Source organism: Pleurodeles waltl, chromosome 6, assembly GCF_031143425.1.
Source record: "Pleurodeles waltl isolate 20211129_DDA chromosome 6, aPleWal1.hap1.20221129, whole genome shotgun sequence".
Lineage (NCBI taxonomy): Eukaryota > Metazoa > Chordata > Amphibia > Caudata > Salamandridae > Pleurodeles > Pleurodeles waltl.
Window position 1 is genome coordinate 1,704,953,018 of NC_090445.1, and position 144,179 is coordinate 1,705,097,196.

The 144,179-nt window shown below is 48.8% G+C and overlaps 1 protein-coding gene across 1 annotated transcript; it reads right to left on the reverse strand.

Moving 5' to 3' along the window:
• Window positions 1-36,474: 36,474 nt before the first annotated feature.
• Window positions 36,475-86,951, reverse strand: SIT1 (signaling threshold regulating transmembrane adaptor 1). Its single transcript, XM_069241842.1, has 6 exons — window positions 86,702-86,951; window positions 83,158-83,274; window positions 82,729-82,765; window positions 77,580-77,635; window positions 74,130-74,197; window positions 36,475-41,104 (listed from the first exon to the last, which is right to left on the reverse strand). The coding sequence occupies exons 1-6, from the start codon at window positions 86,745-86,747 to the stop codon at window positions 40,850-40,852; spliced, it is 579 nt and encodes a 192-aa protein (XP_069097943.1). The 5' UTR covers window positions 86,748-86,951; the 3' UTR covers window positions 36,475-40,849.
• Window positions 86,952-144,179: the final 57,228 nt, after the last annotated feature.

Here is a 144,179-nt window from a genome sequence, read left to right on the forward strand (position 1 = left end):
GTGTGAGTGTGTGTATATGTATGTGTGAGTGTATGCGTGAATTCAAGTGTGTGTTTACTGTTGATTGCCTGCGTGTATGAATGTGTGTGAGTGTGTGTATGTATGGAAATCGGAATGTGTGTCTGCATGTATGTTTTGATGTGTGTGCGGATGTGTGCGTGAATGGATGAATGCATGTGTGTATGTCTGTGTGAATGAGTGTGTGTGTGTGTGAGTGTGAATGGGGGCGTGGATTTAGGGGAGGTGGGGGTGTTTGGAGAGGTATGGGGGGAGCTGTGGCCTCCTATCAGTGACAGGGAAAGAATTCCCTGTCACTGATAGGGCCGACCGCCATGATTTTAAAAACCATGGCGGTAGGCAGGGACATAATACCACCGGTGGAACAATGGCGGCCACCGGGCTGGGGATGGTTATCTCCAGCCCGGTGGCTGCTACCGCCATGGCGGTCGGAGTGGTACATTGTCATAATGTCATAATGTGGCAGTAAATACAGCCAGCATGTTGGCGGTACAACCGCCACATTAACGCCAACCGCCGGGGTCATAATGACCCCCTTTAGTTTTTTGACATTTCCACTTGTGTTTATTTTTCAATTGTTGTATCTGTATGTATCCATATTTATTATGATTTTTGTGGAAAAAAATTAAGTAAAAACCAGTATTTTTATACTTTATTTTAAGCAATAAATGTACACTCAGGCACAAACTCCTAACCGGTTTCAATCACGTGACTTCCCATAAATGATAAACAAATACACTGGTGTGAAAACGTGTACATTTGCAGCTGTTTAAGCCTCATTCAGAAACTTTGGCCCTCATTACGATCCGCGCTGGCGGTCAATAGATGACCGTCACCGCGACTAGCCTCCGCCGGCCGAATACTGTTTTCCCCGCTGGGGCGGCGGGTAGAAACAGTGTTTCCACCCACCGGCCCAGGGGGGAAAAGGGCCCTAACACTGACACCGGCTCCAAATGGAGCCGTTGCCAATGTTGGTGTGCGGCGGGTGCAGCAGCACCCGCCGCGCAGATACGCAATGGGGCAGTGCAGGGGCCCCCTGTCGGCGGCAGCCTGGCAGTGGAGGAGGACCGCTATAGGCAGCCCTCACTGTGTTCATAATATGGTGGTTCAGACCGCCGTGCCGGTCTTTGCCCCCGCCGCCGGCATGGCGGTCTGAACCACCGGGGTTCATAATGACCCCGTTTATCTCTCTTTTGAATCCCTCACCTGTCAATCCGCAGAGCTATTAGCCAGGCAGTCACGACTAACAGCATTTACAATCACTCAAAAACCAACCTAATTTTTATTATTATCAATACTTAAAAATAAATACACGCAGGAAAATAGATAGTTTTCTGCCTCTATTTATCTGTAAAAATCAGTAAAAACTGAAAACTGTGAGCCTTAGTTATCTGTAAAGACATAACCCTGGGGTATTTATGGCTAGACTACATAGGACGAAGTGCTCTTTATTCAGTTATTGGGCAAACACACCCCTGCTTCAAGGACCGATGCTCATTGGGAAGCCATGCCCTTCGGGATTTACCACTTCACATTACACTTTGTGAATTCTCCCCAGGAAACCTATGGTGCAAGTAGTGGTCAGTGGTAGAAGTCACGTATGTCTCTAATTTCCTGAGGATGCATCGCAGTGCAGACCCTTTTTCTAGAGTATTGTCCCTACATTTATACACACCCATCCCTCAAAGGCGGTCAGGTGCACATGGCCTCACTCCCGGTACTGCCTAACCTGTCTGTGTATGAGTGTGTTTATATATATATATTGATTTACTAAAAGACAGCACTAAGTACAGTTCATCTCAGCCTCAGGGTTCAAATAATTGGGATAAAAAGTACTCTATAGTCAGAAATAATAAAACTCATGCAATAGGGCAAGGTAATCCCGAGGTTGAACAATCCCCCACTGCAGACACTAGAGACCCTACACCAATTTCTACAGCCAGATCCTTCTAAGATGGAAACTAGCATCTGGCTTTCCCCCTGTGCCCGGAGTTCTGAAATATATATTGGGGGTGCTAATAAGGAGCGCAAGGCGATTGAGACTAACCTAGCCATAGATTTAGTAGACCTCAGCAAACTTGGATATCCACCACTATTTCAGACACCCGAACTGCTCACGTCATCCCCCGATCTAGACGGGGCAAGAAATATTTGGGGAAATACTGTAGTGGGAAATCCAAATACGGCTGGTATAGACACAACTGAAAAGGGTATAAAACTTCCCCACGATATTCCATTTGCAAGAGAGAACCCTGCGGTTGAAGCTCCCCAAGACATAATAGATGGCCTAGACACCATCCTTAGTTGGAATATTGCAGGGTTGGAGAATAAAATGAACAACCCTGAATGGGGCAAATTCATAGACAAACATAAAATATGCCTTTTTCAAGAAACATGGGCACTGGAGCCCAAATACAGAATTGGCTACAAAAGTTACTGGGTCCCAGCAACTAAGATGAATTCAGGGAGACCCTCAGGTGGGCTACTTATATGGCTCAGTTGTTCCTTCAAATGTCGGATTGAAACAATTGACTTGGGCTGCCCTGATTGAATGGGGTTATCAATACCATCCCTTAGCGAGAAACCACTCCTAATAATTAATATTTATAACAGGAGCCTGGGTAGTAAATATGAGTCCGACACATTGACTATTTTGGACAGCGTTCTTTCGTGTAAATCACCTTCCCACTTTATTCTTATTGCTGGAGATTTTTATGTCACTTTTGAACCCTACTCGCTGGCCCAGGAACTATATAAAGATGAAGACGCCTACTGGGGTATCCCTCAACTGGTATCTAGCAAAAGACCAAAAACAAATAGATTAACACATCAGGTTGTGGATATTACACTGGCACATGGCTTGCGGGCTTGCAATGGGCGTTCCCGCTCGGATCCCAATCTTCACCCTACATTCAGGCGCGGGACACAGAAGAGCCAGATAGATTATATTTTGCTTGATATCCGCCTGTGGGGCTATATGGTTGACATGAACATTGTAGAACATGAGGAAAGTGACCACGAACCTTTGATTTTATTTCTTAGGAACCTATTACCCCTACTTGAAGTCTCTTGTTCCAAGACCCATGAACAACTGCTTGTATTGTCCAACAATAGACGAAATGTTAGATGGGAATCCCTGAGCACCGACATAGCCACCTTGGCATTTGTGGTCAGGCAACTGGCTGATCATATGGATCGTATATCTCAGCCTTTAGAAGATAGTGGTGTGCTTATAGCAGCCCACACGCAATTTTTTAACTCTCTAAAAATTCTCTTCACCAAAGAGTCTGCAAAAGAAGTTTAAAAAAAGTGCAACGCAAGGTGGTTCAACGCCGCATGTAGGGAAGCACAACACAAACTCCTGAGAGCTTTAAGAGGAGGCCAATCAGACCATATAAGGGAAGCCAGGAAAGATTATAGACAGGAACAAAGTAGAGCCCGTAGGACATGGGATGAATCTAGATGGGTTTCCCTCCTGGAGTCTGCTAAAACAAACGACACCTCGAAATTTTGGAAAATAGTGGCTGATGCCAGCGAAGAACCTAATTGTTCGCCTGGTGCTTCAATACTCCCTGTAGAGTGGACAGATCACTTTTCCCGATTATATTCTGGGATTACTGGTGTTACTTCTAGGGAACTGACCTATACCATGACTACTGAGAGTCCCAAAATTGAATTTACCATGGCAGAAACCAAGGCCGCGATCGCGTCACTGAAATGGGGAAAGGCCCCCGGCCTTGATAAAATACCTGGCGATCTATATAAGACAAACCCAGATATATGGGCCCCATATCTGAACCTCATTTCTAATGCGGTAACTGCAGGAGCACCTGTCCCGAGCTCCTGGATGGGAGCAGAGATAGTTCCCATCTTTAAGAAAGGTAACCCCTATAACCCTGTTAACTACCGTCCAATCTCCTTACTTGACAACTTCAAAAACTTTTTGCCAAGCAAATTTTGTCTCGTTTAGAAGAATGGATTCTGGAAACTAATGCCATTTCTGATCTGCAAGCAGGGTTTAGGCCCGCAGTTAGTACCATAGATCAGGTGCTAAGATTTTTAACACTAAAATGGAAGACTGTAGAAATAGGCGGAGGTAACCTTTTCGAGGTTTTTATTGACCTTAGAGCCGCGTTTGATTTGGTCCCCAGAAATCAGCTATGGCTGACACTAGCTAATATGGGTGTCCCACATGGCCTCCTGAAACTCATTATCCGACTACACGAGAATACTTATGCTCAAATCAGGAGTGGCAAGAATGGTGACCTAACAGAAGCAGTGGCTATTGAGAGGGGAGTCAGACAGGGGTGTGTTTTGGCCCCCACCCTTTTTCTTCTATACATAAATAATTGTATTAAGTATTTAGCAAACTGCACTAATGATTCCCCAAAGCTGGCCGGGACCAAAGTACCATGCCTACTTTACACAGATGACACTATCCTTTTGTCTAAATCATCCATGGGAATTCAGAATCTGGTCATCCAGTTCGGTGTTTTTTGCAGAGATCACGGGTTAGACATAAATCTTAAGAAAACTAAACTCATGATATACAGTGCCCCGAATAAGAAGCTTAGAGCAAACATTAGGATGGATTCAATTCATTTGGAGAGGGTAATGGAATACGATTATTTGGGTATTAGACTATCTGATAAGGGCAGCTGGGATCCAGCTATAAGGAAAGGGGCACTAACAATTAGCCAAAGATGTGGAGTGATAGGACGTAAGGCTAGCACTGCAATAAGTCCCCCTCTGACCCTCATCTCTGAAATCTACAAAGCTCAAATTCGTGCCGCGGCCCTATATGGAGCGGAACTTTGGGGATTTCACAGACAATTGGACACTCTTCAAATTAAAGAAAATAATTTCCTTAGACACATATCCAGACTGGGGAAGGGCACGCCGATGCTCCCCCTAAGACTGGACCTGGGTCTAAATAGTATTAAGGACACAGCATACCTAAGACCACTTCTGTACTGGGTCAGATTATGGAAAACGGAGGAACTCGAACCCTTCAGATTAGCAGTTAAAGAACTTTTGCCACCTTGCTATGGATGGGAAAAAGTACGGTGGCTTAGGGAGATGAGGGTGGCTTGGGTTAAACGGAACTTAGCCCAGTATTGGGAGAATCCCGAGATGATCCCTGGTAATGCTAAACGCCTGATCAAAGACCGCTATTGGGAAAAGATCCATGAGGAATCTCTCGGCTCAATTGGGTTGGGTCGGTTGACAGCAGAGTTTCTGCTGGTTAAGCATGAACCTCTGCCTGAAAGCTTCCTGGGTCTCCCTATCCCAGCCCGTGCTCGTTCCTTATTACTTCAGTTCAGATACGGAACATTGGCAGTCAACAGCTTTACGGATTGCTGGTCGACCAATAGTTCTTTATCTGACAAATGCATAAATTGCCATCTATGCAAGGAAACGTCTGAGCATGTCCTATTCTTCTGTCCTCTGTACAAATGCCCTCGTGGGAAGTGGATTATCCCTCTGTGTAAAACACTGCCATCACAAAACCGAAACAGTGTATATAGAATATGCAAATATGACACTTCCATGCTGATAGTGAGCTCTATTTCCAAATATTTGGCAGCAGCATGGAAAATCCGCAGTAGGATTACTACAGATCTTAACCCATCGGTCGAAGAACGGTCTAGAAGTTAGCAAACTAGCACCCTGTTATATTAATCTGGGATTTTAAATAAAATGATTAGTATGACCTACCGACGATAAAAGACTGTAGCCCCGCGCATGATGGCTAGTGACTCATAGTTCCTCAGCATATATAATTTTATAAATCGCAAGTTGCAATTTATCTGATCAATTTATTTAATAGAACTGAGTAACTTATGGCATTATTTTCCACTGGTTGACCTCTAGCCTCTCCTAATAGGAGCTACTATATGTAGTTTTTATGCCTTATTTTATATATAAATCTGTTTTAGAATGATTTTCATGTTTTTAACAACTGGTTAGCATTATTTTAGCACTTAGCCTTTTGCACAGGGTAAGATCCAGAAATTATTTTGAGAGTCTTGTCTTAATTATTTATGAAACTTTTTATGTAATTTTGTGAATTTTTTCTTTCTGTACTAACTGCCAAATGTTTTTTCTACTAAGTGATGGTTTATGGCTTTTATCTTTTTGTATGTATGATCACTTTTAATTTTTCAAATGGTCCAAATTTGGACCGAATAAACTATTGATTGATTGATATATATATATATATATATATATATATATATATATATATATATATATATATATATATATATATATATATATATATATACATACATATTGTAGGAAGGTAGCCTCTTTCTATCCTTGTTACCCCCACATTTGGCCTGCTTGTGAGTATATGTCAGGGTGTTTTTACTGTCTCACTGGGATCCTGCTAGCCAGGACCCCCAGTGCTCATAGTTGTGGCCTGAATGTGTTCCCTGTGTGGTGCCAAACTGTGTCACTGAGGCTCTGCTAAGCAGAACCTCAGTGCTTATGCTCCCTCTGTCTTTACAATTGTCACTGCAGGCTAGTGACCATTTTTACCAATTCTGATTGGCACACTGGAGCACCCTTATAATTCCCTGGTATATGGTACCTAGGTACCCATGGTATTGGGGTTTCAGGAGATCCATATGGGCTGCAGCATTTCTTTTGCCACCCATAGGGAGCTCAGACAATTCTTACACAGGTCTGTCACTGCAGCCTGAGTGAAATAACATCCACGTTATTTCACAGCCATTTTACACTGCACTTAAGTAACTTATAAGTCACCTATATGTCTAACCTTCACTTAGTGAAGGTTAGGTGCAAAGTTACTAAGTGAGGGCACCCTGGCACTAGCCAAGGTGCCCCCACATAATTCAGGGCAATTTCCCCGGACTTTGTGAGTGCGGGGACAGGCGTGCACTACATATAGGTCAATACCTATATGTAGCTTCACAATGGTGACTCCGAATATGGCCATGTAACATGTCTAAGATCATGGAATTGTCCCCCCATGCCAAATCTGGTATTGGGGTGCCAAACCCATGCATCCCCGGGGCTCCAGCATGGACCCCGGTACTGACAAACTAGCTCTCTGGGGTTTTCACTGCAGCTACCGCTGCTTCCAACCCACAGACAGGATTCTGCCCTCCTTGGGTCTGGGCAGCCTAGTCCGAGGAAGGCAGAACAAAGGATTTCCTGTGAGATAGGGTGTTACACCCTCTCCCTTTGGAAATAGGTGTTAAGGCCCTGAGAGAAGTAGCCTCTCCTGGCCTCTGGGAATTCTTTGAAGGGCACAGATGGTGCCCTCCTTGCATAAACTAGTCTACACCAGTTCAGGGATCCCTCAGCCCCTGCTCTGGTGCGAAACTGGACAAAGGAAAGGGGAGTGACCACTCCCCTGTCCATCATCACCCCAGCTGTGGTGCCCAGAGCTCCTCCAGTGTGTCCCAGACCTCTTCCATCTTGAATGCAGAGGTGTGAGGGTACAATGGAGGACTCTGAGTGGCCAATGCCAGCAGGTGATGTCAGAGACCCCTCCTGATAGGTGCTTACCTGGCTAGGTGGCCAATCCTCCTCTGAGGGTCTCTCCTGTGGGTATCTCATCAGATAACTAATGCAAGAGCTCACCAGAGTTCCTTTGCACTTCTCTCTTCGACTTCTGCCAAGGATCGACCGCTGACTGCTCCAGGACGCCTGCAAAACTACAACAAAGTAGCAAGAAGACTACCAGCGACATTGTAGCGCCCAATCCTGCCGGCTTTCTCGACTGTTTCCTGGTGGTGCATGCTCTGGGGGCTGTCTGCCTTCACCCTGTACTGGAAGCCAAGAAGAAATCTCCTGTGGATCGACAGAATCTTCCCCCTGCTAACGCAGGCACCAAACTTCTGCTTCACCGGTCCTCAGGGTCCCCTCTCATTGTTACAAGCATGGTCCCTGGAACACAGGAGCTGGATGCAAGTGACCCCGACAGACCAGTTGTCCTTCCTGGGCCCGGGCAGCACCCATTTTCTTCAACCACAACTTTTGCAGCTAGCAAGACTTGTTTGCGGTCTTTCTGCGTGGAAACAACTCTGCATCCTCCAGCATGCCGTGGGCATCTTCTGTGCAAAGGAGAAGTTCCTGGCATCTTCCATTATTGCAGAATCTTCAGCTTCTTCCACCCGCAGGCAGCCATTTTGCACCTTCATCCAGGGTTTAGTGGGCACCTGCCCCCGGACACCTTCGTGACTCTTGGACTTGGTCCCCTTCCTTTCCAGGTCCTCAGATCCAGCAATCTATCTTCAGTGCTTTGCAGTCAGTTGTGGTCTTCGCAGAATCTCCTATCACAACTTTAATGTGTTTCTGGGGAAGTAGGTTAACTTTCCAGGGTCTTGAGGTGGGGTATCTTGGACACCCTTAGTGTTTTCTTACACTCCCAGCGACCCTCTACACACTACACTAGGCCTGGGGTCCCTAAGTGGTTCGCATTCCACTTTCTTAGTATATGGTTTGTGTTGCCCCTAGGCCTGTTGCATCTTATTGTATTCTACAGTGTTTGCACTATATTTCTAACTGTTTACTGACCTGATTTTGGTTTGTGTGTATATCTTGTGTATTTTACTTACCTCCTAACGGAGTATATCCTCTGAGATATTTTTGGCACATTGTCACTAAAGTACCTATATTTTTAGTAACTCTGAGTATTGCGATTCTTATGACAGTGCTATATGATATAAGTGGCATAGTAGGAGCTTTGCTTGTCTCCTAGTTCAGCCTGGGCTGCTCTGCTATAGCTACCTCTATTGGCCTAAGCTGCTAGGACACTACTAATCGACTAATAAGGGATAACTGCACCTGGCACAAGGTGTAAGTACCATCAGGTACCCACTGTAGGCCAGGCCATCCTCCTACACACACATATATATATATAATGTTACCTAGTGGCGGTCACCACTAGGTGGTTATAGATAGGACCATGTTTCCATAGAACAAGCGTTTTTTGACTTCCTTATATCTTTGGCACCATTTGACGAATCTTTGTGAAATTTTCAAAAAAGTGCCCAGTGATTCTTGTTGCACATGGAAAGTTTAGGGGGGCAGGAAAAGGAGGGGGTCAAAAAAGTTGTGTTTCCCATGTTAATTCCCACAGGACTTTTAGATATGACTACAGCTCGAATCGCTGGACGGAATTACACCAAATTGGGCAAAAAGCTAGCTTTCGGTACGCAGATTACGCTTTTGCTGATTTGGTGTAAATCTGTTGAGTAGTTTTGGAGGTAGTAAAGGGAAATTCCCATAATAACCTGTAGGCTTCCCTCTGCTTTGCTGGACTAGTGCCATCATTTATTGCGCTACCCAGAAAAGTACCACAATAGCGTCATAAATAATGACGCTAATGTGTGTCGTATAGTAAAAACAGCACTACCATGGTGACGTTGGGGGGGCGCAGGGTGATGCAAGAAAAGTGTGCATCAGAGCTGATGTGCCACTTTCTTGTAAATATGCCCATTAGTGTGTTGAAGTAGGCCGAGGCTGACTAGGTCGGTCATGTCCCGTTTGTTGTCGGTGATGATTCTAAGGGTTTTCGCTTGTGAGCAGGGTGTAGGAATGAGTGCAAGGTATATGGGACTCCCATGGTGAGGCATTCTTCCCGATGACTACCACTTTCGTCTTGTTCGATTTCAGTTTTAGGTAGTTTCATTTCATCCAGGTGGCCACTTCTATCATGCATGTGGGGAACTTGTTCCAGGTGTTGGGTGTTTTGTCCGAGAGGGACAGTATCAGTTCCATATCATCGGTGGAAGTGAGGATGTTTATGTGAGGATGTTTATGGTATGAGCTCGTATGATGTCGGCCACTGGGGTTATGTAGATGTTTAGGAGCATCGGGCTGAGCGACGAGTTCTGTGGGACTCCACAAATAAGATCTTGTGTTTCAGAGGTGTAGGGGGCATGTTGATGGTTTGGGTTCTTCCTTTGAGGACAAAGCAGATCCATTTAAGGGCTTGTCCCTGGATGCCTGCTTTATGGAGTCATCGGATTAGAATGGCGTGGGAGATGGTGTCCAAGGCTGCCAATAGGTCTAGAAGGATGAGGTCTGTGGTTCCCCCACCCTCTGGAGGATCATCCAGATGTCATCCTTTCTTGCTATAAGGGTGGTTTCCATGCTTTGGTTGAGTTTGAATCCTAATTGTGTGGTGTTCAGAAGATGGTGTTTTGTGAGGTGTTCAGAGAGGTGCCTTTTGATGGCATTTTCCAGGACTTTGGCTAGGTAGAGAAGAAACGAAATTGGTCTGTAACTGGCAAGTTTGTCGGATCAGCCTGGGGCTTCTTTACGAGGGTGTTGACAGCTGCATGTTTCCATGGTTCCAGGAAGGTGGCTGTACTGATAGAGATATTGAGGATAGGGATGAAAGCCTCAATGATAGGGTTTGCTCCTTTTCCAAAGGTGTGATGGGAACAGGATTCTGCCCCGGAGTGAATGATATTTGATTGTTGTGGTTTCCTCTGTGATTACTGTGTCCCATGTGGTGATAGTGTTGACTTCCTTCATCACTGAGAGACACCCTGGAGAGGCCCAGGGGTCCAGGTATGGGTGGAATTTGCTGCACATGGTTGTGATGTTGCTGCAGAAGTAGTTCAAGATGTTGTTTCACAGATCTTGTGATGGGTGCATCTTTCCGGTGACAAATGTGAGCGTGGTGAAGTATTTGATACTTGCAAAGATTTCTTTGCAGCTCTTGGAGCTAGCCTTTATTCGCTCAACTATGGCCTTCCTCTTGCTTTTCTCAGATGAGCTTGTGGCACCTCCTCTGGGTGGCTTTAAAGGCAAATATTTCCACTTCCCCTTTGCTGGTTCTCCATTTCTGTTCCAGTGTTGCTTGGTCATTTAGCTGTCTTCTGTGTACCTGTTGCTTTGTGTTCTATCTTTTTTTGTTTTGCTTCATTTCACGGGGGCCCGAATATCAGCGCAGCTGGTGAGCCACTTGCTGAAGTTCTCAATGTTGTATGCCAGGATGCCAGTGGGTTCTGGTTTGTTCTCCTGTAGGGCGGTTGTCCAGTCCGTCTCTGTTACATTGTTCCAGTGTTGTTCCAGTGTTGTCGGGCTAGGCCAGCTCTTCTAGGTTCATCAGTGTTGATTGTGAAGTTGACTATGGTGTGGTCTGACCAGGTGACGGGTCTTGGTGTGTTGAAAGATGTGAAGACAGGGTTTAGGATGTGTGGGTGGGTTCCGTGACATGTTGGTTTACTCCCAGGTTTCTGAGGTTGTCAAAAATGGTGGCAGAGTTGGGGGTCGGTCCAGTCTTCAAGATGAAAACTGAGATCTCTTAGGAGGATGAAAGTACTGGTGTTGAGGACTAGGATGGCGATGAAGTCTGTGATGATGTTTGCAAAGTTAACTGGTATGCCGGAGGACAGTATATAAGGCTGTAGAAGGCTGGCCTAGTTTGTAGTGGGTATCCTGGGTACTTACACTTTATACCAGGTCCAGTTATCCCTTATTAGTGAAATGTAGTAGTGTTCTAGCAGCTTAGGCTGATAGAGGTAGCTATAGCAAAGCAGCTTAGGCTGAACTAGGAGACATGCAAAGCTCAAGCAATACCACTTATAGTTACACATTACTTATACACAAGTAAAGACAATACTCAGTGTTACCAAACAATAAAGGTGGTTTATTTGGGTGACACAAAGCCAAAAATATCTTAGAGGCAATACTCCTTCTGTAGGTAAGTATTATACACAATATATACACTGTACACCAAAATAAGGTAGGTAATTAGTCATAGGATAGTGCAAACAATAGAAAAATGCTATAGAATGCAATAGGGGAAAATAGGTCTGGGGCAACACAAACCATATACTAAGAAAGTGGAATGCGAATCACGAATTCCCCCCTAGACAAGTGTAGTGTGTAGAGAATTGCTGGTAGAGTAAGAAAACCACAAAGGTGAGTAAAATACCCCACCCCAGAGCACAGGAAAGTAGGAGTAAAGTACTGTAAGTTTACTTAGGACACACTACAAGTCGTGATTAGAGTTATTGCAAGAACCAAGCAAGACTGCAAGCAACAATCGGTGGATTCCTGGACCTGAAGGCCTGCATAGGAAGGAGACCAAGTCCAGAAGTCGCTGAAGATTCCAGGAAGGACAGGAGCCCCTGCCAACCTAGAAGATGGTGCAAAAGAGGATTCTCCTGTTGGAAGAAGTCTGCAGCAGAGCACCAAAGAAGATGGCTGCGAGTCCTGCACTATGCAAGAGATGTCCCACGTCGTGAAGATGGATGCAAGCAGTTTGCGTCGCTGGAGTCGTCCAACAAGCCTTAGTTCCGGCAAGGTCGCGGTTTGCGTCAAAATGGTGCTGCCTGGACCCAGGAGGGACCTAAGGGCCTCAACTCAGACTGAGGACTCAAAGGGGGCGTTCTACACTGGGGAGAGCCCACAGATGACCAGGCAGCACCCACAGAAGTCCCAGGACGTGGGGACAAAAAAGGTGCAAATCGCGGTTGATGCAGCACAACAAAGGAAGGTCCCACGCCCCCGGAGAACAACTCAGCGAGTTGAGCGCTGCAGGATGGAGTGCTGGGGACCTGGGCCACAATATGCACGGATGATTCTTGCAAATAGTGCACAGAGGCCTCAAGAGAAAGAGATGATGCGGTGCACAGGGGTACTGTCGCAAACAGGGAAGGCAAGCTCTTACCTCTGCCAAATTTGGACAGCTGGACCTTAGGACAGTCTGTGTCAAAGGGGTCAACCGCCTGTGTTCCAAGGAGCACGCTCGTTGCCAGGAGAGGAGTCCAAGAGAACTGGTCGTCGCCTGAGAAGGTGCCTGCGGGTGCAGGGAAGTGACTCCGTCACTTCGTGGAAGATTTCTTCACTCCTTCTGGTGAAAGATGAAGACAAGGAGTCCCCAGAGCATGCTCACCGTGGAAACTGTTGCAGTTGCTGGCTGGAGCTGAAGTTGCAGAGGAAAAGTATCCCTTCTGGATACTTTGTTCCTGTTACAGCGGTTCCTGGAGCAGTGTGCGGTCGATCCGAAGTCAGAGGATGAAGCAGTGGTTGCAGAGGATTCCTGATGGAAACTTGCAAGCAGAATCTGAAGAGGAACCCACAGGAGAGACCCTAAATAGCCCTGGGAGGGGGATTGACTACCCAACCAGGAATGCATCTATCAGGAAGGGTCTCTGACGTCACCTGCTAGCACTGGCCACTCAGAGGCCTTCAGAGTGTCCCCACACCTTGGAAAACAAGATGGCTGAAGTCTGGGACACACTGGAGGAGCTCTGGGCACCACCCCTGTGGTGGTGATGGACAGGGGAGTGGTCCCTACCCTTTCCTTTGTCCAGTTTCGCGCCAGAGCAGGGACTGGGGGTCCCTGAACCAGTGTACACTGGCTTATGCAAGAAGGGCACCATCTGTGCCCTTCAAGGCATTTCCAGAGGCTCTGGGAGGCTACCCCTCCCAAGCCTGTAACACCTATTTCCAAAGGGAGATGGTGTAACACCATCCCTCCTGAAGAAAATGCTTTGTTCTGCCTTCTTGGGACTGAGCTGCTCAGCCCCCAGGAGGGCAGAACCCTGTCTGTGAGGTTGCAGCAGCTGTAGCTGTATTGCAGGCCTCAGAGAGCTGGTTTGGCAGTACTGGGGGTCCATGGCGGAGCCCCCAGGATGCATGGGATTGGCCTCCCAATACCATTTTTGGAATGAGCGGACAATTCCATGATCTTAGATACCTTACATGACCATATTCTGAGTTACAATTGTGAATTGAGGATTGTGTAGTGCACACGTGTAATGGCGTCCCCGCACTCAGAAAGTCTGGGGAATTGGCCCTGAACAACGTCGGGGCACCTTTGCTAGTGCAAGGGTGCCCTCACACTTAGTAACTTTGCACCTAGCCTTCAGTAAATGAAGGTTAGACATATAGGTGACGTATTAGTTACTTAAGTGCAGTGAAAATGAATGTGAAATAGTGTGTGCACTATTTCACGCAGGCTGCAGTGGCAGTCCTGTGAAAGGGTTTGTCTGAGCTCCTTAAGAAAGAAATGCTGCAGCCCATAAGGATCTCCTGGAACCCCAATGCCCTGGGTACTTAGGTACCATACGCTAGGACCTTATAAGGTGGGTCCAGTGTGCCAATTGGAATTGGTAAATAAAGTCACTAGCCTATAGTGATAAATTTGGAAGCAGAGAGAACATAAGCATTGAGGCTCTGGTTAGCAGAGCCTCAGTGACACAGTTAAGCACTACTGACAACACACACATTAGGCCACAAACTATGAGCAGTGGGGTCCTGATCATCAGGATCCCAGTGAGACAAGCAAATAAATACTAACATACAGGCAAAAATGGGGGTAACATGCCAAGAAAGATAGTACTTTCCTGCACAACTCCCCCCCCCCAAAACGAGGGACAATAAGGCTAACCTTGCCCAGATGAGTCTTCATTGCCTAAGTGGAAATATCTGGAGAGTCCATCTGCATTGGGGTGGGTACTCCCACGTCTATGTTCCACTGTAAAGTCCATCCCCTGTAGGGATATAGACCACCTCAACAATTTAGGGTTTTCACCTTTCATTTGTTTAAGACATAATAGAGGTCTGTGGTCTGTTTGAACAGTGAAGTGAGTCCCAAACAAGTAGGGTCTCAACTTCTTCAAGGCCCAGACCACAGCAAAGGCCTCCCTCTCTATGGCAGACCAACGCTTTTCTCTAGGGGTCAACTTCCTGCTGATAAAAGCAACAGGTTGATCCTGGCCCTCTGAGTTTAGTTGTGATAGTACAGACCCTACCCCTAATTCAGAAGCAGCTGTTTGAACAATTAATTGTTTGGAGTAGTTTGGGCTCTCCAAGACAGGTGCAGTGCACATGGCCTGCTTCAGCTCCTCCTAAGCTTTCTGACAGCTAGCTGTCCACAATACCTTCTTATGCATTTTCTTTGAAGTGAGGTCATTAAGAGGGGCACAATGGAGCCATAGTTCTTAATGAACCTCCTGTAGTACCCAGTGAGACCTAAGAAGGCTCTGACCTGGGTCAATGTAATAGGGGGAGCCCAATCCATAATGGTTTGGATCTTCCCCTGTTGTGGTTCAATCTGTTCTCCACCTGCCAGGTGGCCCATATAAACCACTTTTCCCTGCCCTATCTGGCACTTCGAAGCCTTGATAGTTAGGCCTGCCTTTTGCAGGGCCTCCAAAACTTTCCAGAGTTGGTCCAGGTGGTCATCCCAGGTGGAGCTAAATACAGCAATATCATCTAATTGTGCTGCCCTGAAAGCTTCCGAACCTTGGAGGACTGTATTCACCAACCTCTGCAAAGTGGCAGGTGCATTTTTCAAACCAAAGGGCATAATAGTGAATTGATAATGCCCTCCTATAGTAGAAAATGCAGTTTTTTTCTTTAGCATCCTCTGACAATTTGATCTGCCAATACCCTGCAGTCAAATAAAAGGTGCTTAGATACTTGGCAGATGCCAGTGTATCTATTAGCTCATCTGCCCTGGTGTAGGAGGCTGGACTGGCTTGTAGTGAGTACCAAGGGGTACTTACACCTTGCACCAGGCCCAGGTATCCCTTATTAGTGTATAGGGTGTCTAGCAGCTTAGGCTGATAGATAATGGTAGCTTAGCAGAGCAGCTTAGGCTGAACTAGGAGACGTGTGAAGCTACTACAGTACCACTAGTATCACTTGCACAATATCATAAGAAAACACAATACACAGTTATACTAAAAATAAAGGTACTTTATTTTTATGACAATATGCCAAAGTATCTTAGAGTGTACCCTCAGTGAGAGGATAGCAAATATACACAAGTTATATGTACACAGTACTAAAAATATGCAGTATAGTCTTAGAAAACAGTGCAAACAATGTATAGTTACAATAGGATGCAATGGAGACACATAGGGATAGGGGCAACACAAACCATATACTCCAAAAGTGGAATGCGAACCACGAATGGACCCCAAACCTATGTGACCTTGTAGAGGGTCGCTGGGACTATTAGAAAATAGTGAGAGTTAGAAAAATAGCCCTCCCCAAGACCCTGAAAAGTGAGTGCAAAGTGCACTAAAGTTCCCCAGAAGACAAAGAAGTTGTGATAGAGGAATAATGCAGGAAAGACACAAACCAACAATGCAACAACTGTGGATTTCCAATCTAGGGTACCTGTGGAACAAGGGGACCAAGTCCAAAAGTCACAAGCAAGTCGGAGATGGGCAGATGCCCAGGAAATGCCAGCTGCGGGTGTAAAGAAGCTTCTACTGGACAGAAGAAGCTGCGGTTTCTGCAGGAACGAAAAGGGCTAGAGACTTCCCCTTTGGTGGACGGATCCCTCTCGCCTTGGAGAGTCGTGCAGAAGTGTTTTCCCGCCGAAAGGACGCCAACAAGCCTTGCTAGCTGCAAATTGTGCGGTTAGCGTTTTTTGGACGCTGCTGAGGCCCAGGAGGGAACAGGAGGTCGCAAATTGAACTAGGAGAGAGAGGGGACTTCGAGCAAGACAAGGAGCCCTCTCTGAAGCAGGTAGCACCCAGAGAAGTGCCAGAAACAGGCACTACAAGGATGCGTGAAACAGTGCTCGCCGAAGTTGCACAAAGGGGTCCCACGTCGCCGGAGACCAACTTAGAAAGTCGTGCAATGCAGGTTAGAGTGCCGTGGACCCAGGCTTGGCTGTGCACAAAGAATTTCCGCCGGAAGTGCACAGGGGCCGGAGTAGCTGCAAAAGTCGTGGTTCCCAGCAATGCAGTCTAGCAAGGTGAGGCAAGGACTTACCTCCACCAAACTTGGACTGAAGAGTCACTGGACTGTGGGAGTCACTTGGACAGAGTTGCTGGATTCGAGGGACCTCGCTCGTCGTGCTGAGAGGAGACCCAAGGGACCGGTAATGCAGCTTTTTGGTGCCTGCGGTTGCAGGGGGAAGATTCCGTCGACCCACAGGAGATTTCTTCGGAGCTTCTGGTGCAGAGAGGAGGCAGACTACCCCCACAGCATGCACAAGCAGGAAAACAGTCCAGAAGGCGGCAGGATCAGCGTTACAGAGTTGCAGTAGTCGTCTTAGCTACTTTGTTGCAGGTTTGCAGGCTTCCAGCGCGGTCAGCAGTCGATTCCTTATCAGAAGGTGAAGAGAGAGATGCAGAGGAACTCGGATGAGCTCTTGCATTCGTTATCTAAAGTTTCCCCAGAGACAGAGACAGAGACCCTAAATAGCCAGAAAAGAGGGTTTGGCTACCTAGGAGAGAGGATAGGCTACTGACACCTGAAGGAGCCTATCACAATGAGTCTCTGACGTCACCTGGTGGCACTGGCCACTCAGAGCAGTCCAGTGTGCCAGCAGCACCTCTGTTTCCAAGATGGCAGAGGTCTGGAGCACACTGGAGGAGCTCTGGACACCTCCCAGGGGAGGTGCAGGTCAGGGGAATGGTCACTCCCCTTTCCTTTGTCCAGTTTCGCGCCAGAGCAGGGGCTAAGGGGTCCCTGAACCGGTGTAGACTGGGTTATGCAGAATTGGGCACATCTGTGCCCAAGAAAGCATTTCCAGAGGCTGGGGGAGGCTACTCCTCCCCTGCCTTCACACCATTTTCCAAAGGGAGAGGGTGTAACACCCTCTCTCAGAGGAAGTCCTTTGTTCTGCCATCCTGGGACAAGCCTGGCTTGACCCCAGGGGGCAGAAACCTGTCTGAGGGGTTGGCAGCAGCAACAGCTGCAGTGAAACCCCAGGAAAGGCAGTTTGGCAGTACCAGGGTCTGTGCTACAGACTACTGGGATCATGGAATTGTCCCAATAATGCCAGGATGGCATAGAGGGGGCAATTCCATGATCTTAGACATGTTACATGGCCATATTCGGAGTTACCATTGTGAAGCTACATATAGGTAGTGACCTATATGTAGTGCACGCGTGTAATGGTGTCCCCGCACTCACAAAGTTCAGGGAATTGGCCCTGAACAATGTGGGGTCACCTTGGCTAGTGCCAGGGTGCCCTTACACTAAGTAACTTTGCACCTAACCTTTACCAGGTAAAGGTTAGACATATAGGTGACTTATAAGTTACCTAAGTGCAGTGTAAAATGGCTGTGAAATAACGTGGACGTTATTTCACTCAGGCTGCAGTGGCAGGCCTGTGTAAGAATTGTCAGAGCTCCCTATGGGTGGCAAAAGAAATGCTGCAGCCCATAGGGATCTCCTGGAACCCCAATACCCTGGGTACCTCAGTACCATATACTAGGGAATTATAAGGGTGTTCCAGTAAGCCAATGTAAATTGGTAAAATTGGTCACTAGCCTGTTAGTAACAATTTGAAAGGAGTGAGAGAGCATAACCACTGAGGTTCTGGTTAGCAGAGCCTCAGTGAGACAGTTAGGCATCACACAGGGAACACATACATATAGGCCACAACCTTATGAGCACTGGGGTCCTGACTAGCAGGGTCCCAGTGACACATAACAAACATACTGAAAACATAGGGTTTTCACTATGAGCACTGGGCCCTGGCTAGCAGGATCCCAGTCAGACAGTAAAACACCCTGACATACACTCAAAAACAGGCCAAGAGTGGGGGTAACAAGGCTAGAAAGAGGTTACTTTCTCACACAACCCCCCCCCCCAAACGAAGGACAATAAGGCTAACCTTGGCCAGTTGAGACTTTATTGTCTAAGTGGTGATAAGTAGAGAGTAGCTCTGCAATAGACTGGTTACTCCCTTTATCATCCACTATATGGTTACCTCCCTGTGGGGATGTAAACCTCCCTGTTTGAAGTTTTTTAGCTAAGCAACAATGTGAAGATGTATTTTCAGAGTTTCTATCAGTAAGTTTTAGTTTAGAGCAGTGGGAATTGTCCACTGAACCTATTTGTAGTGATGGAAATGCCAGACAGGGATGCTGTCTCAGTAAAGCCACAGCTGGGCAAAAACCTTGTCCATATGGCTGGAAGAGAGAACAGGGATTCTGTTTCTCTTGAGTTGGAGCAGGGCAGGGATGCTGTCCTATGAGCTCCACACTAGGGCAGGGATGCTGTCCTAAGTGTTGTGAGGGAGTGCAGGGTTTCTGCACTAAAGTTTTTCTGGGAGGGTTGGAGGGATGCTCCATGTTCACTAAAATGGTGCTCTTTTTGTTACCAATGTTAGTTATCCCACAGAGAGGTACTTCTACCTCAGGGAGTCCAGTTTTGCCAACTGATGATTCCCTTGGAACAGGTGCCACCCCAGGAGAGGTTTCTCCTACCACAGGAATGGTATCCTGAATGGTAGGGTGGTTAGGGGATACTGTGATACCCTTTTTACCTGTTGATAGAGAGGGATCCTGAGTTTTCAGGCCTTCTTTCCTTTGCTTTTTCATTTCAGTAGAAATGAGAGGGAACAATTCCTCAGGGATGCCCAGCATGGCTGCATGGGCATAAAACTCTACATCAGCCCAACCTGAGGCCTCTAGGTCATTACCTAAGAGACAGTCTACAGGTAAGCTAGGTGATACCACCACCTGCTTAGGGCCAGTAACTCCACCCCAACTAAACTGAACTATAGCTAAGGGAAGAAACTTAGTGGAGTTATGGACATCAATAATCTTATACTGTTGTCCAATGATGTGTTGATCAGGGTGCACTAGGTTTTCAGTCACCAAAGTGATACTGGCACCTGTGTCCCTGTAGGCCAAGGCCTCAACACCATTTATTGAAACTGTCTGCCTGTACTTATCCATTGTAAGGGGACAAGCAGCCAGTGTGGCAAGGCCAATGCCACTAGGTGTGACAGAAACTGTCTTGGGAGTGACTACCCCAGTTTCTACTATGGACCCATAAGTGAACCCAACTACACCCTTAACTTGACTGTTGCCAGCAGTCCCACCACTAGTACCACTACTGCTAGGGGCACTAGAGCTTGATGTATTAGTGGTGGTAGGCTCAGGGGGTTTACCTGGACAGGACTTATCCCCTGGCCTATGGCCTCTATTTTTACACACAAAGCACCAAGGCTTTTTAAATTGTGTAGGTTGAGAAGAAGAGGAAGAATTTGTTTTATCTCCACCCCCTGAAGAGTGTTTAAGATTTGAAGTGGAATCTTTGGTTTTACCCTTATCCCCATGCTTATCTTGAGATTTTTCACCATCTTTCTTCTTAGTGTTCTCTTTGTCACCCCCTGTATGAACTGTTCTGTTCACCCTTGTTCTGACCCATTTGTCTGCCTTCTTTCCCAATTCTTGGGGAGAGGTCAGATCAGAGTCCACCAAGTACTGGTGCAACAAATCAGACACACAATTATTAAGAATATGCTCTCTCAGGATTAAGTTATACAGGCTGTCATAATCAGTAACTTTACTGCCATGTAACCACCCCTCCAAGGCCTTCACTGAATGGTCAATGAAATCAACCCAGTCTTGTGAAGACTCCTTTTTGGTCTCTCTGAACTTTATCCTGTATTGTTCAGTGGTTAAGCCATAACCATCCAGGAGTGCATTCTTAAGAACTGTAAAATTATTGGCATCACTTTCTTTCACAGTAAGGAGCCTATCCCTACCTTTTCCACTAAATGATAGCCATAGGATAGCAGCCCACTGCCTTTGAGGGACATCCTGTACAACACAGGCCCTCTCAAGTGCAGCAAACCACTTGTTAATGTCATCCCCCTCCTTATAAGGGGGAACTATCTTGTGCAGATTCCTGGAATCATGCTCTTTTACAGGATGACTATGGGGAATACTGCTGCTGCCACCATGGGTTTCAAAACCCAACTTCTGTCTTTCCTTCTCTAATTCAAAAGACTGTCTATCCAAATCCAGCTGTTGCTTTTTAAGCTTCAGTCTGGTTTGTTCCACCCTCAACTTATTGAGTTCCCTCTCTAACATTCTGTCATCAGGGTTGGTGGGAGGGACATTCCTAGATACAGAGGTATGATGGGAATGAACAGAAGGAGACCTGTCCCTTACAGAAGCCACCCTAACAGCTTGGCTGACAGTGTAATGTGAGAGCACATCATCTGGATGCTGTGACTCCACCTCAGAACCAACTATGCTAGACTGTCTAGTAATGGGCAGGCTGGGAAGTTTCTTCCTTGAATCTTTTCCTGGGAGAGTCCCTGGATCAGATTGGGAACCACTAGCTACCTTTTCAACAGATGTGGCACTTATTGCCTTATCTTGTTCTCTAAGCATGTTAACTAACAATTCCAAGGAAGGATTCTTCCCTACACTCAAACCTCTCTCTATGCAGAGACTCCTTGCTCCTTTCCAGCTAAGGTGATCATATGCAAGTTTGGACAGATCAGCATTTTGGCATGTGCCAGACATTTTTAGAGAGAGTTAAAGTGATAGAAAAAGAGAAAAAAGTTTTCAGAACTTTTTTGGAAAGACAGAAAAAAAAACTTTTTAACCTTTTAAGAACTTTTTGAAAGTTTAGAAGTACTTTTCAGCACTTTAGAAAAGAGTGAAAAGAGGGAATGCAAAACCTTTTAGCAATGTGTACACACACTGAACTTGTTTTGTATATTTTTCTCTTATGAAAAGTACAATGACAAGAGTGGTAAGTAGTCTCAAAGCACTTATCCCACCGCTGCACAACCAATGTAGGAGGCTGGACTGGCTTGTAGTGAGTACCAAGGGGTACTTACACCTTGCACCAGGCCCAGGTATCCCTTATTAGTGTATAGGGTGTCTAGCAGCTTAGGCTGATAGATAATGGTAGCTTAGCAGAGCAGCTTAGGCTGAACTAGGAGACGTGTGAAGCTACTACAGTACCACTAGTATCACTTGCACAATATCATAAGAAAACACAATACCCAGTTATATTAAAAATAAAGGTACTTTATTTTTATGACAATATGCCAAAGTATCTTAGAGTGTACCCTCAGTGAGAGGATAGCAAATATACAAAAGTTATATGTACACAGTACTAAAAATATGCAGTATAGTCTTAGAAAACAGTGCAAACAATGTATAGTTACAATAGGATGCAATGGAGACACATAGGGATAGGGGCAACACAAACCATATACTCCAAAAGTGGAATGCGAACCACGAATGGACCCCAAACCTATGTGACCTTGTAGAGGGTCGCTGGGACTATTAGAAAATAGTGAGAGTTAGAAAAATAGCCCTCCCCAAGACCCTGAAAAGTGAGTGCAAAGTGCACTAAAGTTCCCCAGAAGACAAAGAAGTCGTGATAGAGGAATAATGCAGGAAAGACACAAACCAACAATGCAACAACTGTGGATTTCCAATCTAGGGTACCTGTGGAACAAGGGGACCAAGTCCAAAAGTCACAAGCAAGTCGGAGATGGGCAGATGCCCAGGAAATGCCAGCTGCGGGTGCAAAGAAGCTTCTACTGGACAGAAGAAGCTGCAGTTTCTGCAGGAACGAAAAGGGCTAGAGACTTCCCCTTTGGTGGACGGATCCCTCTCGCCTTGGAGAGTCGTGCAGAAGTGTTTTCCCGCCGAAAGGACGCCAACAAGCCTTGCTAGCTGCAAATCGTGCGGTTAGCGTTTTTGGACGCTACTGAGGCCCAGGAGGGATCAGGAGGTCGCAAATTGGACCAGGAGAGAGAGGGGACGTCGAGCAAGACAAGGAGCCCTCTCTGAAGCAGGTAGCTCCCGGAGAAGTGCCAGAAACAGGCACTACAAGGATGAGTGAAACTGTGCTCGCCGAAGTTGCACAAAGGGGTCCCACGTCGCCGGAGACCAACTTAGAAAGTCGTGCAATGCAGGTTAGAGTGCCGTGGACCCAGGCTTGGCTGTGCACAAAGAATTTCCGCCGGAAGTGCACAGGGGCCGGAGTAGCTGCAAAAGTCGTGGTTCCCAGCAATGCAGTCTAGCGAGGTGAGGCAAGGACTTACCTCCACCAAACTTGGACTGAAGAGTCACTGGACTGTGGGAGTCACTTGGACAGAGTTGCTGGATTCGAGGGACCTCGCTCGTCGTGCTGAGAGGAGACCCAAGGGACCGGTAATGCAGCTTTTTGGTGCCTGCGGTTGCAGGGGGAAGATTCCGTCGACCCACGGGAGATTTCTTCGGAGCTTCTGGTGCAGAGAGGAGGCAGACTACCCCCACAGCATGCACAAGCAGGAAAACAGTTGAGAAGGCGGCAGGATCAGCGTTACAGAGTTGCAGTAGTCGTCTTAGCTACTTTGTTGCAGGTTTGCAGGCTTCCAGCGCGGTCAGCAGTCGATTCCTTATCAGAAGGTGAAGAGAGAGATGCAGAGGAACTCGGATGAGCTCTTGCATTCGTTATCTAAAGTTTCCCCAGAGACAGAGACCCTAAATAGCCAGAAAAGAGGGTTTGGCTACCTAGGAGAGAGGATAGGCTACTGACACCTGAAGGAGCCTATCAGAAGGAGTCTCTGACGTCACCTGGTGGCACTGGCCACTCAGAGCAGTCCAGTGTGCCAGCAGCACCTCTGTTTCCAAGATGGCAGAGGTCTGGAGCACACTGGAGGAGCTCTGGACACCTCCCAGGGGAGGTGCAGGTCATGGGAGTGGTCACTCCCCTTTCCTTTGTCCAGTTTCGCGCCAGAGCAGGGGCTAAGGGGTCCCTGAACCGGTGTAGACTGGGTTATGCAGAATTGGGCACATCTGTGCCCAAGAAAGCATTTCCAGAGGCTGGGGGAGGCTACTCCTCCCCTGCCTTCACACCATTTTCCAAAGGGAGAGGGTGTAACACCCTCTCTCAGAGGAAGTCCTTTGTTCTGCCATCCTGGGACAAACCTGGCTTGACCCCAGGGGGGCAGAAACCTGTCTGAGGGGTTGGCAGCAGCAGCAGCTGCAGTGAAACCCCAGGAAAGGCAGTTTGGCAGTACCAGGGTCTGTGCTACAGACTACTGGGATCATGGAATTGTCCCAATAATGCCAGGATGGCATAGAGGGGGCAATTCCATGATCTTTGACATGTTACATGGCCATATTCGGAGTTACCATTGTGAAGCTACATATAGGTAGTGACCTATATGTAGTGCACGCGTGTAATGGTGTCCCCGCACTCACAAAGTTCAGGGAATTGGCCCTGAACAATGTGGGGGCACCTTGGCTAGTGCCAGGGTGCCCTTACACTAAGTAACTTTGCACCTAACCTTTACCAGGTAAAGGTTAGACATATAGGTGACTTATAAGTTACCTAAGTGCAGTGTAAAATGGCTGTGAAATAACGTGGACGTTATTTCACTCAGGCTGCAGTGGCAGGCCTGTGTAAGAATTGTCAGAGCTCCCTATGGGTGGCAGCCCTCCCTCTGCTCAGAAGTGAGGCATTCTGCAAGAACCACTGCTTCCACTAAGCTATCAGCTTTAGTGTTGGAGAAGAGGTTAGGGAGAGGGTCACTCTCTTCCTCCTGCCCCTCATCTGTGGATATGAGCAGGGTTAAGTCAGCCCTGTCATAGTAAGGTTTTAGGCGATTGACATGAAACACCCTAAGGGGGCTTCTGGCAGTGCCCAGGTCCACCAGATAGGTGACCTCAGCTTTCTTTTCCACAATGAGATGGGGTCCACTCCATTTGTCCTGGAGTGCTCTTAGTGCCACAGGCTCCAATACCCACACCTTCTGTCCTGGGTGGTACTCTGTCAGGACAGCCTTCTGGTCATGCCATTGCTTTTAGAGCTCTTGCATGGCCTGAAGGTTTTTAGTGGCCTTTTTCATGTACTCAGCTATTCCAGATCTTAGGCCAAGTATATAGTTCACAATGTCTTTCTTTGGAGGTTTCAAAGGTTGTTCCCAACCCTCCTTAACAAGAGCAAGGGGACCCCTAACAGGCTGATCAAATAGGAGTTCAAAGAGGCTGTAGCCGACTCCTTTTTGGGGTACATCCCTGTAGACGAAAAGGAGGCATGGCAAGAGGACATCCCATATCCTCCTGAGTTTCTCAGAGAGTCCCATGATCATTCCTTTGAGAGTTTTATTAAACCTCTCAACCAATCCATTTGTTTGTGGATGATAAGGGGTGGTGAACTTGTAGGTAACACCACATTCTTTCCACATTGCTTTGAGGTATGCAGACATGAAGTCACTACCTCTGTCTGATACAACTTCCTTAGGGAAACCCACCCTGGAAAAGATTCCCATGAGGACTTTTGCCACCTCAGGTGCTGTAATGGTCCTTAAGGGGACAGCTTCTGGATACCTTGTGGCATGGTTCACTACCATAAGGATGACTCTATTGCCAGAAGCTGTTGGAGGGTCAAGTGGGCCAACAATGTCAGGGGTCAGTGGGCCTTGTGTGAGGGGCATGCGGGCCTGGTGCTGCGATTCTTTAGTCGCGCCATGGCAGAATTGCACCGAATGGCTCGTGTTGCCTGCATCTCAATCCCCCCCATTTGGGACTGCAGGGCCTACTGGCCGGCCCATCCAGTGCTGCGCACCCGTGACTGGCTCCCCCCACCCCTACAGAGTCTTTCCTACCTCGCGGAGGCAGCTTCTAGAACTACCATGGTGCCTGCTATCTGCCGCCCATAGTGTTTCTATCCCAGAGGAACGCCACTGCATGGACGCCAGGTGGTGACTGCAATGCTTCGTGGGGACCCCAAACAATGCAAATTGCCCTTTGAAAAACTGTGTGCCCCCCATAAACAGGTACCAACACCACTATGGGGGAGGGTGATGGGGGGCCAGGTTCCAGACCACCAGGCAGGCCTAAGGTACATATTGTCAGAACTACGCTCTGGTTTCTAGGGTGTTGATACACGGTTCGACTCTGTCGCGCACAACATGGGTGAATGTCTAGACTGTCAAGGCACTCTGCTCCAGGTGGCCGAGGAACGTATCTCATCACTGGCAGATTCCCATGCCCAATCAGATAAATGTCTGGACAGATTGTAGTCAAGGCTGTAAAACTGTAAACTTTGCACTTGTATAGCACACTACTCAGCTGTTAGGGTCTCAAGGCACTGTACTCATACCACTATGGAACCCCTCCTGGCTTTCCCTGTGAGGTGCCCACTCCTGGGCACCCCCAGGGTGAAGCCAGGCATCCAAGCACTGTTGGGGCTATTGTGGAGATTAAGCAAGCTATTGCCCAGAGTTGCAGGGTGGGACCCATTAATTAGATTAGGCACCGAGGTGAGAATTATCTGGTCCAAGGGAATTGAGCCCAAGACCTGCCGAAGCAGGACTTGAACCCTGGTCTTGAGGCAGATCTCTGCTTCAGGGTCTGCCGCTCTAACCATTGTGCCACACTTCACAACAGCACACCGTTGCTATTAAAAATGAGGACTTCGGGGCGCGAGGTCGCCAAAATAACATTAGGATTACTGGAATTGCAGAGACCACTGCTACTGGGCATCTGGATACCATTGTGGAGACATTACTGTGCGAATTGCTAGGCCTCCAAAACTTCACTGCTACATTTGTTGTGGAGCGAGCCCACCGCTCCCTTGGCCCTCGGCCTGTTTCCGGTGCGCAGCCGTGCCCCCATTATCACCAGGCTCTTGAACTTCAGGGACAGTGATACAATGCTGGGCTTGGTGAGAGAAAAGGGCCCATTGCAATATCAAGGGATGTCACTCTCAATCTTTCCGGATTTCACCATGGCGGTTCAGGAGGCCCGGCACAAATTTGCGGATGTCAAGGAGGCGCTTTGCAGGATGGGGCTGCACTATGGCATGCAATATCCTGTTAGGCTCAAGGTTGATGTTGATGGCAACCCCTGCCTTTTTGATACTCCAACTACGGTCTTAGAGTTCTGCAAAAAATATGGAAAAGATCATGCTTCATTAGCTCGACACTCTCCATTGGACACACATCTTACCAGTAGCTTGGATCTTTTTCCACCTGGCTGATGCCCTTCACTGCCACGGACTCTTGGCGGTGCGCACTCTGATGTAGTGCCTCAATGTCACTAACATTCTTTGGCACCATATTTCTACTCGCTCTTCCTCACCCACTTTACAGGACCCACTTTGTGCTTGGGGAGTTCCCTGCGGTGGTATTGCTCTTTCTCCATGGTTGACACAAAGTTTGAATTTGTATTTGACTATCTTCTCTTAAGGATTTCACCCAGCGCCTTATTGCTGAGTGTGGGCGGGTGTAGCGGTTCAGGACTCTGTTAATATGTTTCTTTTATGGTTTATTGTTTACTTTTTGACACATGTCGGCCGACCATGCTGCTCCCTATTTAATGGTCCACTGATGTCCCCAATAATGCACGCTACACGTGGGACTTCCACCACACAATCCACCACATTCATATCCTGGAATATCAGGGGCCTTAACAACCCCAGTAAGGACAAACAGGTATTGCACTATTTAAATAGGCAGTTCACAATTGTTCCTACAGGAGACCCACCTTGCCCCTCGGTCCACTTATACATTTGCCGCTCACTGGGGTCACCACCATTTTTTTCAAGCTCCTACTCCCACTGGGCCTGTATGCTGATACACAAAAGGGTCCCTTCCCACCTCATCTCTACCATTGCTGACAAAGATGGTAGATACATTTTTATGAAAGGTACATTAGCTGGCCACAAGATCCTGTTGGCCAACATCTATGCCCCAAATACAGATGACTTTGTTTCATTCGTTATAAACCCAGCTGGCCCGCGCAGAATCAGACTATATTATTGTAGTTGGGGACTTCAACATGATTTGTAACCACTATGCGACTCTACAGCTAAGACCCCGATGTTAAAACCCAAATCACTATGCATTCTGCGACATCTCTGCAACACCCACCAGCTGCCCGACCCCTGGCATCTACAACCATGGGATACAATAGCATATACCCACTACCCAGCACCACACGACATCTGGACACATATAGATTGTTGGCTGGTCTCTCCATCGGTGTCTACATGGCTGATTGCCATTATGCACCTGCCAAGCACATTATGGATCACTCTCCAGTGACCATGACCTGTTCCATCTCTCACCCAGGGATGCAGGTGCTGTAGGAAAGTAGCATCTTGCCTGGCATGTTACCCCCATTTTCACTGTCTGTATGTTTGTTTTTGCCCATGTGTCACTGGGACCCTGCTAGGCAGGACCCCAGTGTTCATAATGTATGCCCTGTATGTGTTCCTTTTGTGGTGCCTAACTGTATCACTGAGACTCTGCTAACCAGAATCTCAGTGTTTATGCTCTCTCTGCTTTCTAAAATTGGCACTGCAGGCTAGTGACTAATTTTAGCAATTCTCATTGGCACACTTGTACACCCATATAATTCCCTTGTATGTGGTACTTAGGTGCCCAGGGTATTGGGGTTCAAGGAGATCCCTATGGGCTGCAGCATTTCTTTTGCCACCCATAGGGAGCTCAGCCATTTCTTACGCAGGACTGCCACTGCAGCCTGAGTGAAATAATGACCACGTTATTTCACAGCCATTTTCACTGCACATAAGTAACTTATAAGTCACCTATATGTCTAACCCTCACTTGGTGAAGGTTAGGTGCCAAGTTACTTAGTGTGTGGGCACCCTGGCACTAGCCAAGGTACCCCCACATTGTTCAGGGCAAATCCCCCGAACGTTGTGAGGGCGTAGACACCATTACACGCGTGCACTGCACATAGGTCACTACCTATGTGTAGCGTCCCAATGGTAACTCCGAACATGGCCATGTAACATGTCTAAGATCATGGAATTGTCAAACCATTTGGTGTTGGAGGGACAATTCCATGACCCCCTGGGTCTCTAGCACAGAACCCGGGTACTGCCAAACTGCCTTTCTGGGGTTTCCACTGCAGCAGCTGCCAACCCCTCAGACAGGATTCTGCCCTCCTGGGGTCTGGGCAGCCCTTGCCCAGGAAGGCAGAACAAAGTATTTCCTCTGAGAGAGGGTGTTACACCCTCTCCCTTTGGAAATAGGTGTGAAGGGCTGGGGAGGAGTAGCCTCCCTCAGCCGCAGGAAATGCTTTGATGGGCACAGATGGTGCCCATCTCTGCATAAGCCAGTCTACACCGGTTCAGGGATCCCCCAGCCCTGCTCTGGCGCGAAACTGGACAAAGGAAAGGGGAGTGACCACTCCCCTGACCAGTACCTCCCAGGGGAGGTGCCCAGAGCTCCTCCAGTGTGTCCCAGACCCCTGCCATCTTGGAAACAGAGGTGTTGGGGGCACACTGGGCTGCTCTGAGGGGTCAGTGCCAGCAGGTGGCGTCAGAGGCTCCTTCTGATAGGCTCTTACCGCTCTTGGTAGCCAATCCTCCTAACCTGGTAGCCAAACCTCCTTTTCTGTCTATTTAGGGTCTCTGCTTTGGGGAATTCTTCAGATAACGAATGCAAGAGCTCACCAGAGTTCCTCTGCATCTCCCGCTTCACATTCTACCAAAGAATCGACCGCTAACTGCTCCAGGACGCCTGCAAAACCGCAACAAAGTAGCAAGACGACTACCAGCAACATTGTAGTGCCTAATCCTGCCGGCTTTCTCGACTGTTTCCAGGTGGTGCATGTCTGGGGGTAGCCTGCCTTCACCCTGCACCAGAAGCTCTGAAGAAATCTCCAGTGGGTTGACGGAATCTTCCCCCTGCTAACGCAGGCACCAAAAGACTGCAACACTGGTCCTCTGGGTCCCCTCTCATCCTGACGAGCGTGGTCCCTGGAACACAGCAACTCTGTCCAAGTGACTCCCACAGTCCAGTGACTCTTCAGTCGAAGTTTGGTGGAGGTAAATCCTTGCCTCCCCACGCTAGACTGCAAAGCTGTGTACTGCGTGATTTGCAGCTGCTCCGGCTTCTGTGCACTCTTCCAGGATTTTATTTTGTGCACAGCCAAGCCTGGGTCCCCAGCACTCCGTCCTGCAGTGCACAACGTTCTGTGTTGTCCTCCGGCATCGTGGGACTCCCTTTTGTGACTTTGTGTGGACTCCGGTTCACTTTTCTTCTAAGTTTCTGTTGGGGTACTTCTGCGGGTGCTGCCTTCTTCTGTGAGGGCTCTCTGAGTTGCTGAGTGCCCCCTCTGTCCCCTCCTCCAAGTGGCGACATCCTAATCCTTCCTGGTCCTCAGCAGCACCCAAAAACCTCTACCGCAACCCTTGCAGCTAGCAAGGCTTGTTTGCGGTCTTTCTGCAAGGGAACACCTCTGCAAGCTTCATTGCGACGTGGGACATCTGTCTTCCAAAGGAGAAGTTCCGAATCCTCTTCTTTCTTGCAGAACTCCAAGCTTCTTCCAACCGGTGGCAGCTTCCTTGCACCTTCAGCTGGCGTTCCCTGGGCTCCTGCCCCCCTTGGACACTGTCGCGCCTATTGGACTTGGTCCCCTTGTCTTACAGGTACTCAGGTCTGGAAATCCGTTGTCAGTGCACTGATGGTGTTTGTTCTTCTTGCAGAATCCCCCTATCACGACTTCTGTGCTGTCTGGGGGTAGTAGGTGCACTTTACTCCGTTTTTCAGGGTCTTGGGGTGGGGTAGTTTTCTAACCCTCACTGTTTTCTTACAGTCCCAGCGACCCTCTACAAGCTCACATAGGTTTGGGGTTCATTCGTGGTTCGCATTCCACTTTTGGAGTATATGGTTTGTGTTGCCCCTATCCCTATGTGCTCCTATTGCAATCTACTGTAATTCTACACTGTTTGTATTACTTTTCTTTCTATTACTTACCTAACTTTAGTTTGTGTACATATAACTTGTGTATAGTATTTACCTTCTTACTGAGGGTACTCACTGAGATACATTTGGCATATTGTCATAAAAATAAAGTACCTTTATTTTTAGTAACTCTGTGTATTGTGTTTTCTATGATATCGTGCATATGATATAAGTGGTATAGTAGGAGCTTTACATGTCTCCTAGTTCAGCATAAGCTGCTTTGCCATAGCTACCTTCTATCAGCCTAAGCTGCTAGAAACACCTCTTCTACACTAAAAAGGGATAACTGGACCTGGCACAAGGTGTAAGTACCTCTGGTACCCACTACAAGCCAGGCCAGTCTCCTACAGCTTCTGATTCAATGCTTTAATAACTTCAGCAGCCAATAGAAAGAAATTTCACAAAAAAACTACAAATCCCATGAACCCACCTAATATCAGAATGACCAGAGTCCAGCCTTATAAAACCTTCCTGACGCAAAGTCTCTTCATCGTTCTTTGCTGCTCCGCAGCCAGTTAAGTGTATTTGTTATTCCTCTGAGCGCTACTGTTTTGCTTTCATTGCTTATAAGTATTGTTGTTTTACATACCTGCAGTTCGCACGCTGTTCATATCGTTATTCTTCTGTGTTCTGGTGTTCCCTTGCATTTGGATCGGGCAGCTTGCCGCTCGTTTTTGTGGAGCGGGAGCCGTTTGTTGGGAGCCTGTACTATGCGGACTTTTATGTTTACAATGCGCCCAAGTGCGCGCGAGCCGGGAACACGTTTCCCTTTCATTAAGGGATTTCTCCGGCTTGCGTGTCCTGCATTTTTCCAGCGCATTGGTACCCACGTGTGTTTTTGGTTCCTTGAACACCGTGGGTCTTGTTTCATAACTGCAGGGCCTCCATTCCCTGTGCACCCCTGAACGCCCTTCTGTAATTACTCTCCAGGTTTGTAAAATTCAAACAAGGCCTTGCCTTGAGCTGTATAAGGGCTCCCTCAATGCACTAGTTCTGTTTTCTGCAGTTGGGGTCAGAAATTCTCAGCTCCCCTTTTAACCTCCCCCTTGGTCACAGTGGTGATCAGCATTATATATATATTTACTTATATATCTTTTCTGTTTACTCTGGTTTGCTCTCATCATTCTAACAAACCATGTATGAAGAATATCAAGAGGGTGATGAGAATTACTATTTTGAAGAAACTCACTCCTGGTCCTTTGAACAGGATCTTGTACAGGCTTTGAACGCAGACCTGCACCAAACCGTTAATGATGCTTTGGCTAAAGCTATTACCTCGTTAAAACATCACCTTTACGGTTTTGCTCAACAACAAGGCTGGCTTCCCCCCACCAGGGGTCTTGGTGAAGAGTCCACGACTTTACCATGTAAATAAATCCACTCTCAAGCCTTCGAGAAACTGGCGGCTTCCTTAGCTAATGAGCATCCCTACAGTATGCCTACTGAACCCGGCTCTGAAGAATTATCAGATGATTACGACGCTTCCTCTTCCCGAGGTACATCTAAAACTGATGCACGTCCACCACGCAAGCGTAAGGCAAAAACCCATCATACCTCCAACCCTAAGCAGGCAAAACTGTTAACTTTTGAACCGGGTGAGATTACACACCCCAGATCTATGGCTTGGATTCCCCCTCCTGAGGTCACTGACTATGTGGAAGTTCATATTAGGCAAGAGTTCGACAAGGAGGTTCGCGCACGTTTGCACTCTGAATGCCCCAGACCTGATCTTCCTGACAAGGTGGCAGAAACTCCCGAGATAGACCCATCCATGGTGACCTATCTTAAAAAATATACTAAGTACCCTAAGAAGGGTATTGATAGGGCTTGGAAAATCTGCCAGGACAAGCTCTTGGACTTGTCAGGTCCTCTGACTAAGATCCTGGAACTTGCTTTTCAGGCTAAAGAATCCAACACTCCTATAGATACGGATATGCTTATTGGAGGGTCTCAACGTGCAATATGTCTTTTGGGCAATACTAGCTGTGCCATTTCTAATGTACGCCATTGTTCTATCCTTATGAAGCTGGACCCTAAATTGGCTGACCTAGCTTCCTCTGAAGCGGGTCCAGCAGCTCAAGGCCTTTTATTTGGAGCCCCCTTTCTCAAGGAACTTTCTAAATTCGTTGCCACTTTTTCTAGTTTGGACAAGGCTCAAGGCTCCATAAAAATAGCACTGCAACCTCTTTTTTCCTGGACTGGACGCTTCAGGGGGTGACCATTCGGCTGCGGTTATCAGAATCCAACCGGAGACAGCTTCCAGGGGTACAGAGGCAGAGGTGGCTATCAAGACCAAGCCTCCTCCTTCTACCCTACCAGACGTTCCTTCAGAGGCCGTTTCAGTAGAGGAATGTTCAGGGGCACAGCCGCCTCCATCCAGGATTCCTCCTCTGCAGGTGAGAATTATTCCATGGGAAGAGGTTTCCTTAGGGGGTCGCACTGAATATTTCTATCACAATTGGCAAAAACTTTTAAACGACCCGTGGGTACTAGAATCCGTTCAGGGATTCAAGATAGAGTTCTTTCAATCTCCTCTTCAACTTCCTTTTCCCAGCACTCTATATTTTTCCCACTCTGATCAGAGTATCACTCAAAAAGAAATTCTGGCCCTTGTGTCCAAAGATGCGATAGAGGAGGCAGAGTTACATCCCGAATTTTTGTGAGCCCCATTTTTCTGGTAGACAAGAAGGGTGGCGGCTCAAGATTAGTCCTCAATCTAAAGGAATTCAACCAGTGGATCCTGTATCACCATTTCAAAATGAAAGGCATTCATTTATTACGGGACATCCTTCGGACTGGAGATTGGATGGTCCATCTGGATCTGAAAGATGCTTATCTATCCGTTCCCATCTTCCCTTCCCACAGACGTTTCCTCCAGTTTCGTTGGGAGAGAAAGGTATACGAATTCAAGGTTCTTCCCTTCGGCCTGTCATCAGCCCCTTGGTGTTTCACAAAGCTGATGAGGCCAGTGGTGATATTCCTGAGAACCAGGGGGCGTTCGCCTGGTCATTTATCTGGACGACATTATAATTATGTCCCAATCTCCCCAGACGGTTATGATCCACTTGGAATGGGTGATCGTTCTCCTTCAGGACTTGGGCTTTGTCATCAACGTTCAAAAATCCATTCTAACCCCTTCCCAATCTATAGAGTTCCTAGGTTTCCTGGTGGACTCTCCTTCTGCTCAGCTGATTCTTCCTCCAACAAGAGTGAGGAATATCAAGAGAGAACTGAGGCTAGCCTTGTCCAAGACGACTGTATCCTTGAGATCCCTGACTCGCCTGGTGGGACTGCTAGCCTCCTCTATTCAAGCGATCTTTCTGGGGCCCCTGCATTGCAGGTCCCTTCAACGCCTCAAGATCATGCACCTGAACAAGGGCTTGTCTTACTCCCAGGCAGTTCCCCTTTCGGAGGAGGCAAAGATGGAAATTTCTTGGTGGTTATCTCACATGGAAGCATGGAATGGGAGAGCCAGTTTTCCCGGCTCCCCGGACCTGATTATAGAAGCGGATGCCAGCCTGTGGGGTTGGGGGGCTTGTTGCAGCCATTTATCTACTGGAGGTCGCTGGTCCCAGCAGGAACTATCTCTGCATATCAATTGCCTGGAGCTCCTAGCGGGCTCCTTTGCAATTCGCAGCTTCGCCACGAGCAAAGCGAAATGTTGCATTCTGCTCAGGATTGACAATGTTTCAGTGGTTCGTTACGTGAACAAGCTGGGGGGGACCCATTCTCCTCTACTGACGGAGATTGCCAAAGATTTTTTGCATTATTGTCTTCTAAATCACATTTCGGTGACAGTGGAGTACCTTCCAGGTCAACGGAATGTGATCGCGCATTGGTACTCCCGTCATTTGATAGATTACAGCAATTGGAGGTTGCACCCACAAGTTTTCAGGTCTATCATGAGGATGTGGGGTCTGTGCACAATCAACCTTTTTGCTTCCCGTCTGTATTCTCAATTCCCGACGTACTTCAGTTGGCATTCGGATCTGGGAGTAAGGGCAACAGATGCTTTCCTCCAGGATTGGACCCCGTTCCTCTTTTATGGTTTCCCTCCATTTGTAATGATTCCCAGGGTCCTAGCTCAACCTCAGAAACAGGAAGTGGATATGGTTTTGATCTCCCCATTTTGGAGAGCCCAGCCTTGGTTCCCCATCATTATGGAACTAACCTGTGCTCCTCCCAGCCTCTTGCCCTGGCGTTGGAACCTCCTTCTGGATCCGATGGGTTCTCCTCACCCCTTGATCATGACAGGTCAACTGTCTCTTCTAGCTTGGCATCTTTCAGGCAGAACTGGAGTCTCCCAGGCCTTTTGAACGAAGCTCAGGAATTCATCAATCAATCCTGGGCCCCCAACACACATAAACGTTATGCCTCAGCTTGGAGACGCTGGTGTAGTTGGTGTTCTTCACGGGATTCAGATCCCTTTAAGGCGGATTGCACTATAATATTGAACTTTCTAGCATCTTTAGCCGCCTTTGGGATGGCTTATAATTCTATCAACAATTTTCGCTCCACCATTTCTGCCAGCCGTGTCTTTATTGATGGTAGACCTGTTGGTCAGTTACCTGTTGTTTGTAAGCTGATTCAGAGCATTAGATTGTTAAACCCCCCTCTACCCAAGTAGTCTGAGCTTTGGGATGTTAACATTGTTCTGAGGTTTTTAGATTCCTGGCCTTCCAATAAGTACCTCTCCAGGAAGCAACTTTCTGCCAAGCTTACCATCCTGCTATGTCTCATTTCTTGTAAACGTGTTTCTGACATCAAAGCTTTAAATTTGGCAGGGAGACGTTTCTCTCCTGAAGGTGTTTCATTTGTCATATCTAGAAGGACTAAGTGCAACACCAGGTTGATTTTCTATCCAGCATTTCCGGATAATAACAAACTTTGCATTGTTCAATGCCTAAAAGATTATGAGGTCTTCTGAATTTCGGTGTGATATGTTGGGCCAGCTGCTTATTTCGCTCCAAAAGCCATTTAAACCTGTTTCTTCGGCTACCCCTGCCCGATGGGTGAAATGGATTTTGTCTGAAGCAGGTATTGATACCTCCAAATTTAGAGCGCATTCCATGAGGGGTGCTACGGCATCAAAGTCTTTTACTCTTGGTTCTCGTTTAGAAGATATCTTGAACGCAGCAGATTAGTCCTCTGATTCCACGTTTAAAAGGTTTTTTTATAAACCTATTTTGGATGTGTCGTCAGTTGTTATGGCAAGACTTTAAACAGCATAATCTGAGCCTCCGGTCCTGACATAGAATGAAAAACTTTCTATCTATCGCATTTAGAATTTTCAATTCTACTAAGGACACGGAGGCGAGGATTATCCCACCCATGATTATTGTTTCAGCTTTCATGTTTTTTCTGATATATTATACTTTGTATTGCATAATGTTGATGTGATGTTAACAAATAATATTAATTCCCACCCTGATATTGTATTGTAAAAAAAAAAGTGTTGTTTTTTATCTACTTTATTATATATAAGAGACTGTTTATGGCTCGTTATTTCTCTGTCCTAGGTGAAGAGGATATATGATTCGGATTCCATCGCCTGGATTTCCTCTGGGGATTCTTTTCCTCCTTCCTCATTGTTGATGGGATGTTCGTCGTTCTGGTTCAGTTGTTCATCGTTTTTCTTTTCCCTGGACTTCAGGTTTATTTGTGACTCTTTGGCATTAGTGCAGTAACTATGTCTATGTGCAAAGAAAGAGGAAGAGACTTTGCGTCAGGAAGGTTTTATAGGGCTGGGCTCTATAGTCATTCTGATATTATGGTGGGTTCATGGGATTTGTAGTTTTTTTTGGGAAATGTCTTTCTATTGGCTGCTGAAGTTATTAAAGCATAGAAAAAGAAGCATAATCCTCGCCTCCGTATCCTTAATAGAATTGAAAATTCTAAACGTGATAGCTAGAACAATTTTCAGTCTATGGCAGCGCCTCCAGCACCTCAAAGGATGAAACTGAATAATTCCTTGAGTAACCTGTTAGCATTAACAGAGAAGAGTCACACACCTGTGTCCAAAGGTTTTTATTTTATTTCAGGACAAGTATTTACAGTCAGCCCACTACAGCAGACCCGTTCTCAACTCTCCAGCAAGGCTGTAGGGAAAAGGTTGTGAGCCCTGACAGTGTGACGTCACTGCAGCCTCCAGGTAGGATGATGGGGGACCTTACAGTGCAGCCCTGCCCCCCTGGACTTTATCTCAAGTCTCTCGTCAGCCTCCAGGTACGAGTGGGTGAGTCCTTATAATGAGATCCCAGCCCTGCTCTCAAGCCTGTTGTCAGTCTCCCGGTGAGGTATGGTGAGTGGGTGTGTTCTCAAGCCTAATGTCAGCCTACAGTGTGATCCCGGTGCCCCAGGCATTTTCTCAAGTCTTGTGTCAGCCTTCATGTCAGGGTGGGGCAGGTGTTCGCAAGTCCCCCATCAGCCTCAAGGTTAAGTCCTTGTAGTGATACTTCCAGTCCCCCCCAGGTAAGGGTACGTGAGGTCTGACTGTGACCCCGCTGCCCCTGACCTGCTCTCTCGTCTTGTGTCAGCCTTCTGGTAAGGGTACGTGAGGTCTGACTGTGACCCCGCTGCCCCTGACCTAATCTCAAGTCTTGTGTCAGCCTTAAGGTAGGGGTATGTGAGGTCTGACAGTGTGACCCCGCTGCCCCTGACCTGCTCTCAAGTCTTGTGTCAGCCTTCAGGTAAGGGTATGTGAGGTCTGACTGTGACCCCGCTGCCCCTGACCTAATCTCAAGTCTTGTGTCAGCCTTCAGGTAAGGGTACGTGAGGTCTGACAGTGTGATCCCGCTGCCCCTGACCTGCTCTCTCGTCTTGTGTCAGCCTTCAGGTAAGGGTATGTGAGGTCTGTCAGTGTGATCCCACTGCCCCTGACCTGCTCTCAAGTCTTGTGTCAGCCTTCAGGTAAGGGTATGTGAGGTCTGACAGTGTGACCCCGCTCTCCCTGACCTGCTCTCTCGTCTTGTGTCAGCCTTCAGGTAAGGGCATGTGAGGTCTGTCAGTGTGATCCCACTGCCCCTGACCTGCTCTCAAGTCTAGTGTCAGCCTTCAGGTAAGGGTATGTGAGGTCTGACAGTGTGACCCCACTGCCCCTGGCCTGTTTTCAAGTCTTGTGTCAGCCTTTAGGTAAGGGTATGTAAGGTCGGACTTTTCTCAAGCCTTGGGCCTGTACTCTTTCATAGGGTCTTAGACTGATTTCATGACATGTCTCACATTTTAGATTTCTATAACCAAAATAGTCTGCAACATTATCTTCTGTCTCATTGCTGCAGATGCAAGGCACAGCTCACTCCCCCACCCATCAGCTGCGGGATGTGCTTCCACAGACCATCCCTAGATGTGCTTACTGCAGTGGGGTTGTACCCACAGGTACATAGCACTATCTTCACTCCTTAGTACCTCCTCTCCTGTAGGAATGTCCCTTAACTCCACTCCTGGTCCTCCAGCCCCTCTGTTCTTTCCACCTGCAGATGGTACTGGAGGAGGAATGATGGGAAAGTACTGTCTGGCCTCATGTGCTGGTTGATTCTCTGACCTGCTGTATAAAGGCCACGCTTTCTAGCTTTCTATCACTGCAGTGTGTTGTGTTGAATGCTGAGTATCCTCTCTAACGCTCTCTCCTGGGTCAGCCTCTAGTGTTTGCAGTTGTCATAACCTCAACTCTTGGCTCCTGAAGCCCATCTTACTCGGAATGGGGAGGTCGTGGGACTGGTTCAGGAACTGTGGATTGATGATTGTACACTTTCTCATGAGAGAGGAAGGGGACACCATTTTCTTCAGGGAGGACTTGGTAAAACAATCCATCTTGAAGAGTTAGACGCATTGTTATTAAACTCATGCTTTATTAGTAACCTCCAGTAGGATCACACCCAAGATAGCTGAGTGGATCTGGTGCCCCGAGTGGATCTAGTGCACCCCTGCTTTTGTGGACAATACGTGGCAGTCCTGTTGGCTGTTTTTGTCAGAAGTACCTTGCCAATGAGGTGAGGAAGGAAGGCTCTCAGCGCTTGGTAAACAGCTAGCAACTTCATCTGATTGATATGGAGATATCTCTGGTTGGTCGCCCAGCACTACTGGACTGTGAGATCTGTGGAAGTGGTTCTAGAAATGACTGTCATTTGAGGAGATTGTTGGTGCTCCCCCATTACAGACAGACGCAAGCTTGACGGCCGACCCACACTACATTCTCCAATTGACCCTCCGCTTGAGGCCGTTGGTGCACTCAGCACTCCTGCAACGGACACATATTGAGTCGGCAGGAGTTACTATGGCTATGCATGAAGCCATCATCCCTTGGGAGTTGGGGCTGCCGGGAGTAAAGGCTGTCAGTGCCCGGGCTCACAGCGATAAGGCCACAATACTTTCCCAGCGTTCTGATAGGACCAGTCGTCGAGCCCCTCCTCAGCCTCTAAGTAAGGGTGGGCGAGTCCTTATAATGCAGCCCATTGACCTGAGCCTGTTCCCAACCTCCCATCAGCCTCTGTGTAAGGGTCGGTGAGTTCTGCAAGCTCAACGCATGGAAAGAGCAAATTTGTGGATCCCTCCCAAAGATGCCTTTGGGACCTGTGCTTAATCTACATATGGTTTGCATCCCAGAATGCATCTCTGCGGGACACTCATCCATATTTGCTGTCTTGTTTATGCTGAAGCTGAGAAATAAGTATTTAAAGTACGGTGCTGCTCACAAGAAGATTTACCCACTAAATCTGTTAAATCTAATGTAATGTCCCACATGGGCTCCTACTTTCATATGTTTGGAAAATGTAAATGTGTCTCCATTTTGTTTTTACCGGTACCTCATTACAGAGCTGATTTTCATCCCTTTAACTGTGTGTGATGCTATGTATTCTCTATTTACTGGCTATTACATCACAACATGCCCTTGAATGTTGGTGATGCCCTACATTGGTCATTCCCTGTGTCCTCCCACATTTACCTCAGCGCTTCTCATACAAAGCAGTAGTGATCACCTGTGTGTTTGACGTAACCTGTGATGCATACATTGATTATTCAGCATCTATCACACCTCATTGAGTTACTGTGATGTCATATATTCCCTTTTCCCTTGTCTATGACATCACACCATCCATCTGACCGTGATGTCCTACATTGATTATTCCTATCTATATCACAGCTTCTCATTGATTTACTGTGATGTCCTACATTGACTATTCCCTGTCGATGACATCACACCACCCCATTGATTAATCCTTGTCAATGACATCACACCACCTCACTGAGTGACTGTGACGTCATTTTTTTTTTTTGCAGTTTCATATAGCAAACTTGACCCAAAGGTATTGGAGTGATTTACATTAGCAGAAGTTACCTTCCACAAGGACATATTCATTTTTGTAGACAGAGGGAGTTTAAGTGATTTGACCAGAATCACAGGATGTTAAGCCGAGGCCGGGATTAGAACCTGGTTCCCCAGTTCCAAAGGCGGCAGCTCTGGCCATGATGCCACATCTTCTCCAATATATCTGTTGTATACTGACTATCCCCTATATAACACCTCGCCTTCTCAATGACTCACAGTGATGTCATACATCGACTATTCCCTGTCTATGACAGGACGCCATCTCAATGATTAATGCCCTTGACTGGCTGTGATGTCATACATCGACTATTCCCTGTCTATGACAGGACGCCATCTCAATGATTAATGCCCTTGACTGGCTGTGATGTCATACATCGATTGATCTCTGTGTATGACAACACGTCAACCATTGAGTGACTGTGATGTCATACACTGATTAATTCCTCTCTGTGACATCACAAATGACTGTGATGTCATAGGAAATTAATATTCAACACTACAAATGGTATGTAAATAACGTTATCAAACAATTTAGTAGCACCTGCTGGACAAGTCTTTTCCTATTAGATATTTTGTTATATGATTTTTTTAAGAAGAAGCGATTGATCTTAAGACTGACCTAAAAAGGAATAAAGTGTGGAGGAAAAAGCAGGCTGCCAGTCATGGACCACTCCTATTTACTTCAACGCAGTTGGGACTCAGTGCCTGGATCTGTGACATAACTGGTCAACAGAAGACAATCTGCAAGGTGAAGGCTCCAGAGCACTGTTTCAGGAAAGAATTAAAAACCTGGCTTTTTGACCAAATCCAGAGTTAATTGGCCGGCTTTACTCTCATCGCTTTGGTTTAAGCTCTGGGACGCTTCTCCTGAAGCAACCGTCTGCTGTATAAATGCTGTTGATTGATTGACCCATGCTGGTGTACGCCTCCTCCCACACCATCTGCAAGCCTGTGCCAAAGTATGCTAGAGTTGATCACCCTAAACTGAGATGCTGAAGCACCATGACTCATTCTAAGCCCTAACACTCAGTGGCACCCCCTGTTGGTCGTTCCAAGACCCATCAGTTGTTATTGGCATAGTCCAGGTCCTCGAACTGTGTTTTGTACCGGCCTGTTTGCACCGAGGCATAGAGGGGGTCTTCAGCCTCTAGGGCCCGCGGGGCTGGTCTCTTCTGCTTCCCAGGGTCCTTCCCGGGGGTGGCAGGCTGCGACGCCCCGTTCAGAAGAGTCACCACGTCTGCGTACTGGATGCCGGAGTCAGTTGTCTCCTGGACGGCTGCTGGCTTCATCGCCTTCAGATTGGCGTAGCACATCTTCTGCAATGGGAGAGAAGAGAGGTCCTTAGACTCTTTGGAGGTTTTGAGAGTGATACAGGCTCCTCAATTCTACAGAGCAGAGAAACAGCCAAGTTAAATCAGGACAAATTTACTACATGGTAAATCCATATCTACATCTGGATGAGTGAGAACCAGCTGTGCCTGGAACCAGAGAGCGATGCTCCTCTTAGGAGAGCACATTACACGCCATTTCCTCTCCTACCATCACCTTCCTGTTCTCTCATCACCTGCCATCTGCTCATCAAGATGTGGGTTGCATTGTTTCATCAATTACCTTGGCACAATGTCCTCTATTTACTAGTCACATATGTCTTCCTTTTTAAGAAGATTACTTTTTTCAAATATTGAAATATTGCTGATTTATCCTAATCCTTATTGCTAAATGTAATTAACACTGACCTTTGTTTAATGTTATTACCTTTTTTATTCACTTAAATGCTTCTACATTTTATTTTAGTTCCTGAATCTAATGCTAGCACTATGTTTTATACCTAAGAATCTCTTCCTCAAAACCATTTGCCCCCCCCTTGATTTAAGGTTACTGAATTCATGTAAAAAGAATTGATTTTAAAAGTTTAATTTAATTTAATTTATTTAGGGGAGCCATATTTTGACCCAGATGCTAATTATGTTGCTAACCGATGTTTAATGACTTAGGGCCAGATGTGCGAAGCGCTAGCATTTCTTAATGGGCTGAATCGCTATTTTGGTCCGTTAAGAAATGCTAAATGACCTTTTGGCATGTACAAAGGCCGCTTGGGAATCGCAAAATGTGAGTTCTACCTAGTAGAAATCGCATTTTGCGGCACCCAAATAGAAAAACATAAATTGTGATTTCCTATTTGTGATTTCCAATGCACATGTACCAAGCGTTTTCTAAATGCAAATTGGGCATTTTGGAAATGCTATTACCAGCGACTCAAAGTCGATGGTAAATCATCTGCAGTTTAAAAAAACAAACCAAAATGCTTTTTTTTTAAAGCGCCATAAAGTGCACACATGCCCCTAGGGCATCTGTGTGCTTTACATGCGCACCACTTTTTTCGGGGAGGAGCTAGGAGGGGCCTTGGGCCGAACATCTTACTTGCTTTAGCATTTCCTAATTTGTGATTTCCTATTAGGAAATTGCAAATTAGGAAATGCTAAACCATCCGTAACGATCGGCCTTTAGGCCTTTAGGGCCATAGGGACGAATAGTTTGGTATTACCTGAATGGCGACTTCCTAATAGCGTAGGAATCGCAATAAGGGAATCTCTATTTTTGCACATACCGTTTTGCATTTCCTGAATAGCAATTTCTAAGTAGTCGCTATTTAGGAAATGCAAAAAAAAGTATTTCGTACATCTGGCCCTAAGGGCCTTATTTAGATGTTGGCGGACCGGTTACTCCATCACAAATGTGGTGGATTTCTTGTCTGCTGTATTGCAAGTGTCTTTACACCTGTGGGCATTGTAATTCAATGGACAGATATCAGCCACATTTGTGACAAAGTAGTCTATCCGCCAGAGTCTAAATCAGGCCATTAGAGTGTCACTGGTTCAAGGACCAGCGCCCATCGAGTCAGCGGATGCTCTGGCCTCCCCCTCCCTGGCGAACATCCTCCCTCCTTAGTTTGATATTCCCACCTGCCTGGAGAGGATGTCACTTGCAGTAGAACGAACACCTGTAATGTGGTTTGCTCTCAGGGCAGGGCAATTTGTGAGGGAGCCCCATGATGCTTTGGTCCCACTCTGCAAAGATATCTTTTTTTTTTTTAAACAAAATTCCAAAGTAGAAGTTTCTTTTTGAAAAACAAAAAAAGGCCCTAATGTCATAGTCATTGTTTGATTTACCTGCCCATGAGCGTGGTGCCTTGCATGGGGTGGCTGCTCATGTACCATTCACCCCATACAAAAGAGGCTGCCAGGTCAAATGTTTCAACTGGTGGAGCCAACTAGGCTTTCCTGGTGGAAGCCCTGTGGTTCCACCATATCTATGTGGGATGGGAGACCCATGAATGTGGCCAGGTGGGTCAACTTATGGCCATTTATCTGCTGTGTCTTTTGGCTAGGTTTTCTCTACACACACAACATATATATATATATATATATATATATATATATATATATATATATATACTCATGCATTAATAAAGCAATGTCTCTTTGCTTATGTAGAACCCTGTATTCTAACAGAAAGATAACAAAAGTAAAATGTGCTAATGGTGTTTGCAGGACACATTTTTCTCTTGTCAAAGAGATATTCCCTACAATCCACTTCCCAACAACTAAGGTTTTTAGCTCTGGTTTACGGATAGCTTCAGCTGCCTGTTGTTAAAGACCTACTGTCTTTTTTTCTATTATTTTGCTTTCCACAGATGGCCGCGTGCTCGTTGGCCACCTGTGAAAAATAAAAACAAAAAAACAACATTGGCAAGGCCAATAGGTCAATGCCTAGTAACTAAAGTGACCTGTATTGGCTTTGACAATGTATAACTGTTACAATTTCACACACATTTCCCCTAAAAAATACAGGGCCTGGTTTAGAATTCGGCAGACGGGTTCCTCAGTCACCACTTTGGCGGAGTAACTCTTCCGCTAAATTCTAAATCAGGCCCTCAGTTAAAAGAGATGTTATTGTTGTAGTACAACACACACATACGCACACACACACACATACATGTCAAAAGTCCTTTCATAACTATGAAGTGGTGGTATGTTCACAGTGGAAACTCTAGAAAACGCGGGAATCACCACGCTTTAGCTCAGCAGTCCTGACATGCTGTGCTCATTGCGTCACGTAGGTGACATCAGCGATGAGATCTCGAATGACATCATTGGTGACACTGATAAGAAGAGAGTATGCACACAGATACTGTGTGACGCAGAATGCAGAGCGAGAGAAGAGAGCAAAAGAAACGTTTGAAGGTCACATGCGAGCTTCGTCCGTACTTCACACCGCCATGAGCTAGCCTTGACCTTCCCCTGCGCGGCACTGATCCTGGGTGGAAGCAGCGAAACCACAGATATCACTCCCCAAAAACCAGGAGTCCAAAAAGCGCACTGTGTGCGAGCGAGGACAAGACACAAAGGGCATGATTTAGATCTCGACAGATGCGTTACTCCGTCACAACAGTGACGGCTATCCCGCCCTCTGAAATATAAATTCTATTATTTCCTATGGGATCTATATTTCGAAGGACGGGGTATCCGTCACCATTGTGGCAGAGTAACCACTCTCCCGGAATCTAAATCAGGCCCAAAAGTTGGACACACCCTAAACCCATACATCGCACAGAATCTGCATAGATTGTGTACAGCTTCTCGTGATAGGAAAGAGAACCATAAAGGCTGAAGACTAAACTCTGCATAACTGCAAGGAACCGGAGACGAATGTAGGAAGCTGGCTCTGTATGTACTTTATCAAAGTGAGAGACAGTGTGCACAGAGTCTAGGGTTCCCCATTGGCTTGGCAGAGACAATAATAGATAATAATAATGATGCTCTATTTGTGGTAGTGTGGTCGAGCAGTTCAGCTTATCAGAGGGTAGTGTTAAGCATCTGTTGTACACACAAGCAATAGAAGAAACACACACTCAGGCCCTCATTCGGACCTTGGCGGGCGGCGGATGCCGCCCGCCAAAGTCCCGCCGTCAAAATACCGTACCGCGGTCGCAAGACTGCGGTGGGTATTTTGACTTTTTCCCTGGGCTGGCGGGCGGCCGCCGAAAGGCCGCCCGCCAGCCCAGGGGAAAACGACCTTCCCACCATGAAGCCGGCTCGTAATCGAGCCGGCGGAGTGGGAAGGTGCGACGGGTGCTACTGCACCCGTCGCGTATTTCACTGTCTGCTATGCAGACAGTGAAATACTAGCGGGGCCCTCTTACGGGGGCCCCTGCAGTGCCCATGCCATTGGCATGGGCACTGCAGGGGCCCCCAGGGGCCCCGCGACACCCCCTACCGCCATCCCGTTCCTGGCGGGCGAACCGCCAGGAACAGGATGGCGGTAGGGGGTGTCAGAATCCCCCATGGCGGCGCAGCGAGCTGCGCCGCCAAGGGGGATTCAAATGGGCAACGGAAAACCGGCGGGAGACCGCCGGTTTTCCATTTCTGACCGCGGCCAAAGCGCCGCGGTCAGAATGCCCAAGGGAGCACCGCCGGCCTGTCGGCGGTGCTCCCGCCCCCGTTGGCCCTGGCGGTGCAACACCGCCAGGGTCATAATGAGGGCCTCAATGTCTTAACTCCACACCAATAGGATTTTATATAGAAAATAGTTTTGTTAATATATTTCTAGAACCACAAGATTCAATTTACAGGTTAGTACATAAAATGAACGGTACTTTGCATATATATGATCAGGACTTTGAATAGAATCAACAATGTACACACTTTTGCTTAAAATGGCAAAAAGCTATTTTAAAAGTGGACACTGCAATTGTCAACAGATCCTGGGGGAACAAGAGATAGCACAGTTTTGCAGGTAAGTATACAACGTACAGTTCTTATCTCTGGGTTTTAGGTAGTCTGTCTTTGGGGGTTCTAGTTAACCCCAAACACCCAGCACCAGCAACACGGGGCCGGTCGGTGCAGAGATCAAAGGGAAACCAAATTAACGTGGGCTCCTATGGAGACGGGGTACTCGGAATCCAGTCAGTCAGCAGGTAAGTACCCGCGACTCAGGGGGCAGAACAGGGGGGTTTAGAAGAGCACTGGAGGGACCACAAGTAGGCACCAAACACACACCCTCAGCGGCACAGGGGCAGCCGGGTGCAGGGTGCAAACAGGACTTTGGGTTTCCAATGCAGGTCTATTGGGAGACCCCGGGGGTCACTCAGAGGCTGCAGGCGAGGTCCGAGGGCGGGGTGTCTCGGGCAAACCACTGGTCAGACAGGGAGGAGAGCCGCCTGCTGGTTGATGCTGCGCCGGGGGTCTGGTTCTCCAAGGCCTGGGGGCTGTGGGTGCAGTGGTTCTTCAGGCATCAGTTTTCTTTGTCCAGAGCTCTTGGTCAGGGGGGTCCTCGGGATTCCCTCTGCAGGCGTTTTCGGGGAGGTTTGGAGGGGTCAACCCAGGGTGGGCTCTGGCTCCCAATCACCTGGAAACCCTTCCTTACTGGGTGGGCCACCTGAACGCAGGCCGTGGGTGTCAGGTGCACAGGGGTCAGGACTCACGTATCTGAAGTGAGGTGGGAGTCCTTAGTTGTAGGTTTCTTCAGACAGAGCCACTGTCCTCTTGGGTTCTTGGTCCTTTTGGGTGCAGGGCAGTCCTCTGGAGTCTGCAGAGGTCACTGGTCCCACTGGATGCGTCGCTGGTCGTTTTGCCAGTTCTTTGAAGCAGGAGCCAGGCCGGTAGAGCTGGGGCCAAAGCAGTTGTCGTCTTCCTTTTTCTCTGCTGGGGGTTTCACCATAGCAGTCCTTCTTCTTCTTGTAGGTCGCCAGGAATCTGGTGAGCTGGGTTCAGGGAGGCCCTTAAATCCTAGATTTTGGGGCATGTTAGGGGTCAGAGGGCAGTAGCCAATAGCTACTGTCCCTGAGGGTGGCTACACCCTCCTTGTGTCCACTCCCTTTGGGGAGGAGGGCACATTCCTATCCCTATTGGTCCCTGTCCTTTTAACCAAGTTGGAGGATTCTGCAGGGAGGGGGTCACTTCAGCTCTGGACACCTTAGGGGTGGTCCCAGCTGAAATGGTCACTCCTTGTTTTTCTTAAGTTTCTCACCGAACTGGCCACCAAAAGTGGGGGCTTTGTCCGGGGGGTGGGCATCTCCACTAGCTGGAGTGCCCTGGGGCATGTAACTCAAGGCCTGAGGCTTTGAAGCTCACTGTCAGGTCTTACACTTCCTGCACGGGGAGGTGTGAAGCACCTCCACCCAGGACAGGCTTTGTTTCTGGCCTCAGAGAGCACAAAGGCCCTCGCCCCATGGGGTCAGAAACTTGTCTGCTAGTGGCAGGCTGGCACAGACCAGTCAGTCCTACACTAAAGGATTGGGTGAAATACAGGGGCCATCTCTAAGATGCCCTCTGTGTGCATTTTTTTAATAAGTCCCACACTGGCATCAGTGGGGGTTTATTGTGCTGAGAAGTTTGATACCAAACTTCTCATTATTCAGTGAAGCTGTTATGAAACTGTGGAGTTTGTTTTGACAGACTCCCAGACCATATACTTAATATGGCCAAACTGCTCTTACAATGACTAAGAATGGACTTAGACACCGTAGGGGCATATTGCTCATGCAGCTATGCCCCCACATGTGGTATAGTGCACCCTACCTTAGGGCTGTAAGGCCTGTTAGAGGGGTAACTTACCAATGCCACAGGCAGTGTTTTGTGGGCATGGCACCCTAAGGGCGATGCCATGTCGACTTTGCCTTTTTCTCCCCACCAACACACACAATCTGCAATGGCAGTGTGTATTTGTCAGGTGAGGGGTCCCTTAGGGTGACATAACACATGATACAGCCCTTAGGGACCCTTCTGGTCACAGGGCCCGTGGTACCACTGGTACATTTTACAAGGGACTTATCTGTGTGCCAGGGGTGTGCCAATTGTGGAAACAACGTTACATTTTTAGTGAAAGAACGCTGATGCTGGGGCCTGGTCACCACGGTCCCATCACACTCTGTCAAGTCAGCATCAATATCAGGCAAAAAGTGTGTGTTGGGGGGGGGGGTAACTGCAACAAGTGCCAGTTTCCTACAATGACCAACACAGAGAGCAGTTGATTCTAAGGAGAAAGGGTGAAAACAGACATACGACCCCAACAGAACCGTCCACCGAGCCAGGGCCAGCTTTAGCACTGGTGGCATCCTGTGCAACAGTTTTGTTTGGCACCCCTCACCCCATGACCACACCTCGAATTTACTCACTACCACCGGCAACTGTGCTCCACATCTCTCCATAGCCTCCCTTTCACATACATTCATGTGTTTTAAAGCGCTTGTAAAGGCTGGCTTCATATCTCTCTCCCTAGCAGGAACATTAATCACCAGATGTATCTTAACATTTGAATTGTTTCCTGAAGGCTGTTCGCACGAGGAACTTTTCAGCAGGTGCTTTTAAATTGCAAGTTTCATAAGTAATTGCTAAACACAGCGCCCCCCTGAGGTCAGCGTCCCCCAATCCAGGTCAGCACCCGGTGCAGCTGCACCGCTCACACTTCCCTAAAGCCAGCCCTGCGCCGGTCCCTCTCTGCACAGGTGTTGTCAGGGAGTAGTGGGGTATGACTGTTTGGTTTGGCCTTTACCCACACCTTGCACTCTTCCCCTTATTCCTCTCAAATGGGAAGTGCCCCTGCCTTCAGTCGTGCATAGCTGGCTATGATGTCACATTTTGGGACAGACGCAAATCAGTTCCTTTTTTCCATTACCTCCTAAATTGCATGTGCTATGAAGTCACTACACAGGTTCTTCGGCCTCGAGCAGTGAGGACAATGTGCAGGGCATAGAATTCAACCAAACCATGACCTGTTGATGTCATCAGTGATGTCATTTGTGATGTCACCAATGATACCATATGAGGCCATGAGCCGCACATATCAGGGCTGAAAGATATGGTTTTGGCAGCTTACAATTCTCTATGAATATCAGTGTTTTTAGCTTTTGCCCTTTAACCATGACATCACGAACTGTAGATTTTTAAGGGAATTTCCAAAGTTTTTTTTTTTTTTTTAATTGTTATGAGCAAAGATAACTACAAATTGTTTTCAATTACCATGGTACTGTTCAGATATTCCAGGGTGCTTCCCAAATATATCAGGGTGTTCCCCATTTATGCCATTGTGTTGTCAAGATATGCCAGGCTGTTCCAACATATGCCAAGGAGCTGTTGAGATATGCTAGGGTCTTTCCATACCTGCCAGGGTGTTTCCCCCAAATACCAGGGGGGTTACGCACATAATCCATAGAGTTGTCAGAAATGCAGGGTGTTGTTCACATATCAACAGCACAAAATAAAATGATGGACGGAGTGTTGAAACTTTCCAAACTCTCACCCGTCACAGATCTGGGTTTAATCCATCAGTGTTTTGCCCGACACGTCACCCCAGTTTGGACCCAGCCATACGCAAATCAGTCTAGACCCTGCTCCCCATGGGAACAGTCGAACCCGCCCTCCAAGCCAGGTGCTCCCTGGACTGGAAACAAGAATCCTGAAACCGGTTTTGAGGTATCACCCCTCATCAGCCAGGTTAGCTAGAATCTGGTGGCATAGCAAGCACGGGACCCACATCTGGGCATACCCTTCCCACTTAGAGTGACAAATGCAAAAACAACAGAAGATGGAAGGAATGTGGAACAAATCCAACATTCACCCCCAGTTCTGGGTTTAATCTATCTGTTTTTTTTGTTGCTCACCACGCCTTTCCAGTTTGGACCCAGCCGTACTCCAATCAGTGTTGGCCGTGCTCCCCATGGGAACAGTCCACCCCGTACTGCCAAGCCAGGTCCTCCCTCGACCAGAAACAAGCATCCTGGAGCTGGTTTCAGGGTATCACCCCTCATCAGCCAGGCTAGCTTGAATCCAATGTTGCAGCGATCATGTTGTTCATACATGCCAGGGTGCTTCCCACATATGCCAGGGTGTACCCCCTTATTCCAAGGTGCTGTTCAGATATACCAGGGTGCTTCCCACGTATGCCAGGGTGTTACTCAAATTTGCCAGGGCGTTACAACATATACCAGGGTGTTCCCCACTTATGTCAGGTGTTCCCACAAGTATCGGGGTGTTCCCCATGTATACCATTGTGCTGTTCAGATATGCCAGGGTGCTGCTCAGGTATGCCAGGGTGCTTCCCACATATGCCAGAATGTTTCCCACATATGCCAGTGTGTTCCAAATTTATGCCAAGGTGCTTCCCACATCTGCCAGTGTGTTCCCACATATACCAGAGTGGTCCCCAATTATGCCGTAGTGTTGGTTAGATATGCAGAGGGTGTTCATACATACCAAGGTGCTACCAGAGAGGCACTCTCTTTTTCTGTGCTTAGATGCCCATGGACTACAGCGGCTGGTGCCCTCATTGCTGCTTGAGAGGAAGCACAGAAAGAGAGTGAACAATCCCTGAACTGAACCACCAAGGCTGCCAAGCTTGAGAGAGAGTGCCAAACTGGTGCAGTGCTTGGAGAAGACTGAGATCCCGCCACCAGCTCTCTCTCTGCAGGAGTCTCTCCAATGCCAAGTTCTGTGCCTATGTAGCTCCCAGAGGTGGCCTTAGGGCACACCTCCTTGGGTGGACAGTAGACCAGGAAATAAAAAGCTTGGTATCACTGCTCACCATCCAGCGACTGCAGGCCCAGCACCCTCTAATCACTTCCCTCCCCTGGCAAATGTCAATTGAAGTGAAAAGTAATTGTCTCTTCATGTATTTCTTTTAAGATTGAGACAGTGAATTAATGTGCACGTTTGCCTTGATGCTCACAGGTATTCTATGGAAATGCTAATGCTCACGCGTGCCTTAACATGTGCACATGCTATTAATCAATTGCTATATCATTTCTGCACCTATCTAAAGACCACTAAAGCTTTAATATCACTGCACACCTACAGACATTTTAGGTGAGTCTCCGTTGTGTTATCTCATTGTGCACTGCATATGTCTGCTGAACCTTTCTAGTAAAGTGTAGCCTCTTTCTGAAGTTGATACTTTGAAGCAAGGATTTTAGAACGTTTTAGAGTCTGCTTTTGCTGGATGTGTTTGTATCAATTTCGCCCAGGTCTTCTGTCATTCTCCCATGAGGAGATCCTGGCACCCCCTTCATTGCTGCCTATCTGTAGGTTTCATTTTATCACGTGTTCAAGCCTCCATTTACTTGCATTTTAAAAAGTGTATAAAATGTGGCAATTACCTGGCTTATTTGAATGCTTGGCAATTTTGCATTAAGTGCATGTTAGACTTCTATGCGCTATCCCAAGTGTTTGTGTCCTCTTTTATAAGGTTCTGTTCAGACTAGTGCTCCTGTTGCAGTGCAGTCTCATAAGGAACCTCCCAGTGCACTGGTAGGCTAGGTGTAGGTGAGTCCATAGAGGGAGGCCCTGCGGCACCAGACCTCTTCTCAAGTCTCATGCCTGTACTCATTTGTAGGGTCTTAGATTGATCTGCTACCCAGCACGAGAAAAGCGCTGTGATTGGTCTGAGCGGGCTGCAAAGCCGCTCATTTTGGGACTAGAAGCCTGAGTTTGTTTTCCACCTGGCTGTGCAACACAGCTTGGGTTGAGAGTTCTAAGTGCGCATGTTGTTTGATCAGCCTAAGACAGCTGGCCAAACTGACATGCGCACTAGTTCACCTACCACTCCTTCTCTCTGCTGCTGATGCAGAGGAAGGCCCCACCCTGCCCTACACTGAGCAGACTGGATGAAGAAGTGTAAAAATAAAATGATAATAAAATAGTTTTATTTTTATTTTATTTTTCTGCTTTCTCGTGTGTTTCAGCAGTGGGGCAATGCTCCTCCTCCATAGAGAAGGGGCCGCCCCTGGTGTCATGTGTCTCAAAGTCAGTTGCCTAGGTTTGACTACTGAACTTTTTTAGACCGAAATTTCCCTGTTTGTTTGTCGACCTAATGTGTTTTTTTGTGATTTAAGGAGAACTCTTGAAATCAATGTCAATTTGTGAGACCTTTACAGGTATTTCCTCCCTTTAGGCAACCACTCTCCGAACTGGTGCAGCAGACAAATGTTTAGCAATTTTGAAAGTGATTTGAGGTATAAAGTCTTATACACGCCATTTCTTAAATTTAAAAACCTACTTTATTCAACATGAAGTCCCTGAGTCAAATTAGTTTCCGTTCTCAAAGTTACTTGCAATATTCACCATTTCGTATGTTCGGTTGCTACCGGGAACACGTGTTTCGTGGACGGGACGCTTCCTCAAGGCTAGATCATCGCACCTCAGTGCATGAGCTCCCCAGTTTGTATTAACGTCACACTCTTTCACCGGACACTTCACCTTCTTCTAAAGGCACTCGTTTCGTACTGTCCTCGACACAGACCGCTGTGTGCAAATCGGATAGAACGAAGTAGAAGGATTTGATTTCTCGATCTCAAGCGATTAAGAATATTCCCTGGGTTAGGATGTTAGATAGAGGCCCTGGTTTAGATCTTGGTGATGGAATACGCCGTCACTAATCTGACGGATATCCCCTACCGCTGTATTACAATCCCATTGTAACCAATGGAGATCGTACTACGGCGGACGGGATATACGTTGCGTTTGTGACGGAGTATTCCATTCGCCAAGATCTAAATCTGTCCCATAGGGGCTGATTCTGACCCTGGCGGTCCTTGACCGCCAGGGCCGGGGTCGGCGGGAGCACCGCCAACAGGCTGGCGGTGCTCCTAAGGGCATTCTGACCGCGGCGGTTTGGCCGCGGTCAGACACGGAAAACTGGCGGTCTCCCGCCGGTTTTCCGCTGCCCTGAGGAATCCCCCATTGCGGCGCAGCTTGCTGCGCCGCCATGGGGGATTCCGACCCCCTCACCGCCATCCTGTTCCTGGCGGTTTTGACCGCCAGGAACAGGATGGCAGTGAGGGGGTCATGGGGCCCCTGGGGGCCCCACTTAGAATTTCAGTGTCTGCTTAGCAGACACTGAAATACGCGACGGGTGCTACTGCACCCGTCGCACCCCTTCCACTCCATTCGGAGCCGGCATCCTCATGGAAGGGTGTTTCCCGCTGGGCTGGCGGGCGGCCTTTTGGCGGTCGCCCGCCAGCCCAGCGGGAAACCCAGAATACCCGCGGCGGTCTTGTGACCCCGGAGCGGTATTCTGGCGGCCCCAGCCAGGCCGGCGGATACCGCCGCCGGCTGGGGTCAGAATGACCCCCATAGTCTTCAGGCGGAACAGTGACGCGCATGATGAACTGGACTCGAATAATTAGCCAGATTGACGAGCCCTTCACCCCCAGACTCCTTCCAGGTTTCCATCACTCCTGCCTGCAGAGTCAGTCACTGCGACCCAGGTATATCGAGTTTAATTTACGCAGGAGCCAACTCTTATTTCCATCTAAACGGGGTCATGTACTATCTTCAGCAAAACTCAGGGGCACTGCAACTAGGGGTGCAGGGGGGGCTGCAGCACCCCAGAAAACTTTTGGCAATCTCAGCTCGAGGGGGCCCTCGCAGTGTATTTCTTGTAACACTTTGTTTTTCAACGACAGAGGGTCGGAAGTCAGCCAAGTTGCTATGATAAAGTGCTTTGATACGGATATGTGCGTTCTGCTTTCAGTTCTCTTTCTTGGAAAGCTCGTGCATGGCACATAACAGTGTGAACGTGAATCTTACAGTAAGGAGAAGTTTTCACAGACTTGCAAAGAAAAACAGTTGCTTAATTTGCCTACTTCAGATTATATCAGTGACTCTGGGAAAACTGCATCACAGCAAAAGAAAATTGCCACCAGCAAAATGCAGAAGCTGAATGCACAGCTATATGTGTGCAGAGCCCTCCGTAAATGTGTCACCACGCCTCAAGCCGCATTCTTTTCACACGAGTGCTAAACCGGAAGCTTGATGTGCGTGTTTTAACTTCCTATTTAGCAAAGGGTACATTTTGGAGTTCATATTTTTTCATATTTTCCCTATACTTTACCACAGCCAGGATGAAGATATCTGCATGTTAAAATATAACAGAAAATGAAAAAGTTTATTTAACTCAAAAATAAATGTAACAACTATACAAATATTTTTATATTAAATATCAATGCAAAATCTTTTTATATATTTATTTGAAATGTAGTACGAAATAAAGATATAGCAATAGTATGTTAATTTTGAAATAAATCCTTAATTTTATAAATGAAATAAAAAATATTTTTTAAGCTTACATTTATAAAAGTAATATTCGTTATTATGCATTAATAATAATTAAAAATGATGTATTATTACAATGAATTTAGTAATTTTGTACTCAAATTATTTTAGCTATTTAATTCAAAATAAAGTAATAAAATATTTTAGAATTAAATAAAAAATATGTCCTGTGGTCATACATATTTTTAACATTACATTGTATTTATATGTTTAACTATTTAAAAGGATGATGGTTATATTTGTCGTACTTTAATGTTTCACAGCAAAGCAATTTGTAAAACTTGCATAAACTGGACACGTAATACTTCTTTTGGAGTTGTGCCTCGGCAACAGAGGGAAGAATGTCTGAAAAGCCCTGCAGGTTCATTGAGATCAGTATTCTGTCTTGTGTCAAGTCTTGGGCCATTCTGTGTGCGACATGAGAGGGGCCGCTGGCAATGGTGGGAGCGGTTCCCCACCATGGACGTCAGTTCACTAAAATGTCAGGGGCAGCGGAAGTGACATCACGCGCATTTCATCTTCACTTTCACTCACACATGCTTATATAAACACATATTCACTCATGCACACACTACGTAAGCGCCCTCTTACCCGCAAGCACGCACACAACATACACCTGGGAGTGAGTTTACTTCTCACAGCCACCAAGGCGGGTCCAGCTAACTGAACTCCATTTCATATTACACTAGTAGTGAATGCGTCCATTTTCTTACGATACTGGCATTACTCCTAGTCCTACTCCCTCGCCTTCCTTTAAACCAATGAGGCTTCCTGCCTCCCACTAGACCCTCCCTTTCCCTTTTAAACCCCCACCCCCACCCCCTAACCCCTCCTGTACAAAAACCAAGCCCAAGTAGCAACTCAGACAGTCCCTACCGGGAGGGCGGGAGGGAACGGAAAGGAAGGCGAGGGAGTAGGACTAAGAGTAATGCCATTATCGTAAGAAAATGGACGCATTACCTCCCGTCCCTCCCTCGCCTTCCTTTAAACCAATGAGACATAGCAAGAAACACACAGGAGACGGACACTGAGTTTCAAGAAGTTTATTATCATGCACAAAGGCCACCAAAACCCCACTTCTATTACCTCATAGAGGATAAGACTCAGTGACCTAATACCGACTCCAAACCACCCAAGTCCGACAGCCTATAATGCCGAACAAACGTCGAAGGAGAGGCCCAAGTGGCGGCCCTGCAAATTTCCACCACTGAAGTCCCCTGAAGCTCCGCCACCGTAGCTGCCATACCTCTGGTAGAACGACCCTGAATCCCCTAAGGAGGAACCACCCCTTTCAAGGAATAAGCCAACAGAATCAATGATCTCACCCACCGACTCAAGGAAGCCGTGGAAGGCTTCTCCCCTTTACGGGCCGGACCGAAATTCACAAAAAGCTAATCACCCTTACGGAAAGGAGCCACCACACGCAGGTACTCCAACAAAGCCCTGCGGACATCCAACGAATGCAAACGAACCTCCTCCACCGAGGAGGGATTCGGACAAAAGGAAGGAAGGATGACCTCTTGGCGAGCATGAAAAGAAGAATTGACTTTCGGGATAAAAGAAGGAAGATCCTGAAAAACCTTACAAAAAGGAAAAGAACAGGCCAAGGCCCCCAATTCCCCTAAACGGCGAGCCGAAGTAATAGCCACCAAAAAGAATGTCTTCAAGGAAAGATGACGTAAATCACAGTCCCCCAGAGGTTCAAAAGGGGCATCCGTTAAAACATCCAAAACCAAAGAAAGATCCCATGAAGGAAAAGAACGTACAGGGCGAGGAAACAAATTATGAAGCCCCTGAAAAAATCTAGGCATCAAACGACCCTCATCCGGAAGATTCCGCCACGGATCTCTAAATGCCTGAATAGCCACCCACTGTACCCGCAGAGACGCCACTGACAACCCCAATTGTGCACCTTCCTGCAAGAACTGCATCACATCAAAGATAGACGCGCAGGTAGGATCCAATTCATGCCTTAAGCACCAAGAAGAAAACACCTTCCACTGCCTACCATATGAAAGCAAAGTGGAACGCCGCCTGGAAGCCAGTAAAGTAGCACTCAAAGCCACTGGTACCCCCAGACCCGTCAAACCCCGGCGTTCAACTTCCAGGCCGTCAAGTGTAACCTCCTCAATGACCCCATCGAGAGGCAGGTAAACTCCAGGGTCGACGGGCAAAGAGGAAGAGGCCACATCCGACCGGATGCCATCATCTGCAGTAATGGGAACCAATTTGCCCTCGGCCAATGGGGTGCAATCAGGATAACCCTGGCCCCCAGAAGCCGCACCCTCAACAGAAAAGACCTGATTAGCTGAAACGGCGGGAACGCATACAAAAGGCTCCTCGGCCAAGGACACGACATCCCGTCCAACTCCCAAGCTCGAGGACACCGAAACCGGGAGCAGAAGCGACGAGCTTCGCGTTTTCCTCGGACGCAAACACATCCAGCACTGGAAGACCCCAGAGACGAACCAGATGAAGAAACAGTGACTTCCGGAGGGAGAAAAGTTGAGAGGAAGGAATCACCCTGCTCAGCAGATCCGCCCGAACATTGACCACCCCCGAATGTACGTAGCCCTGAGAGAAGGAACCCACTCCTGAGCCCACACAAAAATCCTCCTGGCCAGACTGAACAAAGCCCTTGACCTGGTCCCCCCCTGTCGGTTGACATAAGCCTTGGCCACTAAGTTGTCCGTCCGAACAAGAACCTCAGCTCCCTTCAGGGACACCTGGAAATGGATCAGAGCCAACAATACAGCCCTCAACTCGCGCCAATTCGACGACCGATTGGCCTCCAGCGGGGACCAGAACCCCTGAATCTGTGCCGACCTCATCCAATCACCCCATCCGGAGAGGCTAGCATCCGTAGTCACCACCACCGGGCTCAGAGGAGACAAAGACACCCCTACCCGAAGATGATCGGCATCCAACCACCATCTCAACTCCCTGCGAATCAATCCTGACCCCGGAATCCTGGTCATCAGAGAACCGGACCCTGGCGTCCACCTTCTCAGGAACCATGTCATTAAGCACAGCAGATGGAAACGCGCCCAAGGGACCAGAAATATCACAGACGCCAAATGACCTTGCAGACGCAACCACAGAAGAGCACGGGGGCAGTCCGTAACACAACCTCCCTCGCCATGGACTGGAGCACACCTAACCTCTTTTCTGACAATGTCACCAAGCCTAGAAGAGTCCGAAACCAAGCCCCTAGAAAAACCAGATCCTGGGACGGGACCAAATCTGACTTTCCCCAGTTGATCAAAAACCCGTGGTTTTGCAGGACCACCAAAACTTGGGCCACCTGCCTCTGCAACAGGGCCCGCGAGGGTGCATGGATCAAGATGTCGTCCAGGTATGGATGAATAAGCACCCCTTCTGAATGCAGCAAAGCCAACAGGGGGGCCAGCACCTTTGTAAAAATCAGAGGAGAAGATTTGAGGCCGAAAGACAGTACACAAAACTGATAGTGCTCCTGATCCACGACAAACCTCAGGAACCTCGGCGAAGTCCTTGCCACAGGCACATGCAGGTAAGCATCCTGCAGATCCAGCGACACTAGAAAGTCCCCTTGACTGACCAATGGAAAGATAGTCTGAATAGACAGCATGCGGAAATGCACTGTCCTGATCCAAGTATTCACCTCCTTCAGATTGAGCACAGGCCGAAACCCCCTGATACTTTCTGAACCAGAAATAAGACCGAATAAGTGCCCCGACCCCTTTCTTCCAGCGGAATGCGGGAAATGGCCCTTTTGACCAGCAAGTCCCGGACTCCGTCCAACAATGCCTTCCTCCGCGGCCCTCCTGTAGGCAGAGGAGTGGGACGTACCCCCGAATCTGGAGGCACCACAACAAAATCGATGACATAACCATTGGCCACAATGTCCAGCACCCAATGATCGCTGACACTCCCCTTCCAAGTTGAAAGAAAGTGTCTCAGCCTTCCCCCAACCGGCCCTATGCCAGGCCCACAGTGATTGTCAGGACCCCTTCTTGAACCCACCCCGGTTCGAAGGAGCAGACTTCTTAGGGGAAAAACACAGCTGAAAACGACGTTTCCTAAAAGAAAAAGACTTAACATCCATCTTGGGAGAAGAACGGGAATGTTTCTTCCACCCTTTTCCTGAAGCAGATCCCCCTTTATAAGGCAAGGCATGCTTCCTTTCCTTAAACGCTTTGGAAAGCATGGAAGGCAATTGATCCCCAAACAAGCTACGAACCTCAAAAGGCAGTCGCAGCAAGGCAGACTTCTCCCCCGGGTCGGCCTTCCAGGATCGCAACCAGAGGGACCTACGGGCACCAATCAAAGCACCAGACGCCAGAGCCGAAGTACGGACCACGTCTGAAGACACATCTGCCAACAACCTGGCCTGCTGCTCCATACCAGCCAGGAGCTCTGAACACTCCACCCCTTGCTGAACAGCCACCGCCAGCTTATCAAAGTCCTGCACCAACGACTGGGCCGCATAAGCAGAATATATACCTGCCCTTAGTGCCAGATTCTTAGCCGCAAAAGCCCTCTTAAGCCCTGAATCCACCTTACGGTCCGTGGCATCAGTAGGCACACAGTCCTTCCGGATTGACTGCTGTTTTGCCGATCAGGGTAGCCAAAATTGAATCCAGGCGGACCGAGGGAGGTAACACCTCCTCACCCTCAAGTAAATAAAGTTTCTGAGGGAATCGTGGGACCTGAGCCTTATCCACATCCTTCCATTCTCGAAACACCATATCCTTCACAGGTCCCTGAAAAGGCATGGCAAATTTAGAAGGCGTCTGATATTGCGGAAATAAGTGAGAGTCCGAGTTTGTAGGTTGAAACACTGGAAACCCCAAATTGTCCCGTACATGTGCCATCACATCCAACATCTCCTCCCTGGAGACATATTTACCCCCAGAGGACGTAGATGGAGCATCCCCTTCCTCACTCTCTGAGGAGGGCCTCCCTGCAGATGCAGGTGTATGGGTAGCCCTAGACCGACTAGGCCTGGCCATCCCCGCTTGAAGAGCTCTGGAAACAGCCACTTCGATCATCTCTTGCACCTCCTCCCTGGACATGAGGGGCGCAGCACCACCACCCGGAATCTGGGGGCCCCCAGGGTTTGAAATGCCAGCAGCACCTTCCTCCTCCGAGGAGGAAGAAGAAACAATCCTCAGTCTCTTAGCCGGAGCTTTAGGCGTGATAGCATCAAAAAACACACTGCCACCAACTCTAAAACACCCCCCAATATACAGGGCCCCGGACCTCCCACAATACCACCATCAACCAATCCACATAAAGGTCAAAATCAAGAATTGTATTCAAAATACGGGCAGAACGCCCGTCCTACCCGCATAGGAAACCAAAAAACGCTCCTCGGCATCTCTACGCGGCTCCGTGGCGTAGAAAATCGGAACTTGACGCCCCAGCCACAAAGAGCCGGCTCACCCCGTCAGCCGCCTCCCAGGACGCGTCTTACGAGCAGCCCCGCCTGCTCCAAACAGACGCGCCCGGCCGAAGCACACCTCGCGGAGCTCCGCGTCCCGAGGAATGCACACACCGATGTCCCCCCAGGCACTGCCATGGAGGTAAGAGAAAAGTAAAGTCTAGCATGGTCTAGACAAAAAGAACAGGAGGGGGTAGGGGTGAAGGGGGGTTTTAAAAGGGAAAGGGAGGGTCTAGTGGGAGGCAGGAAGCCTCATTGGTTTAAAGGAAGGCGAGGGAGGGACGGGAGGTAATGATATATTACTCACTGCTGGTGTAATGAACAAAACTTACTGAAAACAAGGAAGTGGAGCCCCAAGAACTTCTACAGGGACGAGCTGCCCCTCGTGTTCCCGGCACTGATTTTGCGACCTCTGAGGCAGGGGTCGCAGAGGCAGTGCCGGGGGTCGCAGGGGGAATGGTGGGGCTCGCAGCTGCCCCCCTAAATGACGTCCATGTTCCCCACCAGCCAATAGAATCCTGTCATTTATGTTTCCATCCCCAGTGACATTAGAAGAAAGAGAGTGAAGTGTGGGGGGGGCAGGTAGAGAGAGGGAGGGGGAGGTAGAAGAGAGAGAGGGAGAGGGGGATAGAAGAGAGAGACAGAGAAAGACAGAAGAGAAAGAGGGGGGAGAGGGAAGGAACAGAGACCAGGTAAACAGAAAGAGAGAGAGTGCGACAAGGGCAGAGGCGGTCCTCTAAGAGACAATCAAATAGCGCTAGGATTGTTCACGGGCCTCACTGAGTGCACGTCGTTGTGTGATGTCATGTACGGGGAAGTCTATATCTGTACCCCCTGACGCTAACGTCACCACTGCAGAGGCAGACCCCCCCCCCCCCGGAGAAAAGCCATACATCATGCATCCTACAGATGTGGCTCTCTAGGCGCTACCTCTGGAGGTCCCACAGACCCGCCCACCCGGGGCCTGCTTGTAACCTGTCCACAGGTGAGGGATGGAGGTGACGCCTGTTACCATGGTAACCGCGCTGTGCCCCACAGATGTCCTCCTCCGTCTCAGCGCTGTCACGTGCTCCTCACACGTGTAATGATGGAGGCAGTGACCCTGGGGTGGGCCTCTAGGCGCTGCTGAAGCAGTGAGGAGCTATACATGGGCTGCAGGTTGCATTCCTTAGGAGGCCTCTGGTCAGCGACAGGCAGTCTGTGTGGCCCGGAAGAGGAGCTGGAAGACGTCAGGGAGCCTGTGTAATACAAGTGAGCACACACAGGGGGCGCTGTGCAGGCCTCCGGGGGAGGGACTGTGCAGCAGTGTCCGGATAGCCCGGTACTCAGCTTGGGTTAGGTCAGGGGCACCCTCCTAACAATGTACTTCCTGATAAATAGGTGGGTACTCTTTCAGTCGGGTAGGATGAGGCGTCGGTCATGGACGTCAATTCACCAAAATGCCAGGGGTAGGGGAAGTGACATCACACGCTATTTTAACTTTGCTTTCACTCACACACACACTGAAACACATGCATTCATTCATACACACGCTTTCTTTTACATAAGAACACGCACACCCGCAAGCATGCCCTCAACATACATCTAAAAATATATATATTTATATATATTTTTGGTCTAGCCAAGAACATGTGTTATGTTCCAAAGAGGTTACATCTTTGTATGGAAAAACTGAGAATGTTTATGCTAATTGTAGTTGATTGCCAAAAGTATGAAACAATTGTTTGAACTTGTTCATAGAAAAAGTTTTTAAAAAATGTTTTTGTTTTACTTATCTCAGCTACCAAGGAGGGTCATAGTCCAGCTAACTGTACTCCATTTTTTTATTACATAATAGTTAATAATAATAATAATAATATAATATTGTTCACTAATAGTGTAATAAAAAAAGGGACTGAAAACAAGGAAGTGGAGCCCCAGCTGACGTCCTTAAGGACAGCTGCCCCTGTGTCTCTGCCACTGATTTTGACACCTCTGATGCCAAGGGTCGCAGAGGCAGTCCCAGGGTTCACAGGGGGCAAGCTAGAGTTTGCAGCTGCGACCCCTAAATCTAAATGACGTCCATGGTGTCGTAGGTTTCCATCATGATTTATAATACACACACAGAAACACACACTCTCTCTGTCTGTTTTGAAAGTCCTCAAAATATTGGTAATTTAACAGAATATTGTGTTTTCAGTCTCAATATTCCTACCAAACTACCATCCCTTTCCACTGCCCTTAGTGGCGGATATACCACCAGCCGCATTACGAGTCCATTATATCCTATGGAACTCGTAATATGGCTGGTGGTATATCCGTCACTTTACCGTCACTTTTGGGACGGATTAACACCTCCTCCAAAGTTGTCATAACCCCCTTGCTCCAGGCCAATAGGTTTTTATATTGAAAAATATATTTTCTTAGTTTATTTTAAGAACTACAGGTTCAAGATTTACAAGTAATACTTCAAATGAAAGGTATTTCACTCAGGTATTCTAGGGACTTTGAATAATCACAGTAACATGTACAGTTTTGGCAAAAATGGCAATAAGATATTTTAAAAGTGGACACTGCAAAAATCAACAGTTCCTGGGGGAGGTAAGTAATTGTTAAGTTCACAGGTAAGTAAAACACTTACAGGGTTCAAAGTTGAGTCCAAGGTAGCCCACCGTTGGGGGTTCAGAGCAACCCCAAAGTTACCACACCAGCAGCTCAGGGCCGGTCAGGTGCAGAGGTCAAAGTGGTGCCCAAAACACATAGGCTTCAATGGAAAGAGGGGTGCCCTGGTTCCAGTCTGCCAGCAGGTAAGTACCCGCGTCCTCGGAGGGCAAACCAGGGGGGTATTGTAGGGCACCAGGGGGGACACTGGACAGGCACAGAAAGTACACCCTCAACGGCACAGGGGCGGCCAGGTGCAGAGTGTAAACAGGCGTTGGGTTTAGTATAGAAAGCAATGGGGAGACCCGGGGGTCTCTTCAACGATGCAGGTTGGCACCGGGGGGGCTCCTGGGGGTAGCCACCACCTGGGCTAGGCAGAGGGTCCCCTGGGGGTCGCTCCTGCACTGGAGTTCGGTTCCTTCAGGTCCTGGGGGCTGCGGGTGCAGTGTTGGTTCCAGGCATCGGGTCCCTTGTTACAGGCAATCGCGGTCAGGGGGAGCCTCTGGATTTCCTCTGCAGGCATCGGTGTGGGGGCTCAGGGGGTCGTCTCTGGTTACTCATTGGCTCGCAGTCGCCAGGGAGTCCTCCTGAGGTGTTGGTTTTCCGCAGGTCGAGCCGGGGGCGTCGGGTGCAGAGTGGAAAGTCTCATGCTTCCGGCGGGAAACGTGAAGTCTTTAAAGTTGCTTCTTTATTGCAGAAAGTTGCAGTTTGTTGAACAGGGCCGCTGTTCCCGGGAGCTTCTTGGTCCTTTAGATGCAGGGCAGTCCTCTGAGGCTTCAGAGGTCACTGGTCCCTGTTGGATGCGTCGCTGTTGCAGATTTCGTCAAAATAGGGAGACAGGCCTGTGGGGTGGGGCCAAATCAGTTGTTGTCTCCATCTTCACTGCAGGGCTTCAGGTCAGCAGTCCTTCTTCTTCTTTAGGTTGCAGGAATCTAGTTTCCTAGGTTCTGGGGTGCCCTTAAATACTACATTTAAGGGTGTGTTTAGGTCTGGGAGGGCAGTAGCCAATGGCTACTGTCCTGGAGGGTGGCTACACCCTCTTTGTACCTCCTCCCTGAGATGGAGGATTTCTAAATGTAAGGGTCACCTCAGCTCAGGACACCTTAGGGGCTGTCCTGAAAGGTGGGTGACTCCTCCTTGTTTTCCTAATTATCTCCTTCAGCCTTGCCGCCAAAAGTGAGGGAAGTGGCCGGAGGGGTGGGCATCTCCACTAGCTGGGATGCCCTGGGGCACTGTAACAAAAGGGGGTGAGCCTTTGAGGCTCACCGCCAGGTGTTACAGTTCCTGCAGGGAGAGGTGAGAAGCACCTCCACAAGTACAGGCTTTGTTCCTGGCCACAGAGTGACAATGGCACTCTCCCCATGTAGCCAGCAACATGTCTGGTGTGTGGCAGGCTGGCAAAAACTAGTCAGCCCACACTGGAAGTCGGGTATGTTTTCAGGGGGCATCTCTAAGATGCCCTCTGGGTGTATTTTACAATAAAGTGCACACTGGCATCAGTGTGCATTTATTGTGCTGAGACGTTTGATACCAAACTTCCCAGTTTTCAGTGTAGCCAGTATGGTGCTGTGGAGTTCGTTTTTGACAGACTCCCAGACCATCTACTCTTATGGCTACCCTGCACTTACAATGTCTAAGGTTTTGCTTAGACACTGTAGGGGCATAGTGCTCATGCCCCTATGCCCTCACCTTTGGTGTAGTGCACCCTGCCTTAGGGCTGTAAGGCCTGCTAGAGGGGTGACTTACCTATGCCACAGGCAGTGTGAGGTTGGCATGGCACCCTGAGGGGAGTGGCATGTCGACTTAGTCATTTTCTCCCCACCAGCACACACAAGCTGGCAAGCAGTGTGTCAGTGCTGAGTGAGGGGTCCCTAGGGTGGCATAAGACATGCTGCAGCCCTTAGAGACCTTCCCTGGCATCAGGGCCCTTGAGACCAGGGGTACCAGTTACAAGGGACTTACCTGGGTGCCAGGGTTGTGCCAATTGTGGATACAATGGTACATTTTAGGTGAAGGAACACTGGTGCTGGGGCCTGGTTAGCAGGGTCCCAGCACACTTCTCAGTCAAGTCAGCATCAGTATCAGGCAAACAGTGGGGGGTAACTGCAACAGGGAGCCATTTCCTTACAGGGTTCATTTGGTTAGAACTACATTCATAATAGTAAAGTCACATACCCCTGTGGTATGTTTTAAATCTGTACGTTATGAGTTAGTGCATCTCCAGACCAAATATGCTGCCTAGCAGTGTGGATGCCATGTGAATCCTACACCTTCTAACCCTCATGTCTTATGTAATATTTCCTGTAGACCAGTGCTTAATTTGTGCCGGTGCTTTCCGGTGCTTAGCACCAGCACTTATTTAACAGGGCCGGGGCTATTGGATTTTTCTCCCCTGTGCGATGGGCCCGGTACTTATTAAAAACTAATGTACCTACCTGTCCGCCTCCTTCGAGTCATATACCTGTCCTGTCCGCCTCCTTCGGGTCATATACCTGTCCCGTCCTCCTCCTTCAGGTGATATACCTGTCCTGTCCGCCTCCTTCGAGTCATATACCTGTCCTGTCCGCCTCCTTCGAGTCATATACCTGTCCTGTCCTCCTCCTTCGAGTCATATACCTGTCCTGTCCTCCTCCTTCGGGTGATATACCTGTCCTGTCCGCTTCCTTCGAGTCATTTACCTGTCCTGTCTGCCTCCTTCGAGTCATATACCTGTCCTGTCCTCCTTCAGGTCATATACCTGTCCTGTCCTCCTCCTTCGGTCATATACCAGTCCTGTCCTCCTCCTTCGGGTGATATACCTGTCCTGTCCTCCTCCTTCTGGTCATATACCTGTCCTGTCCTCCTCCTTCGGGTGACATACCTGTCCTGTCCTCCTCCTTCGGGTGATATAGCTGATCTGCAAACCCACAGGCATTGCCTGCATTTTACGGTGCGGTCAGAACATACTCACTTTGCTGTGTCCCCCCTTGTCTGGCGGTGGATCAAAGCAGCCTGAGGTGGATTTAAAAACACACAGCGTGGTACTCGGCGCGCCGGTGCTGCCGGTTTCTGAACAGCGCTTTGAGCACCGGCACTTATTATTCTACAAATTAAGCACTGCTATAGACTGATTTACACATGGATGATTCATTGTTGCTGTATAATGTGTGTGTGATGTAAAGTGCCCTGACACCCTACAGATTTATGAGTAGCGCTATAAAACAAATGAAGTACATGTTAGAGAGGAGCTTTGGAGAGATGAGAGGCAATATTGGAGGGTGGCACTTCAGGAAAAGTGGTACTTGAGGGAATCCAAGAAGAAGGAGGTTATTGTGGGCGAAGGGGGCGCCAAAACAGATTCTTGCGAAGCAGGCCCTGTGTATAGTTTGCATGCAGGACTCTCCCTGTGTCACTATTTCTTTTCTGTACACCACATGTGGTGCAGGCGGTGTGCAGACAGGCTCCTGGCTACACTATGCACCACCAACTAGTACACATATTTCACATGAAGGTGTGTGAGGGTAAGTGGGCAATCGCGGGAGAGCGAACCTCGGAGGGCTGGGGGAGTGGCAGAACAACACAGAGGGTCTGGGTAGGGACGTTAGTTCCCCAAAATGCCAGAGGAAGCGGAAGTGACATCACACACCCTTCGACCTTCACTTTCACATGCACACACATTCACACATGAACACTCTCACATAAACACACTCTTGCCTGCAAACACGCACACAGCGTGCATTTAAAAGCACCTTTTAATGCCAGGGAAAGCCCTACTCCAGCTAATTGTACTCGTTTCTATTACAATAATAATGAAAAATTACATTTTCTTTACTTTTAGCGTAATAAAATCTTGATAGAAAACAAGGAGAATGGCGTCCAAGGGACATCATACGGTCGAGCTGCTGCTCTATTCCAGGCACTGATCCAGGGGTCGCAAAGGAAGTGGCAGGAGTCACAAGGGAAGTGCCAGGGGTCGCAAGCAAAGTTCCAGGGGTCCCAAGGAAAGTGACAGGGGTCGCAAGCGAAATGCAAGGGGTCGCAAGTGAAAAGCCAAGGGTCGCAAAGGAAGTGCCAGGGGTCCCAAGGAAAGTGCCGGGGGTCCCAAGGAAAGTGCCGGGGTCGCAAAGGAAGTGCCAGGAGCCACAAAGGAAGTGCCAGAGGTCACAAGGGAAGTGCCAGGGGTCCCAAGGAAAGTGCCAGGGGTCGTAAGCGAAGTGAAGGAGTCGCAATTGAAATGCCAAGGGTCGCAAAGGAAGTGCCAGGGGTCCCAAGGAAAGTTCCAGGGGTCGTAAAGGAAGTGCCAGTAGTCACAAGGGAAGTGCCAGGGGTCCCAAGGAAACTGCCAGGATTCGCAAGCAAAGTGCACGGGGTCGCACAGGAAGTGCCAGGAGTCAGAAGGGAGGTGCCGGAGGTCACAAGGGAAGTGCCAGGGGTCCCAAGGAAAGTGCCAGGGGTCGCAAGCGAAGTACATGGGGTCACAAGTGAAATGCCAAGGGTCGCAAAGAAAGTGCCAGGGGTCCCAAGGAAAGTGCCAGGGGTCACAAAGGAAGTGCCAGGAGCCACAAGGTAAGTGCCGGGGGTCACAAGGGAAGTGCCAGGAGTCCCAAGAAAAGTGCCAGGATTCGCAAGCGAAGTGCAAGGGGTCGCAAGGAAAATGGCAGGGGTCGCAAGTGAAGTGGAAGGGGGGTCACAAGTGAAATGCCAAGGGTCACAAAGGAAGTGCCAGTGGTTGCAAGCGAAGTGCAAGGGGTCCAAAGGAAAATGCCAGGGGTCGCATCGGCAAGGCAGGGGTCACAGTTGCGATCTCTACATGACGTTCATGGTAGGGAAACAAATAGGGGGTGGGGGCAAATGGACGTGAAAGTACAGCATGGAGCCTTGGGGAGAACACAAAGGTGAACAAGCAATGGGGATGCAAGAAGCACACGAGGGGGACTGCATCACGGACTAGGGTGGGAGAGAACCACATGTGGAAACGAAGACCTTCAGGAGCACGGTGGACAAGAGGCACTACACATCGGAGACAGACGGAAAACATGGACTCTCGTAAATTGCTACAACAAAAAGAAAAGAGGAGCAGTGGAATGTGTCCATGCTCCGGGGGAGGGACAAAGGCAAGAGGAAGGACACCCACACACACCAATGAATAAGAACAAGCAAAGGGTTGTGTTATATATCTGCATGCAATAACAGAAAGCTCAAGGAGGAACCAAAATACCGGTGGGGAGGCACACTATGGGAATCACAGGAACTTAGGGCCACATTTACAATGTTTTGATGCAGGGCAGAACTGCAAGCCTTCTCGCTGCTCTGCCCTGCATCAAAACAAAAGGGCAGGCATGTGCCACATCTACTAGATACGGTGCATTCCTCTCCTTTTCCCCTGCGCTGGCCCACAAATGGCTGCCAACGCAGGCACCCTTGCACCACAGTGCAAGTGTGCCTTCATTGGGGGGAAGATTGTTTTTGTGCAGGAACGGACACCTTCCTGCACAAAAACAATCATGAGAGGAGTTTTTCTCTTTAGGTGAGTGCTGCAGAATGTAGTACTTTAAAGAGAAAAGAAACACAGAGTAATAAAGATATTTCTCCCTGTTGTGTCACTCTTACGCCACCCATGGGGAGGCGTAAGATTTTGACGCATTCCCAGGTTTACAAAATCTTGTAAATCTGGGAATGCGTCGAAGCCCATGGATGTTGTATGGGAACACCCACGCAACACCCATGGCAATGATTCCCTGATGCAAAGTAAGGCAAGGCAGCGATGTGCACTGGGTGCCCTTACTCCATATCTATGGGGCCATGAAAAGCTGCGCAAAGTGGCTTTTTCTTGGCCTTGTAGATATGGGTCAGCAGCCTGTGCCGCTGTTGCATCGCAAAAAGTGACGCGCATGCGGCACAGGCAGCATGTGAATAAGTGACGGGCTTGTAAAGGTTTAGGGCAGCCCCCTGGTAAGGGGTTTAGGACGAGTAGCTCGTGAGCCGCTGGTAGCTCTCCAGGCACCTGTGTGCGGCCCGCCTACTAAATTAGAAGCCTTTGCTTGGTTGAATTAATATTTGTATACCAAAATTGAGAGTGCATATTCAAGAGATAAATGTGTTTATTTTCAGAACTCATAAGCTGATATTTGGAGAAACAGGGCAAAAAATCCAAGATATTATTAAAAGCTGATATTCGAGTGATAAATCATGTGTCGTTGGGGAACGTTCTACAAATATCATTGCCTTGGTGCAAGAGGCACTGCAACTATGGTTGTTATGTATTACTCATGTAGAGGCATTCTAGATTAATAACAAAGCCTATTTTTTACATTACTCCAGGCAACCCTGCCTGATGCACTGAGGTGATGGCTGGTAGTTATTTTGCACATGGTGGTACTAATGTAATATTGTGTGATGGGGTCACAATTACACCACTAATAACATTAGTAGGTCTCGATAAGGTTCATTGAACATAAGTTGCTCTTATTACTGAAAAGGTTGGAGATTCCTGTGCTAGACACATGCTGTCTGTCCTGGTCATAGTCTTGCAAGAAGCGCTTGACCGAGGCTGGCTGCCCAGGGGTTATCTCACCTGACTTCAAAGCCATCTGGCACTTCACTCTTGCTACTGGTGCCAGATCTGGTGCCACTGGGCACAAGTTCTCATCCCAAATCCCGTGCATCACTGCTCTCTCATCGTGGCTCCTGTTCACTTGTCTCTTGACTGACTCTCCTGTGTCAGCAGCACAAATATTTATGACGTACCATGTAGCCATCAATTGTAGATTTGCTCAGCTGACCGACAAACAAAGTGCTGTTATTCACTTCATTTAGAATCAAGCATTGGAAAAGCCAATAAGTCTCACCTATGCAAGAGCTACTGGCTTTGCTAATGTGTTTTAGCCACTTTGTACAACAGCGTGGCTAAAAGTTAGTGGCATAGAGGAGAGTGGTGTGGAGTGTCAGAGTGTAGTGGCAAGAGTGGAGTGGAGTGGTGTGTTAGAGTAGTGTAGAGTGTCATGAAGTAGTGTAGAATGTTGTGGAGTGGTGAGTGTTGTGCAGTGGTGTAGAGAGTTGTAGAGTGGTATAGAGTGTCATAAAGTGGAGGGAGTAGAGTGTAGTTGAGAAGAGTGGAGTGGAATAGAGTGGAAGGGCGTGGAGTAGAGTGGCGTAGTGAGGAGTAGAGTTCAGGAGCGTCTCGCGGGTTGTGGAAGGGGGCGGGCGGCAGGCGGGGGACAGGTGGGGGCGGAGGGGTAATAAACTTCAAAATAAATTAAATTTTTAAAAAAACACTTACCTTTTCCATGCCATCCCGCGCCACACTCCTCTTCCCTGCTGGCTGGCTGCACGCAGGGACAGGATCCCAGCCTGCCCTGCGGCCAATCCTGACGTTGCTCAAAGCACCGTTAGGATTGGTTGGGAGCACCCAGCCAGGACATTCCCAGGCAGCCTGGGAGCCTGCGCAGGCTCTCTGCAGCCCAGCAACTGTGTTGCTGGTCTGCAGAGAGCACACTGCGTGTGTATGTTTGGCCAGCCCGAGACGGCCGGCCAAACATACATGCGCTTTGAGGGGGAGTGCTGAGCACTCCCTCTCACTGCGCGTCACAGCCTGTGGCCGCGCCCCTTTAAAAGAAAAGGATAATAAGCAAAGTTTATTATCCTTTTCTTTTAAAGGATTTGCAGCTGGTGGCGGGGGCGACACTCTTCCGCCCTTGAGGAGCAGCCGCCCCTGGTAGAGTTTCATACAGTGGAGTGGTGTAGAGTGGAGTAAAGTGTTGTAGAGTGTCATACAGCTGAGTGGCGTAGAGTGGAGTGGCATAGAGTGGAGTAAAGTGGCATGGAGTGGCATAGAAGGAGTTGTGTACAGTAGAGTAGAGTGATGTGGCATAGAGTGGAGTAGATTATCGGTGAGTGGAGTAGAGTGGCATAGAATAGAGTGGCATAGAGTGGCAAGGAGTGGTGTAGAGTGGGGTAAAGTAAAGTGGAGTAGTGGAGCAGCGTAGAGTGGTGTGGAGTGAGAGTGTCATGGAGTCGCGTAGAGTGTTGTAGAGTGGATTAGAGTGTTGTGGAGTACAGTGGAGTGGGATAGAGTGGAGTAAAGTGGTTAGGAGTGGAGTAGAGCGACTTGCTTTGAGTGGACTGCCATCAGGTGGAATGTCCTAGAGTGGAACATCATAGAGAAGAGTGTTGTAGCGTAGAGTGGAGTGGATGGTATAGAGTGAAGTAGAGTGTTGTAGAGTGGAGTGGCATAGAGTGGAGCAGAGTGTTGTGGACTGGCATAGAGTGTTGTAGAGTGGAGAGGTGTAGTGGAAGTGAGTGGAGTAGTGTGTCATAGAGTAGAATAAAGTGGCATGGAGTGGCATAGAGGCAATTTTGTAGAGTGGAGTCAAGTGGAGGGGGTAGAGTGGGGGGGTAGAGTGGCATACGTTGGAGTGTGGTGGAGTGGTGTAGAGTGGAGCAGGGTGGACAAAGTGGTGTAGTATAAAGTGAAGTAAAGTGTTATACAGTGGAGTGGAGTGGAGTGGCGTAGAATGGAGTGCAGTGTCATAGAGTGGAGTTTTGTAAAGTGGAGTGGTGTACAGTGGAGGGATGTGAAGTAGAGGGGCGTGTCATGGAGTAGAGTGGCACGTCGCAGAGTAGCATAGAGTGAAGTGGCGTGACAAAGAGTAGCGCGTAGTACAGTGTCATAGAGTGAAGGGGCTTGGAGTGGCACATCAGAGAGTAGAGTGAAATAGCATGTTGCAGAATGGAACGGCTTGTCTTAGAATGGAGTGGCATGTCATAGAGTGGAGTGGCGTAGAGTAGTGACGTAGAGTGGATTGTCTTAGAGTGGAGTGGAATGTCGTAGAGTGGCGAGGCGTGTCGTACAGTGGTGTGGAGTGTCGAAGAATGAAATGCCGTGTAGTACCGTGTCATTGAGTGTCGTAAAGCGAAGGAGCATAAAAATGAGTAGAGTGTCGTAGAGTGGAGTGGTGTAGAGTGAAGTGGCATAGTGTGGAGTATGCATGGTGTGGTATCACACTGCCATTACAGACAACACATTTTCAATTGAAATGACCATTACATTTGCACAGACAGAGTTTTACTGATTGAAGCATAGAGTGCACAAACGATGATGTGTGGAAATGTCATCACCTAGTGTATTGCTTTGTTTTGATCGTAATAAAATATTTGTTTCCCCCCAACTTCGGAAATACAAAAAATGTGCTTCTTTTGTGTTTTCCTAATACTAATATAGTCTTAAACATCTGCATAGATCATTTACAGGCATTTCAATTTTGCTGTGTGCTAGACAAAAACATTTGCTTTCACAGCAAGATTGTCACATAAATCCTCTTACTTTGAAGTCAAAGAAAGAAAAGTAAACATTAGGTTCCCTTGAAAGACAGAGCGTGACATTTGACCTCTATTTCGAATGCACAGCAAATGTAACAAGATTTAAAGACCTGTTTATAGAAAGCGAGCACTTGTGGAAGAATACAGTAATTAAAGTATGCTCCTCACGAGAGACAAATTCAAGCTCAACAGCCAAAAACAAATAAGGCCAGCAAATAGAAAGCAAGCGAATGTGAGTTACAAAACACATTGCAATTGTTAGCAATAGGCAGAATGCATTCCCAGGAAGCTTTCAAAATGACCACAAGAAGTCGTTAGCAAACCAGACAGCTGTTTTCTCTGGTAGGGTTTGACCTAAATCACAAGCTAGAACATGCAGCTCACTTTCCTCAAACAAACAAGTCTGTCAGACGCAAACACAAACACTATAGGTGCTCTCGCTTTCTCTCTCTCTCGCTCTCGCTCATTCTCTCTCTGTCACACACACACACTCTTTCTTCCCACACACTCTTTCACAAAAAGACGCTAGCTTTCTCTCGCTCATCTCTCCCAAACACACACACTCTTGCTCTACACATACAAATGCTCTTTCACGCACATACACTTTCTCTTACTCCCTCGAACACTCATACACACTACTACATCCTTTATGCATCTCTCCTGCAGAAGGCATCACACACAAAGACTTCCAAACACAGTAAAACTACTCATGCCTTTTAGGAATAAATATGCATTACAGAACTTCTCTACGAACCTGCTACTTGCACCACTGCACACACAACTGCACGCACTTACACTTAGCTTCACTGTGTTTGGAAGTTTTTGTTGTGTTTGCCTTTCTCTGTAGGGGAGATTAATGAATGCCAACATTGTGGGGTGTGCATGTGTTTGTTTGTGCATGTGTGTATGTGTTTGTGTGTGAATAAGACAAACACTATCTGTGTGTGTGTTTTTTGAGTTTTGTTTTTTTTAGATAAAGGCTAAACTGAATGTTCGAGCCAGAAGCATGACTTTGATTCTGGCTCAGCTTGACGTCTGATGGAACCTTAAGCGCAAAACGAGAAGCTTTCAAGTGGCTTCTGCCTGCCACCCACCTTAAGCATGAGAAATCAAAGACAGAATTAATCTTCAATGTGAAAAAGCTGAGGGAGAGAGATAGTCATCTTGTGGATAAAATGCATATTTTGAAAATAGAAAATCCTGGCTTCCTTGCTTGACAAAATTGTGTGATCTTAGTATTTTATTTCACCAAGCCTTTTTCTTCATTATCACATATGAGAGCACCTCAAAATATGTGGCTTGAGGATGTGTCCTGTACAGAAGCCTCTTCTGTTTGAGGTAACAGACTATACTGTTGTTCCATGTATAGAAAGAGTTCAGTCCCATACAAGGCACACATGACAACTAGTTTGTCTTTTAGTTACTGATGGCATCATCATCACAATGTTTCTAAGTTCATGTGTAAAACCTATTAATGTCTCTCAATGCAGTGATCTAATGCGATATACTAAATCTAAATGGTTCTTCGTAAATACACTTTTGAAAAATGTTAACAGATTTTCTCATGTTTACACACGATGTTTGTTACATAACGTACATGACATCCACCTTCAGGGCTCGGCTCATACATGTACTTAGAGCCAACGGCTCTCCTTGTTAGTGTGTGTTCGTGTGTGTGTGTGTGTGTGTGTGTGTGTCTGTGTGTCTGTGTGTGTGTGTGTGTGGTGTGTGGTGTGTGTGTGTGTGTGTGTGTGTGTGTCTGTGTTCGTGTGTGTGTGTGTGTGTGTGTGGTGTGTGTGTGTGTGTGTGTGTGTGTGTGTCCCCTTACATCCACAACTCCCGTTTCTCAGTGCTGACGCTGAGTAAACAGTCACGACCACCAGCTCGCCATTTCAGAAGCAGTTTATTTTCATAAAATGTGACAACTATTCTAATGCCCAACGTGTTTCAGAGACTCAATCTCCTTGATCACGGGCTACCATTACCAATTCAAAACTCTGGAAGCAACCCACCTTTGTGTTAATAACAAAGGGAACGGACTATAGGTCTCTGCTTTTCTCTTTGATGCTTGCGTACTGGTGGACATCTTTAAATGTCCTCCAACTCCCTAACGCATCTAAATATTCTCCTTTCACATTCACATTTTCTTAATTACAGTTTCTATTACTATGTTTACTCAACTAATTCAATATTATCACCATTATGCCCAAGTGGGCTATATTTATGTGGCTGTGTGGGGATGTCAGAATCTAATCTTATATATTAAACTATATTTTGCAGTGACACAGAGTCCGGACTCTTCTTTACGTCAAGCAGACTGTTTTTGGATGTTCAGGGTTACCGGAACCCGGACCGCTCACTGACAGCCTTAAACTAACATAAACATAACCACTGAAATTCACCAGTTATATTATCTCTAGTAACTATAGCTTGTGCCCCTGAAGCACAGTGTTGTTTCCAATGATGTCGTTTCAGACGTTATTTGAATTCTATCAATGCAGTTATGGAACATGTCATGAGTAATGTAAGATGTGAGGGTACACGCTGTGTGTGGTGAGGGTGTGAATTAAAGTTACTTTAGATCAGAAGTTCTAGATACTTGAGATAATTATAACTGGTGAATTTCAGTGGATTTTTTAGTTTAAAAGCTACACAGTAGGGACACTCCTATAAAGCACACTGACACCCTTCATAGTTGAGTAGTGTTATATATATATAAGCAATTCTAGATAAATAATGTAATCAGGCACATGAAACAATAGCTCATTCCCACTCATGAGGGTAGAGCAGCCAGTGAGTGTTGCGAGTAACCCTAAAAATATCTTACTATGAGTAACCCTGTAATACCTTGCGAACATCAGCAGGGCTCACCTGAGGCTCCGGGGCGCGCTTAGCTGATGGTTCCTGCTTGCCAGACGTTTCGCCAGACACAAGAGCTTCTGTTGGTGAGGAAGTAACACAAAGACTGTTAATATATAAGCCACAGTAGTACATCCCTTCCCAGAATGTGAGTGTGAACAGTAACCCCAATATTTCTTCGAGCATCCACAAAAGGTTCCCTCCAAGGAGAGACACGCCCAGCTGAGTGGGAGCCTGGAGCAGGGCCGCATTAGACTGGGGACATAAAGCAACCCTGAGAATGTTCTAATGGTGCCCTGTAGGGCACGAGGATGGAAGGGTTCCCTGGATTAATTATGGATGACCTGCTACAGCTAACATTATGTAAACTTAGCCTAGTAAAACTATGCTTCTTTACAAGGCTACACAAAAACCGTAACAGGCCTGATACATAACTTGACCGCTGTCAGCCTTTAGTCCCACCTATATGTCTAGCCTGCTCTGGCTTTTGCTTCTCAAAATCTGGTCACCCTAGAACAGGGTGATCTTTAAACAGATTCATGGCTGATTTTCCCATGAGGGGACGCTCTGCTGTGGGGGAGACTGTCCTGGTACCTCAAGTCATCTCAGAGAAGCTGGCCCTGTCATGTGCCCAGTGCCATTTGCAGAAGCACCGGATGTAAGGAGCTTCCCCTGGAATGAGCCCTTGTGTGCGTCGGAAGTACTGGGTGCGCCTGTATACAGAAACATCCCCTGGGGCACGCAGGCAATATCAAGAACCGCGCCTTGATGAACCTGTTCACCCCAGAGGCTTCCTTTGCATGCTTTAGGACCAGCATCAGAAGCCCTGCCCCCCCCAACATGAGCTTTGTTATTGCCCCATGACCCCTAACCTGTTCCTTGGACACTGCCACCCAGCACCTAGGAGCACTCTTCTCTGGGCATTTAGGCCAGAATTTGACAAAGTCCTCATTTGCCACCATGAACATATCAACTTAGTAGAAATTCCAGATTATTTTCGGTGTTTTTAATTATATTTGGACCTTTGCAGTCAGCTAAGATCAAAAATACTGAGGCCCATATTTATACTTTTTGACGCTAAACTGCGCTAACGCAGTTTAGCGTCAAAAAGTTTTGCGCCGTCTAACGCCATTCTGAAGCGCCATGCGGGCGCCGTATTTATGGAATGGCGTTAGACGGCGCAATCAGACCGGCGCTGCCTGGTTTGCGTGGGAAAAAACCACGTAGACCAGACAGCGCCGGCGTAGGGGGAAAATGGCGCATGGGCGTCTTAAAATGGGGCAAGTCAGGTTACGTCGAAAAAATCGTCTTAACCCGACTTGCGCCATTTTTTAACGACGCCCATCCCCCATCAACATGACTCCTATCATTGTAAAGATAGGAGTCATGCCCCCTTGCCCAATGGCCATGCCCAGGGGACTTCTGTCCCCTGGGCATGGTCATTGGGCATAGTGGCATGTAGGGGGGCACAAATAAGGCCCCCCTATGCCACCAAAAAAAAATATAAAAAATAAAAAATTATACTTACCTGAACTTACCTGAATGTCCCTGGGGTGGGTCCCTCCATCCTTGGGGGTCCTCCTGGGGTGGGCAAGGGTGGCAGGGGGGGTCCCTGGGGGCATGGGAGGGCACCTGTGGGCTCATTTTGAGCCCACAGGCCCCTTAACGCCTGCCCTGAGCAGGCGTTAAAAAGTGGCGCAAATGCGCCGTTTTTTGCCACGCCAACTCCCGGGCGTCTCTTTTGCCCGGGAGTATAAATACCACGTAAAGGCCTGGGAGTCATTTTTTAGACGGGAACGCCTCCCTTGCATATCATTAACGCAAGGAAGGGGTTCACGCTAAAAAATGACGCACATTCCGGGAACTTTGGCGCTATTCGCCTCTAACGCCATAGTATAAATATGGCGTTAGTTGGCGTTAGTTTTGCGTCGAAATTGCGTCAAAAAAAACGACGCAATTTCGGCGCAAACGGAGTATAAATATGGCCCTGAGTGCCCCAGCCTTACGGTCAGGTAGTGAGAACGTATGGAAAAGGGTGCATGCAACCTAGCAAGCTTGACACATAGGATTGTTTCACCTAGCAAGCTTCACACATAGTATTGTGTCACTTAGCAAGCTTGAGACATAGTATTGTGTCACCTAGAAGGCTTGAGACATTGTAACGTGTAACCTAGAAGGCTTGAGACATTGTAACATGTGTCCTAGTGAACCTGATACATTGTAACATATGTCCTAGTGAACCTGATACATTGTAAAGTGTATCTTAGCAAGCTTGATACATTGTAATGTGTATCCTAGCAAGACTCAGACATTGTAACATATGTCCTAGCAAGCTTGATACATTGTAACATGTGTCCTAGCAAGCTTGATACACAGTAATGTGTATCCTAGCAAGACTGATACATTGCAACACGTGTCCTAGCAAGCTTGATACATTGTAAGTGTGACCTAGCAAGCTTGATACATTGTAACGTGTGTCCTAGTAAGCTTGATACATTGTAACTGTGTCCTAGCAAGCTTGATACATTGTAATATATGTCCTAGCGAGCTTGATACACTGTAACGTGTCCTTGCAAGCTTGATACATTGTAATGTTTATCCTTGCAAGCTTGATACATTGTAATCTATGTCCTAGCAAGCTTAATACTTCATAACATATGGTCTAGCAAGCGTGATACTTTGTAATATGTGTCCTAGCAAGCTTGATACATTGTAACTGTGTCCTTGCAAGCTTGGTACATTGTAACAGTGTCCTAGCAAGCTTGATACATTGTAATATATGTCCTAGCAAGCTTGATAGATTGTTATGTGTATCCTAGTAAGACTGATGTATTGCAACATGTATCCTAGCAAGCTTGATACACTGCAACACGTGTCCCAGCAAGCCTGATACATTGTAATCTATGTCCTAGCAAGCTTAATACTTCATAACATATGGTCTAGCAAGCGTGATACTTTGTAACATATGCCCTAGCAAGCTCGCTACATTGAGGTCCTGTTTTGATCTAAAAGAACCTTTTATGGATGTTGCATGAAACAAACACAACATTTCTATGCAAAATGCCTGTAACATGCTCTCACGCGTCACACAAGGTAAATACATTAAAGGAAAACAGCATTTAAAACTATTTGAGAATATTTGAGGGTCATCAGGGCAAGGGCCTCTGCAGAAGAGAGCTGGCTCTTTCAGGGCCCCTGAAGGACTGGGGCCCTGGGCCGGAGCCCACCTTGCCCATGCCTTGGACGTCTCTGCCTAGTCCTTGCCGGGCTGACTGTACCCACGGCCATCAGGGCCTCCCTGAGCTGGCGCCAGAACTAAAGGGGTTCCCTGCTCTGACCGCCCAGATCAAAGCCTTTTACCAACAGCATGTAAGCATCCTATGGCTCCGCGCTGTGAAGTCCTTGCGGCGAGAGGCTGGGCGCTAGCCGCTTCGCGCCTGCGCAGTGGCCGTCGGCGCTCACCTGCCTGCAGGAAGCGGAGGTTGCTGTAGAGCGGAGTCTCCGCGGCGGACGCCAGGCTGGAAGGGAACAGAACAGACTGCATTACTGCAGAGCGGCCGCCAGAGGGCGCCGGAGTGCCGTGTACATGGTCCACAGAGTTTCACCACAACAGATGAACAAACACAACAGTCCCCACCAACAACACCGCTGGGAGAAGTTAACATTTCTGAGAATTGGCATCTGTGGCCTGAAACATCTGGACGGGCATAACAGATTTCAGATCTATTTGTGATTGAGTCAAGGCGCCAAAAAGCACCAATACCAATTAAATACCGGAAAAGACACACACGCAAATGGAGGGTCAGAATTGTTCTGTGTGAATTTCTAAACAAAATGTAATGCCTGCGCTGCTCTACATTTTCTTGGGTAGGCGCTTCATGGGTGGAAGCTGGACAGCCTCATGCAGAGACCTATGTGCTTTGACACAATTCCAGATGTACCAATGGGAGTAAACCTAGGAATGCTCCAAAATGGTGCGCCTGCCACAGAGAGACCGAACAAGGAGAAATTTGTTTATTTCATCATCATGCATTCTGCATCACACATAGAAAGAGGAAATTGTCCCTTAGGATTGTTTTTGTGCAGTAAGGTGTTCTTTCCTGCTCAAAAACAACCCTGCCTGCAACACAGGCATCCTAGACCATGACGGAAGGGCACCAGTGTTGGCGCTAGGCAGCCTAAAGAGCACAGCGCAGGTAGAGAGCTGAAGAGAGTCATAGCTTAAAAGATACGGCGCTGTTCATCTCTCTCTCGTTCACGCATGAGGTGCAGCAACTTAGCTTGCTGCCCTGCATGCATGAACTTGACTGACAAAGCCAGTAGGTTTCTCTTTAATCTCCTAACGATTGCAAACAGCATTTGTGCATGCCTGTGCTTGCAGTGGTTGGCTACCACTGAACGGGGGTGTGCGGCTGCCACTGAACTGGGGTGGCGGTGCGGGACAGGTGCAACGGGACGAGGGTTAACAAAAAAACAAAAATCTTACCTTCAAGAGGCGACGTGTTTGTTTCCCCTCCGTCCTCTTCCTCTTCCCAGCTACACAGGCTCCCAGGTAATCATGACGCTGCTGTCACCAGCATGACAGCAGTGTCGTGATAGGTCTGAGCGGCCTGCTTCACCGCTCAGACTGGGAATGGGAACCTCAGCATGTTCTCCACTCAGCTGTGCAATACAGGCAGGTGGAGAACATGCAAAGTGTGCACGTCTGTTTGGCTAGCCCAACACGTCTGTCCAAGCGGACATGCACACTTATTGTGGTCCAAAGCACTCCTCCAGCTCCCTCCCTCCAGCCCAGCCCCGCCCATAGTAGTGTACGTTATTAGCATTTTATTTTTCCTTTTTGGAAAATCCAGGGGGGCAACGCTCCTCTGCCTGAGCCGAGGCGACGCACCTGTGTGTTTGCATCCGTTTGCACATTAATGCCAGACATATCGACTTGTCAGTGCCTTGTTGCACCTTATGTCATGCAGCTTGTGAACATATCTAGGAAGAACTGTCCTGGAGTTATGTGTCATTACTGGGATCCTCGACTCAACAAAGGTGACAGGAGGAAGCGTGGAGGAGAATGTGCGTGAAGCGGTGGTTGATGGAAGACCAAGGACAAGGCATTCTCTACGATACACAGTGATATGGGTTGCGTCAGTGGCGTAACATTAGCCCCCGAATCCCCTCATCTGCAGAGGGCCCCCTCAGCACAGCCGGCACTGTGCATGAGCAGCAGGTCCCTGGCTTGAGAGCTTCTGACTGGGTCTGGGGGGGTGGTAGGGGTTCCTTCCACGTACTTTGCCCTCAAGTTCCATTATAGCAATGGATTGCAGGTCAGATGACTTGGTGACCTAGGCTGGTTGGTTACTTGGCTACTATGTTTGCGTCAGCAGCTAATGGGTGAGTGATGTTATGTTGTACTCCAGTGCCATTCTGGAAAAATTACGCATGACATCAACACAAAACGTGCAGCTGGCAACAGCCATCTTGGATTTGGGAAAGGTTTTCAAGGCATCACCACCACTGAGGACAGTACATCTTTGTAGTGAGCAGAAAACGGTTCATAGGACTGACATCATCTGTACTGCAAAAGTGCCATCATCCATGCCATATGGCACCACATGCAGAAGGCTGGAGGAAATAAACAGGACCAGCTGGCCCTGGAGGAGCAGGGTCAGCACAAGTGTCACCTGGAATCGCTGTAAAAATAGCAACCTTTATTACTCCTCCCTTATGTCGGTGTTGCTGAAGCGGGCAGGGCAGGAAAGTGGCACTGCTTAGCAGCTGGTGCCCAGGGCTAATGGTCATTTTACTCTCACCACATGGGGCCATGAGGGCATCTTAGAATGGGGCATCTCTCACTTAAGGAAAAAAGCCACGTACTTCAAATATGACACCCACGTATATAAAACAGTGAAATATCAAAGCTTTTTAAAACAATTATGTTATTTTACATACAAAAAGGATTTTGGGGAAAAAATCCCTCCTGAAAAATATTGCACGTATTTGTTAGCAGTCCTCATTGTGTTTCTCCTATTGACCGACGTCTTCCAAAGACATCTTCTCCATTGAGAAATAGACCCTGCCAGGGGCTGCTGCTCCTGAAAACAATGCACCTCAAGCACTGAAATCGAAGCGTTCCCTGCGAAGCAGAGTGATACGCCCAATAGCCAGTAACATGATGATGGGATAGAAGTAGTGCTCTGGGTGAAACAAGGTGGGATACACACTCTCAAAGCAATGGCTGAAGGCCGCTGACCCAAACAAGCCAATGGCCGAAGGCCGCTGACCCAAACAAGCCAATGGCCGAAGGCGGCAGATCCAATGTCCACACTCTGTGTAATTTTCAAACACAAAACTTCTTACACACTCTTGGACCTGAGGATACTCTGCCATGAAGAAGGACTGCTGTGCTGCTGAATGGACTGCCACTCTGCGTGAACTCTGCTGGACTTTGCTGGACTCCTGCTTTGCTGTGCCTGCCCTGCTGCCTGCTGCCCTCCTTTCCTGGGAAAGAAAAGGCCTGGACCTGTGTCTCTCCATCCCCAGATTCAAGTGACTCCAAGGGCTTGCAGGCTTGCCTCCTGTTCTCAGGGCCATCAAAATCTTCCCGCAACTCTGCTCCAGCTGTTGGACTCTTCCCACTGTGAGCCCCGCCCTGCCCTGCCAATAGGTGCCACTCCAGTCCTGGGCCTTGAGAGTGCATTGTGCTGCATGAAAGGTAGAAGGCCGGAATGCACTGCATTTAACATTATACAGCACGTTCCCTCTTTCTGTCTGTGCTGGCTCAACAACTTGCTGCCTACCACCAACACAGGCACCCATATATCATGGTGCAAGGGGGTCTGCATTTTTTGGCACAATTGTTTTGTGCAGAAATAGACACCTCCCTGCAAAAATCAATTAATCAAGGCCATTGCACCCCTCAGAACATACGCAGTGCCCTTTGATGCAGACGCAGTGCCGATTTGATGACGACGCGGCTATGAGGCTCAATGACGATGCAGCACCAGTGCGAAGACGTCACTGCGTGCTCCATGACAATACATTACCTGCATCGAAAAGGGTTTGACGCAGGACCTGACTGCGAGGCTCGATGATGATGCATCTACCCACGGCATGTATCAGAACCAAGTCCTGAATGCCGATGCTTGCACAGTCCCAAAATCTTTTTCACTGGGCCCTTTGTGAGTCCTGTAGCCGGCCTCTCCTCCATCGGGGTCGGCCTGAACTTTGGATGTACCCTAATCTAGTGTGACCTCAAGTAACCTTTTAGTGCTATTGACTTTTAAGCACTACATTGCATTTTATCCCTTAAAACTTTATAACTTGAGTTCTTACTTTTTGTTGTGTTGGTCTTGTTTTACTCAGATAAATATTCTCTATGGTTTTTAACCTGGATTAATTTTTGTGCTGTTTTCACTGTGTTACAGTAATTTAAGTGTTGCACAAATATTTTACACATTGCCTCTTAAGTAAAGCCTGCCTGCTCTGTGCCACACTACCAGAGGGTAAGCACAGGTTAATTTAGGAAGTGTAATTTACTTATCATGTGGTCCCGACTTGGATAGGGTGCATACCTCTGCCAACTAGAGGTCTAATTTCTCACAAAAAGTGATGAGCAAAATTGCATTTAGGGCGAACATACTTCTGGAAAATCGCCCTTAGTGCACCATCAGAGGCATGTGTGAGCATCTCTGCGAATATATATCACATATTGGATCAAAAACACATTAAGGAGGGAAATCATATTTGAGTGCAAATCACATACAGATGCACAAATACATTTGGGTGTTGAGCAGTTTCCTCTACAACATCAGCAGGAGAGTGGGAATGCTTTTACATGCAAAAAACACATTTAAGTGTTAAAACACATTTTTGATGCTAGGGCCTTTTAGGTGCAAACCAAACTCAAGTATGGAAACACATTAATGTGCTAAAATATCCTGTTGTGACTTGTCACACTGGGTGTACAAGGTGTGCACAACGAGGTGCAAAATCACCCCTGGTGCTACTTTTACATAAGTGTGGAAAACGTTTAGGAACACAAATCACATTCATGTGCAAAACCAAATTAATGTAGATAATCATTTTAGGTGCAAATTCAAACATGGTGCAAAGTAAGCAAGATTGTTCTATCATTTCAAAGCAAAGCCATATTAAAGTGCAAAATGGAACTTGGTGCAAAGCAAGTGGGATTGTGGTATCACATTTAGAAGCAAAATCACATTTATATGCAGCATCGTTTATAGGAGCAAATTTGCTCCTGGTGTCATATCAATCTCGGCGTGGAATCACTTGCAGAAGCAGACCACATTTAAACACAAAAACACATTTATGTTCCTCACTTAGAGGTGCAAATGCCCTTTTCTGCAATATCAGCCTGACCCTGGGAACAATTTTAGGTGCAGAAACTATTGGAAGAGCAAAAAGTATATTTAGGTGAACAAACACAGTTAGGTGCAAATTTATCTTTGGTGCAAATTCATCAGGAGCGTTGTTTCAGGTGCAAGCAAAATAAGGAGGTGCTGAGCTGACCACACAAGCAGAGAATACAATGTTGGACACATTCAGTTGTTAGAAAACCTTAACCAAACATTTAACCTAAAACCAAGACTTGACTCACCTGGTCTGGGCTTGGCGAAGAGACCTCACACTTTCACCTGTAAAAGCATCAGAAGAAACAGAAGATTTACAAATAGCTACTCAAAGAAGGAGTCAAGGTCATGGACAAGACGTGCCCACCAGGAGGACCACTCACCTGCCAACCAAACACGCTATCACCCCAAAATCTACCACGAGCCACACAGTGATGGACATGTACGGACAGAAGGAGCCAAAAACTATGATCCACAGTCCAGCTGCTACCTTCCTCAAGAACTAGATTGAATCCCAATCAAGGCTACATGCACTGGCAACATATGTGAAAGACACAACCATCCCAGTGCAAGTTTTTTGGCATTGTGAGAACCCAATCCTTCATGGTTACTCCATAACTCTGGTTCATCCACACCAGGGGCACCTTCCAGCAACCATACGTAAGCAGGGCACTTACGTTTCTTGTAGCGTTGAACGCAACCCATGATGTTCCCAACAAACGACACCAGGAGAACAAGGGTGGTCGCCCCAAAGAGACACCAGAGCTGCAAGTTGCCGCAGAGACGTCCCTCACCTGCGAAGACAAACACAAGGTTCAACCTGAAAGATGCCACCTTGAATACATCAAATACCCCAGGCGTGCAATGCGACCGCAAGCTGGAAGCAGCCGCCTTGCAAACACAAGCTCATCGACACAAGCCACTCTTTCACACCGCCTTCCTCGAACATCTGCCAACCCCAAAAAGTTGTGTTGTGAAGCACAACACTGGCATGCTGAAGCCTGGTAAAATGTCAACCTACACTGCACATGTCTGGGGTAAAAATGTAAGGGACTTTCAACCCCCCACCACCACAGAGAGATGAGTACTTCATTTACGTAGTGCTCATTCCTAAAATGTTTTCCTCCTATTCAACATTTGCATCTCTTTTGAGGGAGGTGTTAGGTAGCTCTTTTCTACGAGGTCGTGATTTAGGGCCACATGTATCAAGCTTTTTTCCGGTTAGGAACGAGCCTATTCAGGGAATCTGCCCGTTTGCGACTGGAAAAAAGCATTTTGGCATGTACCAAGCCAAACCTGTGATTCAATAGCAAGCTACCGATTTGCACTTTTGGTTTGCGACCTAATACCGATTCAGTATCTGGAAGGGGCATCACCTCCAAATACCGAATCGGAATGTTGTGTATTAAAGTTTTGCAACCGAATTCCGGTTGCACAATGTTATTAATTTACAGACTACAGAAGTGTAGTGGTAATGCATTCACAAAGGGCAAAAAGTCCCCAAGGTACCTCTTTCCTTTCGAAAATTTTTATAATATTTTTAAGAGCAGGCAGTGGTCCCACGGACTTCTGTCTACTCTTAAAAAATGAAACTGCCAAGTTTAATATTTTTGGTTTTAAATGCATCCTGTTTTCCTTTAAAGAAAACTGGCTGCATTTTAAAAAATGTCTCATTAAAAAGCAATCCACAGACATGGTGGTCTGCTGAGTTCCAGCGGTGCAACAGCCACCTCTAAGCCCATCCCAAGTCAAATAAGTTTCACAACATCATCAACCTCTACACTGACAACCTTTACAATGCCAGATACACCTTGTCATATGTCTACATGGACACTACATACATAATTTTATATCATTAATGCCTCAAAGTCATTGCATTTCCCAGTCACTTGATAGTGACGGCTCCTCTGACACCAACACAGATCCTGGAAGCAAACCCTAACTTTATCCCTAAGCTGAACAACCAGCCCAAACCACCTCCTAACTACAGCCCCAACCACCTCCTAACCGGAACTACAATGCATTCCCTTAGCCTTTTTTCTAAACCTTAACCCTTATCTGAAGCCACTAACCTAACACTGAAGATTTAATATAACTAATGCCCCAAACCATAATCCTGACTCTAAAGGCTTGATTACAACTTTGGCGGAGGGGGTCAATCCATCCCAAATGTGACAGATATCCCGCCCACCGTATTACGAGTTCCATAGGATATAATGGACTCGTAATATGGTGGGCGGGATATCTGTCACATTTGGGATGGATTAACCCCCTCCGCCAAAGTTGTAATCAGGCCCTAAAATACAACACCAGCTCCTAACCATAAATGCAATCCTTACACCAACCCCTTACCCTAGTACTCAACTCTGGCCCCTAACTGTAGCCACTAACCTAACCCTGAAGCCTTAATCTAACTAGTTAAAAAATAACAGATGATGGCCGGAACGTGGAACAAATCAAACATTCACCCCCAGTCTAAGTTCTGGGCTTAATCCATCATTTCTTTTGCTCATCATGCCATTCCAGTTTGGACCCAGTTGTATGCATATCAATCTTGACCCTGTTCCCCATGGGAACAGTCCAGCTTGAACTGCCAGGCCAGGTCTTCCTGGAGCCAGAAACGAGCATCCTGGGACAGGTTTTGGGGTATCACCCCTCTTCAGCCAGGCTAGCTTGAATCTGGTGGCATAGTGAGCACGGGACCCACGTCTGGCAATGCCCTTCCCACTTAGGGTGACACATGCAAAAATAACAGATGATGGATGGAATGTGGAACGAATTAAACATTCACCCCCAGTCACAGATCTGGGTTTAACCCATCAGATTTTTTGCTTGCCATGTCATTCCAGTTAGGACCCAGCTGTATGAAAATCTATCTTGACCATGTTCCCCATGGGAACAGTCCAGCCCAAACAAGCATTGATGGATTAAACCGAGATCTCTGACTGGGCGTGAATGTTTGATTGGTTCTGCATTCAGGCCATCATTTGTTTTTGTTTGATTTGGTCGCCTTAAATGCACCAGGTATGCCCAGATGTGGGTCCTGTGCTCACTATGCCACTGGATTCAAGCTAGCCTGGCAGATGAAGGGTGATACCCTGAAACCAGTCCCAGGATGCTTGTTTCCTGTCCAGGGAGGACTTGGCCTGGCAGTTCCGGCTGGCCTGATCCCATGGGAAACAGGGTCAAGAATGATTTGCATGGGGCTGGGTCCAAACTGGGGTGGCGTGGTGAGCAAAAGAATTTATGGATTAAACCCAGATCTGTGATTGGGGGTGAATGTTCGATTGGTTCCGCACTCCGTCCTTCATTTGTGTTTGTTTGCTTTAATTTAACTAGTTCCCTAACCATAATCCTAACTCTAACACATAACAGCAGCTCCTAACCAAAACTGCAATCCTTACACCAACCCCTTACCCTAGTACTCAACTCTGCCCCCTAACTGCAGTTACTAACTTTACCCTAAAGCCTTAATCTAACTAGTGCACCAAACCATAATCCTAACTCTAAGACATAACACCAGCTCTTAACCATAAATGCAGTCCTTACACCAAACCCTAGTACTTAACTCTAAACCCTAACTGCAGCCACTAACCTAATCCTGAAGCCTTAATCTAACTACTACTCCAAATTCTAATTGTAACTCTAAACTGTAACACCAAACACTAACCTCAATATCTAACGATAACGATAATCACAATCATAAACCTCACCCCAACTCTCAGCCCTGAACTCTAACTTCAAACGCCATCCCAGCTCTGAGGCTTTACATTAACTACAAACATAAACCCTAAATATATCTCTAAAAGATAACTCCAACTCCTAACCCCAACTTGTAACTGTGATGTCAATCCTAATCCTCGACCGCCTAACCTTAACTTCAACCACTAACCATCTCTAGCAATGACCCCTAACTACTATCTGTAGCTTAAGTGCAAATTGTAACCCTACGCCCAACGTCTAATCCTAACCACAAACAGTAACTCCAGCCGCATCCCCAAGGCCAAATGTTACATGACTATGTAATGATGAGAGTGTAAGCAGTCGTGATGGAAACGTAGGTGGCAATGTTAGTAACACTGTGAAAAGCGTGGAAATGTGAAGTGAGGAGCCCTTGGTGGTAACTCCTGGTGGGGAAAGCTCGGTAAAGCTCCCCTACCCTTCTTGGACCCCCCAGGACAACTTAGAAGTCTCTCCTACTTCTGACCAGGGAATCCTTACCTTCATGAAGAGGCAGCTTGAGGCAGCTGCAATTCGCCATCTTCATCCGCGCGTGGTCCCGCGGTTCCAGGTGGTGACAATCAAACCCCACCCGGCCGCGGCTTGGCCATTCCCGCTGTCCACAGCACTCCCACGAGTCCCTAAAGCGTACTCATGAGTTGTCCTCAGGCCTGTCCACACCCCAGTGATCTAGGTCAGCAACAGCATCGTCAGGGTATGGGGCCACTATGCAAACCCCACCTGGGCTACTGGCCCCCACGTGCAGTGCCAACTCTGATCTCTTGTGGTCTCCTGCCCTCTCCTCCTCACCCACCCCTGAGCCCTCCTTCCCACTTCCTGTCTCTTCATCTCTTGCCTTGAGATGGGCTGGGGTTTTTGTTCAACTAGACCGAGTTCTCAGCTGCTGCAAAGAGCGTCACCACACTTTGTGCACCAGTTACTTGCAGGATTGCAAACTTGCACCGTCCGGATTTCCGCTGTCACGCTCATTTACAAAGACAACACCTGCTTGTAAATTTGGAGCAGAAAAATACAGATATATGTGTTAGTAGAAACAGACTAAACAAAAGGAAAGAAATGTGTAGAAAAAAGACTGTCCAGTGTCCACCTCTACTTAACTTAGTTTCATTTTAAGCCTCCATTATGTTTCATTTAATGAATCCTGGGAGTCTAAACCGGCACAAAAAAGAAAGTTTACCTTTAGAAATTGTAGAAATCGGACTCGACTAGACAGCAGTCAAGCAAACTGGAAAAACCGCCACACACCTCTATTAAAGCAAAAAACGCAAGCAATCCTGCCTTCAAACACACAATGCTAACACACTGCACCCTCCCTGAACACAGGAGCGCCCACTCAACACCCTACGGTCTTCAAGCAGGCAAGCCTTAACTCCGCAAACCTTCCAGTGCACAGACACACTCACTCTACAGCTCAAGGCCTTTCTGTAGACACACACACACCACAGCCTTCAAGCACATGCACACCTCCTGGACTCCAGAAACAGTGCACAGACTCACTCTACAGCTCAAAGCTGTTCACCCTCTCTCACACACACCACAGTCTTCAAGCACATGCACACTGCCTCAACACCACAAACCTTCCAGTGCACAGACACACTCACTCTACAGCCCAAAGCCTTTCTGTAGACACACACACACCACAACCTTCAAGCACATGCACACCTCCTGGACTCCAGAAACAGTGCACAGACTCACTCTGCAGCTCAAAGCTGTTCACCCTCTCTCACACACACCACAGCCTTCAAGCACATGCACACAGCCCAAAGCCTTTCTGTAGACACACACACACCACAGCCTTCAAGCAGATGCACACCTCTTGAACTCCAGAAACAGTGCACTGACTCACTCTACAGCTCAAAACTGTTCACCCTCTCTCACACACACCACAGCCTTCAAGCACATGCACACTGCCTCAACTCCACAAACCTTCCAGTGCACAGACTCACTCTACAGCTCAAGGCCTTTCTGTAGACACACACACACCACAGCCTTCAAGAAGATGCACACCTCCTGAACTCCAGAAACAGTGCACAGACACTCTACAGCTCAAAGCTGTTCACCCTCACTCACACCCACCACAGCCTTCAAGCACATGCACACTGCCTCAACTCCACAAACCTTCCAGTGCACAGACACACTCTATCTACAGCCCAAAGCCTTTCTGTAGACACACACACGCACCGCAGCCTTCAAGCAGATGCACACTGCCTCAACTCCACAAACCTTCCAGTGCACAGACACACTCTATCTACAGCCCAAAGCCTTTCTGTAGACACACACACACACACCGCAGCCTTCAAGCAGATGCACACTGCCTCAGCTCCACAAACCTTCCAGTGCACAGACACACTCTATCTACAGCCCAAAGCCTTTCTGTAGACACACACACACACCGCAGCCTTCAAGCAGATGCACACTGCCTCAACTCCACAAACCTTCCAGTGCACAGACTCACCCTACAGCTCAAGGCCTTCATGTTCGCCCTCTCTCACACGCACCGCAGCCTTCAAGCACATGCAAACTGCCTCAACTCCAGAAACCTTCCAGTGCACAGACTCACCCTACAGCTCAAGGCCTTCATGTTCGCCCTCTCTCACACGCACCGCAGCCTTCAAGCACATGCAAACTGCCTCAACTCCAGAAACCTTCCAGTGCACAGACACACTCTTTCTACAGCCCAAAGCCTTTCTGTAGACACAGACACACACCGCAGCCTTCAAGCAGATGGACACCTCCTGGACTCCAGAAACAGTGCACAGACACACCCTACAGCTCAAGGCTTTCATGTTCGCCCTCGCTCACACACACCACAGCCTTCAAGCACACGCACACAGTCCAAAGCCTTTCTGTAGACACACACACCACAGCCTTCAAGCACATGCTCAGTGCCTCAACTCAAGAAACCTTTCAGTGCACAGATACACACTCTACAACCCAAAGTATTCCTGTAAACACACACATACACACACCCCACAACCTTTAAGCACATGCACACCTCCTAAACTCCAGGAACTTTCCAGTACACACACTCACTCTACAGCCCAAAGCCATCCTGTTCTCACACACACACACACACACACACACACACACACACCCCACAAACTTCCTTCACATGCTCAGAGCCTCAACTCCCGAAACCTTCCAGTACACAGACACACTCAGTCTAGAACCCAAAGTATTCATGTATACACACACACACACACACACACCACACCCCTCAAGCACATGCACACCTCCGGAACTCCCGGAGCCTTCCAGTGCACACACTCACTCTACAGCCCAAGGCCTTCCTGTTTGTGGGTGTACACACACACACACACACACACACACACACACAGCACAGCCTTCAATCACATGCTCAGTGCCTCAACTCCAAACACCTTCCAGTACACAGACACACTCAGTCTAGAACCCAAAGTATTCATGAATACACACACACACACACACCACACCCCTGAAGCACATGCACACCTCCGGAACTCCCAGAGCCTTCCAGTGCACACACTCACTCTACAGCCCAAGGCATTCCTGTTCGTGGGTGTACACACACACACACACACACACAGCACAGCCTTCAATCACATGCTCAGTGTGTCAACTCCAAACACCTTCCAGTACACAGACACACTGTCAATAACCCAAAGTATTCACATACACAGCCTTCAATCACATGCACACTGCCTAAACTCAAGACCTTCAATTACACAGATCTACTCACTCTAGAACCCAGAGTCTTCCTGTACACACACACAAACACCCACCCCACCGCCTTCAAGCACATGCACACCTCCAGAGTGCAGGCACACATGCTCAGCACCCCAATACCCACCTATAGAAAACCGTGAAACTTCCTTTCACACAAATAGTGTACAGTTATGTGGAGTGTGGTGGCACTGCACTTCACATGATGTACTAGGGCCTGATATAGAACTCGGCAGATGGGTTATTCCATCACAACGGTGGAAGACATCCTGTCTGCCAAAATCTAAATCCCATTGGATACAGTGGCGTAACGTAACGTGAGGGGCCCTCTGCACAGTACATGGAGGATTCCACCTCTGGGCTCACCCAGGAGCTCTTGGGCCAGAGTACTGTGCTGAAGGAGCCACATTTAGCTTGGGACTCCCACACCGCAGGGGCTGCAGGGGACTTTGTTACACCACTGATTGGATGTTATGGAAACTAGATTTCGGCGGATGGGATATTCGTCACCGCTGTGATGGAGTAACCCGTCCGCTGAGTTCTAAATCCGGCCCCTAGTTTTGTCTGATGAGCACAAGGTCCTGGCACAGGTACCACTGCTGGTCTTGTGTATAATTATGAGAGTGGTGGTATTTGTACTTCACATGGGTCCCAGCACAGGTACCACTGCAGTGTCATGTGTGCAGTTATGTCGAGTTTGGTGGCACTGCAGTTCACATGCAGTGGTGCAGTCATGTGATGAGCACACGGGTCATTGCACAGGTACCACTGTTGGTTCTTGTCTATTGATATGTGGCACTTCACATGCAGTGGTGCAGTCATGTGATGAGCACACGGGTCATTGCACAGGTACCACTGTTGGTTCTTGTCTATTGATATGTGGCACTTCACATGCAGTGGTGCAGTCATGTGATGAGCACACGGGTCCTTGCACAGGTACCACTGTTGGTTCTTGTCTATTGATATGTGGCACTTCACATGCAGTGGTGCAGTCATGTGATGAGCACACGGGTCCTTGCACAGGTACCACTGTCGGTCCTTGTGTATATTTTCTTTCACACAAACAGCGTCCTATCAGCACCCCAAAATCTTGCACCCAGGTCTGCAGATAATGTCCCGTTTGTGTGCAGAGCGCTCTTACATTTTGCTTCATATAATCAGCCTAAAAGAGACAAATATCAGCTAGAAAGCGACAGGTCTATATGCATTTCTGACTTTGGTTTAAGTAGATTGTGGGCATATGGCAGCTGGGATGTCACAGTGGCAGGTTTCCCCACAATTGCAAAATACTTTGTCCTGAAGAACAATTAAACAAGTCCAGCAGTTGAGTTTTGAGAAAAGGGAAAAGAAGTTTCATGAATTTATCTGGGCCTAACCCAGTCGGATGAGAGTTTGCAGCGGCATTATCAAGCCTGGCCCCATCAGCTGGTAAGCACGAGTGTAAAGTAGTCACAGTTTGGATGCTGTGCTCTCCAATAGGAAGATTATCAGGTGTAGTTTTTTTCGGCCTAGATGGTGTCATAATTATATTTTAATCTTGTTGAAGACAAATTGAGCAAGATGATCACAGAGTTGAGTAGGTGCTATAAGGAAGTTGAGGAAGGTCAAAGAGATTATAGTTCTGAAGGAATGAATTTGGAGATATGATCATAGAAGTAGCTTTTCTTTCTTTACTTGATCTTAGTTTATAGGTGGCAGTTACGTTGACGTATTATCTTCTTTCATGTATGTCATAGTCTCTATTCCATTGTCTTTATACTCTGCCCACTTCCACTTCAGACATTTTAATTTTGAGGACTAAGGACTTTTTGTTCCATGTAGCTCTATCCCAAGAACTTGTGTTGAGATTGTTGCTCTTTTCTTCTGCTGAGAAAAGTAGAAAGTGATGAGAGGAAACCTTGAGTTAATCTCAGACACTGGCCGTTACTTGGATGGGATTGCTGCCCGTGTTTTTTATTCACTGTGTTACTCTTGTCAGGGACCAGCCTTATGCAATCGGTCTTGTTCCTGCTGAGAAAGATACAGTCCATCCCTGGACTGGCGCAGCCTTGCTGGGCCTCCTCAGTGCGGTGCAGATCATGTCTTATGGCCTAGTGAGCCATAGGGCCCACATCCATTGCACTTAGGGAATTTCACTAAGAAGAAGAAAAGGGTGAAGGGTGAAATGCCTGGATTAATTTCAGTCCTGGTAATTACTGCCCAATCCAGGGCCTTGTTGATTTGGGCAGTGTTCTATCGACGAGGACCAGCCATCTTCAGATCAGCCTTGATCCTCCAGTACAAAACACAAAAGAACACTTGCTTTTGCTCCTCTATCCAGGTTTTCTTCTGGTTGAGATATGAAAGTAGTGATCATGCTGGTAAAATATTGGCCAAGTTGCATCTATAGAAGTCTGGCTTCCTCTGCTATGCCTTGCAGCCACAATCCACCAAAGTAAGGCTGAAGGAAAGGGCAAGGTAGTGAGACAGGCTCGCAGAGTTGTTTGATTACATTTGGACGCTTTCCAAGTGTGCTGCAGAACTGGGATAAATCGTTGTATGTAGGTGAAAGGATATATACATGTCTCAAAACTGTCAGTTGAATCTTCTTGGTTCATGCTAATTTACAAAGAGAAACATACTCTGGAACTGCCTAACTATACAGTAATAATTATTATTAGAACCTTTAAAGGCTCCAGAGTGGAAAATAGGGGTCTTGTAGCCATGGCTCACAGCACATGCATATTAAACCTACTTACTATTGCATTCTGGTATTTCATTTTTTTTAGAACCAATTGTATTTGTTTTGAACATTGCGCATCCTCCATACAATGCTGGTAACACGCAGTGAATATTCAGAACTGTAACACTGCATGCATGACCATCCCCACATGTTGCTTCCCAGCTATACTGACTTCTCGAAGTAGTTCCACCATTACCCCCACACTTTGTCATGCTTCTGAGGACAGCTTCGAGATGCATGAATCAGCTTTCATGGTTGTGCACACCAATCAACACCCGCCAGCCCCACTGCTAACGATGGGGGTCTGGGTTGCCTCCACAGGTGTGCTATGTCTCTCTTGGCTATTATGCAGACCACTCCTATAGAACTGCGGTCCGCTTGTGGGCCTCCAACTCCTCCATTAGTCCCAACAGGGTCAATTCAATTGGGCGGCACAGGACCTCTGAAATCTCACCCTCCCACCCACTGCCTCCCAGAATGGTCTTAGCTGCAGGCATTCCCAATCCACATGAAAGAAATCCCCAGCGGAAAGGCTACAGCTTGCACAGGCCGGCCGGGCTTCCCAGAACATTTGCGGCATCGCACAGGGGACACGTAGGTGGCATGAAAGGAGTTGAATTAAACCATACATAATCATGTGGATATTGCCAGTTCCCTTTGGGCCAGGGATGCTTCCCTCCAGTCGTAGTTGTCCAACTCACTGACCCAGTTTACCCATTTCTGTCTCAGGGAGTCTAAACCGTCAGTGTGCAAGGATCAGTAGATTTTGGTTATTGCTTTCTCCTCCAATTGCCCCAGGAGTATCTTTGGCTCTAGTGGGCTGTATTCTGTGAGTGGAGTGCCTGAGGGAGGTGCGCCCTTACAGCGTGTCTTATTTCCAGTGGGCTGTATTCTGGGAGTTGAGTGCCTGTAGGAGATGTGTCCTCACAGCGTATCTTGTCTTCAGTGGGCTGTATTCTGGGAGTTGAGTGCCTGGGGGAGGTGTGTTTGAGTGCCTGGGGGAGGTGTGCCCTCACGGCGTGTCTTATCTTTAGTGGGCTGTATTCTGGGAGTTGAGTGCCTGGGGGAGGTGTGTCCTCACGGAGTGTCTTATCTCTAGTGGGCTGTATTCTGGGAGTTGAGTGTCTGGGGGAGGTGTGTCCTTACGGTGTGTCTTATCTCTAGTGGGCTGTATTCTGGGAGTGGAGTGCCTGGGGGAGGTGTGCCCTCACGGCGACTCTTATCTCCAGTGGGCTGTATTCTGGGAGTGGAGTGCCTGGGGGAGGTGTGTCCTCACGGCATGTCTTATCTCCAGTGGGCTGTATTCTGGGAGTTGAGTGCCTGGGGGAGGTGTGTCCTTACAGCGTGTCTTATTTCTAGTGGGCTGTATTCTGGGAGTGGAGTGCCTAGGGGAGGTGTGTCCTTATAGCGTGCCCTATCTCTAGTGGGCTGTATTCTGGGAGTTGAGTTTCTAGGGTGGTGTGCCCACACGGAGTCTCTTATCTCCAGTGGGCTGTATTCTGGGAGTTGAGTGCCTGGGGGAGGTGTGTCCTCACGGCGTGTCTTATCTCCAGTGGGCTGTATTCTGGGAGTGGAGTGCCTGGAGGAGGTGTGTCCTTACACCGTGTATTATCTCTAGTGGGCCGTATTCTGGGAGTGGAGTGCCTTGCGGAGGTGTGTCTTTACAGCGTGCCGTATCTCTAGTGGGCTGTATTCTGGGAGTTGAGTGCCTGGGGAAGGTGTGTCCTTAGGGTGTCTCTTACCTCTAGTGGGCTGTATTCTGGGAGTTGAGTGTCTGGGGGGAGGTGTGTCCATACGGCGTGTTTTATCTCCAGTGGGCTGTATTCTGGGAGTTGAGTGTCGTGGGGAGGTGCGTCCTTAGGGCATCTCTTATCTCTAGTGGGCTGTATTCTGGCAGTGGAGTGCCTAGGGGAGGTGTGTCCTTACAGCGTGCCTTTTCTCTAGTGGGCTGTATTCTGGGAGTTGAATGTCTGGGGTGGTGTGCCCTCACGGAGTCTCTTATCTCCAGTGGGCTGTATTCTGGGAGTTGAGTGCCTGGGGGAGGAGTGTTCTCAAGGCATATCTTATCTTCAGTGGGCTGTATTCTGGGAGTGGAGTGCCTGGGGGAGGTAGGTTCTTACAGCGTGTCTTATCTCTAGTGGGCTGTATTCTGGGAGTGGACTGCCTTGGGGAGGTGTGTCCTTATGCCATGTTTTATCTCCAGTGGGCTGTATTCTGGGAGTTGAGTGTCTGGGGGGTTGTGTGTCCTTAGGGCGTCTCTTATCTCTACTGGGATGTATTCTGGGAGTTGAGTGTCTGGGGGGAGGTGTGTCCTTACGGCATGTTTTATCTCCAGTGGGCTGTATTCTGGGAGTTGAGTGCTTGGGAAAGTTGTGTCCTCACGGCGTGTCTTATCTCTAGTGGGCTGTATTCTGGGAGTGGAGTGCCTGGGGAGGTGTCCTCACAGCATATCTTGTCTCCATTGGGCTGTATTCTGGGTGTTGAGTGCCTGAGGGAGGTGTGTTTGAGTGCCTGGGGGAGGTGTGCCCTCACGGCGTGTCTTATCTTTAGTGGGCTGTATTCTGGGAGTTGAGTGCCTGGGGCAGGTGTGTCCTTACGGTGTGTCTTATCTCTAGTGGGCTGTATTCTGGGAGTTGAGTGTCTGGGGGAGGTGTGTCCTCACTGCATGTCTTATCTTCAGTGGGCTGTATTCTGGGAGTGTAGTGCCTGTAGGAGATGTGTCCTCACATCGTATCTTGTCTTCAGTGGGCTGTATTCTGGGAGTTGAGTGCCTGGGGGAGGTGTGTTTGAGTGCCTGGGGGAGGTGTGCCCTCACAGCGTGTCTTATCTTTAGTGGGCTGTATTCTGGGAGTTGAGTGCCTGGGGGAGGTGTGTCCTCACGGAGTGTCTTATCTCTAGTGGGCTGTATTCTGGGAGTTGAGTGTCTGGGGGAGGTGTGTCCTTACGGTGTGTCTTATCTCTAGTGGGCTGTATTCTGGGAGTGGAGTGCCTGGGGGAGGTGTGCCCTCACGGCGACTCTTATCTCCAGTGGGCTGTATTCTGGGAGTGGAGTGCCTGGGGGAGGTGTGTCCTCACGGCATGTCTTATCTCCAGTGGGCTGTATTCTGGGAGTTGAGTGCCTGGGGGAGGTGTGTCCTTACAGCGTGTCTTATCTCTAGTGGGCTGTATTCTGGGAGTGGAGTGCCTAGGGGAGGTGTGTCCTTATAGCGTGCCCTATCTCTAGTGGGCTGTATTCTGGGAGTTGAGTTTCTAGGGTGGTGTGCCCACACGGAGTCTCTTATCTCCAGTGGGCTGTATTCTGGGAGTTGAGTGCCTGGGGGAGGTGTGTCCTCACGGCGTGTCTTATCTCCAGTGGGCTGTATTCTGGGAGTGGAGTGCCTGGAGGAGGTGTGTCCTTACACCGTGTCTTATCTCTAGTGGGCTGTATTCTGGGAGTGGGGTGCCTTGTGGAGGTGTGTCTTTACAGCGTGCTGTATCTCTAGTGGGCTGTATTCTGGGAGTTGAGTGCCTGGGGAAGGTGTGTCCTTAGGGTGTCTCTTACCTCTAGTGGGCTGTATTCTGGGAGTTGAGTGTCTGGGGGGAGGTGTGTCCATACGGCGTGTTTTATCTCCAGTGGGCTGTATTCTGGGAGTTGAGTGTCGTGGGGAGGTGCGTCCTTAGGGCATCTCTTATCTCTAGTGGGCTGTATTCTGGCAGTGGAGTGCCTAGGGGAGGTGTGTCCTTACAGCGTGCCTTTTCTCTAGTGGGCTGTATTCTGGGAGTTGAATGTCTGGGGTGGTGTGCCCTCACGGAGTCTCTTATCTCCAGTGGGCTGTATTCTGGGAGTTGAGTGCCTGGGGGAGGAGTGTCCTCAAGGCATATCTTATCTCCAGTGGGCTGTATTCTGGGAGTGGAGTGCCTGGGGGAGGTAGGTTCTTACAGCGTGTCTTATCTCTAGTGGGCTGTATTCTGGGAGTGGACTGCCTTGGGGAGGTGTGTCCTTATGCCGTGTTTTATCTCCAGTGGGCTGTATTCTGGGAGTTGAGTGTCTGGGGGGTTGTGTGTCCTTAGGGCGTCTCTTATCTCTACTGGGATGTATTCTGGGTGTTGAGTGTCTGGGGGGAGGTGTGTCCTTACGGCATGTTTTATCTCCAGTGGGCTGTATTCTGGGAGTTGAGTGCTTGGGAAAGTTGTGTCCTCACGGCGTGTCTTATCTCTAGTGGGCTGTATTCTGAGAGTGGAGTGCCTGGGGGAGTTGCGCCCTTACAGCGTGTCTTATTTCCAGTGGGTTGTATTCTGGGAGGTGAGTGCCTGGGGGAGGTGTCCTCACAGCATATCTTGTCTCCATTGGCCTGTATTCTGGGTGTTGAGTGCCTGAGGGAGGTGTGTTTGAGTGCCTGGGGGAGGTGTGCCCTCACGGCGTGTCTTATCTTTAGTGGGCTGTATTCTGGGAGTTGAGTGCCTGGGGCAGGTGTGTCCTTACGGTGTGTCTTATCTCTAGTGGGCTGTATTCTGGGAGTTGAGTGTCTGGGGGAGGTGTGTCCTCACTGCATGTCTTATCTTCAGTGGGCTGTATTCTGGGAGTGTAGTGCCTGGGGGAGGTGTGTCCTCACGGCATGTCTTGTCTCCAGTGGGCTGTATTCTGGGAGATGAGTGTCTGGGGGGAGGTGTGTCCTTAGGTCGTGTCTTATCTCTAATGGGCTGTATACTAGGAGTTGAGGGTCTGGGGGGAGGTGTGTCCTTACGGTGTGTCTTATCTCTAGTGTGCTACATTCTGGGAGCTGAGTGCCTGGGGGAGGTGTGTCCTCACTGCATGTCTTATCTCCAGTGGGCTGTATTCTGTGAGTTGAGTGCCTGGGGGAGGTGTGTCCTCACGGCATGTCTTATCTCCAGTGGGCTGTATTCTGGGAGTTGAGTGCCTGGGGGAGGTGTGTCCTTACAGCGTGTCTTATCTCTAGTGGGCTGTATTCTGGGAGTGGAGTACCTAGGGGAGGTGTGTCCTTATAGCGTGCCTTATCTCTAGTGGGCTGTATTCTGGGAGTTGAGTTTCTGGGGTGGTGTGCCCACACAGAGTCTCTTATCTCCAGTGGGCTGTATTCTGGGAGTTGAGTGCCTGGGGGAGGTGTGTCCTCACAGTGTGTCTTATGTCCAGTGGGCTGTATTCTGGGAGTGGAGTGCCTGGGGGAGGTGTGTCCTTACACCGTGTCTTATCTCTAGTGGGCTGTATTCTGGGAGATGAGTGTCTGGGGGGAGGTGTGTCCTTAGGTTGTGTCTTATCTCTAATGGGCTGTATACTGGGAGTTGAGGGTCTGGGGGGAGGTGTGTCCTTACGGCGTGTCTTATCTCTAGTGTGCTGCATTCTGGGAGCTGAGTGCCTGGGGGAGGTGTGTCCTCACGGCATGTCTTATCTCCAGTGGGCTGTATTCTGTGAGTTGAGTGCCTGGGGGAGGTGTGTCCTCACGGCATGTCTTATCTCCAGTGGGCTGTATTCTGGGAGTTGAGTGCCTGGGGGAGGTGTGTCCTTACAGCGTGTCTTATCTCTAGTGGGCTGTATTCTGGGAGTGGAGTGCCTAGGGGAGGTGTGTCCTTATAGCGTGCCTTATCTCTAGTGGGCTGTATTCTGGGAGTTGAGTTTCTGGGGTGGTGTGCCCACACGGAGTCTCTTATCTCCAGTGGGCTGTATTCTGGGAGTTGAGTGCCTGGGGGAGGTGTGTCCTCACGGTGTGTCTTATCTTCAGTAGGCTGTATTCTGGGAGTGGAGTGCCTGGGGGAGGTGTGTCCTTACACCGTGTCTTATCTCTAGTGGGCTGTATTCTGTGAGTGGAGTGCCTTGGGGAGGTGTGTCTTTACAGCGTGCCTTATCTCTAATGGGCTGTATTCTGGGAGTTGAGTGCCTGAGGGAGGTGTGTCCTCACAGCGTGTCTTATCTCTAGTGGGCTGTATTCTGGGAGTTGAGTGTCTGGGGGAGGTGTGTCCTTAGGGCGTCTCTTACCTCTAGTGGGCTGTATTCTGGGAGTTGAGTGTCTGGGGGGAGGTGTGTCCTTACGGCGTGTTTTATCTCCAGTGGGCTGTATTCTGGGAGTTGAGTGTCGTGGGGAGGTGTGTCCTTAGGGCGTCTCTTATCTCTAGTGGGCTGTACTCTGGGAGTGGAGTGCCTAGGGGGGGTGTGTCCTTACAGCGTGCCTTTTCTCTAGTGGGCTGTATTCTGGGAGTTGAGTGTCTGGGGTGGTGTGCCCTCACGGAGTCTCTTATCTCCAGTGGGTTGTATTCTGGGAGTTGAGTGCCTAGGGGAGGTGTGTCCTCAAGGCGTATCTTATCTCCAGTGGGCTGTATTCTGGGAGTGGAGTGCCTGGGGGAGGTGTGTTCTTACAGCGTGTCTTATCTCTAGTGGGCTGTATTCTGGGAGTGGAGTGCCTTGGGGAGGTGTGTCCTTATGCCGTGTTTTATCTCCAGTGGGCTGTATTCTGGGAGTTGAGTGTCTGGGGGGATGTGTGTCCTTAGGGTGTCTCTTATCTCTAGTAGGCTGTATTCTGGGAGTTGAGTGTCTGGGGGGAGGTTTGTCCTTACGGCATGTTTTATCTCCAGTGGGCTGTATTCTGGGAGTTGAGTGCTTGGGAAAGTTGTGTCCTCACGGTGTGTCTTTTCTCTAGTGGGCTGTATTCTGGGAGTGGAGTGCCTGGGGGAGGTGTGTCCTCACAGCGTATCTTGTCTCCAGTGGGCTGTATTCTGGGAGTTGAGTGCCTGGGGGAGGTGTGTTTGAGTGCCCTGGGGGAGGTGTGCCCTCACGGCGTGTCTTATCTTTAGTGGGCTGTATTCTGGGAGTTGAGTGCCTGGGGGAGGTGTGTCCTTACGGTGTGTCTTATCTCTAGTGGGCTGTATTCTGGGAGTTGAGTGCCTGGGGGAGGTGTGGCCTCACTGCATGTCTTATCTTCAGTGGGCTGTATTCTGGGAGTGCAGTCCCTGGGGGAGGTGTGTCCTCACGGCATGTCTTATCTCCAGTGGGCTGTATTCTGGGAGATGAGTGTCTGGGGGAGGTGTGTCCTAATGGCGTGTCTTATCTCTAGTGGGCTGTATTCTGGGAGATGAGTGTCTGGGGGGAGGTGTGTCCTTAGGTCGTGTCTTATCTCTAATGGGCTGTATACTGGGAGTTGAGGGTCTGGGGGGAGGTGTGTCCTTACGGCGTGTCTTATCTCTAGTGGGCTGCATTCTGGGAGCTGAGTGTCAGGGGGAGGTGTGTCCATAGGGCGTGTCTTTTCTCTAAAAAGCAGAAGATTTGTGTATGTGCTAGAGCATATTGTTATTTTAAATCCTGAAAGGACATCAAACTGTCCTCTTTGTAGATGTCCCTCAGGTATGTAATTCCTATCTGGCTCCACTGGTGGAAGCCTTTCAGTGTTGAAAGTTGCTGTAGCCATGCGCCCTGCATGTAACATTCGCATTAAGCTGCAATCCCACCATATCAGGCATAGAGCCGCTCTCCAGCAGTGTGTTGCTACTTGAGTACATGATGGTATCTCACTGACACCCTCTCTCCATACAGTAGGCCTAGAAACCTATTGAATCCCACCGAGTAGATTTCAAGGTGGTAGGCAGGGTCGTCCCTCCCTCCAGTAAAGCATTCCTTAACAGGCACTAGTTGTGTGGCTAGGTAGTATACGTGTATATCTGGGATTCCCAACCCCCCTTCGAACGGCGACTTCTGCGCCACGTTGAAGGCCACTCTATGCTGCCCTCCATTCCATATAAAGGTGGTAATTTTGGATGTCAGGGAATGAAACCACCTGCGTGATATGGGGTGTGGTATTTCACATTTAACAATGTAAGTTTGAGATGAAAGATCGCAGAATGCTAATCGCTGTCAGAGAAAACCCTGAATATTATCGCTAGTACAACACCTTGCTGCTATTTTTTCCTGGCCTGGCCCGGCCCATGTTCTATAATCTTTCAAATAACGAGTGTAATGTACCAGAACTCAGATTTATCTCACTAGATCCCATTGCTTAATTCTACAGTGACTTGAGTAATGCCTTTAATTAAAGTCGAGCTATTTTCAACTGTTTGGTTGCTTTCATATCTTTCTTGCTCAGAAACATTCTACGCCACTCGCCTTATCTTTCATTGGGCAGACATAACACCAGCTTGAAATTTTTGTCCACCGTGGCCCCCGCTTAAGGCCATCCTACATGGGGTAGCACACCTCACTAGGGTCTGAAGAAATATGACCACATCATCCCACCCTGAGGGAGCCCTGCATGCTGCCCTCGCCAGTCTGCACCACCTCTAAAACCAGCCGCATCATCTACAAATCCATCCCTGCTGGCACCCCAGGCTCCTGGGACTACAAGTGCACCCCTCCAGTGTTTGTAGAAGAAAGACAAAGACGTGCATAAAGAAAGACATAAGGCAAAATACCTTCTCCATCTATGCACTGAGATCTGGACCGATATTCCTGTATCCATCCAGACACCCCAACACAGCTTCGACTTATAAACAGTACTCATAAAGGATTCCACATCACGATGAAGCAACTGTTCACTGTGCCTTTGCCTTTTGTCCCTCTATAGCTCTCGCTACCTATAGGTTACATTTCAGCTGCATAAATACCACATACATATATAATAATGTACTGTCCTGAAAATAAATCGTTAACGTTCCCATAAAGATGTACGTTTTGGAGAAACCTCAGCCAAGCTTTTCCACACAAGGGCCCAGATGTATCAACGGGTTTTACCCATTTTGTGTCTATGGGAAAATGTGTTCATACATATGGCCCAAGGTGACTAATACTATGTATTTCCACTCTATAGAGCTTTAAAATATACATGCGTGTTTTATTGGGGCTATTTTTTATGTTTTTATTGCTTTAATGATATCCACAGCAGCTAAGTTGCTTCTCGCAAAATCACTTTAAGAATAGCAGATTAATAGTCAATTGATGGCACTTCCTTTGATGTCATGTCATATGCAGATTAGAGCCACCTCCCACATTCCCCTTCTGCCCGCACCCCAAATATCCTAGTGTAGGAGGCTGGACTGGCTTGTAGTGAGTACCAAGGGGTACTTGCACCTTGCACCAGGCCCAGTTATCCCTTATTAGTGTATAGGGTGTCTAGCAGCTTAGGCTGATAGATAATGGTAGCTTAGCAGAGCAGCTTAGGCTGAACTAGGAGACGTGTGAAGCTACAACAGTACCACCTAGTGTCATATGCACAATATCATAAGAAAACACAATACACAGTTATACTAAAAATAAAGGTACTTTATTTTTATGACAATATGCCAAAGTATCTTAGAGTGTACCCTCAGTGAGAGGATAGGAAATATACACAAGATATATATACACAATAGCAAAAATATGCAGTATAGTCTTAGAAAACAGTGCAAACAATGTAAAGTTACAATAGGATGCAATGGGGAAACATAGGGATAGGGGCAACACAAACCATATACTCCAAAAGTGGAATGCGAACCACGAATGGACCCCAAACCTATGTGACCTTGTAGAGGGTCGCTGGGACTATTAGAAAATAGTGAGAGTTAGAAAAATAACCCTCCCCAAGACCCTGAAAAGTGAGTGCAAAGTGCACTAAAGTTCCCCTAAGGACAAAGTAGTCGTGTTAGAGGAATAATGCAGGAAAGACACAAACCAGCAATGCAACAACTGTGGATTTCCAATCTAGGGTACCTGTGAAATAAGGGGACCAAGTCCAAAAGTCACAAGCAAGTCGGAGATGGGCAGATGCCCAGGAAATGCCAGCTGCGGGTGCAAAGAAGCTTCGACTGGACAGAAGAAGCTGAGGTTTCTGCAGGAACGAAAAGGGCTAGAGACTTCCCCTTTGGTGGACGGATCCCTCTCGCCGTGGAGAGTCGTGCAGAAGTGTTTTCCCACCGAAAGAACGCCAACAAGCCTTGCTAGCTGCAAATCGTGCGGTTAGCGTTTTTGGACGCTGCTGAGGCCCAGGAGGGACCAGGAGGTCGCAAATTGGACCAGCAGAGAGAGGGGACGTCGAGCAAGACAAGGAGCCCTCTCTGAAGCCGGTAGCACCCGGAGAAGTGCCAGAAACAGGCACTACGAGGATGCGTGAAACGGTGCTCGCCGAAGTTGCACAAAGGAGTCCCACGTCGCCGGAGACCAACTTAGAAAGTCGTGCAATGCAGGTTAGAGTGCCGTGGACCCAGGCTTGGCTGTGCACAAAGGATTTCCGCCGGAAGTGCACAGGGGCCGGAGTAGCTGCAAAGTCGCGGTTCCCAGCAATGCAGCCCAGCGAGGTGAGGCAAGGACTTACCTCCACCAAACTTGGACTGAAGAGTCACTGGACTGTGGGGGTCACTTGGACAGAGTCGCTGGATTCGAGGGACCTCGCTCGTCGTGCTGAGAGGAGACCCAAGGGACCGGTAATGCAGCTTTTTGGTGCCTGCGGTTGCAGGGGGAAGATTCCGTCGACCCACAGGAGATTTCTTAGGAGCTTCTGGTGCAGAGAGGAGGCAGACTACCCCCACAGCATGCACAAGCAGGAAAACAGTCGAGAAGGCGGCAGGATCAGCGTTACAGAGTTGCAGTAGTCGTCTTTGCTACTATGTTGCAGGTTTGCAGGCTTCCAGCGCGGTCAGCAGTCGATTCCTTATCAGAAGGTGAAGAGAGAGATGCAGAGGAACTCGGATGAGCTCTTGCATTCGTTATCTGCAGTTTCCCCAGAGACAGAGACCCTAAATAGCCAGAAAAGAGGGTTTGGCTACCTAGGAGAGAGGATAGGCTACTAACACCTGAAGGAGCCTATCAGCAGGAGTCTCTGACGTCACCTGGTGGCACTGGCCACTCAGAGCAGTCCAGTGTGCCAGCAGCACCTCTGTTTCCAAGATGGCAGAGGTCTGGAGCACACTGGAGGAGCTCTGGACACCTCCCAGGGGAGGTGCAGGTCAGGGGAGTGGTCACTCCCCTTTCCTTTGTCCAGTTTCGCGCCAGAGCAGGGGCTAAGGGGTCCCTGAACCGGTGTAGACTGACTTATGCAGAATTGGGCACCTCTGTGCCCAACAAAGCATTTCCAGAGGCTGGGGAAGGCTACTCCTCCCCTGCCTTCACACCATTTTCCAAAGGGAGAGGGTGTCACACCCTCTCTCAGAGGAAGTTCTTTGTTCTACCATCCTGGGCCAGGCCTGGCTGGACCCCAGGAGGGCAGATGCCTGTCTGAGGGGTTGGCAGCAGCAGCAGCTGCAGTGAAACCCCAGGAAGGGCAGTTTGGCAGTACCAGGGTCTGTGCTACAGACCACTGGGATCATGGGATTGTGCCAACTATGCCAGGATGGCATAGAGAGGGCAATTCTATGATCATAGACATGTTACATGGCCATTTTCGGAGTTACCATTGTGAAGCTACATATAGGTAGTGACCTATATGTAGTGCACGCGTGTAATGGTGTCCCCGCACTCACAAAGTTCAGGGAATTGGCTCTGAACAATGTGGGGGCACCTTGGCTAGTGCCAGGGTGCCCACACACTAAGTAACTTTGCACCTAACCTTTACCAGGTAAAGGTTAGACATATAGGTGACTTATAAGTTACTTAAGTGCAGTGTAAAATGGCTGTGAAATAACGTGGACGTTATTTCACTCAGGCTGCAGTGGCAGGCCTGTGTAAGAATTGTCAGAGCTCCCTATGGGTGGCAAAAGAAATGCTGCAGCCCATAGGGATCTCCTGGAACCCCAATACCCTGGGTACCTCAGTACCATATACTAGGGAATTATAAGGGTGTTCCAGTAAGCCAATGTAAATTGGTAAAAATGGTCACTAGCCTGTTAGTGACAATTTGGAAAGAAATGAGAGAGCATAACCACTGAGGTTCTGATTAGCAGACCCTCAGTGAGACAGTTAGTCACTACACAGGTAACACATTCAGGCACACTTATGAGCACTGGGGCCCTGGGTTACCAGGGTCCCAGTGACACATACAACTAAAACAACATATATACAGTGAAAAATGGGGGTAACATGCCAGGCAAGATGGTACTTTCCTACACAACCCCCCCCAAACGAAGGACAATAAGACTAGCCATGACCTGATGAGTCTTCATTGTCTAAGTGGAAATATCTGGAGAGTCCATCTGCATTGGAGTGGCTACTCCCAGGTCTATGTTCCACTGTATAGTCCATTCCCTGTAGGGATATGGACCACCTCAACAATCTAGGATTTTCACCTTTCATTTGTTTTAGCCAAAGTAGAGGTTTGTGGTCTGTCTGAACAATGAAGTGAGTGCCAAACAGGTATGGCCTCAACTTCTTCAGAGCCCAGACCACAGCAAAGGCCTCCCTCTCAATGGCAGACCAACGCTTTTCTCTAGGGGTCAACCTCCTACTAATAAAAGCAACAGGTTGATCCTGGCCCTCAGAATTAAGTTGTGATAGGACTGCCCCTACTCCTAATTCAGATGCATCAGTTTGGACATAGAATTTTTTAGAGTAACAAGGGCTTTTCAGGACAGGTGCAGAGCACATGGCCTGCTTCAGCTCCTCAAAAGCTTTCTGACAGTTTGCTGTCCATAATACCTTTTTAGGCATTTTCTTGGATGTGAGGTCATTAAGAGGGGCTGCAATGGAGCCATAGTTCTTAATGAACCTCCTGTAATACCCAGTGAGGCCTAGGAAGGCTCTCACCTGAGTCTGAGTGGTAGGGGGAACCCAATCAATAATAGTTTGGATTTTCCCCTGAAGTGGTGCAATCTGTTCCCCACCAACAAGGTGTCCCAGATAAACCACCTTACCCTGCCCTATCTGGCACTTTGAAGCCTTGATAGTGAGGCCTGCCTTTTGCAGGGCCTCCAAAACTTTCCATAGGTGGACCAGGTGATCATCCCAGCTGGAGCTAAAGACAGCTATATCGTCCAAATATGCTGCACTGAAAGCTTCCAGCCCTTGCAGGACTGTGTTCACCAACCTCTGAAAAGTGGCAGGTGCATTTTTCAAACCAAAAGGCATTACAGTAAACTGGTAATGTCCTCCAATGGTAGAAAATGCAGTCTTAGGTTTAGCATCTTCTGACAATTTGATCTGCCAATACCCTGCAGTCAAATCAAAAGTGCTTAGATACTTGGCAGATGCCAGTGTATCTATGAGCTCATCTGCCCTGGGTATAGGGTGAGCATCAGTTTTGGTTACCAAGTTGAGACCTCTATAGTCTACACAAAACCGCATTTCCTTCTTTCCATCTTTGGAATGGGGTTTTGGTACCAGTACCACAGGAGAAGCCCATGGACTGTCAGCGTGCTCAACCACTCCTAGTTCTAACATTTTCTGGACCTCTTGCTTTATGCAGTCCCTGACATGGTCAGGCTGCCTATAGATCTTACTTTTGACAGGTAAACTGTCTCCAGTATCTATAGTGTGCTCACACCAAGAAGTGGTACCTGGCACAGTAGAGAAGAGTTCAGAGAATTGATCTAGGAGATTTATGCAATTGTCTTTCTGCTCAGCAGTAAGACAATCAGCCAAAACTACACCTTCCACAAGAGCATCTTGATCTGTGGAAGAGAAGAGATCAGGTAGAGGATCACTGTCTTCTTCCTGTCCCTCATCTGTTGCCATGAGCAGGGTGAGATCAGCCCTGTCATAGTAGGGTTTCAGGCGGTTGACATGGAGCACCCTAAGGGGACTCCTGGCAGTGCCTAAGTCAACTAGATAGGTGACTTCTCCCTTCTTTTCAACAATTGTGTGGGGACCACTCCATTTATCTTGGAGTGCTCTTGGGGCCACAGGCTCCAAGACCCACACTTTCTGCCCTGGTTGGTACTGAACCAAAACAGCCTTCTGATCATGCCATTGCTTCTGGAGCTCTTGGCTGGCCTGAAGGTTTTTACTGGCCTTTTTCATGTACTCAGCCATCCTTGATCTGAGGCCAAGTACATAATCCACAATATCCTGCTTAGGAGCTTTTAAAGGTTGTTCCCAACCCTCCTTTACAAGTGTGAGTGGACCCCTAACAGGGTGTCCAAAAAGAAGTTCAAAGGGGCTGAAGCCCACTCCTTTCTGGGGTACCTCCCTGTAGGCAAAAAGGAGGCATGGTAGAAGGATATCCCATCTCCTGCGGAGTTTTTCAGGGAGACCCATAATCATGCCTTTGAGAGTTTTATTAAATCTCTCCACCAGTCCATTTGTTTGTGGATGATAGGGTGTTGTGAACTTGTACGTTACACCACACTCCTTCCACATGGCCTTTAAGTATGCAGACATGAAATTGCTTCCTCTGTCTGATACTACTTCCTTTGGGAAGCCCACCCTGGAAAATATTCCCAGGAGGGCCTTTGCCACTGCAGGAGCTGTAGTGGTCCTTAGAGGAATAGCTTCAGGATATCTTGTGGCATGGTCCACTACCACCAAGATAAACCTATTGCCTGAAGCAGTAGGAGGGTCAAGGGGGCCAACTATGTCAACCCCTACCCTTTCAAAGGGAACCCCAACCACAGGCAGTGGAATAAGGGGTGCCTTTGGGGTGCCACCTGTCTTGCCACTGGCTTGACAGGTTTCACAGGACTTACAAAATTCCTTTGTGTCCTCAGACATCCTAGGCCAATGAAACAGGGGAACAAGCCTGTCCCAAGTTTTCATTTGTCCTAGGTGCCCAGCTAAGGGAATGTCATGTGCCAGTGTTAGGAGGAACTTTCTGTACTCCTGAGGAATCACTAATCTCCTGGCAGCTCCAGGTTTAGGATCCCTATGCTCAGTGTACAAGAGGTTGTCCTCCCAGTAAACTCTGTGAGAGTCACTGACATCCCCATTGGCCTGTTTGACAGCTTGCTGTCTGAGACCCTCTAATGTGGGACAGGTTTGCTGTGCCACACTCAGCTCCTCTCTGGCAGGCCCCCCTTCACCCAAAAGCTCAGCAGTGTCTGCTTCCAGCTCCTCTGGTGTAGGTTCTGCACAGGGAGGGAATTCTTCTTCCTCAGAAGTTGAATCCACTGTAGAGGGAGGGATAGTAGGAAGTGGTTTGCTTCTACTAGCCCTAGCTTTAGGGAGCACTTGGTCCATTGTTCCAGGATCCAAGCTTCCCTGTCCTTTTTGCTTTTTGGCCTGAGCCCTTGTCAAAGCAAAAATATGCCCTGGGATGCCCAGCATTGCTGCATGGGCCTCCAACTCCACATCTGACCAAGCTGATGTCTCCAAATCATTCCCTAATAGACAGTCTACAGGTAAATCTGAAGCTACCACAACTTTCTTTGGACCAGTTACCCCCCCCCCCAGTTGAGATTTACAACAGCCATGGGGTGGCTTTGTGTTATGTTGTGAGCATCGGTTACTTGGTACTGGTGTCCAAGTATGTGTTGTTCAGGGTGCACCAGTTTCTCAATCACCATTGTGACACTGGCACCTGTGTCCCTGTAGGCCTGGACCTCAACACCATTTGTTAGGGTTAGTTGCTTGTACTTCTCCAAGTTATGGGGGCAAGCAACCAAAGTGGCTAAATCAATAGCCCCTTCAGAGACTAAAGTAGCCTCTGTGGTCTCCCTAATCAGACCAACCCCAACTAAGTTACCAAAAGTGAGCCCAGCTACTCCCTTGGATTGGCTATTAGTAGGTTTGCTCCCACCACCACTGCTATTAGTAGGGACACTGGGTGTAGCAGTAGGGGTTGTAGTGGTAGGAGCAGTGGTGCCTTTCTTTGGACAACTGGGATCTGTTGTCCAATGGCCTTTTATTTTACATAAATAGCACCATGGTTTCTTTTCCTTGTTCTGATTAAAGGAGGATTTGGACCCACCACCCCCACCAGAGTGTTTTTGTGGGCCTGATGAAGACTCATTTTTAGATTTGTCCCCACCCTTGTCTGAAGACTTACCATCCTTCTTTTTGTTGCCATCTTTGTCACCCCCTGTATGAACTTTTCTGTTCACTCTTGTTCTGACCCATTTGTCTGCCTTCTTTCCCAATTCTTGGGGAGAGGTCAGATCAGAGTCCACCAAGTACTGGTGCAACAAATCAGACACACAGTTATTAAGAATATGCTCTCTCAGGATTAAGTTATACAGGCTGTCATAATCAGTAACTTTACTGCCATGTAACCACCCCTCCAAGGCCTTCACTGAATGGTCAATGAAATCAACCCAGTCTTGTGAAGACTCCTTTTTGGTCTCTCTGAACTTTATCCTGTACTGTTCAGTGGTTAAGCCATAACCATCCAGGAGTGCATTCTTAAGAACTTGGAAATTATTAGCATCATTTTCTTTCACAGTAAGGAGCCTATCCCTACCTTTTCCACTAAATGATAGCCATAGGATAGCAGCCCACTGCCTTTGAGGGACATCCTGTACAACACAGGCCCTCTCAAGTGCAGCAAACCACTTGTTAATGTCATCCCCCTCCTTATAAGGGGGAACTATCTTGTGCAGATTCCTGGAATCATGCTCTTTTGCAGGATGACTATGGGGAATACTGCTGCTGCCACCATGGGTTTCTAAACCCAACTTCTGTCTTTCCTTCTCTAGTTCAAAAGACTGTCTATCCAAATCCAGCTGTTGCTTTTTAAGCTTCAGTCTGGTTTGTTCCACCCTCAACTTATTGAGTTCCCTCTCTAACATTCTGTCATCAGGGTTGGTGGGAGGGACATTCCTAGATACAGAGGTATGATGGGAATGAACAGAAGGAGACCTGTCCCTTACAGAAGCCACCCTAACAGCTTGGTTTACAGAAACAATACTACCAGTATGGTGAGAATAAATGCTTTTGCTATGATGTGAGACAACACTATTTATATGGTGTGGTTCATCATCATTACCATCTATGCTAGATTGTCTAGTAATGGGCAGGCTAGGAAGTTTCTTTCCTGAATCTTTTCCTGGGGGAGTCCCTGAATCAGATTGAGAACTATTAGGTACTTTTTCAACAGATGAGGCACCTATGGCCTTATCCTGTTCTCTAAGCATGTTAAGTAACAGTTCCAAGGAAGGATTCTTCCCTACACTCAAACCTCTCTCTATACAGAGACTCCTTGCTCTTTTCCAGCTAAGGTTGTCATATGCAAGTTTGGACAGATCAACATTTTGGCCTGTGCCAGACATTTTTTAGAGAGAGTTAAGGTGATAGAAAAAGAGAAAAAAGTTTTCAGAACTTTTTGGAAAGACAGAAAAAAACTTTTTAAACTTTTAAGAACTTTTTGAAAGTTTAGAGGTACTTTTCAGCACTTAGAAAAGAGTGAAAAGAGAAAATGCAAAACTTTTTGGCTATGTGTATATACACTGACCTTGTTTTGTATATTTTTCTCTTATGAAAAGTACAATGACAAGAGTGGTAAGTAGTCTCAAGCACTTATCCCACCACTGCACAACCAATGTAGGAGGCTGGACTGGCTTGTAGTGAGTACCAAGGGGTACTTGCACCTTGCACCAGGCCCAGTTATCCCTTATTAGTGTATAGGGGGTCTAGCAGCTTAGGCTGATAGATAATGGTAGCTTAGCAGAGCAGCTTAGGCTGAACTAGGAGACGTGTGAAGCTACTACAGTACCACCAAGTGTCATATGCACAATATCATAAGAAAACACAATACACAGTTATACTAAAAATAAAGGTACTTTATTTTTATGACAATATGCCAAAGTATCTTAGAGTGTACCCTCAGTGAGAGGATAGGAAATATACACAAGATATATATACACAATAGCAAAAATATGCAGTATAGTCTTAGAAAACAGTGCAAACAATGTAAAGTTGCAATAGGATGCAATGGGGAAACATAGGGATAGGGGCAACACAAACCATATACTCCAAAAGTGGAATGCGAACCACGAATGGACCCCAAACCTATGTGACCTTGTAGAGGGTCGCTGGGACTATTAGAAAATAGTGAGAGTTAGAAAAATAACCCTCCCCAAGACCCTGAAAAGTGAGTGCAAAGTGCACTAAAGTTCCCCTAAGGACAAAGTAGTCGTGTTAGAGGAATAATGCAGGAAAGACACAAACCAGCAATGCAACAACTGTGGATTTCCAATCTAGGGTACCTGTGGAACAAGGGGACCAAGTCCAAAAGTCACAAGCAAGTCGGAGATGGGCAGATGCCCAGGAAATGCCAGCTGCGGGTGCAAAGAAGCTTCGACTGGACAGAAGAAGCTGAGGTTTCTGCAGGAACGAAAAGGGCTAGAGACTTCCCCTTTGGTGGACGGATCCCTCTCGCCGTGGAGAGTCGTGCAGAAGTGTTTTCCCGCCGAAAGAACGCCAACAAGCCTTGCTAGCTGCAAATCGTGCGGTTAGCGTTTTTGGACGCTGCTGAGGCCCAGGAGGGACCAGGAGGTCGCAAATTGGACCAGCAGAGAGAGGGGACGTCGAGCAAGACAAGGAGCCCTCTCTGAATCCGGTAGCACCCGGAGAAGTGCCAGAAACAGGCACTACAAGGATGCGTGAAACGGTGCTCGCCGAAGTTGCACAAAGGAGTCCCACGTCGCCGGAGACCAACTTAGAAAGTCGTGCAATGCAGGTTAGAGTGCCGTGGACCCAGGCTTGGCTGTGCACAAAGGATTTCCGCCGGAAGTGCACAGGGGCCGGAGTAGCTGCAAAGTCGCGGTTCCCAGCAATGCAGCCCAGCGAGGTGAGGCAAGGACTTACCTCCACCAAACTTGGACTGAAGAGTCACTGGACTTTGGAGGTCACTTGGACAGAGTCGCTGGATTCAAGGGACCTCGCTCGTCGTGCTGAGAGGAGACCCAAGGGACCGGTAATGCAGCTTTTTGGTGCCTGCGGTTGCAGGGGGAAGATTCCGTCGACCCACTGGAGATTTCTTCGGAGCTTCTGGTGCAGAGAGGAGGCAGACTACCCCCACAGGATGCACAAGCAGGAAAACAGTCGAGAAGGCGGCAGGATCAGCGTTACAGAGTTGCAGTAGTCGTCTTTGCTACTATGTTGCAGGTTTGCAGGCTTCCAGCGCGGTCAGCAGTCGATTCCTTATCAGAAGGTGAAGAGAGAGATGCAGAGGAACTCGGATGAGCTCTTGCATTCGTTATCTGCAGTTTCCCCAGAGACAGAGACCCTAAATAGCCAGAAAAGAGGGTTTGGCTACCTAGGAGAGAGGATAGGCTACTAACACCTGAAGGAGCCTATCAGCAGGAGTCTCTGACGTCACCTGGTGGCACTGGCCACTCAGAGCAGTCCAGTGTGCCAGCAGCACCTCTGTTTCCAAGATGGCAGAGGTCTGGAGCACACTGGAGGAGCTCTGGACACCTCCCAGGGGAGGTGCAGGTCAGGGGAGTGGTCACTCCCCTTTCCTTTGTCCAGTTTCGCGCCAGAGCAGGGGCTAAGGGGTCCCTGAACCGGTGTAGACTGGCTTATGCAGAATTGGGCACCTCTGTGCCCAACAAAGCATTTCCAGAGGCTGGGGGAGGCTACTCCTCCCCTGCCTTCACACCATTTTCCAAAGGGAGAGGGTGTCACACCCTCTCTCAGAGGAAGTTCTTTGTTCTGCCATCCTGGGCCAGGCCTGGCTGGACCCCAGGAGGGCAGATGCCTGTCTGAGGGGTTGGCAGCAGCAGCAGCTGCAGTGAAACCCCAGGAAGGGCAGTTTGGCAGTACCAGGGTCTGTGCTACAGACCACTGGGATCATGGGATTGTGCCAACTATGCCAGGATGGCATAGAGGGGGCAATTCTATGATCATAGACATGTTACATGGCCATTGTCGGAGTTACCATTGTGAAGCTACATATAGGTAGTGACCTATATGTAGTGCACGCGTGTAATGGTGTCCCCGCACTCACAAAGTTCAGGGAATTGGCTCTGAACAATGTGGGGGCACCTTGGCTAGTGCCAGGGTGCCCACACACTAAGTAACTTTGCACCTAACCTTTACCAGGTAAAGGTTAGACATATAGGTGACTTATAAGTTACTTAAGTGCAGTGTAAAATGGCTGTGAAATAACGTGGACGTTATTTCACTCAGGCTGCAGTGGCAGGCCTGTGTAAGAATTGTCAGAGCTCCCTATGGGTGGCAAAAGAAGTGCTGCAGCCCATAGGGATCTCCTGGAACCCCAATACCCTGGGTACCTCAGTACCATATACTAGGGAATTATAAGGGTGTTCCAGTAAGCCAATGTAAATTGATAAAAATGGTCACTAGCCTGTTAATGACAATTTGGAAAGAAATGAGAGAGCATAACCACTGAGGTTCTGATTAGCAGAGCCTCAGTGAGACAGTTAGTCACTACACAGGTAACACATTCAGGCACACTTATGAGCACTGGGGCCCTGGGTTACCAGGGTCCCAGTGACACATACAACTAAAACAACATATATACAGTGAAAAATGGGGGTAACATGCCAGGCAAGATGGTACTTTCCTACACCTAGCACTGGCCCTGGTAAAGACTGTGGGAAGGTGGTACCCTGAGGTCCGACTGCCCGGCGCACCTTTCCCGGGGCATAGATTGGGACTTCCTGTGCTCTTGAGAAGTGATGTGCAGGTGAGCAGAGGGCATGCTGTGTGTATCATACACTCTGTTAAGAGAGGCCATCAGAAGCCACCCACACCTAGAGATTGTATCAACTCTCTTTAGTTGCATCCATCACAGGTTACACAGCCACCTCTGAATCAGCCACTGACCCATGGCTCCTGTGGACACCAACAGTTTCATATCTTGCCCCCAGAACTCTATAGGTTGCATCAGAGTTAAAGGGGCAGAGGCAGGTTACAACATACTCTTTAAAAGATCCAATAACTAAGTGCCAGATTAATTCTTACAAAAAAACCTCGCATGCACTACCGAGAGGAAGAGTGGACAAGGGGGTAACTGCGCATGTTCTCTGATGTCCACAGAAAAGCCTGCTGGTAGCCAGCAGTTGAAAACCCATTGCTTTTTTCATTCTAAAACAGTGCAAGTGAAATTATGTGATTCTGCAGCTGAAACATTTGCCCCTAGTTATGGATACTCCCACAAAGTGTGCTGCTCTTTGCCACACAACCTGCCTTTTCTTTTGCCAGTATTTAGTTATCCATGCCACTTAATTTGTTACTCCCATGCCATATAATTTCAGTGGCCCGCTCTAAGATGCATCAGCTAATTTATTGTCTTGTCATTCGAGTTTGAGGTCTGAAGGGACCAGTAGATGGTGCAGCCCTGCTAATAACGAGCTGTGTGCCTGCTTGGGTATAGGACACCCCATAGGCACACACACACAAAGTGGTATGGTTCTGATTCACTTATGTAAGACCATGATGATATGTCATGGTCTCATCAGACCCTTGTGTGCAGAAGCTCACTCACCTTCAGCTGGTGATGGTGGGTAAGTGCAGAATGTACTTCTTTATGTGAAAATATCCATCATCGATTGTAGGAGGCTGGCCCTCTATATAGTGTGCAAAGCTAGGTGCACTGTGCAGGGGGCCTGGGCAACCACACATTGGTTTACAGGGGTAAAAACTAGATCGCCTAATGTTCTAATTTTTTAGGTAGCTTGGTCGAGCAGTTAGGCTAATCTTCAAGAAGTGCAAAGCATTTGTTGTACTGACAGTATCAATCATGCATCCCACACATTGGAAGGAATACCTTGAGACCAATTTATAAAAATACTTCAGCTTTTTATATAAATTTTAAGACCAAGATTATCAAAATTGGTTAAGTACTTTTTGATATATGGATTTTTGAAGTTTTAATACATGCAGTCTTTCTGTGCGTAATTACGCACCATAGGAATCAATAGGCAGTCACTTTAAAACTGCATATAAAATTGCACAGTTATGTTACCAGGTTCGGCCTTTGCAGGTTGTTTGAGGTCATCGGTGGCCACGCTGTGCCAGCGGGAGAGGCTCAGGTGGCTCCCGGTTCCAGTGTGACAAGCGTTGAAAAGTCTCTTGGAGCAGGTACAGAGCCACTCAGGGGGACCATTTGAAAAAGAGTGGTTCTTGCGGATTTAAAGGAGGTGGCTTGGGGTGTTGAGTTTGCAAGGGGTGTTGCACCCTGGGGGCACAGCTGGTTCCTCATTGCAGGCGCTGAACGGCCAGGTGCAGAGCGAGTTGGTAATCCAGGATCTGTGCGCAACAGAGTCCATTGGAGCTGGGGGTACGTCTCTTTGAGGGCTGCTTACAGGACAACTGGAGCACTCTGATGGGAGGTCTGGGGTGTTCCTGAAGTCCCTCAACTGGGGCTTCCTTCTGATCCTTTTTCAGCTCCGGGGGAGCTGGTTTTCTTATTATCCGATGTTCACTGACCAGTACCCAGGGTATTGGTACGGTACGGCCACAAGGGGGTGCAGTGACACCAAACATCGCACACTTGCAGGGTTTGTCCTGGCGGACATCAGTGTGTCGTCGGATCTGGCTACAACATCTGGTTCGGGAGATAATGGCCGGTCAGTGAAGGGACCCTAAATGGGCTGCTAGTTCTTTGTTGGTTGCAGAATGGTACCTCCACTCAGAAGGGAGATCTTGGGCGATTTGTGAAGCCTGGAGGTCCACTGGGGCTCTTGAGGTCTGTCCAGTGTCCAACTCCTCCGCAGCTGCAATTGTCAGGTCCTGGGTGCAGCAGACAGGGTTTGGCGCCTTTTTCTTGTGAAGCAGGTCCATGTGCTTTGGATCTTCTTTGGGCTGCTCTTTGTCCTTTCAAATCTGATTATCTGGTCTAGGGGTGCCCACTAAATACTGAATTTAGTGGGTGTTTTAGGGGGAACCTGGTTGTGTCCAATGGGACACTTACCTATGGATGGCTACATCCACTACAGTGACAACTTTCTGTGGGAGGGGTCACTACCCTAAACCTCATTGGTTATTCTCTCTCCATTCAAGATGGAGGTAAATGAAATAGAGGGTCCACCTCATAGGCAATACCTTAAGGGTGGTGCATGCCAGTTGAGGCCACTCCTCCTACCCTTTGTTAGGTTTCCCTCCTTTGCTCCAACCAAAAGTGGGCGTTTGCAAAGGGGGGTGCAAGCTGCTGCTAGCAGCAGGCTTGGGGGTCAAGTTTCAAGGGCAGTGAGCCCTTTGAAGATCGCCAACAGGGCATTGCACATTCCTGAGGGAGGGGGTGTTAGCTCCTCCGCCTGGGAAGGGTATTGTCTTATAAACTGGAGAGGTAGACCTCTCTCACAAGGTTTGTATATTGGCTGTCTGGGGGTGGCAGCTGGATAAGACCAGTCAGCAACCATGCCAGGATAGTTAGCTTTTGCAGGGGGTACTTCTACGGTAACCCCTGGGTATATTTAGGGATAAAACCAATACTGGCACCAGTTTCGATTTATCATTCTGAGTTGTTTGATACCAAATAACCCAGAGTTCAGAGTGGCCATCATGTAGCTGGGAAACTTGCGTTTGACCAGTGTCCAGCACATGTGTTTAAAATGGCTGCTCTGTTGATTCACTATGTCCCAGGTTTGGCAAGGACACAGTGGGGACATATTGATCATGCAGCTATGCCCTCACATGTAATATAGGACACCCTGCCTTAGGGTTGTAAGGCCTGCTAGAGGGGTATCTTACCCATAGTGAATGCAGTGTAAAGTGGACAGGGCACACAGGCAGTGTGCCATGTCATGTTTGTATTTTAGTTTTGCACCAAGACACTCAGCCTGCAATGGCAGGGCTGGGTGCATCTGGATGCATTGCCCTAGAGGGTGACACAATCAGTGCTGCTGCCCTCAGGGGTCTACCCATAGTACCTCATGCCCGGGGCACAAAGGTACCCATTTACTAGGGACTTGGCAGGGGCCCTGGGCACTACAATTTCTAGAACACATAAGGCAAAAAGTGGGGGGATAACCATGTCAAAAAGAGTCCTTCTCTCATACTACCCCCCTTCATCCCCAAACAAAAGAGGATGAGACTACTCTTTCCCTAGTGAGTCTTCATCATCTAGGTGAAAGAACCCGGAGAGGCCATCAGCATTGGCATGGCAGTCCCAGGCATGTGTTTCACTTGAAAGGCCAACCCCTGTAGGGAAATGGACCACCTAAGCAGTTTGGGGTTTTCATCTTTCATTTGTTGTAGCCACCTGAGAAGCCTGTGGTCAGTCTGAACTATGAAGTGAGAGCCAAACAGGTATGGCCTCAGCTTCTTCAGGGCCCAAACCACAGCAAAGACTTCCCTCTCTATGACACTCCATTTTTGTTCCCTGTGGAGTAGTTTCTTGCTTATAAAAGCAACTGGCTGGTCATGTCCATCATCATTTTTCTGGGCAAGGACCACTTCTATCCCCATTTCAGAAGCATCTGTTTGGACTATGAATTCCCTGGAGTAGTCTGGTGCTTGTCGAACTAGAGCAGAGCACATAGCTTCTGTAGGAGGCTGGACTGGCTTGTAGTGAGTACCAAGGGGTACTTACACCTTGCACCAGGCCCAGGTATCCCTTATTAGTGTATAGGGTGTCTAGCAACTTAGGCTGATAGATAATGGTAGCTTAGCAGAGCAGCTTAGGCTGAACTAGGAGACGAGTGAAGCTCCTACAGTACCACTAGTGTCACTTGCACAATATCATAAGAAAACATAATACACAGATATACTAAAAATAAAGGTACTTTATTTTTATGACAATATGCCAAAGTATCTCAGTGAGTACCCTCAGTATGAGGATAGCAAATATACACAAGATATATGTACACAATACCAAGAATATGCAGTATAGCAATAGAAAACAGTGCAAACAATGTATAGTTACAATAGGATGCAATGGGAGCACATAGGGATAGGGGCAACACAAACCATACACTCCAAATGTGGAATGCGAACCACGAATGGACCCCAAACCTATGTGACCTTGTAGAGGGTCGCTGGGACTGTAGGAAAACAGTAAGGGTTAGAAAAATAGCCCACCACAAGACCCTGAAAAGTGAGTGCAAAGTGCACTAAAGTTCCCCAAAGGACATAGAAGTCGTGATAGGGGAATACTGCAGGAAAGACCAACACCAGCAATGCAACAACGATGGATTTCCAGACTAGAGTACCTGTGGAACAAGGGGACCAAGTCCAAAAGTCACGATCAAGTCGAGAGTGGGCAGATGCCCAGGAAATGCCAGCTGTGGGTGCAAAGAAGCTGCTACTAGGCAGTAGAAGCTGAGGATTCTGCAGGAACGACAAGGGCTAGAAACTTCCCCTTTGGAGGATAGATGTCCCACGTCGTGAAGAGTCGTGCAGAAGTGTTTTCCCGCCGAAAGACCACAAAAAAGCCTTGCTAGCTGCAAATCGTGCGGTTAGGGTTTTTGGATGCTGCTGTGGCCCAGGAGGGACCAGGATGTCGCCAATTGCGTGAGGGGACAGAGGGGGCGTCCAGCAAGACAAGGAGCCCTCTCAGAAGCAGGCAGCACCTGCAGAAGTGCCGGAACAGGCACTACAAAGTGGAGTGAAACAGTGCTCACCCGAAGTTGCACAAGAGAGTCCCACGCCACCGGAGGACAACTCAGGAGGTCGTGCAATGCAGGTTAGAGTGCCGTGGGCCCAGGCTTGGCTGTGCACAAAGGAAATCCTGGAAAAGTGCACAGGAGCCGGAGTAGCTGCAAAAGACGCGGTTCCCAGCAAAGCAGTCTGGCGTGGGGAGGCAAGGACTTACCTCCACCAAACTTGGACTGAAGAGTCACTGGACTGTGGGAGTCACTTGGACAGAGTTGCTGGATTCAAGGGACCTCGCTCGTCGTGCTGAGAGGAGACCCAGGGGACCGGTGATGCAGTTCTTTGGTGCCTGTGGTTGCAGGGGGACGATTCCGTCGACCCACAGGAGATTTCTTCGGAGCTTCTAGTGCAGAAAGGAGGCAGACTACCCCCACAGCTTGCACCACCAGGAAAACAGTCGAGAAGGCGGCAGGATCAGCGTTACAGAGTTGCAGTAGTCGTCTTCGCTACTTTGTTGCAGTTTTGCAGGCTTCCAGCGCGGTCAGCAGTCGATTCCTTGGCAGAAGGTGAAGAGAGAGATGCAGAAGAACTCTGATGAGCTCTTGCATTCGTTATCTAAGGAATTCCCGAAAGCAGAGACCCTAAATAGCCAGAAAAGAGGGTTTGGCTACTTAGGAGAGAGGATAGGCTAGCAACACCTGAAGGAGCCTATCAGAAGGAGTCTCTGACGTCACCTGCTGGCCCTGGCCACTCAGAGCAGTCCAGTGTGCCAGCAGCACCTCTGTTTCCAAGATGGCAGAGGTCTGGAGCACACTGGAGGAGCTCTGGGCAACTCCCAGGGGAGGTGCAGGTCAGGGGAGTAGTCACTCCCCTTTCCTTTGTCCAGTTTCGCGCCAGAGCAGGGCTGAGGGGTCCCTGAACCGGTGTAGACTGGCTTATGCAGAAATGGGCACCATCTGTGCCCATGAAAGCATTTCCAGAGGCTGGGGGAGGCTACTCCTCCCCTGCCTTAACACCTTTTTCCAAAGGGAGAGGGTGTAACACCCTCTCTCTGAGGAAGTCCTTTGTTCTGCCTTCATTGGCCAAGCCTGGCTGGACCCCAGGAGGGCAGAAACCTGTCTGAGGGGTTGGCAGCAGCAGCAGCTGCAGTGAAACCCCTGAAAAGGCAGTTTGGCAGTACCCGGTCGATGCTAGAGACCCGTGGGATCATGGGATTGTGCCAACTATGCCAGGATGGCATAGAGGGGGCAATTCCATGATCATAGACATGTTACATGGCCATATTCGGAGTTACCATTGTGAAGCTACACATAGGTAGTGACCTATGTGTAGTGCACGTGCGTAATGGTGTCCCCGCACTCACAAAGTCCGGGGAATTTGTCCTGAACAATGTGGGGGCACCTTGGCTAGTGCCAGGGTGCCCACACACTAAGTAACTTTGCACCTAACCTTTACCAGGTTAAGGTTAGACATATAGGTGACTTATAAGTTACTTAAGTGCAGTGGTAAATGGCTGTGAAATAACGTGGACGTTATTTCACTCAGGCTGCAGTGGCAGGCCTGTGTAAGAATTGTCAGAGCTCCCTATGGGTGGCAAAATAAATGCTGCAGCCCATAGGGATCTCCTGGAACCCCAATACCCTGGGTACCTCAGTACCATATACTAGGGAATTATAAGGGTGTTCCAGTATGCCAATGTTAATTGGTGAAATTGGTCACTAGCCTGTTAGTGACAATTTGGAAAGAAATGAGAGAGCATAACCACTGAGGTTCTGGATAGCAGAGCCTCAGTGAGACAGTTAGTCATAACACAGGTAACACATTCAGGGCACACTTATGAGCACTGGGGCCCTGGCTGGCAGGGTCCCAGTGACACATACAACTAAAACAACATATATACAGTGAAAAATGGGGGTAACATGCCAGGCAAGATGGTACTTTCCTACAGCTTCCTTCAGAGTGTCAAAGGCCTTTTGACAACTCACTGTCCAGTTAACATTTGTGGGCATTTTCTTGGAGGTGGGCTCTGTGAGGGGGCAACTATTGTGCCATAATCCTTCACAAACCTCCTGTAATACCCATTAAAGCCAAGGAATGCCCTGACTTGTGTCTGGGTTGTGGGAGCTTCCCAAGCCAGACTAGTCTGAATCTTGGGTTGGAGGGGTTTCACTTGGCCTCCACCAACCAGGTGGCCCAAGTGGTAACTTTCCCCCTGCCCTATCTGGCACTTACTGGCCTTGATAGTGAGGCCTGCCTTTTGCAGAGCCTCAAGGACCTTTCCAAGGTGGATCAGGTGATCCTGCCAGGTGGAAATAGAGACAGCTATGTCATCTACGTAAGCTGCCCTAAAAGTTTCCAGTCCAGCAAGGTCTTGGTTCACCAACCTCTGGAAGGTGGCAGGTGCATTCTTTAGACCAAAGGGCATAATAGTGAACTGATAATGCCCACTAGGAGTAGAAAATGCTGACCTCTCTTTTGCTCCTGGGGTCAGACCAATCTGCCATTACCCAGATGTTAAATCAAAGGTACTTAGATATTTGGCTGACGCCAATCTGTCTATGTGCAATGGCAGTGCTGGGTGCCACTGGATGCATGGCCCTAGAGGGTGGCACAATCAGGGCCTAGAGGGTGTACATTCAGTGGTCTACCCATAGTAGCCCATGCCCTGGGCACAGAGGTACCCATTTACTTGGGACTTATATTGGTAGCTAAGGGTGTATCTAATTGTGCCCAAGCATCACAACAGATTTAGGGAAAGAGCTCTGGCCCAGGGAACCTGGTTAGCAAGGGCCCTGGGCACTACAATTTCTAGAACACATCAACATCAAACAAAAGGTGGGGAGATAACCATGTAAAAAAGAAGCCCTCTTTCACATTGATTATGGGGAAATAATGTTACAAGTGAACGCTAAGATGGCAGCTGTGCTTTCGATGAAGACGAAGCTGGCCAAGCTCTGACCCAGCACTCCACCGGACCCTTCTGAAGGGTAGGTAGGCTCATGACCAGCACAGGAGAGACCCTTCCACCAAAGAGGTTGTGCAGGAATCCAAATGGTGGAGGGTGCCCACCAAACCACACAGCATGAGGAGCCTGTTTGAGCACTAGTGTCCTGAGAAGTGAAGTAAGAAGTACTGAGAGGTGAAATATGGTGCAGTAAGAGGGCAGAGATTGTGAGGAGACAGTAAAGCTGTTGGGAGAAAAGTGTTGGTAGGGCATTGGAAAAATGGGGCTGGACTGATGAAGATAGACTCTGAAATGGTGAGACGAGCCAGGATGCTTCCGTGGGGAGATTTTACGCCTTTCAATTCATGTTGACGCTCATTTGGGCTACACTTTGGTTAAGAGGATTGAAGCCAGCTGAGTACTCAACACAAGCAGGCATTTTCAGTCTTTTCTGATTTATGCCTGAGGCATTCATGACATTGCCATAAAGGTCTTTACAAAACTTTCCTCTTGCAAGAGCGTGCATGGAAGTGTACGGCGCTCTCCATCCTATGGATCTTGTAGTGGACTATGAGGTAAAGGAGTTAACAACATTTTTACAATTGAAAACACATAAAGCCCATTTAGCCACACAATGAGGACCGGGAATCAACATTGGAGTTTAGTGGGCTTATTCCAAACTAGTAATCACTCAAATATATGCGCATCTCAAAATCAAATTATAAAGGCACAGAACCAGAACCGGCAAAATCTGAAATAAATTCAATCACAGGAATATAATGCATGTAGAAATTGACATTCCTTAAAGGAATTGGGAATGCTCCTTCTAATCATCGACAAATTTAAATTCATTTAACTTAAGTTCTAGCTAAAACAGAACTGCAAGCTAAAAGGTCTCTATGGTCAGCATCAAAAGGCTCCAGTAGAAGTCTTCAAAAAGGAAGGGAATCAGTGTTAGCACAAAGCTATGCACCGTAAGGGCAAAGGAGTACGGAGAGCTCTGCACCTCTGCAAGTCTAAAGGACTCTGCCACAATTCTAACAGCGGGACCACTAACCTAAAATGGAAAGTTCCAGGAGCATGCATATCTCCAAACATGCCATCAGAAACCCAATTTTTTCTCTTTCTCACAGTGTACGTTTGCAACATTGGTTGAACCTCCCACCCCACGGAACTCGAACAACCAGGTTGACCTTGAATGTCTTAATCTCAGATACACACAGAATAGGCAGCTTCTTCTGTGCATAAATCATCCAGTCTGTGCCAAGATGTCTCTTCTCAATCCTCTCCAGCTCTAATAAACAATACTGCTTTTTCTAGCTGAGGAATCACAAATGCAGAGCTGCAAAAATAAAACATGCAGAGCACAGAAAAATACAAGTACGCTGCTCCACCCTCCATCCTGAATCCCAAGATAGAGCTCTTCAAAACAGAAAAAGGACTACCAGTTAAGGACTCCCTCCACTGAAATCAAAAGAAGACTATTGAAGGAGACTCACTCCAGTTACTCAAAATAGAAGAAGGTCTACTTGTAAAGGGCTCCAATAGATCCATGACAATAAAATGAGGACTAGTGAAGATACCTCCTCACTGGAATACATATAATAGGAAATAATGAACTGCTGCAGGAAGCTCCCCCTGATTGTACTATAAAAGAAACACCCTGTAACCGGACGTCTCCGGACGCCGGTTTCCAGGATATTGTGCCGAACGCCATTAAGGGGGCCCTACACACTTGGGAGGGACGCGAGCCTGTGACGTCAGACGCCTTCGGCGTCTGGACGACAACCGAAAGAAAAGACGGACCAAAAGAAGACGAAGGGAAGGAGACGGAAGTGGACGCTCGACGTACGCGGCCGAAGGAGAAGGAGACCGGGACGCCGAGGACAGAGAGAAAGGAACCCGTCGAAGGAGCCGAGACTCCGAGAGAGAGAGGAGAGCCCCGGGGCTCTCCCGCCCCCGTCGGAGAGAAGCCGGGAGGCTGCCAAAGTGCCGGCCACGTCCCCGGAGGGGCGTGGCCACCTCAGGTACGTGCGTACCACAGCTGGGGGTTTGCGAGAGGGTGGTTGTTAGGAATAGGGGGGGATAAGGGAAAGGAAGGGAGGTCCTGCAGGGAAGGGGAGACCATATAACAACAAACCCTAAAGTAAACCTAACCTCACAAGGAAACCAACCGTCAGAGGATTTCTACAAAGAGGAGAAGGTCGGAGAACACCTATAGGGGGAACCACAAACTAAAGGACAGTTAAACCCTCACTTCCCTTCACTTATACCTATTCCCCCACCACCCTACTAACCCTATATACTTACCTTATATATATATCCCACTTACCTGTTTTGTTATCCTTCTTTCTATTTCTTTGGAGAGCCTGGCCCACTGACGTGGAGGAGGATCGGAGACCTTCCCAAAGCTGGACCTGGTTACTTATGGACTATCACCCAAAACCCTGAAAGAGAAGAAAAAGGGAACTTTTATTATTTCTGGATTGCAAGTGCGTTATCCTTGTGAACAAGAAACAGGAGATAAAAAGCCATCCTTAAAACCAAAACACGAATAAATTAGATAAACCCCACCTTCTGCGCCTGTTATATTATTCCAATATCCCTTTTATGTGCTTCAGGGATAAAGAACCCATTACACACCCTTTTGGAATACACCTACATATGGCTCAACTGCAAAGAGCTCCTTTCTCCACTGTATAACATAACCAAAACACTCTATCAAAAGTAGCCCAAAAAATGACTTCCTACCAGAGCAAGCCCAACTAAACACAAACCAAATGCTTTACCAAAAGAAACCCAACACAACTCCTTCTCCATAACAGAAACAATTAGGGTGGGTCATCTACTATAGGCTTATGGTCCACCGTAGCAGGCTATACCTGACATTAAAGGCCTGCTCCAGCGTTAACAAATGAGCAGGCCTTTAATGGCTAGTACATCACATTACGACGGGCAAGAAGGCTATTAGAACATTCCACCCCTAGGGACAGAATGTCCTAATTAGAAAAACAAAGTCATTAGAGACCGGGGGGGTGGGGGGGGAGAGAGGGGATGAAATCTCTGCGGATCTGAAGCCCATTTCACAGCTGCTGCTGTGATTTTCAACAGCTAAGATCTACACACAAGGATGTTCAAGGGGCTGACATCAGCCCATAGTTCACCCCAGCTTGACTAAACTGTTGTTTTCTCGTTCAGCCGACCCAGGGAGACCCAGGAGCTGAGAAGCATCTCCCTACCTCCTTCCTAGTGTCTGTGGAGGGGGGGAGCTCTGGCGTGTCCTGGAGCACAGCCTCTGCCTCTCGCCTTCCTCTGGCCACCTCACGTATTTTGGGGAGGCAGGAGAAAGAGAAATGCAGACGCTGTTCATTAGAACATGGAAATGTTGAGAGCAGCAGGCCTATATCAGTTTATAGAGCCCGCTGACGCTCCATTGCCTTCAATGGAGCTCTCAACATTCCAATGTTCTAATTATGGATACAACCCTCACAGCCCTACCCCTTTGCATCCCTCCCACCTAGGCACAGCACTTTTCCAAATTTAAAATACCAACCTACTGGTATTGTTCTTGACATTCTGCAAGGGCCCGGAGAGGATTCTTAAGTAGAACTTTATATGAAGTCATTTGTATTCATGTTTTCCTTGACCTTTCCTTTTTGTTTGCTTTAACTATCACTTTGGAGTCACCAAGGTGGCTGTAGATGTCATTTTAAAGTGTTTTCTTGACTTGATCCTTTTGACTTCCTCCCGATTCACACTCCACGTAATCATGGCAATGACTCTACCCGAAACTGCATCAACCTTTGAACTGATTTTCTAAATCAGGTGTCAACTCTTTCAAGATAAAATCACCCCCAAACAACTTTTCAAATACAGTATCTTCAGAGATTTCCCTGAATCCCTTTTTGCAGACCAGTAACACTGCATGCAAAAAGGAGCCCATAGAACAGAACTCATCCTTTTTACACACTCCAATGACGTTTAGTACATCTCCCTACAAAAAAACATTAAAGTCTCCTTATTGTCAAACATCCAGTTTGGATGTAAAATAAAAAAAACTCCTCCCTTGGCCTACTCAGTAACCTTGCAATATCCATCTACGTTAACAGGAAAATCATGTTCCAAGCAAACGATAAGAGCCTGGCCTTGGTTGACAATATCTTTCTCTCTCCCATACCCCTCCCAACTAATTCATTTCCCAACCCATCTGGTTTCCCACCCTCTTACCAATCTCCCGCTCCCTCTGCTCCCACAATATACAACAAGGTGAAGTGTTGCTTCTCCACTCAACACACCTTCATCCGACTCCAAGACGTCCCACAATTCCTCTTGCCCTAATCCACCGTCCTACTCCCAGGCTTCAACCATCCAGCTGTCAAATAACACAGTATGAGTCAGACACTCACTCCTATTCCCAGGACAGTCAACATGTGTCAGCACGCTGTTCCACCCATCGTGCAAAAACCTACTCTCTCACCACACCTTCTACATTTTGCTCACCTCCATATCCCCAGGCCATTAATCTGCCCCCCCCCACCACCACTTCCAACAGAAGCAATCACCTTCTGAAACCTTCTCACCTTATCCCTCCACCAATGCCTTCTCCACTCCACTCACTTCTGACTCCTCAGATCCACAAGTCCAGCCCAACACCTATCGAGAAAGAACTTTACAAGTCTCAGCCCTCCCATGTACACCACTGGATCCCCCTCTCTACTCTTCTGTCCTCTATTTCTCATCTCACAATGAAAACAGACATCTTTACCCAGGCCTTCCCTCATTACAGTAACTCACTTACCGCCTAAAAAAATGATACCCACCACATCCGGCACAATTTAAAAGCCCCTTTCCGAGCACAATCCCTAGAGACAGTTGTTCACCCAGACCCAAACAGGCGCACTTCCCACTCAAAGAGAACGAGATACACAACCTTGTAAAAAGCGATGAAAACACCAAGGCCTCCGGTACTCAGAACCACAGCCAATCACAAAACGGCCTTCCTAGCCCCACCAGTACCTCGAACCGGTCTCGAGATCCGTTTCTCAAGGCCACCCAAAATCACAACTTATCCTCCAACCTGGTCCATATTACCACTCTTCCAGCCAAACTGAACACAAAGTCACAAGTTCCTCCCCACTTGCATGCTGAGAGCTGCTGCTCTGCAGTCCAACACTGCCTCGAGATCTTAGACATGATCATCGACCACAACATCAACATCCTGATCTTCACCGAAACCCGGCTGAACGATACTACAAACCGTCTTCTTCCGCTCCTGTTGTCCCCTCCTACTCCGTTCTTAGAAACAACCGGGTGGGGTAACAAAGAGGGGGCCAGGCGGTCATATACAGAAGCACTCTGCCCTGCAGGCTTCTACCCAATACCTAGTTTAAATGCTTCAGTGTTTATCACGAGAAATCATCTCACAAGCTACCTCTACCCTCAGGTTGAACGTGATCTACTAACCCTCCTCCCCCCAAATCATCAAAGCAACACCTACATGGAACAGTGCATGGACATCTTCACCACACAATTAATCAGCTCTGACAATATCATCTTTCTCGGTGACTTTGGGATTCCAAACAAAGTAAAAAACTGGACAACTTTGCTGCTTTTCTAAAAGACAATGGCCTACACCAACACTGCCAGAAACCCAGACACTACAAAGGCGCCACTCGCGAACTGATCATCTCCAGAACACCTCTAGGGGTAGTTATCAGTGGTGCGGCCAGTGCAGTGCACCAGGGCCTAGGGGTAGGAGGCGGCCCAACAGCAGCAGCCCCTAGGTCCTGAGAGGGCACCTAAATAACTCTGCTGATGAGCCGAATGTGAATGAGCATTAAAGAGGGCTTCGATTTTTTCATGCCACATTTGCTGTGTGTATAAAGATGGATGTCAAATGTCAATCGGGTCTTTTGACAAACTGCTGCTTATTCTTTTTAAATGGATACTTTTGCTTACTGCAAAGGGTGAGGATTTTGTAAAGTGAATTGCGTGAAAACCTCGCTGGTGTGAAAAGAAAAGCTGTAGGATGTCATTCTCTTCTACACAAAACAACATTTAAATACCTATAAATGAACAGTACAGATATTTCACAAAAAACAAACAGGAAAAGCCAATAAATCAGTTATTTTTCTGATTCTAAAGAATCGTAGAAACAAAGGTTTTAATAGGATCAAAACAAAACACTTTGGTGGTCATTCTGACCCCGGCGGTAAAATGCACTTACCGCCGGTCAGAAGACCGCCATAACACCGCCGCGGCCGCGGAAACCCGCCACGGTCATTCTGACCCGCAGAAGGCAAACCTCCGAAAATCCGACAGCCACAACCGACCGCCAGACCAGCGGTCGGCGGAAAGGTGGAGGTGACCAAACCTCCACCGCCACGCCAACAGAAATACGCCCATGCCATTACGACCCACGAATCCACGCGGCGGTCATTCAAACGCGGTATTCCATTGGCGGGACACACCGCCGCGGTCAGAATACACACAAACGAACAAAACTCAGCCACATTGGACGATTTGAATCCCACACACCTGATACACATACACACACCACTCCCACACACACAATACAATATAAAACACCCACCCACATCACCCACAAACCCCTACGCAAAAAAATTCTGAAAGAAGGCCAGAGCGAGACACCAGCATCCACAAACTAACAGCCACAGCCACTCAACACCATCACCCACACACTATCCACACACAAAACAACACACACCACCACACTCAACACACTTAACTACACATACTCCACCCCACACATCATACACACCACCCCATGGCACCCCAAAGACAACCCCGCTTCACAGACGAAGAACTCAGGGTCATGGTGGAGGAAATCGTTCGGGTAGAGCCCCAGCTGTTCGGCACACAGATACAATACACCAGCATTGCCCGGAGGACGGAGCTATGGCAGAGGATTGTCGACAAGGTCAACGCAGTGGGACAGCACCCCAGAAATCGGGAAGACATCAGGAAGCGATGGAACGACCTACGGGGGAAGGTGCGTTCCATGGTATCCAGGCACAACATCGCCGTGCAGAAGACTGGCGGAGGACCCCCACCTCAACCCCCACAATTCATATCATGGGAGGAGGAAGTCTTGAACATCCTGCATCCTGACGGCCTCGCAGGAGTCGGCGGAGGAATGGATACTGGTAAGTTGAAGCTTCAATACTGCTTCCCCCCCACCTGCATGCCAAATCATACCCCAACCCTCACCCCCATCCTCGAACCCCACCCTCACCCCCACCCCCATCCTCACCCCCACCCTCACCCCCACCACCATCCTCACCCCCACCCCCAGCACACCTATTCCCCGCCAATGTCTCACCATCACAACCCACACATCCCAAAACCTAGGCCTGCATGCGTCCACTAAGCATGGACACCCATCACCAAAGCATGCCCAATGCATATACACATCCCCCCCACAAGCCACCCTCACCAAAGCCCCCACACACGAATGCCAGCACTTGGGGACACGAGAACCCATAGATACACCCATATGCCACAAATTGAAACTATAACCATACCTCTATACCCCTGCAGGACCCGACCGTCAACACACCGCGGCGGAGGGGCCAGAATTCTCCACACCCCCCACCCAAGAGGCCGTCAGCGATTACAGCAGCTCTGTCGACCTGGACACCGATGACCAGCCCGGACCATCGGGGACCTCTGGACAGTCGGTTCCCCTCACACAGGCCCAGGCCACTACAGACCCAAACCCCTCTGGGAACACCAGCACAGCTCCCACCCAGCGGGCCCATGCCTCTGTCTCCAGGGCGCGTCAATCTGCGGTGTGTCTACCACTACAGGGCACCCAGGATAACCCACCACCCCAACAACAACAGGGACCTGGGGGCAGTGGTAGTGGGCACACCGGCCAGGGGGCAGAGGCCCAGGGAAACAGGGCAACTCGGAGGGCAGCTGTGCGACAGGGGGGGGACGGGCCCAGGGAACCCACTCTCCACGAGGTCCTCACCACCATCATGGGAGCATACAACCGCTCCCAGGAGACGATGGCGACGGTACTGGCCCGGTTCCAGGAGATCCAGGTACTGCAGGAGGAACACTATCGGGGGTACAGGGAGGACATCAGAGCCATCAACACCACCCTGGTTACCATGGTAGGGCTGCTGCAGGACCTCGTCAACACCAGGGCGGACACTCAACAACACCCAAGGGCCCCTGCCACTAGCCTGGACCAAGAACAGCCAACCACCTCCGCCGGCGCTAGTGGACAGGAGGCCCCCGCACAGCAGCAGCCCACCAGACCCCCACCTCCTGCAGGAGAAGAACCACCCCGCAAGAGGGCCCTGAGATCTCGCAAGAAGACAGAGTAGGATGTCAAGACCCCCGCCAGCAATGGATACCACCTGATGTCATCCCACTGTCCCACATTGTCACCCTGTCCATCCTTGAACTGCCCATGCTCCATCTCTCCACAGGCCTCTGGACAATGCACCTGTGTGACTGTTACTCTGGACTCTGCCATGGACATTCCTTCACCATAGCCCCCACCCACTTGAAACCACCCATCCCATTTTGAGCACTTAAATAAACACCTATTTTGCACAAAACTATCTGGAGTCTGGCTGTGATTTCAATATATTGTAATTGACATGACAGTGCAAATATGTCCTTGTACATGGTGAAGTCAACAAACAGCTGCCACAAAGCTGTAGTCCATGGGGAAACGAAGCACAGGACTCGTAGTGGGGACCCCAGATCTGAAATAGGGAGGGAAAAGCCAAAACTCAGTCATCATACACTGGGGCAAATAGACAGGCAGCAGAGATGCAGGAGAGTAGTTAACATTTACTAAATTATCTTAGAAATGTTACCTGTGTCCTATTGGAAGTACTGTTCAATGATTCTGTCCCTGTTGTCTGTTTCAGCCCCGTCGTCTTCCTCCTCGTCACTCTCCTCAGGTTCCACCGCTGCCACAACACCACCGTCTCGACCATCCTCCTGCAGGAAAGGCACCTGGCGGCGCAAAGCCAGGTTGTGAAGCATGCAGCAGGCCACGATGATGTGACACACCTTCTTAGGTGAGTACATTAGGGATCCACCTGTCATATGCAGGCACCTAAACCTGGCCTTTAGGAGGCCAAAGGTGCGTTCGATCACCCTCCTAGTACGCCCATGGGCCTCATTGTACCGTTCCTCTGCCCTGGTCCGGGGATTCCTTACTGGGGTCAGTAGCCACGACAGGTTGGGGTACCCAGAGTCCCCCACTAGCCATACACGGTGTCTCTGTAGCGGTTCCATCACGTAAGGGATGCTGCTATTCCTGAGGATGTAGGCGTCATGCACTGACCCTGGGAATTTGGCATTTACATGCGAGATGTACTGGTCAGCCAAACACACCACCTGGATGTTCATTGAATGGTAACTTTTTCTGTTCCTGTACACCTGCTCCCTGTCTCTTGGGGGAACCAAAGCCACATGGGTCCCATCAATGGCACCAATTACTTTGGGAATATGTCCAAGGGCGTAGAAATCACCCTTCACTGTAGCCAATTCGCCCACCTCAGGGAAAATGATGTAGCTCCTCACGGATTTCATCAGGGCAGACAACACTCTGGATAACACCTTCGAAAACATGGGCTGAGACATCCCAGAAGCAATTCCCACTGTTGTCTGAAATGACCCACTTGCCAAGAAATGGAGTACTGACAGGACCTGCACCAGAGGGGGAATCCCTGTGGGTTGGCGGATGGGGGACATAAGGTCGGGCTCCAGCTGGGCACACAGTTCATGGATAGTGGCACGGTTAAGACGGTAGGTCAGGATAATGTGGCGTTCTTCCATTGTCGACAGGTCCACCAGCGGTCGGTACACGGGAGGATTCATCCGTCTCCTCGCCCAACCCAGCGGACGGTGCCTAGGAAGGACAACATGGAGCACACAGTCAAGCAACCCACAGGTACGTACTCACAGCTAGCACAGTAAACGATTCTCTATGCAGTGAATGGCGTGTCTGAGTGGCTATGCAAGGCCTAGGCCTGTGTGACGCAGTTGAAATGGAGCCATGTGGGCCCTGGAAATGGCGGCTGCCTGACCTGTGAAGTGTGACAATGGGATGTGAGGTCAATGCGCTGGCGTGGCACACCGCGGCGGGCGGCGGGCGAAGACCGCGGCGCGAAGCCGCATTGGTTAACATTGAAGCCTATGGGTTTCAGGAGCCAATGGCGAAGGGCGCCGGCGGTGGCGGGACGCACCGCCGCGGTACGCACCGCCGCGGACGTGACCGCCATTTTCTATCTACTTATCCACTTGCGACTTGAACTTTCACAGGAGAGGACCTATACTGCAAGTGTTGCTGTGACCTCGGTCTGGAAGGGACAATGGCTGCTACGCCTGGGGAAAGGGCCCCTGCCTTCACTGGAGAGGAGTTGGAGAAACTTGTGGATGGGGTCCTCCCCCAGTATGCGCTACTCTACGGTCCTCCAGACCAACAAGTGAGTTTAATTCAATCTGGATTTGGGGCCACTGGCTGGCTTGGGGGCCTGGCGGGGATGGGGGGCATGTTGGGCCTGGCGGGGGGCATGGCGGGGGGCCTGGCGGGGATGGGGGGCATGTTGGGCCTGGCGGGGGGCCTGGCGGGGATGGGGGGCATGTTGGGCCTGGCGGGGGGCATGGCGGGGGCATGGCGGGGATGGGGGGCATGTTGGGCCTGGCGGGGGGCATGGCGGGGGGCCTGGCGGGGATGGGGGGCGTTGGGCCACTGGCAAGGAAAATGCTGACAAACTTGAACGTGGTATTTCTCCCTCCCTGTACGTGTCACATAGGTCCGCGCCCATGAGAAGATCGGGATTTGGCGTGCCATCGCCAAGGAAGTCCGGACCCTGGGGGTCCACCATCGACGGGGCACCCACTGCCGCAAGAGGTGGGAGGACATCCGCCGCGGGACCAAGAAGACCGCCGAGTCTCTGCTGGGGATGGCCTCCCAACGTAGGCGGGGTGCCTGCCGTCAACTGAGCCCCCTGATGTTCCGGATCCTGGCGGTGGCCTACCCTGATTTGGATGGGCGCGTGAGGGCAGCACAGCAGACACAAGGGGGTGAGTACAAGCATTATCTACTCTGTTGTCGCGCAGTGGAGGTGTCTGGGTGGGGGAGGAGGGCTGGGGGTCCCCCTAGGCCAGGGCGATATCTGTAGGCTGAGCACCCCCGTAAGTCCCTGTGTCCCCAGCCACCACCCTCAGTAGTGTGTCAGTACAGCCATCCCTGGGCCGTGTCATCCATGGGTGCAGTTGTCAACTCTAGGCGTGTAGGGCATGTTCCACGGAATGCGTAGCGGACCCCAAGTGCGCAACTTAGTGCAGGGGGCATCTGTGTCTGTCATGTCCGCTAACTGTACCGGAGATCCATGTACTCAATATCCCTTTATTTCTCTCTCCCCCCCCCTTTTTGTTTGTCTTTCTGTGCTTGTGTGCATCAGCATCATCAGGCGGAGGAGAAGTGGCATCGGGGCAGGAGGGAGCTGCATCTCACATGGCCCAGGAGGGCCATGCCACAGAGTCTGACTGGACCAGTGAGACGGAGGGCGAGGGGAGCTCCACGACGGGGACGACTGGACCCTGCAGCGACACGGACACGTCCTCGGAAGGGGGCTCCCTTGCGGGGGTGGCACCATCCGTGCCCCCCGCCATTACAGGTACAGCCGCCACCCAGCGCACCATATCCGCCCTCCCAGCAGCCCCTCAGCGTTCGCCCCGTGCCCGCTCTGCCAGGAAGCCGGGCATCTCCTTCGCCCCAGGCACCTCAGGCCCTGCCCCTGTTACCCCCGCTGCCCTCAGTGAGGAGGTCATTGACCTCCTCCGAACGCTCATTGTTGGGCAGACTACCCTTTTGAATGCCATCCAGGGGGTGGAGAGGGAGGTTCATCGCAGCAATGCGTACCTGGAGGGCATTCATTCGGGTCAGGCTGCCCATCAGCGATCGTTCCAGGCTCTGGCCTCAGCACTGACGGCAGCCATTGTCCCTGTCTCCTGCCTCCCTCTACTAACTCCCTCCTCCCAGTCTCCTGTTCCTCTGCCTGTCCCACCCACACCATCAGACCAGCCTGCACACACCTCAACACCCAAGAGAAGCTCATCCAAACATAAGTACCACAGATCACGCAGACATTCACACACGCAACATTCCCATGCAGACATGCCAACAGTCACTACCACCTCTGTGACCCCCACCTCCTCGTCTCCCTCCTCCCTCCCTGTGACGTCTACACTCACACCTCCATTCACCTCACCATCAGCCAGTGTTTCCATCACCAGCACACCCTCCACTCCAGTCCACACACGTGCAGTCACCACCCCCACTGCCATTTACACGTCCCCTGTGTCCTCTCCCACTGTGTCTGTCACCCCCTCTTCCACACCACACAAACGCAGCCACCCACCCACCCAACAGCCATCCACCTCACGACAGCCTATCCCTCCTGCACCTGCACCCAAAGACAGCAAACGTGACTCACCTACAACCACATCCTCTCCCTCCACTCCCATTCCCACTGTACCTCCCACTCTCCATTGTCCCAAGAAACTCTTCCTCGCCACTACTAACTTCTTTCCTGACCCTGAGCCCCCCCCTCCTTCTCGTCGGGGTAAGAAGAGCACCTCAGCCACCACCAGCCCTACAGCCCCCTTGACAAGGGTGCAGGGGTATTGGAGCCCGCCAGCCCGCATGTCTGGATCTTCGCCCAGCAGCAAGGGGACAGCCAGCCCACCCCCTGGGAAGAGGAGCAGAAGGCGGAAGGGGCGCCGCAGGAGCCCGCCTTCTACATCCCCCCCGGACACCACCCAGAGACAGTCACCAGCCACAGCTCCAAAGGGAGGAAAGGGCCACAGGCCCACGACTAAGGAGGGCAAGGGCAGCAAGTCGGAGAGGTCAGGCAGCAGGCCTGCTGCCCAGGAGGAGCCCACAACCCCCATAGCCGCTGCCCCGGGAGGAACCGGCACAGCTGCCCCGGGAGAGCCCACCACCCCCATAGCCGCTGCCCAGGGAGGACCCAGCCCAGCTGGCCAGGAGGGCCCCACCACCCACAGCCCAGGTGGGCATTGAAGGAGCACCATCCCCGCTGCCCAGGAGGGCACCACCAGGCAATGAGCAGTTGGCCATAGACCGGCCGCCGTCTCCAGAACCGCTGAACTGGGCCCCGCCGTCTCAAGAACCGCTGAACTGGGCCCTTCAAGGCAAGGAGCGCTGAACTGGGCCCCGCCGTCTCAAGAACCGCTGAACTGGGCCCTTCAAGGCAAGGAGCGCTGAACTGGGCCCCGCCGTCTCAAGAACCGCTCCGCTGGGCCCCGCCGTCTCAAGAACCGCTGAACTGGGCCCTTCAAGGCAAGGAGCGCTGAACTGGGCCCCGCCGTCTCAAGAACCGCTGAACTGGGCCCCGCCGTCTCATGAACCGCTCCGCTGGGCCCCGCCGTCTCAAGAACCGCTGAACTGGGCCCTTCAAGGCAAGGAGCGCTGAACTGGGCCCCGCCGTCTCAAGAACCGCTGAACTGGGCCCCGCCGTCTCAAGCACCGCTCCGCTGGGCCCCGCCGTCTCAAGAACCGCTGAACTGGGCCCTTCAAGGCAAGGAGCGCTGAACTGGGCCCCGCCGTCTCAAGAACCGCTGAACTGGGCCCCGCCGTCTCAAGCACCGCTCCGCTGGGCCCCGCCGTCTCAAGAACCGCTGAACTGGGCCCTTCAAGGCAAGGAGCGCTGAACTGGGCCCCGCCGTCTCAAGCACCGCTCCGCTGGGCCCCGCCGTCTCAAGAACCGCTGAACTGGGCCCTTCAAGGCAAGGAGCGCTGAACTGGGCCCCGCCGTCTCAAGAACCGCTGAACTGGGCCCCGCCGTCTCAAGCACCGCTCCGCTGGGCCCCGCCGTCTCAAGAACCGCTGAACTGGGCCCTTCAAGGCAAGGAGCGCTGAACTGGGCCCCGCCGTCTCAAGAACCGCTCCGCTGGGCCCCGCCGTCTCAAGAACCGCTGAACTGGGCCCTTCAAGGCAAGGAGCGCTGAACTGGGCCCCGCCGTCTCAAGAACCGCTGAACTGGGCCCCGCCGTCTCATGAACCGCTCCGCTGGGCCCCGCCGTCTCAAGAACCGCTGAACTGGGCCCTTCAAGGCAAGGAGCGCTGAACTGGGCCCCGCCGTCTCAAGAACCGCTGAACTGGGCCCCGCCGTCTCATGAACTGCTACGCTGGGCCCCGCCGTCTCAAGAACCGCTGAACTGGGCCCTTCAAGGCAAGAACCGCTGGCCCTTTGGCAGACGTGGCAGGGCAGGATCTATCTCGGGCAGGGCTGCAGGATGTCCTCTGGCCAACTTGCCTCCTCCAGTGGCAGTGGGGTCTGTTATGGACTGTATGGACCGTGGCTTTGCACTCCCCAGGATGGCCCAGTGGGCAGGCCACCCACTGTATGGACTGTTTGGACTGTGGCTTTGCTCTCCCCAGGATGGCCCAGCGGGCAGGCCACCCACTGTATGGACTGTTTGGACAGTGGCTTTGCTCTCCCCAGGATGGCCCAGCGGGCAGGCCACCCACTGTATGGACTGTATGGACAGTGGCTTTGCACTCCCCAGGATGGCCCAGTGGGCAGGCCACCCACTGTATGGACTGTATGGACTGTGGCTTTGCACTCCCCAGAATGGCCCAGTGGGCAGGCCACCCACTGTATGGACTGTTTGGACTGTGGCTTTGCTCTCCCCAGGATGGCCCAGTGGGCAGGCCACCCACTGTATGGACAGTTTGGACTGTGGCTTTGCTCTCCCCAGGATGGCCCAGTGGGCAGGCCACCCACTGTATGGACTGTATGGACTGTGGCTTAGCACTCCCCAGGATGGGCCAGTGGTCATGGAGTCCCCTCGTGGATCTGGCGTTGTGTACTCAAGTGGCTGAGGTGCCCCCCCTTCCCTTCCCCCTGAGGTGCCTGTCCTATTTTCTTTCTGATGCCCCTGCAGTGTTCTCTCCGTGGAGTTCTTGTCGTGGGACTGGGCCTTGCCCCTTTGCACAGGACCCCTGTGATCCACGGACACTGGTTGGACTACATTTAGTAGCTGTGTATATTTTGTACATAGTTTATTTATTTATTTGGATTACTGGTGTACATATTTCAATATATCTGCCCGTTTATGATCTCTTATTTTGGTCTTTGCATTATTTCGGAGGGGGGTGGTTTGTGGGTTGTGACAGTGATCTGTGGGAATGCATTGATGTGTGTGTTGTAGTGGGTGTGGGTGGGTGGGTGTGTGCCGGTAATCTTTTCCCTCCCCTGTGTCGTAGGTGCAGTACTCACCGATGTCTTCCGCGCCACCGGGCGTGCTCCTGGTATATGAGCAGGTATAGGAGTGCGGGGATGACCTGCAACTCTGGTTCCATACTGCCGGAATCTCGCGTGGAGTGCGTAGAGGTGAGCGTTTTCCCGTTCGTAGTCTGTTTCCGCCGTGTTCTTATCGGCGGTGCTCCCGCCCCGGAAAAGGTGGCTGATTGGTGGGTCGTGATAGGGTGGGCGGTACATTGTCTGCCGCCTGGCTGTTGGCGGGGACCGCCGCGCTGTTTGTTTGTACCGCCGTGGCGGGCGGAGTGTTAATACGGCGGGCTGTGTTGGCGGTTCCCGCCAGGGTCAGAATTGCATATTTTAGACCGCCGGCCTGTTGGCGGCTTGGCCGCCGCTTTATCACCGACCGCCAGGGTCAGAATGAGGGCCTTTACTTGGTGATGTGCAAATGGCAAATAATGGCTGAAACCCAATTCCCTCATATTGTTTGTGCACTATAGAGTTTTATCAGTAAAACTGTATATGTGTGCAAATTTAGTGGTCATTATAGGGGAAAGTGTGCAGTTTGTAAATGAGTGTGGCTGCCACACCGTGCATTAGTAATATATTTGAAATTGAAGACCAGCTACTTACCACACCCTCACCACACTCCTGCTGATTGGGTGGGGCTCAACAGCACCACCTTTTCTTTGTGGACTGCTGGTATTTTTCAGAATCCCTATGAGTTCAGTGACGTAGCACTGATGATAGCACAACTAGTCTGAATATTGTTCCAACACCACTGCCTGGTAGGGGCACAGGCGCTCTTACAGCACAGGGAGTTTACTGTTAGCTCCGCCAGATTCCCTCAGCTGCAGCAGTCAGACTCCGAGCAGTGGAATCTACTGACGCACCTGTGGGGACACGGCAAAGTCCTCATTGCCCACGGAATGGCTGAGCAGTGCGCATGCTCACTTTTGTAAATGCAGAGTGTGTCATTCAGCCCTGGCTGCCTGAGGCCTGTGCTGCTGGGAGGCTTCTCAAGACAAGACAGTCACAGGCATCACTGTGGTCAGTCTTACGGGTGGAGAACAGACACTGGCAGGTAGTAAAAGACCTTAGACGTACTTAGGACAGAAGCCTGGAACTTGGAAAATCAAAGATTTGAAGGTTATGTATTTCATTGTATGCTAAAGAAAAGCACAGGTAACTTCAATCAACGTTTTGGGGTCACTAATGCATTATTCTTCCTTATTGAAACTAGAAGTAGGAATGGTATCTTTCTGAGATCTGTGGAAACCGTTGAGAATCTCAGAAACGAACACATTTCTCTCCAGAGTGAAATATTGAGAGGGGTGGAACTCGAGGAGCTGTTATACACAGTACGTCAGTAGAGGTGGGCAAGCCAACAAATTAACAGGGTGAGCCAAGTCTGTCTTGATGCTAAAATCCTGTCTTGGCTCTAAAAACCTGGGCAAGAGCTGAGACATGGGAACAATTGGCATGGAAATTGTGCAACAAATATTATGCAAAAATATGATAGAGTCTTCAAATTCAAAAAAGTATATTTCTGTGACAAGTGTTTCACCTTGGTACATTAGACTATGGGGGTCATTCTGACCCTGGCGGCCGGTGACCGCCAGGGTCACCGACCACGGGAGCACCGCCAACAGGCTGGCGGTGCTCCCGAGGGAATTCTGACCGCGGCGGTTCAGCCGCGGTCAGAAAGGGTAAACCGGCGGTCTCCCGCCGGTTTACCACTGCCCTACAGAATCCTCCATGGCTGCGGAGCGCGCTCCGCAGCCATGGGGATTCTGACACCCCCTACCGCCATCCTGTTCATGGCGGGAAACCCGCCATGAACAGGATGGCGGTAGGGGGTGCCGCGGGGCCCCCGTAAGAGGGCCCCGAAAAGTATTTCAGTGTCTGCTAAGCAGACACTGAAATACGCGACGGGTGCAACTGCACCCGTCGCACCCCTGCAACTACGCCGGCTCAATTCTGAGCCGGCGTCCTCGTTGCAGGGGCATTTCCTCTGGGCCGACGGGCGCTCTTTTGGAGAGCGCCCGCCGGCCCAGAGGAAATGTCTGAATGGCCGCCGCGGTCTTTTGACCGCGGTGCGGTCATTCAGCGGCGGTACCCTGGCGGACGGCCTCCGCCGTCCGCCAGGGTCAGAATGAGGCCCTTAGAGGCGATAGTTTTTCAACATGAACTAAGAAACATTTCTGCACCCCGCCATCCCTCCCCCACTCTGACAAAAATACAATTAGTGAACTAAGAGGCAAATCAGTTCTCCGGTTTTGTAGTCAAGGTTATCTAAGCTTCCACTGTTCATGAACATCTTGTACCTGTGATGCGTGAGGGGAACTTACATTGCTATCAAATGCGTCTGTGTACACACAGGCTTGAATTGCTGATGCAGATTCTATCCATGTTTTGTGCACGTGAGGGAAGCTTCTATTGCTTCTAACCAGACTGGTATGTGGAAATCTTGCTATGCATGTCTGTCACACCTGTACACATACAACTCAGAGCTGTTCCTTTCACTTGTACCAAATCTGGACTGTTGCTTGTTCATTGTATCTAAGAGAGGCATTAAATGGTGCTGGGCAGTGGCACACTTGTTGCATACCTTTGAAGCAACCATGCACTGGCCCAGCGTACAACACTTGTTCCATGTCTTTGGAGGAAGCTCGCACTGGCCCTGCAGTGCCACACTTGTCTCATGTCTCTGAAGGAAGCTTTCCCTGGCCCTGCAGTAGCAGACTTGTTCCACGTCTTTGATGGAAGCTTGAACTGGTTGGTCCTGCAGCACTACACTTGTCTCATGTCTTCGAAGGAAGCTTCACTGGCCCTGCAGTGCCGCACTTGTCCCATGTCTTTAAGGAAAGATGGAGATGCTCTTGACCAGTGCTGTATGTTTTGTGTGTTTCAGCCAAGGACCCCCACGGCTCCTGTGCCCTGTGCTCTTTCTACTTCTGTGTGTTTTAGGTCTGACAAAAAGACTGTTTTACTTGTCTCACCAGCCTCACGTTTTCTAAAAAAAAAGTAATACATAATCTTACATAGAGAAACAAGGCTTTAGGTTAGCCCACTTCAGTTATTCATCAGACAGAGTGACATTTAAATATTGATTCAGCCCCTCAGAACAGCAGAGGTACAGTGGAGCAGTGGATCAGCCCTCCTCAGCCATTGGCTTTGTTGCCAATGTTCAGTTCCGCCCAGTAGATAACCGCTGGACTTTAGGGTGTCAGGTATCTAAGTAACAGTATTCACCTGTTTTCTCTCCGTTACTTTGCATCCAGAGAAGTCTGACCTCATGAGATATTTCCTTTAGTTTAGCCCCCAGCAGCTCCCCAGCCAGTGGAGACGAGTGCTAATTCACTAATCAGACTTCCAGCAGCTCCACTGCCACTGTTTCCGGACCACAACTTTCTCATACAGAGCACCAGGCATCACTGCTGCAAGCTTCAACACCATGCCACCATCTTGAAAAGGAAATCTGCATACTCTTATAATTCTTTACTGTTCCAAGATGGCAGACCAGTGTGAAGATTTACTTTTTAATGTCCTTATTGAAGCACATGCCCTATGCATTTAGTTGACATTTATATATTTTTTTCTTTCTTTGTTTATTTTGGCATATGCTTACACTACGAAGAAAAGCAATGCCTTGTTTTTTTTTTTTTTAGAAGGCAGTTGTGTTTTTTAATGCCGTGATTCTTCCCCGTCAAAGTCCCCAAAGATCAGACCCACATAGTCTGCAGTGTTGGTCCAGGTGTGGCTAATGGGAGATTAGATAGCCTCAGTGGACACTCCGGCTTCAGTGTACCTTACTTCAAGAGCTTTGAATTACACTAGTGGACTGATGCACCAGAGCTTAGCTGTGTTTCCTCTGCTCCTTCCTAAAAAGTGGTGTACCGGTATGTGAGCCGTGTGCTCGGGTGAGTGCAGGATAGCCTCCATGTTTCATGAGTGCATTGTGAGAGATCTGCCTGTGTGAATGCAGGATTAACAATGCCTTCTGTGAGTGCATGGTAAGTGATTCACAGGTTGAAAGTTGTGCTGAGTAAGGCATATGCTTGTGTGAGTACAGTGTGAGGGGTGTGTCTATGTGAGAGTGGCAGTGTGATTGTGGGGTCCCTGCAATGTTTGTCATGCAGAAATGCAGTGCAGGGAGTGGAAATGTGCAGTTTGTTGCTGACATGTTCCGGCTTCCTTGTGAAGTTCTTTGATGCCTTTTGTACATGTACATTTGTGATTTCTTTCTGATATGCTCTGGCTTCATTGTGAAGCTCTCTGATGCCTCCGGGCCATGTCTGCGCTATATAAAATCACAAAACGAAATAAAGAGGGCTTATTGCACCGCTTCAGAGACCTGCATGCTCACTCGGCCCTGCACCTACCGACTCTCATCTGAGCTTTGATGTTTTTTGTGATGGGGATTGGTGTGATATCCTACTACAGCTGCATGATGAGCTTTGGTAGGTCTGAGGGTCCTGATAGTCTAAGACAGGTTGGTCATGATCTTTAATGTGTCCTGAAGGCTTGGTATTCTAGAGCAGATTTATGGTGGGCCTTCATGAGCTCTAGGTGAGGTATGGCTATTCCAGAGCAAATTCATGATGAACCTTCAAGAGCTAAGGGGTCCTGATATTCTTTGTACAGATTTATGATGAGCCCCGCGTTCATGAGTCTGGATATTCTAGTACAGCTTTGTGTTGAGCCTTGGTGCACCTCAGGGTCATGAAGTTCTAGTGCAGTTCCATGATGAGCCTTGGTGATCCTAGAGGTCTTGATGTTCCAGTACGTGATGAGCTTTGGTAAGTCCTAAGGTCTTGATATTCTAAGGTAGATTGGCCATGAACTTTCACGAGCCTTAGAGTAGATTGGCCATGAACGTTCATGAGTCCTAGAGTCTTAGTATTCTGCAGCAGTTTTTAATACTCTGGAGGCGATTCATGATGAACCTTCCTGATCCCTGGGGTCCTGATAATCTTGGGACAGATCCACAATGAGCCTAGCATTCAAGAGTCTGGATATTCTACTACAGCCTTGTGAGGAGCCTTCATGCACCTGGGCTCGTACAGCCTTGTGATGAGCCTTCATGCACCTGGGCTCTTGATGTTCTAGTACAGCCTTGTGATGGGCCTTCATGCACCTGGGCTCTTGATGTTCTAGTACAGCCTTGTGATGAGCCTTCATGCACCTGGGCTCTTGATGTTCTAGTACAGCCTTGTGATGAGCCTTCATGCACCTGGGCTCTTGATGTTCTAGTATAGCCTTGTGATGAGCATTGGGGCACCCAGGGTCTTGATGTTCTCGTACAGTTTTGTGATGATTCTTTGAGTACCTCGGGTTTTGATGTTTTAGTACAGATTTGTGATGCGCTTTGGTAGGCGTGAGGCTCTTGATGTTCTAGTACAGATTTGTGATGCGCTTTGGTAGGCGTGAGGCTCTTGATGTTCTAGTACAGGTTTGTGGTGAGCCTTCGTGTGCCCAGGGTCTTGATATTCCAGTTCAGCATTGTGATGAGCCATAGTAAACCTGAGGATCTTGATCTTTGTGACAAGCCTTGGTGACCCCGAGGGTCTTGATGTTCTAGAACAGATTAGTGATGAGCGCTGGTGCCCCCAAGGGTCCTGATTTTCTAGTAAAATTCTGTGGCAAGCCTTGGCAAGCCAAAGAGCCTTGATGTTCTAATACAGCTTTTTGATGAGTTTTTCTGCCCCTGATGGTCTTGATGTTCTAGTACAACCTTGTGTCAAGGCTTTTCAAGTCTAAAGGCTTTGATGGTCTAGTAAAGCTTTGTGATGAGCCTTGGTGTGTCCGAAGATCTCGTGCTCTTCAGACTCGACTCCTTTCTCACATTCCTAAAGCCCAGAGCGACAAGAAGCCAGGCAACCCCTATAAAACGACCACTTGTCTTAGCGCCTACAGTATGGGTGCACAGTGCTAGAGAAGCCAAGGCCCACCATGGTCCCCCATCTCCTGGTGAACTTCCCCGCTTGCCCTCCTCACTTGCTGCCGGAGGAGTAGCTTCCCTTGGTGCAGCGCATGCAGTGGCACCGGGGACCAGATGCCTGAGGGGGCCAAATGAAACCTGACTGTTGCTGAATGTTACAGTTCGAAGAGCTAATAATAGGGCCCAGGACGCACTCATAGCAGACAAGTTTCCCAGGTGATGTGCTGCTCCAGGCCCGTTTTTTCCTTTGAATTCTGGGACTTGTAGTCCTGTTTTATCCTAGAATAAACACAACTGCATTGTGTTGTAAGGTTATTTCATACTTTTCCAAAATAACCAACCCCAACTTGTGAGAGTGGTGTTTTCTACTAACGATATGCATTGGAACGGAAGAATTTTAGAAGGTAAAAATTAACTCATAAAACTTACATAACATGAATGTGGCACTGGTCATCAGATGGTGCTTGACTTTTAAAACCTCACTTATGCAATGGTAAAGGGTGACTAAAGGACAAAGGTTTCACCTAATTTCTGATTCATTAAAAAAGATGTGACATGGCTCTTCTCCTTCCCTGCTGCAGAATCAAAGAACGGCCACCTGAGGGCGCTCCTCAATCAATAACACATAGAACCTGAGTAGCGTTTAGATGTTATTGCTCTTTGCATTGCGAGCTCCCCGTTCTTAGGCAGTCCAAGCCTGAACCTGGCTGAGTGATGTAATGTAATGCTATTAAGATAGGAGTATCACAGCGGGCAGTCGTAGAACGGGGTGTAACATAATATTTTACACTTTCTTGGCTCGTGCATCATGGTTTCAGTGGTGAAGGGCATGCTCTCACATAAATCTTACTTGGTGTTTCTAGGAGACAACTGAAGGGCTTCTATGGAGAGGACTAATGGCCGGGTTTACTAAGGTACTTTCCTGGGCCTCACAGTTCCCTGGTCCAGGACCAGGTTTACTAAGGTACTTTGCTGGGCCTCACAGTGCCCTGGTCCAGGACCGGGTTTACTAAGGTACTTTCCTGGGCCTAGGACAGGGTTTACTAAGGTACTTTCCTGGGCCTCACAGTGCCCTGGTCCAGGACCAGGTTTACTAAGGTACTTTCCAGGGCCTCACAGTGCCCTGGTCCAGGACCGGGTTTACTAAGGTACTTTCCTGGGACTAGGACGGGGTTTACTAAGGTACTTTCCTGGGCCTCACAGTTCCCTGGTCCAGGACCAGGTTTACTAAGGTACTTTGCTGGGCCTCACAGTGCCCTGGTCCAGGACCGGGTTTACTAAGGTACTTTCCTGGGCCTAGGACAGGGTTTACTAAGGTACTTTCCTGGGCCTCACAGTGCCCTGGTCCAGGACCAGGTTTACTAAGGTACTTTCCAGGGCCTCACAGTGCCCTGGTCCAGGACCGTTTACTAAGGTACTTTCCTGGGCCCAGGACCAGGTTTACTAAGGTGCTTTGCTGGGCCTCACAGTGCTGTGGTCCAGGACCGGGTTTACTAAGGTACTTTCCAGGGCCTCACAGTGCCGTGGTCCAGGACTAGGTTTACTAAGGTACTTTCCTGGGCCTCACAGTGCCCTGGTCCAGGACCAGGTTTACTAAGGTACTTTCCTGGGCCTGACACTGCTGTGGTCCAGGACCAGGTTTACTAAGGTACTTTGCAGGGCCTCACAGTGCCCTGGTCCAGGACCAGGTATACTAAGGTACTTTCTTGGGCCTCAGAGTGCCCTGGTCCAGGACCGGGTTTACTAAGGTACTTTCCTGGGCCCAGGACCAGGTTTACTAAGGTACTTTGCTGGGCCTCACAGTGCCCTGGTCCAGGACCAGGTTTACTAAGGTATTTTGCTGGGCCTCACTGGGCCGTGGTCCAGGACAAGGTTTACTAAGGTAGTTTGCTGGGCCTGACACTGCTGTGGTCCAGGACCAAGTTTACTAAGGTACTCTGCAGGGCCTCACAGTGCCCTGGTCCAGGACCAGGTATACTAAGGTACTTTGCAGGACCTCACAGTGCCCTGGTCCAGGACCAGGTTTACTAAGGTACTTTCCAGGGCCTCACAGTGCCCTGGTCCAGGACCGGGTTTACTAAGGTACTTTCCTGGGCCTAGGACAGGG

Excerpts from the sequence above, each read along its gene's own strand:
- SIT1 (XM_069241842.1), bottom strand. The coding sequence starts at position 86,747 with ATGAAGATGGCGAATTGCAGCTGCCTCAAGCTGCCTCTTCATGAAG. Across the intron at positions 77,636-82,728 it reads CTTCGCCAAGCCCAGACCAG|CCTGGCGTCCGCCGCGGAGA; the intron begins GTGAGTCAAGTC and ends GTTCCCTTCCAG. Across the intron at positions 41,105-74,129 it reads AGCGCGCCCCGGAGCCTCAG|AAGATGTGCTACGCCAATCT; the intron begins GTGAGCCCTGCT and ends CTCCCATTGCAG.